This window comes from Callithrix jacchus, chromosome 14, assembly GCF_049354715.1.
Source record: "Callithrix jacchus isolate 240 chromosome 14, calJac240_pri, whole genome shotgun sequence".
Classification (NCBI taxonomy): domain Eukaryota; kingdom Metazoa; phylum Chordata; class Mammalia; order Primates; family Cebidae; genus Callithrix; species Callithrix jacchus.
The window spans coordinates 5,926,037-6,047,932 of NC_133515.1; the positions used below are offsets into that span (position 1 = coordinate 5,926,037).

The 121,896-nt window shown below is 43.4% G+C and overlaps 2 protein-coding genes across 11 annotated transcripts; one reads left to right on the forward strand and one right to left on the reverse strand.

Moving 5' to 3' along the window:
* Nucleotides 1–33,716: 33,716 nt before the first annotated feature.
* On the reverse strand, nt 33,717–65,887 carry STARD7 (StAR related lipid transfer domain containing 7). The gene is made up of 8 exons (XM_002757369.7): nt 65,194–65,887; nt 45,810–46,018; nt 45,428–45,477; nt 43,643–43,753; nt 43,479–43,561; nt 42,141–42,240; nt 37,258–37,342; nt 33,717–36,112 (listed from the first exon to the last, which is right to left on the reverse strand). Exons 1-8 carry the CDS (start codon nt 65,481–65,483, stop codon nt 35,928–35,930), a joined length of 1,113 nt encoding a protein of 370 aa, XP_002757415.1. The 5' UTR covers nt 65,484–65,887; the 3' UTR covers nt 33,717–35,927.
* LOC144579214 (uncharacterized) lies at nt 65,456–120,110 on the forward strand. Of its 10 annotated transcripts, none has more exons than XR_013526287.1 (9): nt 65,620–66,132; nt 66,556–66,626; nt 87,982–88,052; nt 92,697–92,768; nt 101,377–101,462; nt 112,614–112,691; nt 117,538–117,645; nt 118,272–118,394; nt 118,681–120,110. XR_013526287.1 is itself a non-coding variant. In XM_078348606.1 (4 exons), the coding sequence occupies exons 1-3, from the start codon at nt 65,797–65,799 to the stop codon at nt 88,019–88,021; spliced, it is 447 nt and encodes a 148-aa protein (XP_078204732.1). In that variant the 5' UTR covers nt 65,620–65,796; the 3' UTR covers nt 88,022–88,052; nt 90,582–90,966. The 10 variants fall into 10 exon arrangements, 2 of the variants coding, with proteins under 2 accessions (XP_078204732.1, XP_078204733.1); XR_013526289.1 differs by having other exon boundaries at nt 118,277–118,394; XR_013526292.1 differs by lacking the exon at nt 66,556–66,626 and having other exon boundaries at nt 65,456–66,018.
* Nucleotides 120,111–121,896: the final 1,786 nt, after the last annotated feature.

Consider the following 121,896-nt stretch of genomic DNA (forward strand, 5'->3'; position numbering starts at 1 on the left):
GGTTGCAGTGAGCCGAGATCATGCCACTGCACTCCAGCCTGGGCAACAGAGCAAAACTGAATCTTGAAAAAAACAAACGAAGTGTGGTGCCAGCAGAAGATGCCAGAGTCAGGCCTTGTTGTCCAGGAAAGGATCCTATGGCCCCTTCCAACTTCAGGAGGTGCAGTGCTGTGGAATCTGGTTCCCCCTTCTGCCATGATTTCCAATAAAGAGAGGAGGCCACAGCCTGAGGAAGGGATGTGGGAGAACCAGTTCCACTGCCAAGGCCAGAGCCCACTTGCCTGTGGACTTATCCACCAAAGCAATTGCATTTGGCTGTGTTCCCAGATGGGCCTGGGCCTGGGGGTGGAGGGGACCCCCTCTCTGGGCTTTTCCCTGGGCACCCACCACCAGCATACCTGTGGCCCCCAACCCACTAGGGTCCCAGTAGTGAAACTGATTCCCACCCTGCTAGCCAGAGGCGCTGTGCCTTAGGCCCAGGTATCTAAGGAGGGAGGAGGTTGCTAAGGAAGAGCTGTGGCCAGGGGTAAGAGTTGAGCAAGAAATGAGGGAGTCTCAAAAATGTGATCCCACTGTGGGCACTGGGCAAGTGGCTCTGTGACAAGAGGCCTCCTGAGGCTCCCCTGTGACCAGAGCTGGGTGCACTGTGGGAGGGGGTGGTGACAAAGGGACCTCCTTCCCACCTCACCAGTGCTGACATCTTTATTACCATCAAAGACTAAGCCAGGCTCTCTGCCACCTCTAAAGACCAGCAATAGCACAGCAGCAGCGGCGGCAGGGGCAGCTCTGGGCAGCTGTGGGGGTTCTGAAGCCACATTGCCTTGGTCAGACACAACTGGACTGCTTCTCCACAGCGTGGTCTTGGTCTATATCCTTATTAAAAATGCAATCACCAGCACTATGCTGGGTGCCTTGGGAGCATCACTGCATCTAGCCTCATACCCTGGAGGGCTGCCTCATTATCCTGCTCTGCAGATAGGGAAACCGAGGCCCAAAGGTGTTAGGAGGCAGAACCAAGGCCACACAGTCCATATGCAAATGAAGAACTGGGATTGAAACCTGGGCTTACCCACTGGGCTGCCCTGCCACTGGGCAGGGTCTACATGGGTCCGACTGCAGGGTATCCTTCATCCACCCCTTTCCAGCCTAAGTCTCTTGCTTCTTGGAACAACCACAGCTGACACTGATTGTGTGCTTGCTGTGTGCCCTGACTTGTCCCAAGACCTTAACAGAAATCATTCTCATTTAAACCTTGAAGAGCCCCCAGATACAAATGGGGGAGCCATGGCTCAGAGAGATTAAGGAGCTTGCCCAAGCTCTCAGAGCCAAGGCTGAAATTCAGTTTTGTATCCCCTTGTGACTGTCCCCAGAATCCAGGTTCCTGTACTCCAGGCCCTTTCCATCTGCCTCCCACCCTTTCCCACAGCCCTTCTTTCTCTCGGCTGCCATCTTGGAAGACCTTCAGGGCATTGGTGCCACCTCCCCAGCTCTGCTGCAAACCTCTTAAGGATGCACAGTGCCCAGGGCACTGCCCCTCTGAGTCCACTGGGAAACACAGTGCCCAGCCCTGAGTGGGGCTTGATGCATCTCTGCAGGCATAAGGACTTGCCCCTGTGCCCCCAGGTAGCCCTTGACAGGAAACTGATTCCGCAGGAAGCTGAAATCCACAGTGTGGGTTGGAAGTCATCATCAGCCTAGGCCCTCATCCCCCACCATACCTCAAGCTCCAGAGAAAAAAAGGTGTCCTCAGGTGCCCAGAGCAGCAGATAGTTCCCAAGAGCAGATGTCCTAGGCATGTCAGTAAAAGAGCCCACTGTGAAGCTGGGCATGGTAGCTCATGCCTGTAATTTGGAAGGCCAAGTGGGGCGGGTCACTTGAAGCCAGGAATTCCAGACCAGCTTGGCCAATATGGCAAAACCCCATCTCCACTAAAAATATAAAAGTCCAAAGTGGTGTTGCATACCTGTAGTCTCAGCTACTCAGGAGGCCAAAGCACAAGAATCACTTGATCCTGGGAAGAGGAGGTTGCAGTGAGCTGAGATTGCACTGCTGCTCTCCAGCCTGGCAGCAGAGTAAGACTCCGAGACTCTGTCTCAAAAAAAAAGTCCACTGTTGCAACCCACTGGATGTCCTGGGTTCAAGGGCAAGCTCTGTAACGTACAGCTGCAAGCTTCAGGCTTCCTGTGGGTCCCAGCACTCATTCACTCACCAGTATTTACTAAGTGCCAAGCTGCTTTCAGGGTGTTAGGGTGCAGACGAGAACAAGACACACAAGCTTTCTGGCTTCTGGGGCTCGTCTTCCAATGCAGGGTCAGAGACCTGCGGAGTAGTAAATAAATGAGACCACGACAGACAGAGGGGGAGTGAGATGGAGCAGGGGAGGGGGCACCAGGGAGGTCTCTGGGAGGAGACAGCTTTCCACTGCAACTCCAGCGATGGCAAGGAGCCTGCCAGGGCTGGGCCCAGGAAGAGCAGCTAAGAGACAGAACAGCAGGGACAAAGGCCTTGCAGCAGGAGCTCTGGTTGGGCCCAGGGCACTGGTCAGGGTCTGATTTCCTTAAAAGGAAAATGGGAACTGCTGGAAGGTCCTGACTGGGGGTGGGCTAGGGGAGTGAACCTGTGAGTGGAGAGTGGACTATGGGAACAGGAGTGGCCGTGGGGAGAGGTCAGGAGCTGATGCGGTGATTCAGAAGACAGGGGACTGACTGGACCCTGAGTGGCAATGAAAATGAAGGAGGCTCCAGGATCAGCAGGGGCCGGGCTGGCAGGAATTGTGGGCAGATGGGATGAGGTGGACAGTGAGAAAGAGAGGAGCAGAGGCAGCTCCCAGGTCTGGGTTGAGCAGGTGGCGAACACAGGTTCCTAAGGAAAGACGAGGTTCCCTCCTCTCCCCTGTCACCCTAGGCCCTGCCAGGATTCCTCCTCCCTGAGATGGGGACAGGGAGCAGCTGAGGAATGCCAGCTGCTGCCCAGTTCTATCATCTGGAAGAGGAGCATTGACTCGACCTAGGGTGAAGGCCAGAGAAGGGAGGTTGCCCCCCTCCACAGCCCCACAGAGAGAACTGCGGAGCTGCAGGAGGTGGGGGCAGGCAAGGTGCATGGGGGGCTGAGGCTCAGGTTTAGAGCACAGATGACTGGGGTGACGCCGAACAGGAAGAGACTCCAGAGGATCAGGGAGGATCAGGGCCCAAATCCAATGATGCTTCCTCAAGAATGAAAGTGCCTGGAAAAGCTGAGGCCATCACTGCTTATGGAGCTGCCCAGACACCCAGAGAGGGTCATGTGTGCACACACACGCATACATGTGTTGTGTGCACACAGACTAATACGCACACCCTGCAGTTACATAGCCACACTCCCACACCTGTCCTCATGTACACAGTGCTGCAGTCAAGCTTTAAACATCCTCTCCATTACCCTTAGGTGCCTGGACACACCCATGGTGACGTGGCCTCCCTAGGCCGAGGACAGCCCACAGAGCCCTCCGTGATCAGTCCTGCCATGGCCCCAGTGGCCCCAGTAGCCAGCCCCGAGATCCATAGGTGGGCCCACCCCCTGGCTCACATGCCTCAGCTCCCCCTCCGCAGCCCATGAACCTGCACTCCTGACCACCAGCCCTGAAACCAACCACCACCCACCAGCGCCCTGCCCACATTTCACATGGACACAGCCCTGCCTGATACAAGACCTGCATCCACTTCTCAGACAGCACAGGTAAGTGGCCCCTTCCCTACCTGGCCAGCACCACCCGGAAGGAAGCAGGTTCCTGGACTGTGGGGGCATTCAAGCAGGGCCATTTCTGGAGCCCTGGCCTCAGCCCTCTCCTCTCACACAGACACAGGATGACCACACACCTGCCAGACACATGCACACCCCAGAACACGCACAACACACATTTGTGACTATGAATGAATCTCGCATTTGAGTGTTGCAACCCAGAAGAGGTCATCCCTGATGTCCCCTGCTTCCTTCAGGAGTGTAACTGCTAGCCAGAGGTGTGTGGCCCTAGCCCCAGCTTGACTCACCGACAGCAGGGCCTGGGCAAGGAGTGCCTGCCTCAGTTTCCCCAGGGGCAGAGGCAGGACTCAGGTTTAGTCTGAGAGGGGAAGGCCCTGGAGGAGCCACTCCCAGTGGCCACCAGTGGCCTCTTAGGCTGGGCCTGGTAGGGGCGGTAGTGACCTAGTCCGGCTTCCTGGAGATTGCAGGGGTCAGACACACCTGGTGCTTTGCCAACACTGGGCTGCCCAGCTGGGGCTGCGAGATCACCCAGGAGAAGGGCGGAGTGAGGGCCCCAGGGTGCAGCCCCAAAGACAGCAGTCACTAGGCTAGAACCCCCGCACCAGGAGGCTTCTTTCTGTTGGCCTGGGTGCTGAGGGTGAGGGAGAGGCACGAGGAACACAGGATGGCCTGGAGGGTGTGCTGCCCTTACCCAGAACCTGTGGGAGGATCCTGGAAAAGGGCAGGAGGGTGGTGCCCAGGGAGGCGCCCTGTGTGGCAGCAGGGAAGGCCTGCAGCTGGGAAGCCACTGCCCTCCTCCCTTCTCTCTCCAGTCCCTCTACCCACGTCACTTTGTTCTCCTCCTCACCCACCTCTCTCCTCCTCCCCAACCCCTCACTGTTCCCCCATCTTCAGGCCACCTCCCTACCCTCAGTAAATATCCCCTTCAGCCACAGGAGGCCAAGAAAGGGGAGCTGAGCAGTGGCTGAGGCAGGGATGCTGGTCCTGGCCCACCCTGCCCAGGCTCAGGGGATGCCCAGCAAGCTTCTCCCAGGACTCCTGCCCCTTGTGTGGACTTGAAGGACTGAGGCAGTCCAAGACGAACTAGTATAGAGCCTGCCAGGTGGTGACAGCCCAATCCCCCACTCATGAGCTTGGCTTAGAGGACTCACCACGACCTCCATTCACCATGAAACCCCAATTTCCACACCTTCACTCTTGCTGTTCTCTGCCCCTGGATGGCTGGAGCCGCCTCTCCTGTGGACCCTTCTGTGTCCCACCCCAAGCGTCCCTGCTTCTCCTCCATTCTGGGCTCAGGCAAGGTGGGCTCTCCAGCCTGCGACTCCTGGAGGCCAGAGGAGGCTCTCTGCAGCTGCTCCTGAGCGCTAGGTCTGTAGTCGGGCCTGCACAGGCCCAGCCTTGCCCTGGCCAGGCCTGCTGGACCAGAGAAACCCACGTGATAAAGGCCCAAGGTCAGAATGCAGGGGAGCTTCCCATGCCCCCCAGGGAAGGTGTTCAGAGTGGAAGACTTCTCCCTCTGGGGACTGAAGCCCCTCCTTGAGGCAGGGGAATGGCCACACCACCTCAACACAGGTTGCTCACCAGGTACAACAGGATTGTTGGTGGCTTCCACATAAACCAGAATTTCACCTCCCTCTACCCTTCTCCGACCACCAGGCCCCTTTGCCCAGCCTCAGACTCCAGCCCAGAATGTCCTGTTGCTAATGGCCCCAGCCAGTGAGCCCCCAGAAGCTGTCTGTACTCCCCAGATCCTGAAGACCAGAGTAGCCAGGGGCCTGGCTGCAGCTTCCCGGGACTTGAGACCCAGAGGGTTTCCTCAGCTCCATTCCAACAGCACCAGGCACCTGGATGTTGTCTCCTTCTGGCTAAAAATAAGAACTGCTTGGCAATGTTTTCCAATAACTTCCAATTATTGTGAACCTACCATGATCTAGCTACGTTAAATCACGCCTCTCATCAGTTTCACATCACTTCGAGAGACAGGAATTACTTGTTATTCCCCAGCCCATTTTTTCCTCATTAATGCTCAGGGCTCTATTCCCCTGGGCTCTGCACATTGTTCCTACCTCTCCAATGGCAGTAAGGTCCTCCAAGGAAGGGGAGGCCTGACATGCCCAAGCCTGTACCTGCCACCCATGCCCCTGGCAGCATCTGATCTTGTTTGGAGCCCAGCAGTCCCCCATCCCCACCCAATGGAAACAGAACAGGAACTCATGTCTGCCCAGGACCCGGGGCATGGGACCTCACATGTGGCTACATATTAGATGGGCTACAGATTAGATGAGCTAGAACCCCAGATGGATTTGCAATCTTCCAGGGGCTGAGGAGCCCCCTCCACCTTGGCTGAGAGATGAGCCCACTTCAAACACACTTTCCCCTTTTTCTTATTCTCCAAAATTTGTTTGGAATGATAACATAAAGTATGAGAAAAACAAATCAGCAGTGCTTTTTAAATCAGAGACGCAGAGAGGTGGTTAACTCCACGGTGTGACAGGACCAGAGACTTGGCATGTCACGTGTCCACACTGGAGCCCATGTTGGGGTTACTCCGAGCATGTGACACACTGGTTTGGAGCCAATGTGAGGTCGCGGCAGAGGTTTCCTAAACCAAGCAGCTGGTTTCAGAATCGGCCAGGCCCTGTTGTCTCCTAACCTGACTATGATAACAGCTACCCCGCCCCCCAGGTTCTGGGCACCTGCCTCGGCCTCTCCCAGCCCCATCTGTGCACTCTCTGCCATCACAGCCCAAGTCCTTCTTCCCCGAGGGAAATCTAACCAAGTCCCAGGTCCCTGCCATCGCCTCTGCGATGCAGCCACAGCTTTCAGCAGGGAGTCAAGGCCCCATCCTTTCTTCCGCTTTTTTGGTTCATGTTCTTCAGCAAAGCCCAGCTTAGATCTTCTCACTACACTGTGCCCCGCCCCCACACCACCTTGCTCACAGCAGCCACTATGTCTGCAGTGCCCCTCTCATGGACTCAGAATGCCCTCATGCCTGCCTCTCTGGGGCCAGCACCAGTGCTGCCTCCTCTAGAAAGCTTCCCCATCACCCTGACGGAGTGTGGTGTCCCCCTCTTGGGTGCCCCACAGCACTGTGAAGCCCTCAGGGACTTGCTGTCCCATGGGAGCTGCTGTCACCCAGCTGCCTCCATGCATGCTCCACCCTCTTGGATGTCTCCCTCTGTCCTCACCCCAAGGATTGTCATCAGCCTTTCTTTACAGATACAGAAACTGAGGCCCAGAGAGGGAAGGCGAGTCACAGTGGGTGAATCCTAAGCAAGAGGCTGGAGGGGGAGAAGACGTGTCCTGTACAGGCAGCCCAGAGGCGTGCTGCCTTCCCCCACCCTCAGCAGAGCCTGCCTGCCCCCAGGTCAGCCACAATCCCCCCAGGAACAACCCCATGCCCGAACACAGGGGTAGCCCCTTAAAGAGCCACACTAAGCAAGTGGGGCTGTGGACAGGACCAATGCACAGCCATGGTTCCCAGGGAAGGAAGAGGTCACAGAGGAGCCACTGGGCTTATCCTCAGCCATGTCCCATCTCCTCAAGGAGCCCTTGGGGCCTTAGCATAGGTCAGTAGCAGAGGAAGAAGGAGCTTACAGGCATCTTGGCCCTGGCATGGAGTACACAGTGGGTGGGCAGGTGGCCACATGGGTCAGGGACCACAGGGCCAGGCAGTGTTGGGCAGCCTGGAAGCCCTGAGCTGAGGCCAGGTGGGGCTCACCCACACCCCACCCTATAGAGGGTGGAGGAAGTCCCCTGCTGGGTCCCCAGTTGGGGCAGTGACAGGCCCCAGCGGGGCAGAGGCTCCACAGCCCCAGTCAGCCAAGGAAAATAGAAACTGCTCACCCACCAGCAGCAGGGTGCACATGGGGTACCTTCCCCTCCTGGCGTGTGAGGAGGGGTGGCTCCTCTGTGTGGGTGGCAGGAGTGGTGAATCATGTAACCCTGTCTCAGCCGCCTCAATGGGGAAGGGGCCCAGGCAGCGCCACCTCACCCTGCTGTTGTGGGAACTGAATGAGCCACCATCCGGGAAGATGTTTTAGAAGCTGTTAAGGGCCTTCCATATGTAAATAATTGAAATAATGTAGGAACAACAGACTCATGAGTGCAGGCAAGTGGGCTGGCCTCCCAGGACAGGGGGCAGCCCCCACCTATAGGGACACCCCAGAAGAAGGCTTTCTTCTGTCCCCCAGCCCCTCCCCAGGCATAGAGCTCTTCCTGGCCCCTCTGCCCACATGTAAGCTCCTCTCACAGCTGAGGATAACCCTTTCCCAGGACCCTCCTCCTCAGGTACCTCTTAGCCTCCTGGCCCTTGACTCCCCAACTCTGGATCCTGTGGGGCAGGAGGAGGCAGTCAGGGAGAGCAGAGGCCCTGTGGTTGTCCATTCGGGGAGCGTTACAGACAGTGCTCCCAGCCTAGCTGGCCCCTTCCTTGTGCTTCTCTCTGAGCGGCTTATGCTGAGAGAACCTTTCTTTCCCTGATCAGTGGCACGTCCCGTAGGCTCCGTGCAGCAGGTGCTGGGATGGAAGAAATCCATGCTGGTGTGCTGCAGCCATCTGCTCCCAAGAGGGTTGTCTCAGGCCTGCTACCCAGCATGTGCTCGGGCAAGGGCTGCTGAGCGGCTCAGGGCAGGGGGGATCCAGGTGTCCAAGGTGGATCCAGGGGGCCTGGCCCCCTGCACAGCCCCTTCTTGTCCTAGCTTGGCAGAAGGCCCGCAGACCCTGGCCAGTGACATCCAAAGAGCCTGCACTAGGACGGCCCAGTCATGTCAGGGGCAAGAAGAGCCACGGGAGAGCCAGGAGCCAGGTCACGAGAGGGGGCTGCTTACTTTGTTTTTGGCCCCAGCCCCTTTTTGCACCTCCAATAACTTCTCTTCCTCAACCTTGGAATCTCCCCAGGAGGATCACACCCATTAGAGGGGTGCTGCCCAGAACCAAGACATCCATGAGATCCTGCCATTCAACACGTATTTATGGAGCAGCTCTTATGTGCCAGGCACCATTCTGGGCTCTGGGAATGCAATGGCTGTGCTGGCTACTTGCTGTCCCCTTCCCCTTCCCAGACCTGTTCTCCTCTCTGCTCTGGGCCCACAGGCTGCCAGGCGTGCACAGTCACGTGGGCTCCCTTGCTCTCTGCTTCCCGAGTGCTCAGCCAGAAGGCATCAGGAGGTGAAGCGGGGACGGGGACTTCTGTCCCTATTCCTCCTCTGTCCTGTCACCAAGGTGTGGGCTGGGCTGGGTCCCTCTGGGACTCCCGCACCCATAGCTCGGCCCCTCTGAATGGCCCTACCTGTCCCAGGCTCTGACATCTTCCCAGCCCAAAAAAGAGAAATGACCTCGTGGTACAGTGCAAAAATGACATTTTGAAGCTCTTCTGTCAAGAGGTGGAGTCCAATTATCCACAACACACCAAGGCAAGCCACAGGACAGCCCAGCCCATGGCACAGGCGCTTTCTCACACCTCCTGCCCAGACGCCCATAGTTCCCAGTGCTGTGCGTTCGCCCTCTCTGCAGATACTGCCAATGTGTTCAACTGCAGCTGTGTTCCTCATGATGTTTGGCTGGAGGGGTTGGCAGACCCCACCTCCATCCAGGTTGCAGCCCCACCCACCTCCTGTAGAATCCAGAATGAACTTTGTAAGTTTCTAAATGGCTCTGCTGGAAACCTTTCCGTGGCTGACATACCCAGGTATGTCAGTAGCAGTTTGATTTGGCTGACAGAACAGGGGCCCGGGTTTAAGTGGGGACTAGGAACTCAGGCTGGTGTGCAGGTATCCTCCCCAGTGCTCCCAGGCATCCTGTTGCCCTCATTTCCAAGGTCACCTTATAGTGCAAGTTGGCTGCCCCAGCTCCTGTTTTCACATTGACATTCCAGACAGCAGAAAAGAGCAGAGGGCAAAGAAAGATGTGCTCCCTTCTTCCTTTAAGAGCACTTCCAGGAAGTGGCACTGTCACTTCTGCTATAGCCCAATGGGCAGTCACCTGGCCACACCTATGTGCAAGAAAGGCTTCTGTTATCCTGGGCAGCTAAAATTCCACAGTCTCTACCATAACAAGCAAGCTTGTCAGAAACTGATGGCACTTAACATGCGAGGTTGTAGAATAGCAGAAATAGAAACCAGAAATAGGAAAATAGAAGTTTCTGAACCCCAGCGAACATCCCGCTGCATAACAAAGCTCCGGGAGCATTCTCCCTGAAGGAGGAGTAAGGCTGGCGAGCTCCTGAGGATGGTTGTTGTCCATGTTCTGGGCATGCTGGCCTTTCACAGAACAAGAAGAGAGGGAGGAGAAAAAAATAAACCATCATTATTTGCAGAAAATCTAAGCAAATCATCTCACTAATATTAGAACTAATAAGCAAAAGTCAGCAAGGTAACCGGATACCAGATCATACAAAAGTCATTGCTTTCATGCAAACCAGAAAAACCAATGAAAAATTATCATAGAAAAAAAAAAGTATCATTCACAATAGCAACAGAAGCTATAAGACACCAAGAAATATGCCTGCTGGGCGCGGTGGCTCAAGCCTGTAATCCCAGCACTTTGGGAGGCCGAGGCGGGTGGATCATGAGGTCAAGAGATCGAGACCAACCTGGTCAACATGGTGAAACCCAGTCTCTACTAAAAATACAAAAAATTAGCTGGGCACGGTGGCACGTGCCTGTAGTCCCAGCTACTGAGGAGGCTGAGGCAGGAGAATTGCCTGAACCAGGAGGTGGAGGTTGCGGTGAGCCGAGATTGTGCCATTGCACTCCAGTCTGGGTAACAAGAGCGAAACTCCGTCTCAAAAAAAAAATATATATATATATGCCTAAAAGGAATGTGTAGACCTACATAAAGACAGCAGTAAAATCTGACTGAAGGACACAATAGAGCTGAAGATAAAGATAGTAATTTAACGTGCAGTAACATGAATCTATAGGGAACTGAAATTAACAAGCAAAAAAACTACCCCATTTAAAAACTGGGCAAAGGGCTGGTTGCGGTGGCTCATGCCTGTAATCCCAGCACTTTTAGAGGCCAAGGCAGGAGAATCACTTGAGGTCGGGGGTTCAAGAACAGCCTGGCCAAACCCCCATGACATGCAATTTAGCCATGTCACAAGCTTGCACACTTACCCTCTGAACCTAAAATAAAAGTTGGAGAGAACAAAACAAAATAAACTTAAAATTTCTTAAAAGTTTCTGTATGCTCTAAGTCACCACAAACAAAAGTAAAGGGTGAGTGACAAACCTGGAGAAAATATTTGAAAACAGCCTGGGCATGGTGGTTCACGCCTGTAATCCCAGCACTTTGGGAGGCCAAGGCAGGTGGATCACCTGAGGTTAGGAGTTCAAGGCCAGCTTGACCAACATAGTGAAACCTCATCTCTTAGTAAAGAAAGAAATAAAAAAATTAGCCAGATGTGATGGCACACACCTGTAATCCATCAGGTGTGGCTGAGGCAGGAGAACTGCTTGGCCAGGAGGTGGAGGTTGCAGTGAGCCGAGATCTCACCATTGCATTCTAGCCTGGGCAACAAAAGTGAAACTCCATCTCAAAAAAAAGAAAAAAGAAAATATTTGAAAACAAGTGACAGATAAAATATTATTCATTCATTCATTCATCCAGCAGTGAATTGGAGTGTGCCTATCAGGCATCAGGCATTGTTTCAGGTGCTGGAAACCTTCACATGGACAAATGACAAAGTCCCTGCCCTCTTGGTTCTTACATTCTAATGTGGTGGGGAGGACAAGCAATAAAGAAACAAACACTTTGTGCGTCAGTTGGTGGTTATGGAGAAAACCCAACAGGAAAGGAGGACAGAGAGTGAGAAGAAAGTGAGTGTAGATGTGAGGCCTCCAAAAACAAGTAAGAAAAAGTCAAACATCACAACAGGAAAAGGGGCAAAGAATAACAACACAGACTTCACAGGCCGAGAAATGCAAATGTCCAGTAATCCACAAAAGCCATGCTCTACCCACTAAAACAAAGCAAAGTGATGATCCACCCATCAGGTTGGCAAATATTCAAGGTCTGGGGAGGGTGGCGAGTGGGTGAACTTCTGCCCTTTTGGTGGGAGTGTAAATGGATAACTTTTTTTAAAGAAAGCAATTTGACAGAACCTATCCAGATGTTTAAAGCATATGCTCTTTGACCATGCAACCTCTCTCTGGGTAAAGAAACTTGTCCAGAGACTTCCAAGGCAGCATTATCTGTATTGGGAGGAAAAGTGGAATACAGAGTTTTTACACTTCTGCCAAGTATCTGTAAAAACAAACAATGAGGTAAACCTACAGATGCTGATCTGGAACAAGCTCCAAGATAAAGTCAAGAAAAACGAGTTGCAAAATAAGGTTGTGCCGTATGAGACCATACCGATAAAAACGAAAGAGAAACTCTACAGTCTCGGTTTTTTGGTTTTGTTTTTTTAGACAGCTCTGTCACCCTGGCTGGAATGCAGTGGTGTGATCGCAGCTCACTGCAGCCTCAACCTCCGTGGCACAAGCCATCCTCCCTCCTCAACCTCCTTGGTAACTGGGACCACAGGCGCACTCCACTATACCCGGCTAATTTTTTGTATTTTTGGTAGAGGTGCCCAGGCTGGTCTCCTGGGCTCAAGCAACCTGTCACGACCTCTCAAAGTGCTGGTATTACAGGCGTGAGCTACTGCACCCTGCCTACATTGTACATGAACATAAATGTGTATAAAGAGCTCTAGGAGAAAAAGTCTGGTTACAAGCCAAGGAAAAAGTGTTGAACCAGCCAGGCATGATGGCTCATGCCTGTAATCCCAGCACCTTGGAAGGCCAAGGCAGATGGCTCACCTGAGGTCAGGAGTTCAAGATTAGCCTGACCAACATGGAGAAACTCCGTCTCTACTAAAAATACAAAATTAGCCATGGTGGCACATACCTGTAATCCTAGCTACTCCAGTGCCTGAGGCAGGAGAATTGCTTGAACCCAGGAGGCAGAGGTCACACCATTGCACTCTAGTCTGGGCAACAGAACGAAACTCCATCTTAAAAAAAAAAAAGTGTTGAACCACCAGAAGGAGTTGGTGACTTAGTGAGCCTCGGAGCACCCTGTCAGTTGGGGCTGCTAGGGAAGGGAGGGACAAGCCTTCCACTAAGTGGAACTGGACTGTGGTCTAGACTGTGAAGGAGGACCCCGAGGCTGGCTGAATCTGTTGGCTTCTGACAGGCCAGAGGGGAGGCTGCAGACGTCAGAGAGGAGGGATCTCAGGAAAGGCCCTGAGTAGGCCAAGGGGGGTGGGCTTAGGTTAGGTGGGCACAAAGGTCCCAGTGACATTGACCACACCACTCAGGCTGGGAGTTCCCTCTGCACCCTGTGCCAGCTGATCTGCCCAGAATGCCTTCACCCACCGTTCCTCTGCCCATTCTTGAGACTCCTCAGGCCTCACTTCCTCCAGGAAGCCTTCCCAGATCTCCAGACTGAATCAAAGGCCTCTCCCAGAACCTCCCAGAGCTTGGACTCACTTTGCCCTTCACAGGCCTCATCAAGGCACCCACCCAATACTGGTGCCTCCCTGAAGTCATGGAGTGGGCTTTGGAGGGTTTGCTTTCCCCGCACCTGGCTCAGGCCTGGCCAGCAACATTGGCTGATGGACAGCCAGTGAGCTAGATGCCCTGTTCCTCCATTGGTGGCCTTGGGTAGGTACTAGGCCTCCCTGGGGGAGCCAGGAGCCCTTGTTAAGGTTTAAACCTCATCTTTCTGAAAGGCAACATCCTGTCCTTTGCTCCCCACCACCCCAGCACAGGGGTCAGATTCTGCCCTGGCCAACAGCCAGGCCAAGCGGGGGAGGCCTATCCCGAAGCAGGATGTAAGGCTCCCACGCAGCCCAGGGTCTTTTTCCGTAGCTCAGAAGGCGCTGTACCAGGTGGCCGCCTCTGCTGGGAGTCACCTTGCTTCTCACAGCCCCCTCTCTGCTCACATCCTGTTTCCACTTCTTCGACACTGCTGGGCCTGCGCCCCGGGCCTCTGCCCCCAGCTGCTGGGTTTTCACACGGCCTTTCCTGGGTTGCTCTAGGGGTACAGGCCTCTTATTTTTAGCTCCTTGGGGGCTGAAGGAATTTACATCTGAGTCTGCTCTATTGAAGGGACAGACGATCTCAAATGTGTCTAATGTGGTCTCCCTGGCAGCCTCAGCCTAGGCCAGGACTAAGGCAGAGGGGAAGGAGTGAGATGGCTGACCCAGCATCCAGAGGCTCCAAGCCCGTTTCACCACCGGCACATGGTGTGGCCTCGGGCAGGGCCCACAAGCCAGCTGCGCCCCACTTTTATCAGCTACCAAGTGGGAACCCTGAGGATGTGACCCCACCGGGGTGAGCCAGAATTAAGGATGCCCATAGGACGGGCAGGGAGGCCCTGGAGACACCCATATCAGGGGAAGGAGCCCTCACTCTGGACAGAAGCCTCACCCACATCACCCTGCACACGTTTGTTATTTTCCCTCATTATCCCAGAAATCCCTCCACACTAGGAAACCTGGAACTCACAGAAAAGAAGGGAGAAGACAGTAGTAATGCATTGCCCATAACCCATCACAGTTCCTGTTTGGAGTTGCCATTCCCTGAGCCCTTTGCGATGCACTCAGAACGAAAGGTAGGAGGGGAGGTCCCTTACTGAAAACAAAAGCCTCCAGTTGCCCAACAAGGCCTGTGAGGGAGCCCCAGGCAGTGTTCACTGGCCCTCCTCAGGCAGCATCGAGGGACCCGAGCCCCTCTCCCGCTTCCCTCCCTCCTTCCCAGCTGATCCCATCAGCCCCTCCCTGGTGGCAGCACTCCCAGAGTCCTGCAGCCTTTCCACTCCTGAGGTGGGTCCTGGGCTGGGCTGCAAGGCCAGGCCTGCCCCCCAGGGGACAACAGCACACATGCTGCCGTGAATATGACTGGTAGCTGCTGGTCCCAGCCTCCTCCCTACCAGACGCAGGGACCTGCCCTCCTCGGCCCCCTCACACCTGGCAGAGCCATGTGACTTGCTCCAGACAATGAAACACCACCTCCAGACTCAGTCAGTAAAAAAAGCCTTGTGCGAGGTTCCCGCCTGCCTGTCCTCCAGCATGTCGATGGAGAAGACCTTGTGTACTCCAGACGCCACAGCTGCATGATAGCCAGTCGGCTTCATCTGAAAGGCTCCACCTACTCTTCCACTGGTGAAAGAAAACCCCACTCCCTGCGGCCCTGTTCCACCACACCCCCAACTTCCATCCTAATTTTCAGTCTATTAAATGGTGGTGGCCACCCCACCATCACCTAGGTCCTCAGCTTCTCCTCAACCTTCAGACAGTTAGTGACATGTAGGCTGTCCACTCTACTCCTGTGGACCCTATTTACAATTTCATAAATAAAGTTAACTCTTATGAAATTATATTTTGGCATACACAAAGAATTTTTACAAATCAAGAAGAAAACCAGGGGAATTATAGGAAAACTATCAACATAAAAACGGATATAGTTGACTGAGCACAGTGGCTTACACCTGTAATCCCAGTACTTTCGGAGACCAAGGCAGGCAGATCACCTGAGGTCAGGAGTTCAAGACCAGACTGACCAACATGGTGAAACCCTGTCTCTACTAAAAATACAAAAATTAGCTATTCGTGGTGGTGGGTGCCTGTAGTCCCCTCCCAGCTACTTAGGAGGCTGAGGCAGGAGAACTGCTTGAACCCAGGAGGTGGAGATTGCAGTGAGCTAAGATGGGGCCTCTGCACTCCAGCCTGGGTGACAGAGCAGGATTGTCTCTAAGGAAAAAAAAAAGGATTATAACAGGCAATTCATATAAGGGAAATCCCAATGGTTAACAAGTTAACAAGTATGACAAGAAATAAACTCCTTAGTAATTAATCAAAATTATGAGATATCCCTTTTATACCATCCAGATTGAAAAATAAAAATAAAAAATAAAAGTCAGATAATATTGACTAGGCATGATGACTCACTCCTGTATTCCCACCACTTTAAGGAGGCCAAGGCAGGCAGATCGCTTGAGGCCACGTGTTCTAGACTAGCCTGGCCAACATGGCAAAACCCCATCTCTACTAAAAATACAAAAACTAGCTGAGAGTGGTGGCACATGCCTTTAATCCCATTACTTGGGAGACTGAGACAGGAGAATTGCTTGAGCCCGGGAGGCGGAGGTTGCAGTGAGACGAGATCATTCCACTGCACTCCAGCCTGAGACAGAACAAGACTCTATCTAAAAAATAAATTTTAAAAAGTCATGTAGGGAAAGCAACATGACAGTATTGAGTAAAAAGGGAGTATACTGGCTACCCCCATGTTAGCAAATCTTTCTGTCACTTTATTCTTTAAATAAAAAAGGTGATTAGGAGGCCAAGGCGGGCGGATCACGAGGTCAAGAGATGGAGACCATCTTGGCCAACATGGTGAAACCCCGTCTCTACTAAAAATGCAAAAATTAGCTGGGTGTGGTGGCACACACCTGTAGTCCCAGCTACTCAGGAAGCTGAGGCAGGAGAATTGATTGAACCCGGGAGGCGGAGGTTGCAGTGAGCCAAGATCACAACACTGCACTCCAGCCTGGCACCTGGCAAAGACAGAGAAAGACTCTGTCTCAAAAAAAAAAAAAAAAAGGTGAAAAAAACCAAAAACATATTCCTACAAGGTATATGAGATCCCGACACTTTGGGAGGCTGAGGCAGGCAGATCTCGCACAGTGAGCCGAGATCGCACCACTGCACTCCAGCCTGGGTGGCAGAGCGGGACTCCATGAAGAAGGAAAGAAAAGAACAAGGAGGGAGGGAACCATAAAAAAGAACAAAAGGCAAGCTACAGACAGGGAAGAAAATATTACCAACACATATACAGGCAAGGGAGAAAAAAAAATAGGGGAGTGAGACTCCTATTCCGCCTTGTACAAAATAAGTAATAATGTTGGAAACATCCTAAATGTCATCCAAGACCCTTACCTCATACCATATATAAAAATTAACTGGAACAGATCACAGACCTAAATGTAAAGTCTAAAATTATACAATGTATAGAAGAAAAACATAGGAGAAAATATTTATATATTTTCTGGAAACAATAACTGGACAAAGTTTTCTTAGAACACAAAAAAGCACACGCCAGGTGCAGTAACTCATGCCTGTAATCCCAGCACTTTGGGAGGCCGAGGTGGGCAGATCACAAGTTCAGGAGATTGAGATGATCCTGGCCAATATGATGAAACCCCATTTCTACTAAAAATACAAAAATCATTAGCTGGGTGTGGTGGCTCATGCATGTAATCTCAGCTACTCAGGAGGCTGAGGCATGAGACTCACTTGAACCTAGGAGGTGGAGGTTGCAGAATGCACCACTTCCCTCCAGTCTGGCGACAGAGCAGGACTCCGTCTAATAAAAAAAAGCACATAAATACTGTTAAGTTGAATTCTATCAAAATTAAAACCTTTTGCTCTTTGAAAGATAGCATAGGCCAGGTGCAGTGGCTCACGCCTGTAATCCCAACACTTTGGGAGGCTGAAGCAGGCAGATCTCGCACAGTGAGCCGAGTTCGCACCACTGCACTCCAGCCTGGGTGACAGAGCAGGACTCCATGAAGAAGGAAAGAAAAAAAAGAAAAGAAAAGAAAAAGGAGGGAGGGAACCATAAAAAAGAACAAAAGACAAGCTACAGACAGGGAAGAAAATATTACCAACACATATACAAAGGACACACACCTACACATCTAAAATATATAAATACATGACTCAACTATAAAATCACAAATAATCTAATTTTAACTGAGTGAAGGTTCTGAATAACCATTCCCTCAAAGAAGATATTCAAATGGCGAACAAGCCACGAAAAGATACTCAACATCATTAGTCATTCAATAAATGCAATTCAAATCCACAATGAGATAAGATTCACACACACAGTGATGGCTAGAATAAAGAACAATAACAAATGTTGAAGACGTGGAGAAAGTGAAACCCTTATAAATTGCTGATGTGAATGTAAAATGGTGCAACTGCTTTGGAAAACAGTTTGCTGATCCCTCAAAAAGTTGAACATCCAGTAACCATGTTACAGGTAGTTAGGTGTGAGCGGGGAAGAGAGGGCTCTCCCTCAACCCACTAGGAATGCCGGTGGTGGTTTGGCAGTTATCATATTGCCTCTATAACAGTGATAAATTGGCAGCTGGTGCCAGGAAGAGGCCATTTCCTGATGGCCCACACCTATTGCACTAACGTATTAATTAAATCCAGGTGCTAGGGAGAAGCAACTTCCCAGGTATATGCATTAAGAGGCAACAAAATAGTGGACCTTCTGGGGACACTCCACCAGAAAAGGGAAGAAAGCCTCAGATGGGCATGAACACAACTTCCTAAATGCACTGCACATGCTCACCTCCCAAGAGTAAGGAGAGCACTGCACATGCAAGCAGCCCACCCTGAGGGAAGAATCATGGGAAAAGGGCACAAGACACCATCAGTGGGCCAGCCTATAAAGTCTTAGGATCAAGGTAAAACATCACACTTGTTCAAGTTGCTGGCCTGGGCCTCTTCCAAGCATACTTTCCTTTCTTTCCTGTTCTAAAGCCTATTAAAGTAAACTTCCACTCCTGCTCTGAAAACGCCTTGATGTCCTTTTCTGCTCTCAGTTGAATTATTTCTTCTGAAGAGGCAAGAATTGAGGTTGCTGCAGACCCATAGGGATTTGCCAGCAACTCAGATACCTTCCACTAGTAATAATCATATGACCCAGCAATCCACTCCTACTTATATCCAAGAGAATTATAAGCATATGTCTATTCAAAAGTGTGTACATGGGTGTTCATAATGGTATTATTCATAATAGCCAAAAAGTGGAAAAAACACAAATGCCTAGCAGTGAATGAATGGATAGACAAAATGTGGTACAACTGCACAGTAAAGTAGTATTTGGCCCAGTGGGTCACGCCTATAATTCCAACATTTGGGAGGCTGAAGCAGGAAGATTATTTGAGGCCAGGAGTTCAGGACTAGCCTGACCAATATGGTGAAAACCCATCTCTACTAAAAATAGAAAACTTAGCCAGGTATGGTGGTGCATGCCAATCCCAGCTACCCGGGAGGCTGAGGCATGAGAATCGCTTGAACCTGGGAGGTGGAGGTTGAGTGAGCCAAGACCATGCCACTGTACTCCAGCCTGGATGACAGAGCGAGACTCTGTCTCGAAAAAAAAAATATTCATCCATAAAAGGGAATGAAGTATTGATACATGCTACAATATGGATGAACCCTGAAAATCTTACACTAAATGAAAGAATCCAGTCACAAGAGACAACATAGTATATGCCTCTATAGTATATGCCAGTATAGTATATTCTGGACATAGTATATGTCCAGAATAGGCAAATTCATAGAGAAAGACAGTAGATTAGTGGTTGCCAGGGGCTGGGGAGAGAAGGGTGAAGGGAGTGGTTGCTAATGAATCTGGAATTTTTCTGAAGGGTAATGAAAATGTTTTGAAATTAGGTCATGGTGATGGTTTTATAACCATAAATGTGCTTTAAAACCACTGAATTGTATATATCTTCATTTTTAAAAGAGGATAAAAATAGAAATACTCTGTGTCAAGACAAACAACCCAATACAAAATGAGCAAAAGATTTCAAATGACACTTTACAGGAAGATTTATGACCACCAAAAGCACATAAAAAGATGCTAAACATCATTAGTCACTGGGGAGATGCAAATTAAAGCCATAATGAGAAGATGGATCACAAAACATTTTGGCAAGGAGATGGGGCAACTGAAACTCTCATACACTGCTCTTGGGAATATAAAATGGAGCAATCACTTTGGAAAACAGTTTGGCAGTCACTTAAAATATTTGAGGCCAGGCACAGGTGGCTCATGCCTGTAATCCCAGCACTTTGGGAGGCCAAGGCAGGTGGATCACCTGAGGTCAAGAGTTCAAGACCAGCCTGGCCAACATGGCGAAACCCGTCTCTACTAAAAAAAAAAAAAAAAAAATTAGTGGGGCGTGTTGGTGCACGCCTGTAATCCCAACTACTTGGGAGGTTGAGGCAGGAGAATCACTTGAATCCAGGAGGCGGAGATTGCAGTAAGCCAAGATCACACCATTGCACTCCCAGCCTGATCGACAGAGCAAGACTTTGTCTCAAAAAAAAAAAAGAAAGAAAGAAAGAAAAAATATTTGAACATACTTTTACCATGACCCAGCCATTTCAGTCCTCAGTATTTACCTTAAAAAAAAAAAAAACCGGAAAACATACATTTACACAAAGACTTGCTGTTTATGGCAGCTCTGCATATAGTCACCCCATACTGGTAACAACTCAAATGTCCCTCCACAGGTGCATGAGGAAATAAACTGTAGTCCATCCATTCAGTGGAACACTCAGCAATGATGAGGGGTGAACTACTGATAAACACAACATGAAACAGAATCATTATGCTGAATTCAAGAACCACACTATAGCACATCCTGTAAGATTCCATTTATATAAAATTCTATAAGATGAGGAGTATTCTATGGTGGTATGCTCAGGCAGGGGCAGGGGAATAACTGCAAAGGGCACATGGGAACTTTTGTGGGTGATGAAATGTTCATTATCTTCATTTCGATCATTGTCACAGGTATGTCACAGGTCAGAATTTCTTAGGTTGTGCATTTAAATTTACTTAGTGAATTTAAATAAAATTTATTAGGTTGTACATTTTAAGTATGTGCAGCTTACTGTACTTTGATTATACCTCAACAAAGTCAGTGAATAAAAACTACTTAATAAAAAAAAGTGAGGACTTAGGTAAAGACGCCAGTGGTTACCTCCTGAATCCACAGTTGAAAGCAAAGAAGGTGAAGTGAAAGGCAAACCCCATACCATCAAGGAGAAAGGAAAGAAATGGGAAACATTTTTGGAAGCTGTAAAGTAGATGGTCAAAATGGCAAATGGCTTCAAGGAAAGAAAAAACTGAATTCCTAGCCAGTAGTGGGGACAGTTAAGAACCAATCCAGTTTATCCAGTGGAATGCCCAAATGGCTCAGGATAAGTGAGGCACCATGTGAGGTGAAGAGAAGGGATAGAATAAGAATCAGCTGAAGGTTTGTGTAACAGCCAGCCAGCCTACCCTCCAGTGAGAATCATCGCCAGCTGCTCAAACGCTCAGAACCCCTAGTCCGAGTTTTTGTTTGTTTGTTTTGAGATGGAGTTTTGTTCTGTAGCCCAGGCTGGAGTGCAGTGGTACAATCTCGGCTCACTGCAACCTCCGCCTCCTGGGTCCCAGTTCAAGCAATTCTCCTACCCCAGCCTGCCAAGTAACTGGGATTACAGGCATGAACTACCATGCCCAGCTAATTTTTGTATTTTTTAGTAGAGACGGGGTTTCACCATGTTGACCAGTCTGGTCTTGAACTCCTGACCTCATAATCTGCCTGCCTCGGCCTCCCAAAGTGCTGGGATTACAGGCATGAGCCACCTCGCCCAGCCCAGTCCGAGTTTCTTAATAAGAACCAACAACCAAAAGCCAAGGAAAGCCTCAATCATGAAGGAGAGGCAATTAACAGGAAAAAGCAACTTGGAGGAGACATTGTGCAGGAAGAAAAAAAATTTAACAAAAATCACTCTCATTCTTAGAGAGGGAAGATACCATACCTATAAAATAAGAACAAAGAGCCAACGCTCAGAAAATAGGTCTCCAGTATTAAAAATAAGAAAACAGAAATTTAAAACTCAGTATCAGGCCAGAGGCAGTGGCTCACACCTGTAATCCCAGCTCTTTGAGAGGCTGAGGCAGGTGGATCACTTGAGGCCAGGAGTTCAAGACCAGCCTGGCCAACATGGTGAAACCTTGTCTCTACTGGAAACACAAAAATTAGCCAGGGGTGCCTGTAATCCCAGCAACTCGGGAGGCTGAGACAGCCGAATCACTTGAGCCTGGGAGGCAGAGGTTGCAGTGAGCCCAAATCACGCCACTGCACTCCAGCCTGGGCAATAAGTGAGACTCCATCTCAAAAATAACAATAATAAAAACAAATAAGTAAATAAATAAAACAATATCAGGTTTGGAAGTTAAGATGAGGGAAACTTCCAGAAAGTGTAGCAAGAAAACAAAGAATTGAAAAACAGGAGGCAAAAGGAGAAAATGAGAGGATAAGTTCAGGTGACTGAATATCTGAATAACAGAAAGACCAAAAGAGGGAAGAGGCAAAATGAAATAATGCAAGAGAAACCTCCAGAATGAAAGATGTTGAGTTTACAAACCAGGACCCAACGGTAGCACAACAGATTGAAACAATGCTAGAAGCAAAGAGAGAGTGTTGGGGGCTGGAGGGCTGAAAAAAGATCAGGAATCAGAACATCTTCAGACCGCCAAAATTCTATAGAAAACTATTTCCAACTGATATTTCTGTACTTCGCTGAAGCACAGGTAAGTGCTTTATTTATTTCAATTTTCCTCTTCTTTATTTCAATGAGGAAATGAACCAAGAAAGAGGAAAACATGGGACCCAGAGAACACAAAACGGACCTGAAGAGATCCCAAGCGGCTGGAGAGGGAGGTCTCAGGCACCAGCTGGGCACCCAGTGGGCTGCCCAGACCCTTCGGAAATAAAATGTTACCATACCTGCTGCTGCAGCAGCAGAAAGATCCCAATTGCCAGAGAGGGTGAGTGGTTTGGTTTGTTTGGTTGGTTGATCGGTTTCGTCTGTTTTGAGACGGGGCTTTGTCGCCCAGGCGGGAGTGCAATGGTGCAGTCTAGGCTCACTGCAACCTCCCGGGTTCAAGCGATTCTCTCGCCTCAGCCTCCCAAGTAGCTGGGACTACAGGCGCGCCCATCATCATGCCCAGTTAACAGTTTTTGTATTTTTGGTGGAGACAGGGTCTCGCTATATTGCCTAGGCTGATATCCAACTCCTCAGCTCCAGCGCTCTGCCTATCTAGGCTTCTCAACTGCTGGGATTACGGGTGTGAGCCACTGCACAGGCGAGGGTGGTTAGTGATGCGAACACAATAGGGCCAGGCATGATGGCGGGTGCCTGTAGTCCCAGCTACTCGGGAGGCTGAGGTGGGAGAATCACTTCAATCTGGGAGGCAGAGACAGTGAGCCCAGATTGAGCCATGGGCTCCAGCCTGGGAGACACAGTAAAACTCCATCTCAAAAACAAACACACACACACACACACACACACACACGCACACGCACACAACCACAACAAACTAAACAAAGGAAAAACCCAGAACTGGCTCTGAGAAAACAGTAAGTGGTGCTAGAAAATAAGTGTAATGTCTAGCCTGTGATATTTCCATGTTCATAATACTGTAAATGCTAAATAATACTGTAACTTTTCAGCTGTAATTAAGTACTGTGGGAGAAAGAGGGGAAAGGGGGGCAGGGAGGGGAAGGAAGAGCTAAGTCATTGTGGGGAAGAACGGGGGTGGGGGAAGGAAGAGTGAAGTTTTCATAAAACGCCTAAAATGAAAAAGCAAGAAGGGGTGATATAAGCACATTATTTAGAGACAGGGAGGTAAATATCAATATAATACACTGGGAGAGGTGAAACTGGCTTTCCCTGAGGAGGGGAAATGGTGGGAGGAGTTTTCCTAACAAATTTTAAGAACTATTTGACTTTTTTTTTTTTTTTTTGAAAGAGAGTCTCGCTCTGTCCCCCAGGCTGGAGTACAATGGCACCATCTTGGCTCCCTGCAATCTATGCCTTCTGGGTTCAAGCAATTTTTGTGCCTCAGCCTCGGGAGTCCACCACCATGCCCAGCTAATTTTTATATTTTTAGTAGAGACGAGTTTCACTGTGTTAGCCAGGCTGGTCTTGAACTCCTGACCTTAAGTGATCCACTTGCCTCAGCCTTCCAAGGTGCTGCAATTACAAGCATAAGCCATAGTGTCTGGCCATGACTTTTCAAACTATGCACACAAATACTTGGATAAAACCAAAATGAAAAAGAAAAATTTGTTTGTTTCTTGTTTTTTGAGATAGAGTCTTGCTCTGTTGCCCAGGCTGGACAGCAGTGGTGCCATCTCAGCTCACTGCAGTCTCTGCCTCTCCAAGTTCAAGCAACGTTCATGCCTCAGCCTCCCAAGTAGCTGGGATTACAGACATGTGCCACTACACCTGGCTCATTTTTGTATTTTTAGTAGAGACAGGTTTTCACCAAGTTGGCCAGGCTGGTCTCAAACTCCTGATCTTAGGTGATCCACTCACCTTGGCCTCCCAAAGTGCTGGGATTACAGGAGTGAGCCACCATCCCCAGCCAGAAAAAATGTTATATACAAATGCAAGTGGAGGAAAAAAAACGCTGATGCTCTGGGTTGTACGGATTACATAATTTTTCTTTTTTTAAATTATATTTCTTTATTAAAAAAATTTTTTTAAATCTTCTCTTTTTTTTTTTAGCACCTCTTAGCCAGTGATATGTAATTTTCTTTATATTTTTATGTGTAAAAGAAATGCTTAAGTGAGGCTGGGCGTGATAGCTCATGCCTATAATCCCAGCACTTTGGGAGGCCAAGGCATGTGGATCACCTGAGGTCAGGAGTTCAAGAACAGCCTGGCCAACATGGTAAAACCCCATCTCTACTAAAAATACAAAAATTAGCTGGACATGATGGCATGCACCTGTAGTCCCAGCTACTGGGGAGGCTGAGGCATGAGAATCACTTGAACTGGGTGGGCGAAGGTTGCAGTGAGCCGAGATTGTGCCACTCACTGCACTCCAGCCTGGGCAATAGAGGGAGACTCCATCTCAAAAAAAGAAAAGAAATGCATAAGTGCATTACCTTTTAGTCTCTTAATTCATACTGAATGAACAAAAGAGAAGGCAAGATCCAAAGATGAATCCAGAACATTCTGGGTGATGAACCAGCAGTCCACTGGTGTGACTATGTTTGAGACAGTTGGTCTCAGGAACAGAGTCATGGTCACCCAGTTCTGCTCTGTCCTTGCTACACAGGACTGAGGCTCTGCTGGTTCTCGATACTGGGTTGTGTAATTCTGTCTTGGCAAGTGTTGTCTCCCCAGCTGCTTTATAATTCCTTTGAAAGTCCTAAGGCACACAGTGGGCCCTCGTAAGTCCTTCCTGATTATCATCCCATCAAGCCTTCTTTCCTAGGCACAGAAATACAGGAAACAATCATGAGTCGTCCTAAGTGCAGGAACGAGAACAGGAGCATTGGAACATCAGACAGCCGGGTCCTCCTAATGGCCTGACAGTCCCGGCTCATTCAGGAGTAACCAACCCACCTTCCTAGACTGAACACTGGACTGGCCTCCAGGAGCAGGAGGGTGATGAGGAAGGAGGCAGCTCATCCAAGCTGCTGTCTAGTTATCTCCATCTGTCCATCTGTCTCCCCAGCAAACGCATTCCTAGTCACTGCCTGGAGCCTGTGACTCTCCCAGTTGTCCAAAGGGACAAAGCCTTGGCCTCCTCTTTCCACCCGTGCACTACTGTACACACCCACACAGGCTGTGGTCATCTGGCCCACTTCCTGTCTTTCATTCATAGGACTTGATGCAAATCAAGGCTCTGAGGGGATAGTGGTGCCTGTATAGAACCACACCAAACTGTCAGTTGTCAGGAGCTGTAAAATCCAGCAGTCACGGGAAGGCTGACAAGATTACCAGTGGGTGGCACAGCCCTGCCCCCTGCTGCTCAACACAGAAGCTGCAGGACAGGTGGCCCTGGCCAGGCTGGGAAGTCTTTCTGGACTCCACTGAGACAGCGGCCTCCGGACATTGATTTTGAAAATTCATCTCTTCAGTTGAGTTCTCTGCAGATCTCCCCTTGTTCTGGATTGAATTGTATCCATCTAAAATTCATATGTTGAAGGTCTAATCCCCAGTATCTCAGAATGTGACCCTATTTGGAGATAGGGCATTATTGATAGAGTTAAGATCAAGTCATAATGAAGCAGTGTGGTCCCTACTGCAATATGACTGGTGTCCTTATTAAAAGGAAATGTGAGGCCGGGCACGGTGGCTCAAGCCTGTAATCCCAGCACTTTGGGAGGCCAAGGCGAGTGGATCACGAGGTCAAGGGATCGAGACCATCCTGGTCAACATGGTGAAACCCCGTCTCTACTAAAAATACAAAAAATTAGCTGGGCGTGGTGGCGCGTGCCTGTAATCCCAGCCACTCAGGAGGCTGAGGCAGGAGAATTGCCTGAACCCAGGAGGCGGAGGTTGCAGTGAGCCGAGATCGCGCCATTGCACTCCAGCCTGGGTAACAAGAGCGAAACTCCGTCTCAAATAAAAAAAGGAAATGTGGACAAGGTGTGCACGCAGGGAACACGAAGGCAGGGACTGGGGTGATGCAGCTCACACTCCAGCAACCACAAGAAACTGAGGCAGAATCCCTAGAACATTCTTCCTCACTGCCCTCAGAAGGGGCCAGCCCTGCTCACGCCTTGCTCTTAGACTTCCAGCCTCCAAAAATGTGAGATAATAAATTTCTGTTGTTTAAGCCACTCAGTTTCTGGTACTTCGTTATGGAAGCTGATTATGACCAAACTAATACACTCCTTGTCCAGGTAGTTGGGAGTAGTTTTTAAGGCTTTTGAGCATGCATATTATGAATTCTAAAGATTTCTCCAAAAATTCACCAATAAATTACATAGTAAAATGGAAAATGCATTGGATCCCAGAAGACCAAGTTTCTAGACCAGGGAAGAGTTGTGTGACTTGGAACAAATGCTGAGCTCTGAGCATCATTTATTAATTAAAGATCTGTACCTGATGCCCTCTGAAGTGCCTTCCAACATTAAACTACAGTTGTTAAAATATTGGGTTCAATCCTGTCTAGGGAAATGCAAACTGAAAATATACACACACAGCCTGAACAGTCCCAAGCCTCCAAAAGCAGAGACCAATTTAAGGAAAAAAAAAAAAGACTGGTGCAATAGCTTATGCCTGTAATCCCAGCACTTTGGGAGGCGAAGGCAGGCAGATCACCTGAGGTCAGTAGTTCAAGATGGGCCTGGCCAACATGGTGAAACCCTGTCTCTACTAAAAATATAAAAATTAGCTGGGCATGTTGGTACGTACCTGTAATCCCAGCTACTCAGGAGGCTGAGACAGAAGAATTGCTTGAACTTGGGAGGCAGAAATTGCAGTGAGCCAAGATCAAGCCATTGCACTCCAGCCTAGGCGACAGAGCAAAACTCCATCTCAAAAAAAAACAAAAAGCAAAAAAAAAACCTCGTTGCTCAGGAGCTCACTGACAAGCTCAGAAGGTGGTAGTAGCACAAATATAGCCAAGCGAATGTCCACCTGCCTGCATAATAACCTTAAAACCCTGTGATTGGGCTTCCCATGTGTTTTGCTTACAGTGGAGATGACCCTGGTCAGGCTAGCAAGGCCTGACTCATCCTGCTGGCATGTATTTCTTGGAACACTAAATGTGTCTTTCTCTTGGGAGCTTAGTTAGACTCACTGAGTTCAGCCAACTCTTGTCCCTGACATGGTAAAGTTTCTTAGCCCACAGAACTGAGGTGCTGCTCCTGGGCTGCAGGAATACACACAGCTGACCACTCTGGAGTCACCTGGGAACACCCAAACCTGTCCCCACATAGTTTTCCACTTCTGTGTCTTTTTTTTTTTTTTAGATGGAGTTTCACTCTGTTGCCCAGACTGGAGTGCAGTGGTGTGATCTTGGCTCACTGCAACCTCTGCCTCCCAGGTTTAAGCGATTCTCCTGCCTCAGCCTCTCCAGTAGCTGGGACTACGGGTGTGCACTACCAAGCCCAGCTAATTTTTGCATTTTTGGTAGAGACAGGTTTTCACCATGTTGGCCAGGCTTGTTTTGAACTTCTGACCTCAGGTGATCCACCTGCCTCAGCCTCCCAGAGTGCTGGGATTATAGGCATGAGCACCGCACCCAGCCCGCTTCTGTATCTTCTGATGGAAAGGGAAGATTGAACACATCAGAAAAAAAGGAAATTGAATACCAAAAATAGTACTTCTTCCTCTCCCATCACCTAAACTTTCCAAATGAATCCTGACCTCCAGATGTAGAACTGGATTGTAGCTGCCCAGGCAGCTACAATCACTTGCATGTGGGGATGGGAAGTATGCTGGATACTTGTGTTAACATAGACAACATTTGTGTTCCAAGAGAGAAGTAAATTAGCTAACAAAAATATCAGACACAAGATTTTTATAAAGTAGAAAGATATAAGGGGGAAAAAAAACCAAAACACATAAACAAGGGCAGTGACAGAAACTGGATCTAGAAATAAAGCAAAAATAAAAGTGCATGCCTGAGAGTCCTATTCCAGACACAGGCCAAGGAGATTTCTTCAGAGTCCTCAAGAAGCTGTTTAAAGTCCTGAGGGAAGACGCTCTGCTGATTGGAGATGGGCAAAGGTCATTAGGGTTTTCAAAAAAGGGAAATGACAGACCAATTGGCTTGATGTTGATGCCAAATAAATTCTACATCTACTGAGTTTTAGACTATCTACTGAAAGTTCTAAAACATCTACTGGTGATTTTTCCCTTTTTAACTGAACCATTTGGTCCTTTGGAGTGATCCATTTAAAGTTATCTTCACCTATAATTTGGCAAAGACTCCCAGTGTCCTCCATTTCCATTCTCCCTTTCTTCCACAGCAAATTATCTCTGAATTTTAACTGGACAGATACTGCTTAAAATATAGACTCTATTTCCCAGCACCTGGTGTTCTTTGAAAGTGGGGCCATTGGGCTACAGGTAGAAACAGGAAGTGTCTTCAAAGGCAGAGGCCATCCTCTTCTCCTCTTGTTCCCTCCCACTAGTTTCTTCCACAGCAAATTATTTCTGAATTTTAACTGGATAGATACTGCTTAAAATATAGACTCTATTTTAAGCAGTATCTGTCCAGTTAAAATTCAGAGGCCATCCTCTTCTCCCCTTGTTCCCTCCCACTAGTGGAACAGACATGATGGCTAGAGGTGGAGCAGGTCCCGCTGGGGCACTGGGAACACAGACACAGTCCCTCCCCTGGGGATGCCTACCTTCCAGGGAACAGAAAGGGATCTAGCCCTGGGGTCCGCATTTTAGGAAGGGTATTGACAAACTATAATTTCCAGAAACGTAATCAGGAGAAAAGAAGACAGTGAAAACGTATCGAGTGCTATGTCTCAGGCACCAGTCTAGGTACGTTACATGTATTATGTAATCGTCACAGTAACCTTACAAAGTAGGTACTCATTTCCCTTTTACAGATGAGGGGAAACGTTCAGTAACTTGTTCAAAGTCACACAGCCTTTGATTCTAGCTACAGAGTTCTTATTTTGAACCACTTCACTGCACATTAGGATCCCTGGAAACTTTAAAAAAAAAAAAATGAGGGTTGCTTGGGTCCCACCCTCAGCTTCTGATGGAACTGCAATTCCACCTTGGTTGGAGGCTGTATGGAGAAGACAGGAGCCTGGGAGCAGGAGGACTGCCAAGCTATCATACAAGCCCTGAACTGGCTACATTCACAAGAATCAAGGGTAAATTTGTTTCAGCCACATGATAGTCTCCATCCCTCGAGGCTGAACATAATCCTAAACTCCCATACACAGAATTTTAAGATATAATAAAATGTATTTACTGTAAAAATATCTACATATAACTACTTTATTTTTTGAGATGGAGTTTTGCTCTTATTGCTCAGGCTGGATGGAGTACAATGGTGCAATCTCGGCTCACTGTAACCTCCGCCTCCTGAGTTCAGGCGATTCTCCTCCTCAGCCTCCTAAGTAGCCAGGGACTACTGGCTACTTAGTATAACGCCTTGCCCAGCTAATTTTTGTATTTTTAGTAGAGACGGGGTTTCACCATGTTGGCCAGGCTGGTCTTGAACTCCTGACTTCAGGTGATCCGCTTGCCTTGGCCTCCCAAAGTGCTGGGATTACAGGCATGAGCCACTGCGCCCGGCCCACATATTACTACTTTCAAACACTCAGCCTACCTTTTTAGGTATGGTCAGGCTCTTTAAAATGGGCTGTAATTCCAGCACTTTGGGAGGCTGAGGAGGGTGGATCATGAGGTCAGGAGTTCAAGACCAGTCTGGCCAAGATGGTGAAATCCAGTCTCTACTAAAAATGCAAAAATTAGCCAGACCCGATGGCAGGCATCTGTAATCCCAGCTACTCATGAGGCTGAGGCAGAGAACTGCTTGAACCTAGGATGCAGGGGATGCAGTGAGTAGAGATCATGCCACTGCATTCCAGCCTAGGAGACAGAGCGAGACTCTGTATCAAAAAAAAAAAAAGGAAAAAAATAGTGAGTAATAAAGTTAGGTCATTTATAAATTATCTGTTTAAAAATGTCTTAAAGTGGTTGGACATGGTGGCTCATGCCTGTAATCCCAGCACTTTGGGAAGCCAAGGCAGATCACGTGGTCAAGAGATTGAGATCATCTGACCAACATGGTGAAACCCCGTCTCTACTAAAAAAATACAAAAATTGCGCGGCCTGCGCATCTTCTGTGTGCACGTGTGGAGGGGCCTGGGCTTTAAAAAAATAATAAAAAAAGTAAAAATAAAGATAAAAAATACAAAAATTAGTTGGGTGTGTGTGGTGGCATGCACCAGTAGTCCCAGCTACTCCAGAGGCTAAAGCAGAATTGCTTGAACCCAGGAGGCAGAGGTTGCAGTGAGCTGAGATCGAGCCACTGCACTCCAGCCTGGCATCTGGCGACAGAGCGAGACTCTGTCTCAAAAAAAAAAAAAAAAGTTTTAAAGTGTGTTTTTGGGCCATGATCAACCCTGAGGTTATTAAAGCAGCTGTGACAGTGGACAGCCTGAGGGCTCTATCTGAATGATGCTCTATCAAGTACCCACTGAGGCTTGTAGGGATGGTACAATTTGCATTAAGATCAGTTTCATCTACACGTGACTGCCTGATTTTTAAGAGGCTTTCAAGTTTATTCATTGGAAATCATAGTTCTCAGATTTTATGACTATTTTCACTTTGAGAAATATTTAGATTTCCATCTTATGCTGGGATCAGAGACTGGTTACTTTGAAATTAAATACCTTTAGAAAACGTTATTTCAAGATGACCCCACCAGCATCCCTTCATGTTACAGCGTGGTACTGGGTGTGGTGTACATTCTGAAGTTTTCCGGCTCATAACTGTAATTCCAGTGCTTTGGGAGGCCAACGCCCGAAGATCGCTTGAGGCCAGTTTTGAGACGAGCCTGGGCAACATGGTGAAAGCCACCTATACAAAAATTTTTCAGGGGTGGTGGATCTCACCTGCAGTCCCAGCAGAGATGGGAGGATCGCCTGAGCCCAGGGAGTTGAAGGTTGCAGTAAGCTGTGACCGTGCCATTGCTATCCAGCCTGAGCGACAGAACAAGACTCTCTCAAAAAACAAAAATCAAGCAAGCAAGCAAGCCTAGGCCAGGCACAGTGGCTTAATTCCAGTACTTTAGGAGATCCATGCAGGAGGATCACTTGAAAAATTAGATGGGAATGGTGGTGCATGCCTGTGGTTCCAGGTACTCGGGAGGCTGAAGTGGGAGTTCACTAAAGCGCAGGAGTTCAAAGCTGCAGTGAGCTCTGATGGCACCACTGTACTCTAGCCTGGGCACCAGTGAGACTATCTCAAAAAATAGTTTTTAAAAAAAAGCAAGCCCATGGGGGCACACGTTCTCAAGGTCTCCTGAGGGCTATGTCACCAGTCAAAAAAAAAAAAGCAAGCCTCCGATCCAAGCTTCCAAACAAGTCAACCACCCCCAAGGGAAAGAATCTGGCATTGTATTTATATAAACACTAATGTAAGTTTTAGGGAGAAAATTTAAAAATGTTTAAAAACATAAGTGTTCAGCCACACTGCCAGCTGTCTTTGGAGATGTTAGAGCTAGGTCTGCATCCTGGCTGTCACTTCCTGTGTGACCCTGAGCAAGAAAATTACTTAACCTCTAATGCGGTCTCCTCATTTTATAGATGAGGCACTAACTACATACTCACAAGGCTATAGGATTAGATTAAGGCATGAAGCATGGTGCCTGGCACAGTAGATGCTCAGTAATGGTGGCTGTTATTGGCTAATCCCAAACTCGGCATAAGCCAACAGTATGACAAGACTTACTTACATTAGCGGTATGTAGATTCAGGGAGACTGTTGCCTCTCTAGCCTATTTTGTCTCCCTTTGATCACATTCAGCATTTAACACTTGCACAAGTACCATAGCTCACTCTAGAGGTTTTAATGGTCTGGGATGGGGCCACGCTTTGGGAGTTTGCTTAAGCTTCCCAAGTGCAGCCAAACTTGAAGACCACTGCTCTACATTCTATTATGTGAAGCACAGGTGAAGTTACGAAAGGCAGACTGTTCTAGATGACAAGTGGCCAAAGAGACAAATGCCACCATGATAATTATATCTTGGGTTGGGGAGGCTATAAAAATCATTTTGGAAGTTTTAATATGAACTACATTATTAGATACTGTGGCACTGTTACTTATCTTGTGTACTAATGATATTGTGGCTATACAGAACATCTGCAGTATAAAAAGAATGCTCAACTGCTTAGGGGTGAAATACCATGATGTTTGCATCCTACTTTCAAATGGTCATGACACTGTGTATACAGAAAGAGAAAGCACACACAGCAGATGTTAAACACCAGCAAAGAAAAGGTATGCAATGTAGTTTCTTACTCTTTTAACTTTTCAATATATATATATAAACTTTTAAAAATAAAAACTCATACTAACACTGGTCACCATGCTGTGAATTATATGATGGCTAAGCCCATGCTGGCTATTAAGGCATCACTACATTCCCATTGTATGGTTCTCCTGTTCATAGAAGACTCACGTGTCTACACAAAACGATACAACAAAAACTGTAAGGCCTACAGAAAAATGGGTTCAGGTGTGCAACACTAAAAATCTTTGTGACACATAAAAAGGTAGCAGTTTCAAACATGTCAATGGTTAAGAAATATATAAAGCAGTCTCCCTTGACCTGCAGTTTGCAGGGAGAAACTCACTGGACCGCCCACTCAGCTCCCACACCCATCACCCTATGTGAAGAGAAAGAGAACAAAAGATCAGAGAAAGCGAGAGAAAAGATAGAAGAAAAGAAGCTCGGTGGCTCATGCCTGTAATCCCAACACTTCGGGAAGCTGAGGCAGGCAGATCACTTTGAGATCAGGAGTTTGAGACCAGCCTGACTAACATGGTGGAATCCCATCTCTACTAAAAATACAAAAATCAGCCAGGGTTGGTGGTATGCACCTGTAGTCCTGGCTACTCGAGAGGCTGAGGCAGGGGAGGCAGAGGTTGCAGTGAGCCAAGGTCTCACCACAGGACTCCAGCCTGGGTGAGAGTGAGACTCCATTTCAAAAAAGAAAAAAAAAAGAAAGATTAGAAAAAATACAAATGAGGCTGAAAGGAAAGAGGAGAATAAAGAGGGGAGTGTGAGGCACAGAGCCATGATGGCCAATGGAAGGGCTGCAGCTTGCAACCATGAGATGAGGCACATGGTTCTCTGGAATCAGATGGGAGGTGGTACACCACAAAGGGACCTGTGCCTTTTGTGTTCCTAGGCAGCTCAGTTCAACTGGATGTGCTTTTGTGTTCACCTAATGATTCCCATAGGCAAAATTACACTTAATTCATTATGCTTAGAGCATGCTAGCAGAACCGCCCCTCCACCAAGGGCGCTGACTTGGCCCTTTCCTCAACCCTAGACCACAGGCCTGCTTTAAATCCCTCCTGATTTCTACCAAATGCTAAGCTCTAGCATTGCTCCCTCCAAAGTGATCCTTCTTTAAAGGCAGAGGATATCAGTATGTCAAGCTAGGGAAGTGAATATTGGTAGTTTATTTTCAGTTCCCAAGCAGGTCACCTGGAAAGGGCTCATGGTCTAGGCAAGCTGTGTGGCAGCCACTATCTACCAAGAATGAACAAGGCCTGCCACTTCCACCTCCCAACTCTGAGTAAAAATGCTTTCAACTTTGTGATCAGAAAGAAATGATAAGCCCAATATGCAAGATTTTTCCACCACCATTTGTCCAAAGACAAAGAGTTTTTTTCTATCAATCTTGATGTATTTATTCACACATTTCATAAAAATGTCACAGTTAGGAGTGAAATCATTACAATGACATGAGTAACTGTACACGCAGACCCCAAGTGCAGAATCAAATTTCCATCAGTCAGAACATGGAGCAACGGTAACTCCTTTGTACCTGTGCATGTGTGTGCACATGCATGCACACACACACACATACTCTCTGTCTCATGCACACATCCATCCACACCCCAACAATCACAGGTGCTAAGTTTGGACATAACCCAGGGACTCTTCCCTAGCTTCTGTGAGGTCCTGGGGAGAAGAAAAGCAATGAATGAAACGCAGCTAGGACTGCTCAATGCATCTTTCTGCTCTTCCAACAATGACTGTGAGAAGGCAAGACACACCGGGGCAGCTACTTCCTTGGCACAAAAATGAACAGGCAACAATGAGGTCAAAGAAGGGTTTAAATCAGTCTCAAGTTCAAATCACTCTTCTTTATTCATTTATTATAAGAGATGGGGGTCTCGCTATGTTGCTCAGGCTGGCGTGCAGTGGATAGTCACAGGCACGATCCCACTACTGATCAGCACAGGAGTTTTGACCTGCTCCACTTCCGGCCTGGGCCGGTTCACCCCTCCTTAGGCAACCTGGTGGTCCCCCGCTCCCAGGAGGTCACCATATTGATGCCAAACTTAGTGCAGACACCCGATCGGCATAGCGCACTACAGCCCAGAACTCCTGGGCTCAAACAATCCTCCCACCTCAGCCTCCCAAGTAGCTGGGACTACAGGCACACACCACTGTGCCCGGCTAAATCACTTTTCAACACCACAAAACAGTAGCAAGCAGACCAAAAAAAAACACACAAAAAACAAAAACCTCTGGCCATCAAGACTCCAGAATAAAGGGACAGAGGAGGATTTAAAACTTGATCCTTACTTATTCTCCTAACAAACTGCGGCATGACCATAAGCAAAACCAGCTGGGTCTAACTGACAGCATCTGATTGTGAATTTATCCCATTCTGGCTCTGAAAAGAGTAAGAAAAACTTTTTAGAGGAACATGATGGTAACATAAACCACATCTCCACTATATTAGTATTTGCAGCAAGATTACATCTATGCATTCACACAGCTTGTCTACAGATCTGAGAGCTCCAAGGGAGTGGCCCAGCCCCCCATTCCTCCACCTTTAGCCTTCTAAGAACAAGTCAAACCTGAAATGTGAAAAATAATGTCTGCATCAAAATGGTGATCCTTTCTATACAATGGGACTAAGGTAGAATCCCACTCAACTCCAACTTCTTCATTTTGACATAAAATTTAAAAAATTTTTAAACTAAATTTAAAGGCGATGTTTTGAGCATCAAAAAGCTTCTATCTAAAATGATTAGTCTCCCAGTGCTCTTGGTAAATAGGAAAGGTTAGGAAGGAGGAAATGATCCAATGAATATAGAAGAACTGGCTGATTCAAAGGAAAAACTGCTTTGGATAAGGTGAATCAATGGGTGGTATTGTGCAAGCAAGGAGGGAAATTTCTTGGTACAAATTTCATGTCACTGGCCAGGCATGGTGGCTCACATCTGTAATCCCAGCACTTTGGGAGTCCAAGGCAGGAGTTCAAGACCAGCCTGGGAAACATAAGGAGACTCCAACTCTACTTAAAAAAAATAATAATAACAACTTCATGTCCCTAGAGATAAAAGCAAGGTGCAGACAAGGCACTTAACACAGCCAAGTATCATTCACCCATTGACATCAAGATTGTTACCAAGAGTACTCCCAGTAGCCCCTCATTTGAGAGACTCAACCAACCAACTACACTTTCCAGGTGGACCTGTAGAACTGAAGGAAATCCAAAGCGCTGCACAATTGATGGGATTTGGAATGTCAACAGAGGAAACTACTCAGAGAAGCAAATGAAGGTCATTCCCTTCTGGCCTGAGGTGAGAGGTTTGTTCCAGATTCGCTCAGTGAGATACCGAATTTCAAAATAGTTGGCCTGAGAATATGACAACACTCCCACAAATGTAGCCTTCTTTTCTTCTGATAAGAGCAACAGGGCTCTGAATAAAATGGGACATGAGTTACTGAATTATCTTCTTACACTGGAAGTTACAGCAGATGCCTTCTAATAACGTGGCATGTCCCCGTTCTATAGCAGTGATAAACGACTGAGACGGGGCCTGAAGCGCCTGTCCCTTCTTATCTCAAAGCCTGTCAGGCATACTCAATCCGAGCAGGGCCACAACTGCCCTCGTTCTTTCGCTCAGAGGACTGGCTGGTGGCCTTGGCTTCATTACTCATTTCCAGAGGCTTAGCCGAGATGTAGTCCTTTACTTTAATCTCCATATTCTTGGCTTTCAGAGTGGCCATGTGCAGCTTCTCCAGGAAATCAGGCATGCCTGTCAGGAAGACAGGAATCAGGTTAAGCTGACATATAAACCAACAGTAGGCTCAAAATTAGAAGACCCCATTTATTTGATGGTAGGGAACTAGCTCTTCGTTATAAAGATCATGGCCTGACTGATAGATAGCCTGTGAATAACAGCTGCCTCCCAGAAGGCGTTCCCAAAGCATGGGTTGTAAAAACAACCCATGATCTTTGCTCCTTCTTTGAAAAGAGGTACTAATCAGGCCACTTAAGTCCCAAAAGGATCTTTTAATCTAAGTATCACTTATTAGTGTCATTAAAATACCTGCCAATTTTATTTAGACAAATGTCAAACAGAAACACCTAATCTCTCTGTTCTCCCCCTGAAGCATGTAAGAAGCTGCCTATAGAGAACCAGAAAAAAATCACAAGGATGCTTTCTCAGACAAGAAGGTGGAAGGGAAAGCTGCAGTTATAGCCATGATGTATAACAGTTGTTAAGACAAGTGCCCCTTTCCCCAGGTGACTGCCCTATGATCACCATATTTTCTATCTTATGGCCTTCAATCATTGAAGAAGAAAATGTAAATATGTTAATCTACACAGTCCATATTTAAGGCATTGAAGCAAATGTTTTTAAAGCTCTCCTCTGGGTACAAGTTCCTTTCTGGGACCCTGTAATTCTCATCCCTTCAATCTCTATCTGGAGTCTTTGGTATCTTCATAGTAATTCAAGAATGAACCAGAAAAGGGTTGGGCACGGTGGCTCATGCCTGTAATACCAGCACTTTGGGAGGCCGAGGCAGGTGGATCATTTGAGTTCAGGAGTTCGAGACGAGCATGGCCAACATAGTGAAACCTTGTCTCTCCAAAAAATACAAAAATTAGCCAGGCATGGTGGTGGGTGCCTGTAATCCCAGCTACTCAAGAGCCTGAGGCAGGAGAATCACTTGAACCTGGGAGGCAGAGGTTGCAGTGACCTGAGATCACGCTATTTCCACTCCAAACTAGACAAGAGAGTGAGACTCCATCTCAAGGGAAAAAAAAAAAGAACCAGAAGAGACGTTTAATTTTCCCAACAGGACTCCAGTGAGACAAGTACTAATCTTGCTGCCCTTAAGAAGATAGAGAAAACAAAATGCTTAATGCAGGCCCTGTATACTTGCCCTTACTTACCACTGGAAACCATCCAACTAACACAGTAGCGAGGAAACACTGTTTGGGGATTGTCACTGTATGTCAGTAAGTAGTCAAAGCCATTCTGGAAAAGAAAAACAGCAAAAATGAAGAACCCTGAATCACTTACCACAACCTTCAAATCCAATACCATAGAATAACTATAATCTGATTCTGGAGCAGAGAGTGTCATTTCTTTTTTTACCTTGTGCAGAAAAGAGTTAACACAAAAGGCCTGAGACACTACTATCTATAGAAAGGCCTGCTTACAATGTTGACCCTTGGCCAACTTGGCTCCCAGTCAACAGTTAGCTTATAAGGCTGGCTCCCTGAACCTACACTATGCAAACAATGTGATTTATCCTGAACACAGGCTTTGCTTTTGGGGGTCTGGAATTCTGTTATGTGCTAAGCAGACGGCATTAAGTAACCAGCTCCCAATAAAAACTTTTGGTGTGAGGCTGGGCATGGTGGCTCATGTCTGTAATCCCAGTACTTTAGGAGGCCGAGGCAGGTGGATCACTTGAGGTCAGGAGTTTACAAGCCTGGCCAACATGACAAAACTCCATCTCTACCAAATACAAAAATTAGCCAGCCATGGTGGCACACACCTATAGTACTTTCCACCTTCCAGCTACTCTGGAGGCTGAGTGAGGCATGAGAATTGCTTGAACCAGGAGGCAGAGGTTGCAGTGAGCCAAGATCAAGCCACTGCACTAGAGTCTGAGCAATAGAGTGAGATTCCATCTCACAAAAAAAGCTTTGGGTGGTAGCTGGGTGCAGTGGCTCACGCCTATAATCCCAGCACTTTGGGAGGCCAAGGCAGGCAGATCACTGAGGTCAGGAGTTCCAGACCAGCCTGGCTAACATGATGAAATCCCGTCTCTATTAAAAATATAAAAATTAGCCAGGCATGGTGGCATGCATCTGTATTCCCAGCTACTTGGGAGGCTGAGGCAAGAGAACTGCTTGAACCTGGGAGGTGGAGGTTGCAGTGAGCCAAGATCGTACTACTACACTCCAGCCTGGGCAACAGAGCAAGACTCTAAAAATTTTTTTTAAAAATCTATATTTTGTACACAGTATGCATATCCTGAAGACAAAAAGACATACAAATTTGTGTTCTTCATATTACTGGTGATCACATTATATTGTTATTCTGAGGCTGTGTATTTCAACAAATGAGTAGTTAGTTGTATTAGGGTTCCTGGGAATTGAGTTCTACAGTACAGGGAAATATAAAAGATACAAGATAGAAACAAAAACTCCCTAATCCTGAATTTGAATGAAAAGTATTAGTATATACTTAAGATTTGTTTTATCTTAAAAATAAACATACAAATAAAATGTATTACTTGGTTTTAGCTTCTGAAAAGGTCTACAAACAATAAACAACCCAGTTGCTATGAGTACTCTTAGCAGCCAAATTTTGGTATTTAAATGCCATTTTCCAATAAAAGGAACTAGGACTCCCTGAAGAAATGTTAATTTCCAGGTTTAAAACTAAAAATATACAAGATGAACCTTCAACATCTTGTAGCACCTGAAAGCAAGATAGCTTCTACGGTCATGTCAAAGGGCCATAAGCCAACAAGAAGGTTCCCAATGACTAAAACTAGGATCAATTTGAGCATCAGTAAGGATAACGAATTTAAAAACTAAGTACGTTTAAGTCTGTCAGTTTCTTTCTTTTTTTCTTGAGATGAGTCTCACTCTGTCACCCACGCTGGGGTGCAGTGGAAAGATGTTGGCACATTGCAACCTCTGCCTCCCGGGTTCAAGCCATTCTCCTGCCTCGGCCTCCCGAGTAGCTGGGATTACAGGCACACACCACCATGCCCAGACAATTTTTGTATTTTTAGTAGAGATGGAGTTTCACCATGTTGGCCAGGCTGGTCTCAAAATCCTGATCTCAAGTGGTGCTGGGATTACAGGCATGAGCCACTGTGCCTGGCTTTTTTTTTTTTTTTTTTGAGAAGGGTCTCATACTGTCGCCCAGGCTGGCATGCAGTGGCACAAACATGGCTTACTGTAGCCTTGACCTCCTGGGATCAAGCGATTCTCCCAACCTCAGCTTCCCAAATAGCTGGGACTACAGGCGTCTGTCACCATGCCCAGCTACTTTTTATTTTTATTTTTTGTAGAGACAGAGTCTCTCCATGTTGCCCAGCCCAGAGCTGTTTTAAAAATTTCTTATTTGGACTAGGCATGGTGGCTCACACCTGTAATCCAGCACTTTGGGAGGCTAAGGTGGAAGGACTGCCTGAGCCCAGGAGTTCAAAACCAGCCTGGGCAGCACGGTGAGACCACATCTCTACAGGCTGCAGTGAGTTGTGATTATGCCGCTGCACACTAGCCTGGGTAACAGTATAAGACCCTATTTCCAAAAAAAACCAAAATCCTTATTTGAAACAAATACTGAAATATATAAGAGAAGACATGGGTTCTCCTATAGTAAAGCTAGAATTTGCTTCAAAATAATCAGGGGAGTGGGAAAGGAAATGAGAAAGGCTATGGATAAAACAATTTTGGCCTTTCCCAAAACAATGAGTTGATAACTGGAGCTGGGGACAGATACATAGAGTTCATTAAACTCTTCTACTTCTGTACCTTTTGTATATATTTCAAATTTTCCATGATAAAAACCCCCTAACTTGGCTCAAAGATCTACTTCCCATTTGGCAAATCCAAACTCAGCTGCACTGTCTTCGAGTACCCTCTGTACACAGTCAATGCAATTTATCACTTCTTCCTAACCACTACCTTCCTTAGCATGTGAGTCTCTGGGTGCATACATGGCTCATCACTCTCTTTGTCTTTGCTTGAATCATGTCTTCTAACCCCAGTGTCCTGCTTGCCTATCCAGTTTTTTTTTTTTTTTTTTACAAGGACCAACTCAAGTCCTACCTTTTTCATAAGAGTTCGCCACAAAAATAATTTTTAAAATTATACTTATAGGCCAGCACAGTGGCTCACGCCTGTAATCCCAATACTTTGGAAGGCCAAGGCAGGTGGATCACTAGGTCAGGAGACCTAGCCTGGCCAAGATAGTGAAATCCCATCTCTACTAAAAATACAAAAAAAATTAGCCAGGCATAGCAGACACCTGTAATCCTTGCTACTCAGGAGGCTGAGGCAGAGAATTGCTTGAACCTGGGAGGCGGAGGTTTCTGTGAGCTGAAATCATGACACTGCACTCCAGCCTGAATGACAGAGTAAGACTCAGTGCCCCCCACCAAAAAAAAATTACACTGATAAATCTTATTCTCCCAACATAGCTAAAATAAATATTAACCAGATGAAACCTACTCTGCTAAGTGCTAAACTATGCCCTTAGCTGTTTCATGGTCATAATTTCTTAAGGTAGCAATGCTAGAACTCAAGTCACTTTTTTTCAAATAAGCAACATATGGACATGGTTCAGAAGTCAAAAACAACATAAAGGATGTGAGGCAAAAGTCCCCTCCTACACCATTCCCAGCCTGACCTCTCCTTCCTAAAGGTAACTAGCAGAGCCTCATCTCCCTTCTATCCTCTAAAGCTAGGGCTTTCATTTTAACCACAATCTGTTGTAAATGATCCTTTTCATATCACAACCTAGTTCTCTCTCACTCTCATCATACACACACTCAAATGTATTTATGTAACCAAAGTTTCATGAAATACTCTTACACTCAGGTAGTTTCTATTCTGCTCTATTTATTCCTTTTCTTTCTTTTTTTTTTTAAAAGCTAACCATAATCCCCCAAATTAGTTGTTTTCTACTAATAGGTAGCAACCTGTGGCCTAAAAAGTACTGCTATAAAAATATCACAGAAATAGGCCCGGCGCGGTGGCTCAAGCCTGTAATCCCAGCACTTTGGGAGGCCGAGGCGGGTGGATCACGAGGTCAAGAGATTGAGACCATCTTGGTCAACAAGGTGAAACCCCGTCTCTACTAAAAATACAAAAATTAGCTGGGCATGGTGGCTCATGGCTGCAATCCCAGCTACTCAGGAGGCTGAGACAGGAGAATTGCCTAAACCCAGGAGGTGGAGGTTGCGGTGAGCCGAGATTGCACCATTGCACTCCAGTCTGGGTAACAAGAGCGAAACTCCGTTTCAAAAAGAAAAAAGAAAAAAAAAATCACAGAAGTAAACACAGAGATCCCCCAGTAAAAAAAGAACAAAACATACTACACTGGCTGAAGTGAACCACTGGCTCAAGTATTACTTCAGGTGGTATAAATAAAACTTGATGAGAATAAGAAAACTACACTAAAGAACACAGTCCATATAGCTCTAAATCAAACAGAAGCAACAGGGAGAAACAAGGCTATTATAAGGTGAAATAGAACTAAAACCAGCAGCCACTAGCATCAATATATATACTCTCAATGGAGATTTAGTTTAAAAAGACTGAAAAGAAAAACAAAACACCACACTAAGCTTAAATAAATATTATTTTCAAAGAAAGGTCATAGAATTTTAAAGAAGGCAGAGAGCATGACTCCAACCCTCCCATTTCTCCAGCAAGGAAGGAGAAATCCAGAAAGGTTTCCAGTGCCCTGCCCACTGTAGTGAAATGCTGACAGAAGGCACTCACTGTGGTTCCTGAAGAATGATGCTGATACAGACTAACATGTCAGTGGCAATGATTCTTTCTTATAACTGTCTCTCAGACAAAAGGGAACCAACGGATTGCCACTATCTTGTCCTTGGGGATTTTCCATGTACATCACCTACATTGGAGTTCCCAAAATATGGTTCCCAGACCAGCAGCATCAGCCTCTCCCGAGAACTGTTCCTGGGTCATACCCCCTCCTCCCTAGTTCAGATAAAAGACATCCCTTGAGAAAATTCCATAGCCTTGAGATATTATCTCTCGGATGAGGTAAAACTCACCTCATCAAATGACCTGTGTGGACGGATAACCATCTGGGATTCATATGATCTGACCCTGACAAATTCTGGAGACTCTGGCACACTTGGATGCTCCACAGCACTGGTAAGGAGGAAAGGAGAAGCAAACTCTTAGTAATGTCTATATATAAAACAACAGGGGAGCTAAGTTAAGGGGAAGGCCTAAAAGGCTGGCTCTGATTTTTTAAACTACACACAACAGAGGAGTCACTAAGATGAATAAATACAAACTAACTTCTAAAAATGAAGTGAAGGGGCTGGGCTCAGTGGCACACGCCTATAATCCCAGCACTCTGGGAGGCCAAGGCAGGTGGATCACCTGAGGTCAGGAGTTCAAGACCAGCCTGACCAACATAGAGAAACCCCGTCTCTACTAAAAATACAAAATTAGCTGGGCATGGTGGCACATGCCTGGAATCCCAGCTACTTGGGAGGCTGAGGCAGGAGAATCGCTTGAACCCGGGAGGCAGAGGTTGCAGTGAGCTTACATCACACCATTGCACTCCAGCCTGGGCAACAAGAGTGAAACTCCATCTCAAAAAAAAAAAAAAATGACATGAAGGCCAGACGTGGTGGCTCATGCCTGCAATCCCAACACTGGGAGGCCAAGGCAGGAAGATCACTTAAAGCCAGGCGTCCAAGAACAGCCTGGACAACACTTTGAAACCCTGCCTCTACAAAAAATTAATTAATTAATTTAAAATGAAGTGAGTTCCTTTGGTAATTTATGGATCACTATGCTGTGGGTCAAAAACAATAGCACTGGCCGGGCGTGGTGGCTCACGCCTATAATCTCAGCACTTTGGGAGGCCAAGGTGGGTGGATCACAAGGTCAAGAGATTGAGACCATCCTGGTTAACATGGTGAAACCCCGTCTCTACTAAAAATACAAAAATTAGCTGGGCATGGTGGCACGTGCCTGTAGTCCCAGTTACTTGGGAGGCTGAGGCAGGAGAATTGCTTGAACCCAAGAGGCGGAGGTTGCGGTGAGCCGAGATTGCACCATTGCACTCCAGTCTGGGTAACAAGAGCGAAATGAAACTCCGTCTCCAAAAAAAAAAACAAAAAACAACAACAGCACTTCTTTTAACTACCAACGTTAAAGAACTCAAAAAAACACTAACTAAAAGCTTACATCTCTCCATTCTTCCTAGACAGTCAGAGCCCCCTCATCTTCTAGCTGGATGCATGAGGCACTGGCTGCAGAGAAGCCTGTGGGAGACTCACCAGGGCACTAAGAATATGCAAACTCAGGTACGCAGGAATGAATAGCACAGCTATTCATAGGACTCAGCAAAAGCCACAGGCAGCCATACGTACCGCGACACCAACACCATCATGTTGTTTTCCTGATCCACACTATACCGCCGAACATAAACATAATCCCGTGAGTACATTGGATACTAAAGAAATGTAGGGACAGCATTAGTGGTCTGTATCACACAAACTTGGAGAGAGATAAAAACAGAAGTAAAAATACTCACAGGAAAATGGGTTACCCAGTGAAGAACCTCAGAACCACTAACCACATCCCTCTCAATCACCTCCAGCTTGATCACCAGGGCATCCCACTTTTTTCTATACTCTGTGTCTAGCTGCAGAAAGAGAAAAGACCATGAAGACCCAAAACAAAAATGCAGAAGGCTTTCTGGATGCTCTGGTCTCTGACCCAAGAACCTTATTACAAGGAGATAGTAATCTGACCTAACAAACAGTGAGTGCTGAAGTGTGAGAGACATGGCTGTTTATTGCAGATGATTCTTTCAAAATCACTTTGTACAGGCTAATGTCATTACACTGAATGTGCATCTTAAAAAGATAAACCAAGGAAAAGTGTAACAATATTTTAAGACACATCTGGAAAAGAGTGTAACAGAATATTTTAATAGGCATATCTGAGAAAAAACAATATATAGTCATATAAATATGTAAGGATAAGATAACTCTAAAAGGTTTTAAACTACGAAAGTCTAAAGTATTAAGTAGACATGTCATACACAAAAATGCAAGCAGCATATTTTTAAAAATTTCTGGCATCACTAGTAACTGAAGAATTTCAAATGAAGACAGATATACCATATACATAAAAACAATAAAAATTCATTACAAATTAACAAGATCTAGTGCCTCAGGGGAAAGTGCATTTGCATATTTGAGTGATATTAGAGTGATTAGAGCATATTAGAGTGACTAGAGTGATAGCGCATATTAGCGATAACGAACTAGTTATCGAAGAAGTCTGGCAAAACAAATGAAAAATCCAGAAAGAAAAAATTTTTCTTCTAGAACTCTGGGTGATCCCACCTCCCTGTTTCATTTTTTTAAACATCTTCCGCCACAAGGAGGAAAGCAGTCTTTGAACAGATACTCTTCATCTTTATGAAATAAATACTTGGCTAACATAAGTGGCTCACATCTGTAAACCCAGCACTTTGGGAGGCCAAGGCAGGAAGATCACTTGAGCCCAGGAGTTCAAGACCAGCCTAGGAGGCGTAGGAAGACCCTGTCTCTAAGGAAAAACATTTTACTTAGTCAAGTGTGGTGGTGCATGCCTCTGAGCCTGGAAGCTGAGGTAGGAAAATCACTGAATCCAGGAAGCAGAGGCTGCAGTGAGCCATGATGACATCACTGCACTCCAGCCTGGGTGACACAGCAGGACCCTGTCTCAGGGAGGGTGGGGGGAAGGTTTCATTATGGAAATGTCCTGGATTTGAGGTTAAAGAGATGCAACAACTAAATATAACCCTGACTATGTCTGTACTAAAGGGAAAATGCTATAAAGAACATTACTGAGTCATATCATAAACCGGAATACAAACAGAAGACTACATGAAAGTGTTGCATCAGTGTTAAATTTGCTGATTTCAATAATGATATCATGGTTAGTTAAGAAAATATGACTAGTTTTAGGAAATATACACGGGAAGAATTTAGGAATGAAGGGCTATGATGTATGTAACTTACTCTCAAATTGTTTTGGAAAAAAAAAAAACAAGAAAGCCTCATAAAATACATTAAAATATTTATATCCATTCCTCTATCTGTTCTTCCCAACAGTCCTGTGGGAGGGTAAAATGGATCTCACCACCATGGGACAGATAAAGAAATTCTAAGTCAAATGTTTACCTAAATGCTATGCAATGTGAGATGACAGGTAGATAGATGGATGTATTGAAGCCAATGTCATCTGAGTCAGAGAAATTATTCATGTAGATAGTAACAATTGATATTCAAGGCGGCTCCCAATCTGGAGAGAAAAATTAACTCACCTGAACATTGAAGAACTGCCGAGGTGTCACATCTGTGTAGGTTCCAAAAACTAGAATAACAAGAAAGAATAAGGGATGCTTGCCATACTCTGGTCACTCACCTTGTTTCTATCACTTAGCAGTGTTTTAGTTCTGAAGTACTAAGAGATCTTAAAGGCAGGTTCAGAAACTAGAAGTCATATTAGGGCAACAAAGAAAGACAAAGATGATCTACAGCAAAGATGACACAGACATTTGTCATCTGGGAGAAGAAAAACAACAAACAAAAAACCATGTGAAATTTTCTGAGAAACAATCAGAACAGTTTAGAGAAGTACGAGGAACAGAAATCTCGTGCACATGGGCAACTTCGGAACACAAAAGACAGCCACACTGTACTCACCTCGGTACCGGTAGAGGTGGGTGCCTGTAATTGGGCGCCGCCACAGCTTAAAGTGTTTCTTATCCATCACCATTTCCCAAGGTTGCTCTTTGTCCTCCAAATCTTCATTCCCTTCTGTTTGGGCTTTTGGTTCTGGAGGGTGACACTGGACTCCAGAGCTCTGAAACATATTTGACATTTCTTCCAACCGCTTCATCTCATTAATGGATCTGGAAAGGGGAAAAAGAGCCATCGTGAGGTGGTTAGTCAGCCTTGTGAAATGAAGTGTCCACCGTGCCCAGCCTTTTATTTTTAAAAAGACAGTCTTAAAAAAATAAGAGGCCTGTGCAAGAAGGTTATACAGTAAACCATAGTATGTAGTATATAAACAGGATGCAGTATAGTGAATTAAAATTGAGTTCCTGAGTTTGAATCTTAGTCCAGTGCTCATTAACTAGAATCTTATTTAGCTAGTTCCTATTTCTAAATCTATAAAAAGGAAATAATAGTACCTATCTCAAGGTTAGGTATAAAGATTACAAACGAAGTGTCAGGTGCTTAATATCTATGGTCAGGCAAAGCAGCTCACGCCTGTAGCCCCAGCACTTTGGGAGGCTCAGGCAGGAGGATTGCTTGAGGCCAGGTTCAAGACCAGCCCAGAAAACACAGTGATGCCCTAGCTCTAAGAAAAAATTTTAAAAATCAGCCAGGTGTAATGGCATGTGCTTGTAGTCCCAGTTATAGGCTGAGGTGGGAAGATCACTCGAGCCCAGGAGTTTGAGGCTGTGGTGACAATTGTGCCACTGTACTCCAGTCTGGGCACAGAGTAAGACTCTGTTGCTTAAAAAATAAAAGGCTAGGCACAGTGGCTCACACCTGTAATCCCAGCACTTTGGGAGGTCAAGGTGGGTGAATCACCTGAAATCAGGAGTTCAAGACCAGCCTGGACTCATGGTGAAATCCCATCTATACTAAAAATACAAAAATTAGCTGGGCATGGCAGTGGGTGCCTGTAATCCCAGCTACCTGGGAGGTTAAGGCAGGAGAATCACTTGAACCCAGGAGGGGGAGGTTGCAGTGAGCCGAGATTGCAACATTCTCTCCAGCCTGGGCAACAGAGTGAGACTCTATCTCTAAAATAAATAAATAAAATAAAATAAAATAAAAGTTAAGTATCTAGTATCTAGCACATAAGTAGCTCTCAAATACTAACTATGAGGGTTTATGGATTTAAAATGTCAATTGATATCTTTTGTTCATTTTTTATTGGGTTGTCTTATTATAAGTATACATATGTTCCCCCTTGTTTTTAAATGATAAATTCACATACCATAAAATTCATTATTTTACAATGTATAAATCAGTACTTGTTAGTGTATTCACAAGGTTGTACAACCATCACCCCTATCTAATTCCAGAACATTGTTATCACCCCCTAAAAGAAACCTCTACCCATCATTACTCATTTCCCATTCCTGCCTCCCTCCAGCCCTAGGCAGCCACTAATCTACTTTCTGTCTCTATGGAATTGCCAATTCTGGACATTTCAAGTAAATGGAATCATATGATACGTATCATATGATATGTAACCAGCCTGGCCAACATGGCGAAACCCCATCTCTATTAAAAATATAAAAATTAGCCACGTGTGATGGCAGGAGCCTATAATTCTAGCTACTTGGGAAGGAGAGGCAGGAGAATTGCTTGAGCCTGGGAGGCGGAGGATGCAGTAAGCTGAGATGGTGCCACTTCATTCCAGTCTCAGCAAAAGAGTGAAACTGTCTCAAAAAAAAAAAAAAAATATGCTATAGACATTTGTGTACAAACCTTCATATAGACATGTTCTCAATTCTCTTGGGTAGATTCCTAGAAGCAGATTTGCTGGGTCACAGTAATTATGCTTAACTTTTAAAGCAAGTGCCAAACTGTTTTCCAAACAATCGTTACCATTTTATATTCACATCAGCAATGTCTGAGGATTCCAAATGCTCCACATCCTTGGTGCCACTTGCCCCACTTATTATTGTCCATCTTTTAAATTTCAGCCATCTTAGTGGGTGTGCAATGTTATCTCATTGTTCTTGATTGGTATTTACCTAACCTTTTCATGTGCTTATCCTATTCTTGATAGTATCTTTTGATGCACAAGTGTTTTTAATTCTGATGAAGTTTAGTTTTTCTTTGATTGCTTATGTTTTTGCTGTTATATCTAAGAAACCATTGCCCAATCCAAGGTCACAAGAACTTTTGCCTATATTTTCTTCTAAGAGTTTTGTTTTTAATTTTAGCTTACATTTGGTTTTTACCTCATTTTGAGTTAATGTTTGTATGGTAATGAGGGAGGAGTCTAAACTCATTCTTTTGCATGTGCTTCTCCAGGTGACCCAGTGCCATTTGTTGAAAAGACTTCCTTCCCCAGTGAATTGTCCTGAAACCCTTGTTGAAAATTGACCAAAAGGAGGGATCCAAGATGGCCAATTAGGAGCAGCTCAGGATTGCAGCCATCAGTGAAAGCGTGAGGGTGAGTGGACACCACATTTCCAGATGGATTTTTATTGCCCACAGACCAGGAGATTCCCAGGTAGAGGAACCCCATGGGTCGCCAGCACAGCTGTTTTGGCCAGCATCCCAGCATGGTGGTTCTCCATACAAAATACACGTGTCCAGGCACTGTTTTAGCTGGCGATTGGAACTCCTGGGAGACAGACTCACCCATTCATCTGATTAAAAAGGGGACTGAAACAGGGAGCCAGGCCAGGAGATTCCCGGACAAAAAAGCACCAAGAATCTCAGCGCGGTTTCAGCCAGTGCAGTCTGGGTTATCACACGGGAAATCACACAGATTCCAGCATCTTTAACAGGTGACTGGAACACCTGGGAAATAAAAGGGGCTCTGAGGAAGGGAGCCAGGTGATCAGGCTCCGCTGGTCATACTCCCACAAAAAAACAGCAATCAGAAATGCTCTGGATTGAGAGTTTCACAGCAAGCACAACTGAACCCAGGACGGTCCAGCTCTGTGCAGGAAGAGTGTCCACCATTAATGAGGCAGTCCACCACTATGGAAATAGTTCGCTATTGCGGAAGCAGTCTGCTTTTGCTGAGGCAGTCCACCATTACAGAGACAGTCTGCCATTATAGAGGTGGGCTGCCATTGCCGAGGCAGTTCTAACTACACCCGTATAAACAGGACTGCAGGGAAGTCCACACAGCAGCTGGGCAGAGCCCACAGCAGCTCAGCAAAGCCTCTGCAGGCAGACAGTGACTAGGCTGCCTCCTCACTGGGCAGGGAAGCCCTGAAAAAAGCCAGCAGCACAACAGAAACTCATAAATAAAGCCCTAACTCCCTGGGACAGAGCACTTGGGGAAAAAAAGAGGGTTATGAGTTCTGCTGCAGCAGACTTAAACATACCTGCCCAGCAGCTCTGAATGAACAACGGAACTCACAGCTCAGCACTTCAGCTCCTATACAGGACAGACTGTCTCCTTAAGCAGCACTCCGAGCCCCATATATCCAAAGAGTCACCTAATAAAGGAGAGCTCAGACTAACATCTGGCAGGTATTCTTCTGGGACAAAGATAGCAGAAGAAACTGGCTGCAACCCTTACTGTTCTGCAGCCGCTTCAGGTGATCCCCCAGGCAAGCAGGGCATGGAGTGTACTTCAGCAGTCCTACAGGAGAGGGGCCACTGTTAGAAGGAAAACTAAGAAACAGAAAGAAATAACTTCATCATCAACAAATGGGGCATCCACTCAGAGACCCAATCTGAAAGTCAACAACTACGAAGATGACAGGTGGGAAATCCACAAGATGGGAAGAAACCAGCACAAAAAGGATGAAAACACCCAAAACCAGAAAGCCTCTCCCCCTACAAGGGATCACAACTCCTTACCAGCAAGGGAACAAGGCTGGATGGAGAATGAGTGTGATGAATTGACAGAATCAGGCTTCAGAAGGTGAGTAATAAGAAAATTCTGTAAGCTAAAAGAACATGTTCTAACGGAATGCAAAGAAACTAGGAATGTTGAAAAAAGATTTGACAAAATGCTAATGAGAATAAACAACTTAGAGAGGAATATAAGGGAATTGATGGAGCTAAAAAACACAACACTAGAACTTCACAAAGCATACACAAGTTTCAACACCTGAATTGACCAAGCAGAAGAAAGGATATCAGAGGTCGAAGATCAACTCAATGAAATAAAACGAGAATGCAAAATTAGAGAAAAAAGGGTAAAAAGGAATGAACAAAGTATCCAAGAAATATGGAACTATGTGAAAAGACCTAATCTACGTTTGATAGGTATATCTGAATGTGACGGAGAGAATGAATCCAAGCTGGAAAATACTCTTCAGGATATTATCCAGGAAAACTTCCCCAACCTAGCAAGGCAGGCCAATATTCAAGCCCAGGAAATACAGAGAACACCACAAAGATATTCCTCAAGAAGAGCAACCTCAAGGCACATAATCGTCAGATTCACCAGGGTTGAAATGAAGGAGAAAATGCTAAGGGCAGCCAGAGAGAAAGGTCAGGTAACCCACAAAGGGAAGCCCATCAGACTCATGGCAGATCTCTCAGCAGAAACCCTACAAGCCAGAAGAGAGTGGGGGCCAATATTCAACATCCTTAAAGAATAGAACTTCCAACCTACAGTTTCATATCCAGCCAAACTAAGCTTCATAAGTGAAGGAAAAATAAAATCCTTTGCGAACAGGCAAGTACTCAGAGATTTCTTCACCACCAGGCCTGCTTTACAAGAGCTCCTGAAAGAGGCACTAAACATAGAAAGGAACAACCAGTACCAGCCACTCCAAAAACATACTGAATGGGTAAAGAGCTTCAAAACAATGAAGAACCTGCATCAACTAATGGGCAAAACAGCCAGCTAGCATCAAAATGGCAGGATCAAATTCACACATAACAATATTAACCCTAAATGTAAATGGGCTAAATGCTCCAATCAAAAGACACAGACTGGCAAATTGGATAAAAAGCCAAAACCCATCTCACATGCAAGGATACACAAAGGCTCAAAATAAAAGGATGAAGGAAGATTTACCAAGCAAATGGAGAGCAAAAAAAAAAAAGCAGGAGTTGCAATTCTCGTCTCTGATAAAATAGACTTTAAACCAACAAAGATCAAGAGACAAAGGAGGACATTACATACTGGTAAAAGGCTCAATGCAATAAGAGAGCTAATGATCCTAAATATTTATGCACCCAATACAGGAGCACCCAGGTACAAAAGGCAAGTTCTTAATGACTTACAAAGATACTTAGACTCCCACACAATAATAGTGGGAGACTTTAACACCCCATTGTCAATATTAGACAGATCAACCAGACAGAAAATTAACAAGGATATCCAGGACTTGAACTCAGACCTGTAACAAGCAAATCTAATAGACATTTACAGAACTCTCCACCCAAAATCCACAGAATATACATTCTTCTCAGCACCACATCACACCTACTCTAAAATTGACACATAATTGGAAGTAAATCACTCCTCAGCATATGCAAAAGAATGGAAATCATAACAAACGGTTTCTCAGACCACAGTGCAATCAAGTTAGAACTCAGAATTCAGAAACTAACTCAGAACCGCACAGCTTCATGGAAACTGAACAACTGGCTCTTGAATGTTGACTGGGTAAACAAGGAAATGAAGGCAGAAATAAAGATGTTCTTCGAAACGAACAAGAACAAAGACACAACATACCAGAATCTCTGGGACACATTTAAAGCAGTCTCTAGAGGAAAATATATAGCAATAAGTGCCCACATGAGAAGAGTGGAGAGATCCAAAACTGACGCCCTATCGTCAAAATTGAAAGAGCTAGAGGAGCAAGATCAAAAAACTCAAAACCCAGCAGAAGACAAGAAATAACTAAGATCAGAGCAGAACTGAAGGAGACAGAGACACAGAAAAGCCTTCAAAAAAAATCAATAAATCCAGGAGCTGGTTTTCGAAAAGATCAACACAATAGACCACTAGCCAGATTAATAAAAAAGAAAAGAGAGAATAATCAAATAGATGCAATAAAAAACGATAAAGGGGATATCACCACAGATTCCACAGAAATTCAAACCATCATCAGAGATTATTACAAACAACTCTATGCACATAAACTAGTAAACCTGGAAGAAATGGATAAATTCCTGGACACTTGCATCCTCCCAAGCCTAAACCAGGAAGAAGTCGAAACCCTGAATAGACCAATAACAAGGTCGAAAGTTGAGGCAGCAATTAAGAGCCTACCACACAAAAAAAGTGCAGGTCCAGATGACTTCACAGCTGAATTCTACCAGACATACAAAGAGGAGCTGGTAGCTTTCCTTCTGAAACTATTCCAAGCAATTCAAAAAGAGGGAATCCTTCCAAAATCATTTTATGAGACCAACACCATCCTGATACCAAAACCCAACAGAGACTCAAGGAGAAAAGAAAACTTCAGGCCAATATCCACGATGAACATAGATGCAAAAATCTACACTAAAATACTGGCAAACCAATTACAACAGCACATCAAAAAGTTTATCCACCATGATCAAGTAGGATTCATCTTGGGGATGCAAGGCTGTTTCAACATATGAAAGTCTATAAACGTAATTCACCACATAAACAGAACCAAAGACAAAAACCACGATTATCTCAATTAATGCAGAGAAAGCTGTCGACAAAATTCAACAGTCCTTTATGCTAAAAACCCTCAATAAACTCGGTATTGATGGAACATATCTCGAAATAATAAAAGCTATTTATCACAAACCAACAGCCAATATCATACTGAATGGACAAAAACTGGAAGCATTCCCTTTGAAATCTGGCACTAGACAAGGATGCCCTCTCTCACCACTCCTATTCAATATAGTATTGGAAGTTCTAGCCAGAGCAATCAGGCAAGAAAAAGAAATAAAGGGTATTCAAATAGGAAAGAAGGAAGTCAAATTGTCTCTATTTGCAGCTGACATGATTGTTTATTTAGAAGACCCCATTGTCTCAGCCCAAAATTTCCTGAAACTAATAAGCAACTTCAGCAAAGTCTCAGGATATCACAAGCATTCATATACACCAATAACAGACTTTACCAGCACCAAATCAAGAACGAACTGCCATTCACAATTGCTACAAAGAGAATAAAATAGCTAGGAATACAACTAACAGGGAATGTAAAGGACCTCTTCAAGGAGAACTACAAACCACTGCTCAACGAAATCAGAGAGGACACAAACAGATGGAGAAACATTTCATGTTCATGGTTAGGAAGAATCAATATCATGAAAATGGCCATACTTCCCAAAGTAAAATTTACAGATTCAACACTATCCCCATCAAGCTACCAATGTCCTTCTTCACAGAACTGGAAAAGCACCTTAAACTTCATATGGAACCAAAAAAGAGCCCGCATAGCCAAGTCAATTCTAAGCAAAAAGAACACAGCGGGAGGCATCACACTACTGGATTTCAAAGTATACTACAAGGCTACAGTAATCAAAACAGCATGGTACTGGTACCAAAACAGAGATATAGTCCAATGGAACAGAACAGAGGCCTCGGAGGCAACACAACACACCTAGAACCATCCGATCTTTGACAAACCTGAAAAAAACAAGCAATGGGGAAAGGATTCCCTGTTTAATAAATGGTGTTGGGAAAACTGGCTAGCCATGTGCAGAAAGCAGAAACTGGACCCCTTCCTGACACCTTACACTAAAATTAACTCCAGATGGATTAAAGACTTAAACATAAGACCTGGCACCATAAAAACCCTAGAAGGAAATCTAGGCAAAACCATCCAGGACATAGGAGTAGGCAAGGACTTCATGAACAAAACACCAAAAGCATTGGCAACAAAAGCCAAAATAGACAAATGGGACCTAATCAAACTCCACAGCTTCTGCATGGCAAACGAAACAGTCGTTAGAGTGAATTGGCAACCAACAGAATGGGAAAAAATTTTTGCAGTTTACCCATCTGACAAAGGGCTGATATCCAGAATGTACAAAGAACTAAAACAGATTTACAAGAAACAAACAAGCCCATTCAAAAGTGGGCAAAGGATATGAACAGACACTTTACAAAAGAAGACATACATGAGGCCATCAAACATATGAAAAAATGCTCATCATCACTGGTCATTAGAGAAATGCAAATCAAAACTACATTGAGATACCACCTCACGCCAGTTAGAAAGGTGACCATTAAAAAATCTGGAGACAACAGATGCTGGAGAGGATGTGGAGGAATAGGAACACTTTTACACTGCTGGTGGGAGTGTAAATTAGTTCAACTATTGTGGAAGACAGTGTGGCGATTCCTCAAGGACCTAGACATAGAAATTCCATTTGACCCAGCAATCCCATTACTGAGTGTATATCCAAAGGATTATAAATCATTCTACTAGAAGTACACATGCACACGAATGTTCACTGCAGCACTGTTTACAATAGCAAAGACCTGGAACCAACCCACTGATGATAGACTGGAAAGGGAAAATGTAGCACATATACACGATGGAATATTATGCAGCCATCAAAAACGATGAGTTCGTGTCCTTTGTAGGGACATGAATGAACCTGGAAACCATCATTCTCAGCAAACTGACACAAGAACAGAAAATCAAACACCGCATGTTCTCACTCATAGGTGGGTGTTGAACAATGAGAACACATGGACACAGGGAGTGGAGCATCACACACTGGGGTCTGTTGGGCGGAAATAGGGGAGGGACAGCGGGGGTGTGGGGAGTTGGGGAGAGACAGCATGGGGAGAAATGCCAGATATAGGTGATGGGGAGAAAGGCAGCAAATCGCACTGCCACGTGTGTACCTATGCAACAATCTTGCATGTTCTTCACATGTATCCCAAAACCTAAAATGCAATTTAAAAAAAAAAAAAAGGAAAATTGACCAAAAATTTTAGGGTTTACTTCTAGACTCTTAATTTTATTCTAATAGTCTAGATGTCTGTTCTTATGTCAGTACCACAGTGTCATTACTGTAGCTTTGTATTAATAAGTTTTGAAATTGGGTACCATGAGTCCTCCAAACTTTGTTCTCTTTTTTCAAAACTGTTTTGGCTATTCTAAGTTCTTTTCATTTCCACATGAGTATCAGAATTGGCTTGCCAATTTCTGCAAAACTGCCTAGGATTTTGATAAGGACTACAATGAATTTGTAGATCACTTACATGGTATTGCCATCTTAGCAATATTAAGTGTTCTAATCCATGAGCACAGGATGTCTTTCCATTTATTTGTCTTTTTAAATTTCTTCCAGTGATGTTTTGTTGTAGTGTCACACTTTGGGTCATACACTTTTGTTTGATTTATTCCTTTTGAGGCTACTGTAAATAAGATTGTTTTATTAATTTTATTTTCAGATTGTTCTCACTGCTAGTGTATATAAATATGACTTCTGTCACAGAACCTATTTCCTTGTCTGAAGAATTAAAAACAATAAATAAATAAATATATGACTTCTGTGTATTGATTGATCTTTTATTCTGCAAACTTGCTTAACTCATTTGTCAGCTCTAACAGTTTTCTGTGGATTCCTTAGTATTTTCCACATGTAAGATCAATGTCAGCTGCAAACAGAGTTTTATTTTTTCCTTTCCAATGTAAATGACTTTCATTTACTTCTCTTGCCTAATTTCATTGTGTGACCTCCAGTACAGTGTTGAACAGAAGAGGTGAGAGCGGAATCCTCATCTTGTTCCTGATCTTAGGGGAAAAGCATTCAGTCCTTCACCATTAACTACACTGTTAGCTATGTTTTTTGTAGATGCCTTTTTTTTCACTCTGGCACCCAGGCTGGAGTACAGTGGTGTGATCTTGTCTCACTGCAACTCCGCCTCCTGGGTTCAAGCAATTCTGCCTCAGCCTCCCAAGTAGCTGGGACTACAGGCAAGCGTCACCACGCCCAGCTAATTTTTTTTTTGTATTTTTAGTAGAGACGGGATTTCACCATGTTGGCCAGGATGGTCTAGATCTCCTGACCTCGTGATCTGCCCACCTCGGCCTCCCAAAGTGCAGGGATTCCAAGAATAAGCCACCGCTCCCAGCCATGTTTTCTTTTTTGATCACAAAAGGAGGCTGGAATTTGTTGAATACCTTTTGTGTTTATTCAGATGATCACGTAGTTTTTGTCCTTTATTCTATTAATGTGTTGTATTAAACTGATTTTTGTATGAAGAACCAACCTTGCATTCCTTAGATAAATCCTACTTTTCAAGGCATATAATCCATTTCATATGTTGCTGAATTCAGTTTTTTAGTATTTTGTTCAGGACTGCAAAAAGTTGTGTGGTTTTTTTGTTTGTTTTAAGCCCAGGCTGGAGTGCAACGGCATAATCACAGCTCACTGCAGCCTTGACATGCGGAGCTCAGGTGATTCTCCCACTTCAGTTTCCCAAGTAGCTGGAATTATAGACATGTGCCACCACATGCAGCTAATTTGTTTTTTGTATTTTTAGTAGAGATGGGGTGGAACCATGTTGCCCAGGCTGGTATTGAACTCCTGGGCTCAAGTGATCCACTCACGAGCCTGGGCATCCCAAAGTGCTGGGATTATAGGCATTCACAGACTGCAAAAAGTTTTAAAACATGAAAAACAATACCATATACTGTACTATGTATCACTATGTATATCATTCAGGGCTATATACATATGTTTAAAAACAGGCCAGGTGCGGTGGCTCATGCCTGTGATCCCAGCAGTTTGAGAGACCAAAGTGGGCGGATCATGAGATCAGGAGATCAAGACCATTCTGGCTAACATGGTGAAACTCCGTCTCTACTAAAAATACAAAAAATTAATCGGGCATGGTGGCATGTACCTGTATCTCAGCTACTGGGGAGGCGGAGGCAGGAGAATTGCTTTAACCCCGGAGGCAGAGGTTGCAGTAAGCCAAGATTATACCACTGCACTCCAGTCTGAGTGCAGGGTGACAGAGTGAGACTTCGTCTCAAAAAAAAGGGAATTATATAAAACAAATTGGGATAATGGTGACATCTTGGAGAAAAAAAATACAACTGGAAAAAGGTACAGAAGAAGCCTAAGTATATTTTAATACCTTATTTCTTAAAATAGCTGTATTTGTAATACTTGTGTTATTCTTTAAACTTTTTTATTTATCTGAAGCATTCTGTAATAATAATTTTTTAAAATTTGGCTTATATTTTCCCTACAACCTCTTTTTTTCTGAGACAAAACCTCACTATATTGCCAAAATTGGCCTCAAACTCCTGGACTTAAGAAATCCTTTCACTTCAGCCTCTCAAGTAGCTGGGACTATAGGCGTGTGCCACCATACCCAGCTTCTCCATGCCCCCCACTTCACCCTACCCCCGGCAACTTTTAAATAGCAGCTAAGAAACAAAAATTGCTGGCTGGCTGGCTGTTACACTCTATGGCAATTCAAGACTGAAGAAGACCTGAATTACCACTACACTGTCTGAAATGCCTTTTCACCTTCAAGCATCAAAAAACCACAAGGTTGAAGGGTAACTGCTAGGCAGAGTTAACCATACACACTTATTTTTATTCCTTTACACGGGCATATGACATTATACTATAATTAATCTATGCTTATATCTGCTTTCCTTACTGAACTATAAATTCCTTAATGGTGCAGAATTAGTCTTTTTCATATTTGTAGTTCCAGTTGCTAGCATGTCCTGGCAAACACTACATACATTAAATGAGTAAATTTAGCAAATTTAAAAATAATAATAAAATGAAAATAGGCCTCAGTAATCCAAATGTTTATTAAAAGACTGCATTAAGGCGGGATGTGGTGGTTCATGCCTATAATCCCCAGCACTTTGGGAGGCTAAGGCGAGCAGATCACTTGAGTCCCGGACTCCAAGATCAGCCTGGGCAACATCCAAAACTCCATCTCTACAAAAAAAAAAAAAAAAATTACAAAAATTAGCTGGGCATAGTGGCATGCAACTGTAGTCCCAGCTATTGAGGAAGCTGAGGTGGGAGGATCACCTGAGCCTGGGAGGTCGGGCTGTAGTGGGCCAAAATCATGCCACTGCATTCCAGCCTAGGCAACAGATTGAAAGATGCTTTGAAAAAAAAAAAAAAAACTGGGAATATATCCAAAAGACTATAAATCGTTCTAGTATAAGGACACATGTACACGAATGTTCATTGCAGCACTGTTTACAATAGCAAAGACCTGGAATCAACCCAAATGCCCATTGATAATAGACTGGATTGGAAAAATGTGGCACATATACACCATGGAATATTATGCAGCAATCAGAAATGATGAGTTTGTGTCGTTTGTAGGGACATGGATGAATCTGGAGAACGTCATCCTCAGCAAACTGACACAAGAACAGAAAATGAAACACCGCATATTCTCACTCATAGGCGGGTGATGAAAAATGAGAACACATGGACACAGAAAGGGGAGTACTAAACACTGGGGTCTATTGGGGGGAAAAGGGGAGGGCCAGTGGGAGGGGGAGGTGGGGAGGGATAGCCTGGGGAGAAATGCCAAATGTGGGTGAAGGGGAGAAGCAAAGCAAAGCACACTGCCATGTGCGTACCTACGCAACTGTCTTGCATGCTCTGCTCATGTACCCCAAAACCTAAAATCCAATAAAAAATAAAAAAAATTAAAAAAAAAAAAATTAGGCCAGGTGCAATGGCTCACGCCTGTAATCCCAACTACTCAGGAGGCTTAGGCACAAGAATCTCTTGAACCCAGGAGGTGGAGGTTGTAGTGAGCCAAGATCATGTCACTGCACTCCAGCCTGGGTGACAGATGAAATTGTCTCAAGGAAAAAAAAATGCATTAATATATTGCTGCAAAAGCCAAAAATTCATACTTATAGTGGCAATTCAAGATTAAGAGTTTAGAGCAATTCGAAGTAATGATGAGTCTAAAGATTTGTGTTCTAGTCCTGGCTCTGCAGCCAACTAGCTGTGTAATCTTATCGAAGTCCTGTGTGATCTTATCGAAGTCATTTTACCTTTAAAGTGAAGATGTTATTTCTTGAAGTCCTATTGGCTCTAAAACTGCAATTTGCTGAATTTTAAGCTTTGGACTTAGATTAAAATATTTACATAGGGGAATACTTGTCATTTTGACTGCCGTAAATCCCTTTTTATTTGGGGAGAACCCAAATAAGTGAGTGCAGTCCCACTCCCACCCCTTAGCAGTTAAAGTACAGCTCCTAATTTAAGTGAGATTAGAGACTTCTAGAAGGGGCTTTGAATCTTGAAGAAATAACACAAAGGCACAGGATCTTGAGGGAGCTGAAAATCCCGCAGTAAAACCAATCGGGGGGAAACAAACAATGCCAGCAACACTAACCTAAGTAGATCATTCCTGCTGCAGGTCTTGGTCAACCTGTACCCTGGCCTTCTTGTCAACACTGAGTGACCTAATACCCTTTTGATTAATTCCTTTTTGTCTTAAATTAACCAAGACCACTTTCTCTGTTACAGCCAAGAATCCTGACCAGCTGCAAAACCATACAGAAATAGGGAAGGAGCCTTAGGGTAGGCATTTAGACCTTGCAGATGAAAAAGCAAAAGCAAAACCAGAGCTGGATTTGCTCAATCAGGCACCAAAGGACATCAATTACGGCATTTTTGAGAACCAGCAAAGAAACCTTCAACAATAATTAAGCACAATTCTTAAGTGTTATTCTTTTAAAAAAAATTGTTTTTTTATTGCCCAGGTTGGCCTCAAATTCCTGGGCTCAAGTGATCCTCCAGCCTCCCAAGTACAGGCACATGCCACAGCATCTGGCCCGAATATCATTCCTGTCACGTAATAAAGGGGAGCAGAAATCTGTTTCCATTGGTGGAATGTCTTACTAAAACATCAGGCTCATAAAAGAATGACACAGTTAACAAAGTTTTAAGAAAATTATTAACTACAGTTAACATTTTTTCATGACCTTCTAAGAATCACGGTAGTTCAGAACATCTGACCCACTGCTTTATCAAGCTGTCCTACATAATTAAAGGTCACTAGGAGGCTTTGGCTAAAATTATGAAGACTGACGGAAATGTCTTGTGGAGGCACAGTATGAATGCTAGAGCAAGACTACTTCATGAAAATGTAAAGGATCAAGTTATTTCGTCCCAAGGTTTAGGAATCCCTGAAGGGTCTCAACTTCTAAATGCTAACATGACAAGACCCAGGAGCACAAAGTTATTATCATATATGTGGAGAAAAGGAAAACCTCTCATGATATATCTCTTTAGCTGTTATGCCAAATCTTGTTTGGATGGGTGTCTAAACCTTCACACCTAAGAGACTTAAGAGGAAAGAAGGGCAAAAGAGATTATTCCCAAAATAGTAAAATGAGCAGATTAGAAAAAGGATCAAGAAAAGATAGACCATGCCTTCCTTTCTCCAAAAGGAAAATCATTTCAATATCTGAAAAAGGCTGGACTGAAAGCTACAGAAACTGAAGGCATACAACTATGAAAACAAAGCAAGTGCAACAATGTTTGGTTCATCTAGGGGTCCTGCCCTCAGCATGGAGCTTGGTATAAGGCTCCGAAATGACTTAAATGAAGCCATTCCTACATTTAGGAATTTCAGTAAGACAAGGGCCTCACTTCACATAATCCTCCTCCTCCTCCTCCTCCAATTCCAAGTATTGTCAAAGGTAGGTCTACTGATATAGGACACATCTAGAAATAAAAGATATGGGGGCCTGGTGTGGCCTCCTGCCTGTAATCCCAGCACTTTTGGAGGCCGAGGTAGGCGGATCACTTGAGATCAGGAGTTGGAGATCAGCCTGATCAACATGGTGAAACCCCATCTCTTCTAAAAATACACACAACACACACACACACACACACACACACACACACACTCACTTGCTGGGTATAGTGGGACATGCCTATAGTACCAGCTACTTGGGAGACTGAGGCAGGAGAACTGCTTAAATCCAGGAGGTGGAGGCTGCAGAGAGCCCAGATTGCACTGCTATATCCAGCCTGGGAAACAGAGCAAAAACAAACAAACAAACAAAAAAGACATAGGGCCAGGCACCTGGCTCAGCACTTTGGAAGGCCAAGGTGGGAGGATCACTTGAGGACAGGAGTTCAAGACCAGCTTGGCCAACATGGTGAAACCCCATCTCTACTAAAAATACAAAAATTAAACAGGTATAGTGGTGCCCCCGCTGTAGTCCCAGCTACTGGCTAGGCTGAGAAATGAGAATACCTGGAACCAGGGAGGCGGAGGTGGCAGTGAGGCGAGATCACACCACTGCACTCCAACCTGGGTAACAGTGAGATTATATCTCAAGAAAAAAAAGAAAAAGGCCAGGTGTGGTAGCTTGGACCTCTAATCCAAGCACTTTGGGAGGCCGAGGTGGGGCAGATCACGCAATCAAGAGTTTGAGACCAGCCTGGCCAACGTAGTGAAACCCATCTGTATTAAAGATACAAAAAATTAGCCGGGCATGTTGGTGGGCAGCTGTAGTCCCTGCTACTCAGGAGGCTAAGGCAGGAGAATTGCTTGAACTCAGGAGGTGGAGATTGCAGTGAGTCATGATTGTGCCACTGCACTCCAGCCTGGGCGACAGTGCGAGATTCCGGCTCAAAAAAAAAAAAAAAAGGGAAAGGAAGGAAAGACATCAATTAGCTTATTGCAGTTCTGGGACAACTGGTTAATGGTAAAATAATGAAGACAACCTCAAAAAATTGAGGTCTACTTTTATGCAGCTCTGAAGATCTAGCTAAGGATTCTAGGGATTTACTAGTAAAATACCCTGAAGTGACAATGGCCAAAAAAGTCCCTTTAAGGCAAAAGGACTTTATGTTGATCATTTACCTAGTCAATAACACACTGAAGTTTAACGTATCCCAAATGCCCTGAAAGACAGAAAAGAGAAAATGGCCAATTTTCTTCATGCAACTTTAACGGCACTTATTTACTCAAATTTCTGGAGCAATGAACTGTAACTTTTAAGGAACTATGAGGAGGTTAATGGAACATTTTCCCCTGGCCTTTCATTTCTTAACATCCCTCCTCTATTTGTTCCTGTAACTTATTTTTTTAACTGTTCCAAAGCAATCAAAATATGGCTACTGTATTTTTCCATTAGATTTGCCCTAGAATCACAGAATGCTAGCTAGCACCAAACACAGTGATCCCAAGATTATTTTGTTGATTGTTTAATTGAAGACAACTGGGTACTAGCACAAGGATTAAAAGACCTGATTTCTACATCTGGCCATAGCAGCCAGTCAAAATCACTTCTTAAATTTTCTTGCTGCTGCTTGATTAATAAGACCATATTTAGTGAGATCTTCTTAAGCACAAAAGAAGAGAAGGCAAAGTTATGCTTTGTCATTCCGAATAGGAATCAAATAACATAAGGAAAACACATGCCACTTTAAGGCACACGTTCAAAATGACACCCCACACATTCCACCCACTTAACCAAGACAGCCATGTCCGAATTCATTTGTGCCAGGACAAGTTGGTACAGAATCAGCACAGATGAGCCAAAGGCTGTGATTTAAGGGCCATGTGACAATCATGCTCTTCTTCCATTAACAATGAAAGAAATGCACTTCACACACTCTAACTGTGCTCCATTATGGAAGGCACCCAAAAATCATCTCACTAGAACAAACGAAATTCAAGATGTTCTAAGCTAGCTATGACAACCTCAGCAGTGCTTACTATAAAGCAAATAGAATACTTAAACACAAAGCAAATAAGTTAATTTGTACCCAGAATATTTTAATAAAATATAAATATAAAATATAAACATGACAAGCTATCAAAACAAAGACCCAAGGAACCACCGTGCAACCAAGATGTAGTTGTTGAATAGCATATTTGCCTTCCTATCACATTAGCAAATATAGTAAAAAGAAAAAAAACCTCAAATTTTAATTATATGAAAAACCAAATTCAAACATGAATCAAACAATAAAATGTTAAATGAGGGCCTTTACTATAATAACCCTAAAGACAGTCAAAGTGCAGCCTAAAAGTGTTCTGGAGTTCATCTGAACTGAAATTCCAAAGCTGGTTAACTCAGAGCAGTCCCTCTTTTGGAGTTGGATTAGAACCAACAGTATTTTAATTGCCTCCAGGTTTCAGGGACAGTCTGACCAGAGGGAAATAGAATGAATACTCCTGGCTCAGCCATGAACTGGTCTGATCTCTCTGCTATGGTAAATAGTGACTAACCCAAATGCTTATTATGTTCATTTCCTATCTTTTTTTCCCACTACTCCTGCAAGGAAGCACTGCTAAACAGAGGCTCCTGGATTTATTAATATTATCCGTGAAAGTTCATAAAATAAGCCAAAGAGTGTCATCTACTACTTAAGCCCCAACACTACTCCACTCCCACCCCTAAATTCTCCTTTCCTCTCTTTTGTACCCAGTAGCCCTTTTCTGGTCTTTCTCCTCTCTTCCCCCAGCAATTCCAACTGGATATTTTCCTCTCAAACTTAACTGTGGAACACAGTTATTTCATCATCAAAATAGAATGAAAATTCAAAGTTAACTAATAATTTTTCAACCTAAAAGTTTTCTTCCTGTTCTTTTATTTCTCACACCCAAGAGACTGATCATAACCAATGGACAAGTAGCAAAAGCATACTAACAGGAACTAGCCAAAATATCTATCATGCTTCGATAGCTTAACTTTCTTTGTAAGATTGTTTGCTGTTATGATTTTAAGCTGCATTTATAAAACACCTTTCCTGCTAGGAAAAGTATTCCCAGTTCTTAAGACAGACTTGCATTTACCCACAATTCATAGCATGGCACAAATAGCTCCCTAGCATCTGAGTGTTACACCTCCCACACAGGCCACAGTATAAACTTTATTGGGGTATTTCAATTTTTAACCTAACAAAAAAATGTGGAATAACACGTTGTCTCCCTGCCGAGGAATTATCTAGAATAAACAGATGGGTGTGAGATCTGTGGAGAGAGGGAGTTGTCTCTCGATCCAGAAATCACAGTTTGAGTTTAGAGGCAAAAAGTGCTTCCCCACCCCCACCCCAGACGAAGCCCTGCTGTTACCCACGCTGGAGGGCAGTGATGCGAATCTTGGCCCACTGCTACCTCCACCTCCTGAGTTCAAGCAATTCTCCTGCCTCAGCCTCCCGAGTAGCTGGGATTACAGGCGTCCACCACCACGCCCAGCTAACATTCTGTATTTTTAGTAGAGACGGGGTTTCACCATGTTGGCCAGGATAGTCTCGATGTGTTGACCTGGTGATCCACCTGCCTTGGCCTCCCGAAGTGCTGAGATTACAGGCGTGAGCCACCGCGCCCGGCCGACAAAGTGCTTTATGTGCAGGGAGGGCACAGTTTAAGACTATCTATTGGGCCAGCGCGGTGGCTCACGCCTATAATCCCAGCACTTTGGGAGGCCGAGGCGGGTGGATAACGAGGTCAAGAGATCGAGACCATCCTGGTCAACAAGGTGAAATCCCGTCTCTACTAAAAATACAAAAATTAGCTGGGCATGGTGGTGCGCGCCTGTAGTCCCAGCTACTCCGGAGGCTGAGGCAGGAGAATTGCTTGAACCCAGGAGGCGGAGGTTGCGGTGAGCCGAGATCATGCCATTGCACTCCAGCCTGGGTAACAACAGCGAAACTCCTTCTCAAAAAAAAAAAAAGACTATCTGTTGCAACGAAAATACAAACAGAGGGTAAATCAAGAGCCAAAGCAAAGTTTCCCCATGAGATTACCTGGAATCTACAGTCTCAGAACTACAGATTAACAAATGTAATCAATGGTACTGGGGTTTTCACAGTTTTGATGACGACAGCAGGACCTCAGAGTCTAAAGGGACACTATTCCCAAAGTTCTAGTTAACGTCGCAAAAATCTAACCTAATTCTTACAGGTTCAAATATTGAGGCTGCTGGTTTGTGTAAACCGGACAAAATCCCTTACAGGCTCTAAATTACGCCACGAGTCACGATGACAGAGGGTTCTCCTGGAATTTCTTACAAGGCCTGAGTCCCATCGGGATTGAAGTCATTTTGCCAACAGCAGCCCACCATCCTTAGGCCAAATTTACAATCTATTTTGAATCTGCACCTTTCTGGGTGTGTTAAAGATTACAAGATTACGTGAACAACGGCCTCCATGCCTTCGATATCTATTTCTACAATGTTGTTTTTTTACTGTCTTGCTCTCCCCACTCGGTCTTCCTCCCATACCAACCTAAACCTCTATTTTATAACCCGACAAATCAAATTCAGGATAGGGGCAAACAACAATGCGGTTTGCTCAAGCAGGTTCAATCGACTGCACCACCAATTAAAAGACCAGCGGGTAAACAAGGGCCGCCGACCACAGGGCAGGCCCCAGGGTTCACACGCCCCCCCCACCGCACGGCCCAGAACAAGCTCGCCGCAGCACCCACCTCTGCAACTCCTCCTCCTGGATCCTCTCCTCATCCCACACGAAGACGCCGGAGAGCGCCGCCATCAAGGCAGAGGCATGGCCAGGGCGGCCGTGGAGCCGGCGCCAGAGGCGGGCGAGGAGGACGCGGCGTGAGCTCTCGGAGTAGAGACGTCCGTAGAGCTGTGCGATCTGCAGCGCGCGCCGCACGCGCAGGCCCGTGACGAAGCGGCACTGATTGGCCAGCAGCGCCAGCAAGCCCCCGCCCCGCACCCCCGCCAGCCAGGCGACCAGCAGCCTCTGCGGGAACATGCCGCCTCCTGCGGGGCCCGCCACAAGCCTCCGGGACCCAAGGAAGTAGCCCGGGAGGGCGCAGGCGGTCGTCCGCAGCGTGCCCCTAACTGGCCGACCACGAACCCGTCTTACGGTCCCGCGGCCAGGAGCCGCCGCTCATCTCTCCCTGCAGCCACCGCTGAGGAAGAGTCTCCTCTGAGAAGAGAGTCGGTCATGGCAGCAGACGCCAGGACGGCTCCGCGACCGCTGCACCGGGCGCTCCTGGGCTCAGGCCGCAGATCAGTAGGTTGTCTCACTCCTCAGCGACCTGCGGCGGACGCCGGGGGCCGGGATGCAGGGCGGGCGGACCGCAGCGAGGCGGACAGCTCAGGGCTGGCAGCAGAAAGGCTCCCGCGCGTTCCCTGTGTGCCCGCGCGCACCCTACCCTGTCTCCCCCGCCTGGGCCCTGATTGGGCGCGACCCGGACTCCTGGGTGTTCATTGGAGCGGCCAAGTGCTCGTCATCGCTCCCTCCTGCCCCTTCATGCTACGCTCTGAGGCCGCCTACTAGCAAGGTAGGTGGCCCGGCCGGGAGAGCCGTCAAGGGCGCCTTGGCGAGTGACCCTCGGACCCGCCGCCGCCGCCATTTTCCGGCCGTCCCAGCCCCGCCCCGAGGAGAGACCCGCCGGGTACCTGTTAAGAATCCTGCGCGTTGTTGACTTGTTTTAAGAGGCGGGAACACTAGCCACATTCTCTTAATAAGAGTGTAGGGTTGGGGCGGGGCTCTGCATGTCTGCGGAGGCTGGGGGCTCCCGGTGAGACCGCCACTGCAGAGTTATAACTGAGACAGTGAAAGAGATCTGATCTAACCACTTTCATCTTGCTTCTGCCCTCGTTCATTCCTGGGCAAAGGCTAAACTAACTTTGGGAGGAATTTAGTTTATAGTTTAAAACAAAGAGGACAACAGCCCTTTCCCAAAACAAGTCTCCTTGCCTGGAGACTAGACTGCCTTTGTAGAACTAATAAATTAGCCACAAGATTAGAGATTATGGTTTAGGAGTCATGCAGCTGGAGGCTACAAGATTCTGACCCTCCCTAAACTGCTCCTAAGATCTGTACTGGAGATATTCTGCTGACCCTGCATTTGATGGATCGGCTGGCATCACCCAGATCAATAAACTGGTTAGTCTGAACTTGTGGCCCCCACCCAGGAACCCATGAACCAAATCAGTGCAAGAGGACAGCTTCAGTTCCCTTTGAATTCATCTCCAACCCAACCAGTCAGCAGTCTGGACTCACTGGCCTTCCCCCACCCACCAGATTATCCTTAAAAACTCTGATCCCGAATGCTCAGGGAGACTGATTTGAGTAATGATGAAACTCCAGTCTCCCTCACAGCGGGCTCTGCATCAGTTACTCTTTATTGCAGTTCCTCTGTCTTGAAAAATCGGTTGTCTAGGTACTGGGCAAGGTGAACCAGTTGTATGATTACAAATTTGGGGGTTCCTCTGGGATAGCCCTTGCAGCTACCTGCCCATGATTCGGTAGCCCCCCTCTGGCGACATATGCAAAAGCCAGCCCAAGCAGCCACACAGTTATCTTGGACTAGGGGCTGACTCGCACCACCTCTGCTAGTGGGGAACTGCCGAACCAATGTGCATGGACTTAATTGCAATGGAGAATGGTCGTGGGGAGACATCCCATAACTGTAGCCATATCACAGGTGTCCGTCTGTTGCTCCATGGTGGGGTGCTGGAACCAGGTCATAGAGTGTCTGTAGCTATAGCCCCATCACAGGTGTCGGGTAGTGTGTATCGTAGGTGCTGCCAATGCCTCCTTTCTTCTCCCGACTGTTTCTGTAGCCACATGGTGGGGTGTCTGTAGCTCCACCATGGGGTGTCTGTCGCGGTTTGGCTCCTGGGGCGTCTCAGTTGGCTCTGCCTAAGTAGGAAGAGTCTTGGTTCATGAGACTTGTCAATCAGGAAGATTTCAGGGAGATTTGTCAGATGGAGAATAGGAGGATAGTTTAGAAGGGATAGTCTTGGAGTTCTTGGTTAGGGATCTTAATTTGGAAGGCCTTCTGTCTTGTCTTTGTGTGTGTGTTTCTATATTTGGAGGGGATCTCTGAAGGAATTGCTGACGGAAGTCCAGCAGGCCTACCTTGGAGAATACTTGTTATTTATCTGGTAACATTCCGTTAGCTCTGAAAGAAGTTTAACAGGCCTGATTTGGGATGACTGCTCTTCATCTTGCCTAGAGACCACCCACTGAATTCTCAGTCTGAGGTCACCCCTCCCCACCTTGAGTGTATCAAAGATGGCAGGGACTAACAGCAAAAATTTGAGCCTTGCCGAGTCGATGTTGGGTGCTGAATGAGGTGAAGAATGTCTGTTTTGTTATGTGTATTTTGCTCTGGTTGGGATGAAAAATGTTAATTCAGCTCCCCATGCAGCCCATTGGGGAGCATCTTGCAAAATTGAGAATCTTTTTATGGTTCCATAAAACAGAAAAGGGTGATTGTCTTTTGTAAAATGGTTTGACCCCCATAGCTATGGCACAGCGAGAAAGGTCTTCTGTTGTTCCAGAAGCTGCAGAGAAAGGGAACCCAGAAACCTAGTATGCTGACAGAAAGGGTAAGAAATTCTTACCACCCAAGTTTCTGCTTTCTCTCTCTCTCTCTGTGTAAATGGTAAATGTCACTGTTTGCCTCCTCTGCAAGAGTTTAATTAATAGAAAAAAAGTATTTGTGAGACTACGGTAGTAAATTTGGTGCACTTTCTGTAGTGGAGAGAAGGGTATCAAAGGATAGAACATGGGTTTAGGACCTCTATAAGGCCACATTTCAAGCCATCCCTGTCGGCTGGTTGGTTACAAACTTTGCTGCAGATCCCTGAAACCAATACCAAATGAAATTTCTGTCTTGTTTTGTGTCCTTAAGAGCATAACCTCATGACCATGTGGGGATACTTTCTCTTGGTCTCCACCATCCAAGGACAGGAAATTTGGGGTTCATGTCATAGCCCTAAAAATTATCTCAAGCAGTTAAAGGCCTTTGCAAGTTTGAAATCGGCTGCTCTAGACTTCTTTTGGGAAAAGCAATAGAAACTGCTCAATGCTGTGTAACTCAGTTAACTAAGGCTTTATCTTTTGACATTATTGACCCGAGTTCAATTCTTGGCTTCAGGAATGATGCCTTTCTGGTTTGTTTTTTGTGTAACTTTGCCATTTATTGGGGGAAAAATGGCTGGTTTCTCATTTCCTGTCTTGACTGTCTTGGATTTTCCTTTCTCTGAACTACCCTCGGAGAGATTCTAAATCTTGTAAAAACAAACAGAAAACAACAACAACAACAACAAAACCTGCTTACCATCTCTTTGAAACACCTTATACGTCCATGGTTAAATTATAACCTTAGTTAAAACTTATAAATTTCATGTGGAATACCTATGGTAGAATTCAGAAGCCAGAAATATTGGCTGTCCTGGCTAGAGTCTGGTAATAAGAGATTTAAAAGGATTTTTTCTTAGAAAAAAGAGGTCTATAGTTAAAATCAGCTTAATATCTATCTATCTATCTATCTATATCTATCTATCTATCTATCTAATCTGTCTCTCTATCAATCTATCTAGATATCTCCCCAAGCTGTACAAATATTTAAAAGGCCTTTATGTTTTTTCTCTTCTTGGATCTTATTTTTCTGAAGAATAAAGAGGGTTTTTTTCTTTCTCTGTCAACTCAATTGTTTTTCTCCATTTTATGTTGTTGCCACTCGATGTCAACATGAGAGAACCTAAGATAAATTCTAACAGCCTGGGATTCCTGGGAAAAAGCAGAGGAGGCAACCAGAAACCTGTTTTTCTCATGGAACGCTAGAAATTGAAGGGAAAAAAAATAGATTTCTCTCAAAATCTAAGGCTCTGTTCCATTGTGCATTGTGTTATCTGATGGCTTTTACTTTTGGGGGTATTAAAAATTACTTTGCATTATGGAAGAGCTTTTAGTCTTGCTGTGTAATAACTAGGTAGGAAATATACTTTAAGGGATGGCTAATGGCAGTTATGGAGGGATATTGGCTCTTTGCATGCTTGGATCAGAGAAGCATGCTGTTGGCTACCTGGAAGATATGGAAGCATCCCCACTCCACCCCTCACTGAGAGATGAGACCCCAGTAGGGGATGGGCTGATTACCAAATGGGGGCTGATTGGCTTTAGGTTGCCTTGCAATCAAATGCACGGTAGGAGCATTGTATGATCTTCTCCCATAGTATTTCCTTCCTTTTTGTGGATCCAGGATCCTGTATAAAATGGCACCCTTAATTTTGCCTTCTAGCTGTGCCTGCTTATTAGGCCCTGGAAAACTCAAGGTTTCCTGGCCCTCTTCCTCCAAGTGTTCCACCCTGAAGCCAGTAATCCAATTAAGAAACTGGCAAATAAAAAGTCTTAACAACTACTGGATCTTCTATCTGTCTGTATATTGAATGTGTTGTGTATGTAATGTTTATACATAAAAGAACTCTGATCAATTGGCTTAGAAAAATAGGGGCTTAAATCGTATTTTATCAGAAAAAATAGAAGGCTTTTGTTCACATGACTTGAGTAATCTTTTGGAAACAGATTTTAAAATTATTGGTGAAAGAAAAATGTCTTGAATTTAGACATTTGGTCTAAATTAAGGTCAGATATCAGATTTGCTAAATGCTTTAAAGTTATAAACTGCCTCTTTGACTTTTGAAAATTGTTCAATTTATCTACTTTGGAGCATAGATTATAGACAAGGCCTGGGGACTGTGGAGAGCCATGCCTCCTAGCTATGCTGAAAAGAGTGAGACCTTATCTGCACTTCTGTCAGATGTTTTAGGCTCCATCCCTAGTACATAATTAAAATCACTTACTTATCAGGTTTTTCACCAAAATTAAAGTTGCTAAGAGTTGACATTGTAACATGTAGTTAAGAGACTGGAGAAACAGTTTTATATACTACATTGCAAGGTATAGAAGGAAAGTAGAATGTGGTTTTGGTGGGAGATTATAAGAAGGCATGGAAATATGGTTTTTGTTAAAGGGAATGTAATTTTGTCTAGTTCAGAGAGTTTTAAAGATTGTCTTAACCTAAAAGAGTAATGGGACAAAAATGAAGGTTTAAGCAAGTTGAAAAGGGTTTGCGAAGGGTTAATCTTGTGAAAAAGTTCTGTGGGTATATGTAAGTTGGCTAAGATTTAACGGGATTTATTTAGCTTTTTTCCATAGGTTAAAATATTAAAATAGAAGTACACTGATGCGGGGCCAGAATCTGGGCCCATGTGTCTGAATAACAGGGTTTCCTTAAAAATTGATCTGTTGGCTGCGGCTGTAATCCCACCCGCCTTAGCGGGTGGATCATTTGATGTCGGGAGTTTAAGACCAGCCTGTCCAATATGGTGAAACCCCGCCTCTACTAAAAATACAACAATTAGGCCAGGCATGTTGGCTTATGCCTATAATTCCAGCACTGGGAATCGGAGGTGGGCAAATCACCTGAGGTCAGAAGTTTGAGACCAGCCTGGCCAACATGGTGAAACCCCATCTCTACTAAAAATACAAAAATTAGCCAGGCATGGTGGCAGGCACCTGTAATCCTGGCTACTTGGGAGGCTGAGACAGGAGAATCACTTGAACCTGGAGGTGGAGGTTGCAGTGAGCTGAGACTGCTCCACTGCACTCCATCCGGGGCAACAAAGAGCAAAATTTCATCTAAAAAATACCAACAAAACAAAAATTAGCTGGGCATGGTGATAGGCACCTGTAGTCCCAGCTACTCAGGAGGCTTAGGCAGGAGAATCACTTGAACCTGGAAGGCGGAGGTTGCAGTTAGCCAAGACTGCTCCACAGTACTCCAGCCTGGGCAACAGAGTGAGATTCTGTCTCAAAAAAAAAAAAAGAAAATTGATCTGCTGTTTAATGGAAAATTGTAAAGGGTTCTAAAAGGTTTATGAAAATCTGACATATGGTCAAACTAAATCAGGATAGATTTATAAAATTTTATTTAAAACTAGCATTATTATTAAAGATACACTAATGCAAACATGGAATTTGGTTTTCCCTTTTAAAAAAAAGATGTTTATATCATATTGAGAGACAAATGAAAAATTTATGTTTGCCATTTAAGTAAACTACATTAGGTAAACTACAAAAATGGGTGGGGGAGGGGAGAGAAAAGAAACAGATTCCGTTGGCCTTACCCTGTCTTCATCAGGTCTTATTGTTTGGAAAGCTGAGTCACCTATCAGAATAAAGGTTTTCTTTTTTAAATGTTTTTGAATTATCATTTTGGCTAAATGAATGACTTACAGTGACCTGGGGTTCTGTTTTGTGATATCCAGTTTTTAAACCTCTGATATTTAACAAACCTTACAAGATCAAATTCTAAGTTAAAAAAAAATTAACAAGCCCCCTAAAGTCCCAGACATATTCAGCTTATTTAATGTATTAAAATCATGCAGGAGCCAGGTGCAGTGGCTCATGCCTATAATCCCAATGCTTTGGGAGGCTGAGGTGGGCAGATCACAAGGTCAGGTGTTTGAGACCAGCCTGGCCAACATGGTGAAACCCCATCTCTACTAAAACTACAAAAAATTAGCCAGGCATGTTGGCAGGCACCTGTAATCCCAGCTACTTGGGAGGCTGAGGAAGCAGAATCGCTTGAACCCAGGAGGTCGAGATTGCAGTGAGCCAAGACCCCACCACTGCACTCTAGCCTGGGTAACAGAGGGAGACTCTATCTGTAAAAAAAAAAAAAAAAAAAAACTTTAACAGGTTCTCTTGAATGCAAGTTTCAGGAAAAAAAACCTTTAGCTTTTGACAATCGAGTAAAATAGACTCCTGTGCATGAAGTTTGAAGCATATTTGTTTCTACCTGATTTCTCCAGAATTTGGAAGCTATTTGTATTTTCAACTTGTAGCAGTATAGTTATTTGCATAAGTGCAATAAGAATCTGTTTTCTGGCCAGGTGCAGTGGCTCATGCCTGTAATCCTAGCACTTTGGGAGGTTGAGGTGGGTGGATCATGAAATCAGGAGTTTGAGACCAGCCTGGCCAACATGGTGAAACCCCATCTCTACTAAAAATACAAAAATTAGCTAGGTGTGGTGGTGGGCACCTGTAATCCCAGCTACTCAGGAGGCTAAGGCAGGAGAATCACTTGAACTCGGGAGGGGAAGGTTGCAGTGAGCTGAGACCTCACCATTGCACTCCAGCCTGGGCAACAGAGCAAGACTCCATCTCAAAAAAAAAAAAAGGCCAGACATGGTGGCTCACGCTTGTAATCCAAGCACTTTAGAGGCCAAGGTGGGCAGATCACCTGAGGTCAGGAATTCAAGACCAGCCTGACCAACATGGTGAAACCCTGTCTTTTTCTTTTTTTAAATAAATCAATTTTTTAAATTAAATAACAAAAAAAAGAATCTATTTCCTTTTGTAACAGGACACAATTGGTGGAACTGGTTGTTTGACTAAGGCTTTGACAGGAATAGCATGCTTTCTTTAAAGAATCAAAGTTGACTTATAGAGCCAGTAAGCCAAAAAGTGCACTTACAGAGTCCTTTGGGAAATTTGGCCTCATACTTTTTTGAGACAGACTCATACACAGTCCCTGTATAAGGTTCCTGACCTATGGTAAGTAAAGAATGCCACTTTCTAACAGGCTCAGGAGACCTAAGTTATCTTGACACCTCAAGAGGAGAGGAATTTACCCAACTATTGGTATTCGAGGGTACAAACCCATGGCTGGGCTTGGCTTTTAAAAAGTCTTATCTAAGATTTCTTTTTTTTTTTTTTTCTTATTTTTTTATTGCATTTTAGGTTTTGGGGTACATGTGCAGAGCATGCAATACAGTTGCATAGGTACACACATGGTAGTGTGTTCTGTTTGCTTTCACCCCTTCACCCACATTTGGCGTTTCTCCCCAGGCTATCCCTCCCCACCTCCCCTCCCACTGGCCCTCCCCTTTTCCCCCCAATAGACCCCAGTGTTTAGTACTCCCCTCTCTGTGTCCATGTGTTCTCATTTTTCATCACCCGCCTATGAGTGAGAATATGCGGTGTTTCATTTTCTGTTCTTGTGTCAGTTTGCTGAGAATGATGTTCTCCAGATTCATCCATGTCCCTACAAACGACACGAACTCATCATTTCTGATTGCTGCATAATATTCCATGGTGTATATGTGCCACATTTTCCCAATCCAGTCTATCATCAATGGGCATTTGGGTTGATTCCAGGTCTTTGCTATTGTAAACAGTGCTGCAATAAACATTCGTGTGCATGTGTCCTTATAGTAGAATGATTTATAGTCCTTTGGGTATATACCCAGTAATGGGATTGCTGGGTCAAATGGAATTTCTATTTCTAAGGCCTTGAGGAATCGCCACACTGTCTTCCACAATGGTTGAACTAATTTACACTCCCACCAACAGTGTAAAAGTGTTCCTTTTTCTCCACATCCTCTCCAGCATCTGTTGTCTCCAGATTTTTTAATGATCGCCATTCTAACTGGCGTGAGATGGTATCTCAGTGTGGTTTTGATTTGCATCTCTCTGATGACCAGTGACGATGAGCATTTTTTCATATGATTGTTGGCCTCATATATGTCTTCTTTCGTAAAGTGTCTGTTCATATCCTTTGCCCACTTTTGAATGGGCTTGTTTGTTTTTTTCCTGTAAATCCGTTTGAGTTCTTTGTAAATTCTGGATATCAGCCCTTTGTCAGATGGGTAAACTGCAAACATTTTTTCCCATTCTGTTGGTTGCCGATCCACTCTAGTGACTCTTTCTTTTGCCGTGCAGAAGCTGTGGAGTTTCATTAGGTCCCATTTGTCTATTTTGGCTTTTGTTGCCAATGCTTTTGGTGTTTTGTTCATGAAGTCCTTGCCTACTCCTATGTCCTGGATAGTTCTGCCTAGATTTCCTTCTAGGGTTTTTATGGTGCCAGGTCTTATGTGTAAGTCTTTAATCCATCTGGAGTTAATTTTAGTGTAAGGTGTCAGGAAGGGGTCCAGTTTCTGCTTTCTGCACATGACTAGCCAGTTTTCCCAACACCATTTGTTAAATAGGGAATCCTTTCCCCATTGCTTGTTTTTGTCAGGTTTATCAAAGATTGTATAGTTGTAGGTATGTTGTGTTGCCTCCGGTGCCTCTGTTTTGTTCCATTGGTCTATATCTCTGTTTTGGTACCAGTACCATGCTGTTTTGATTACTGTGGCCTTGTAGTATAGTTTGAAATCCGGTAGTGTGATGCCCCCCGCTGTGTTCTTTTTGCTTAGAATTGATTTGGCTATGAGGGCTCTCTTTTGGTTCCATATGAAGTTCATGGTGGTTTTTTCCAGTTCTGTGAAGAAAGTCAATGGTAGCTTGATGGGGATAGCGTAGATTCTGTAAATTACTTTGGGCAGTATAGCCATTTTCACGATATTGATTCTTCCTAACCATGAACATGAAATGTTTCTCCATCTGTTTGTGTCCTCTCTGATTTTGTTGAGCAGTGGCTTGTAGTTCTCCTTGAAGAGGTCCCTTACATTCCTTGTGAGTTGTATTCCAAAGTATTTTATTCTTTTTGTAGCAATTGTGAATGGCAGTTCGTTCTTGATTTGGCTTTCTTTAAGTCTGTTATTGGTGTAGACGAATGCTTGTGATTTTTGCACATTGATTTTATATCCTGAGACTTTGCTGAAGTTGCTTATCAGTTTCAGGAGTTTTTGGGCTGAGGCAATGGGGTCTTCTAGGTATACTATCATGTCATCTGCAAATAGAGACAATTTGGCTTCCTCCTTTCCTATTCGAATACCCTTTATTTCTTTTTCTTGCCTGATTGCTCTGGCTAGAACTTCCAGAACTATATTGAATAGGAGTGGTGAGAGAGGGCATCCTGGTCTAGTGCTGGATTTCAAAGGGAATGCTTCCAGTTTTTGCCCATTCAGTATGATATTGGCTGTTGGTTTGTCATAAATAGTTTTTATTACTTTGAGATACGTTCCATTGATACCGAGTTTATTGAGGGTTTTTAGCATAAAGGGCTGTTGTATTTTGTCAAATGCCTTCTCTGCGTCGATTGAGATAATCATGTGGTTTTTGTTTTTGGTTCTGTTTATGTGGTGAATTACGTTTATAGACTTGCATATGTTTAACCAGCCTTGCATCCCCGGGATGAATCCTACTTGATCGTGATGAATAAGTTTTTTGATTTGCTGTTGCAATCGGCTTGCCAATATTTTATTGAAGATTTTTGCATCTATGTTCATCATGGATATTGGCTGGAAGTTTTCTTTTCTTGTTGGGTCTCTGCCGGGTTTTGGGATCAGGATGATGTTGGTCTCATAAAATGATTTGGGAAGGATTCCCTCTTTTTGGATTGTTTGAAATAGTTTTAGAAGGAATGGTACCAGCTCCTCTTTGTGTGTCTGGTAGAATTCGGCTGTGAACCCGTCTGGACCTGGGCTTTTTTGTGTGGTAGGCTCTTAATTGCTGCCTCGACTTCTGCCCTTGTTATTGGTCTATTCATAGTTTCAGCTTCCTCCTGGTTTAGGCTTGGGAGGACACAGGAGTCCAGGAATTTATCCATTTCTTCCAGGTTTACTAGTTTATGTGCATAGAGTTGTTTGTAATATTCTCTGATGATGGTTTGAATTTCTGTGGAGTCTGTGGTGGTTTCCCCTTTATCATTTTTTATTGCATCTATTTGGTTGTTCTCTCTTTTCTTTTTAATCAATCTGGCTAGTGGTCTGTCTATTTTGTTGATCTTTTCAAAAAACCAGCTCTTGGATTTATTGATTTTTTGAAGGGTTTTTCGTGTCTCAATCTCCTTCAGTTCAGCTCTGATCTTAGTTATTTCTTGTCTTCTGCTGGGTTTTGAGTTTTTTTGATCTTGCTCCTCTAGCTCTTTCAATTTTGACGATAGGGTGTCAATTTTGGATCTCTCCATTCTCCTCATATGGGCACTTATTGCTATATACTTTCCTCTAGAGACTGCTTTAAATATGTCCCAGAGATTCTGGCATGTTGTGTCTTCGTTCTCATTGGTTTCGAAGAACTTCTTTATTTCTGCCTTCATTTCATTGTTTACCCAGTCAACATTGAAGAGCCAGTTGTTCAGTTTCCATGAAGCTGTGCGGTTCTGGGTTGGTTTCTGAATTCTGAGTTCTAACTTGATTGCACTATGGTCTGAGAGGCTGTTTATTATGATTTCAGTTGTTTTGCATTTGCTGAGCAGTGCTTTACTTCCAATTATGCGGTCTATTTTAGAGTAGGTGTGATGTGGTGCTGAGAAGAATGTATATTCTGTGGATTTGGGGTGGAGAGTTCTGTAAATGTCTATCAGGTTTGCTTGCTCCAGGTCTGAGTTCAAGCCCTGGATATCCTTGTTGATTTTCTGTCTGGTTGATCTGTCTAATATTGACAGTGGAGTGTTAAAGTCTCCCACTATTACTGTGTGGGAGTCTAAGTCTCTTTGTAAGTCATTAAGAACTTGCCTTATGTATCTGGGTGCTCCTGTATTGGGTCCATATATGTTTAGGATCGTTAGCTCTTCTTGTTTTATTGATCCTTTTACCATTATGTAATGGCTTTCTTTGTCTCTTTTGATCTTTGTTGCTTTAAAGTCTATTTTATCAGAGTTGAGAATTGCAACTCCTGCTTTTTTTTGCTCTCCATTTGCTTGGTAAATCTTCCTCCATCCCTTTATTTTGAGTCTTTGTGTATCCTTGCATGTGAGATGGGTTTCCTGAATACAGCACACTGATGGGTTTTGGATTTTTATCCAATTTGCCAGTCTGTGTCTTTTGATTGGTGCATTTAGTCCATTTACATTTAGGGTTAATATTGTTATGTGTGAATTTGATACTGCCATTTTGATGCTAAGTGGCTGTTTTGCCCGTTAGTTGTTGTAGATTCTTCATTATGTTGATGCTCTTTAGCATTTAGTGTGATTTTGGAATGGCTGGTACTGGTTGTTCCTTTCTATGTGTAGTGCCTCTTTCAGGAGCTCTTGTAAAGCAGGCCTGGTGGTGACAAACTCTCTGAGTACTTGCTTGTTCGCAAAGGATTTTATTTTTCCTTCACTTCTGAAGCTCAGTTTGGCTGGATATGAAATTCTGGGTTGAAAGTTCTTTTCTTTAAGAATGTTGAATATTGGCCCCCACTCTCTTCTGGCTTGTAGTGTTTCTGCCGAGAGATCTGCTGTGAATCTGATGGGCTTCCCTTTGTGGGTGACCCGACCTTTCTCTCTGGCTGCCCTTAGTATTTTCTCCTTCATTTCAACCTTGTTGAATCTGATGATTATGTGCCTTGGGGTTGCTCTTCTTGTGTAATATCTTTGTGGTGTTCTCTGTATTTCCTGCATTTGAGTGTTGACCTGTCTTGCTAGGTGGGGGAAATTTTCCTGGATGATGTCCTGAAGAGTATTTTCCAGCTTGGATTCATTCTCTTCGTCCCCTTCTGGTACACCTATCAAACGTAGGTTAGGTCTTTTCACATAGTCCCACATTTCTTGGAGACTTTGTTCATTCCTTTTTGCGCTTTTTTCTCTGATCTTGGTTTCTCGTTTTATTTCATTGAGTTGGTCTTCGACTTAAGATATTCTTTCTTCTGCTTGGTCAATTCGGCTATTGAAACTTGTGAATGCTTCGTGAAGTTCTTGTATTGTGTTTTTCAGCTCCTTTAGTTCATTCATATTCCTCTCTAAGTTATCCATTCTTGTCATCATTTCCTCAAATCTTTTTTCATATCTTTTTCAAGGTTCTTAGTTTCTGTGCATTGATTTAATGTTCTTTTAGCTCACAAAAGTTTCTCATTATCCATCTTCTGAAGTCTAATTCTGTCATTTCGTCACAATCATTCTCCGTCCAGCTTTGTTCCCTTGCTGATGAGGAGTTTTGGTTCTTTCTAGGAGGCGAGGTGTTCTGGTTTCGGGTGTTTTCCTCCTTTTTGCGCTGGTTTCTTCACATCTTTGTGGATTTATCCACTTGTCGTTTGCGTAGTTGCTGACTTTTCGATTGGGTCTCTTAGTGGACACCCAGATTGTTGGTGATGAAGTATTTCTGTTACTTGGTTTTCCTTCTACCAGTCTAGCCCCTTCGCTGTACGACTGCTGAGGTCCACTCCAGGCCCTGCTTGTCTGGGGTACACCTATAGCAGCTGCGGAACAGTGAGGGATGCTACCAGTTTCTTTTTCTGCTATCTTTGTCCCAGGATGATGCCTGCCAAATGAACAGAGTTCCATCAAAGCCAATTTTAAAAGCCTATGTGAAGGCCAGGCACAGCGGCTCACAACTGTAATCCCAGCACTTTGTGAGGCCAAGGCAGGCAGATCACAAGGTCAGTAGTTCAAGACTAGCCTGGCCAATATGCTGAAACACCATCTCTACTAAAAATACAAAAAGTGAGCTGGGCATGGTGGCAGGTGTCTATAATCCCAGCTACTTGGGAGGCTGAGACAGGAGAATCACCTGAGTTCAGGACGCGTAGGTTTCAGTGAGCCAAGATCACGCCGCTACACTCCAGCCCAGGCAACAGAGTGAGACTTTGTCTCAAAAAAAAAAAAAAAAAAAAGCCTATGTGAAAAATAATTACTCTTGCTTCATTTTATGAAAATAATCAGGCCAAGTGCAATAAGACTACAGTTTATTTTTTATACAAATCAGTTCTATCATGATTTTTAATGAACATGGGAACTGGAAAGAGAAAAATTATGCTTCAGAAGAAAAACTGTAGTACACCTATTGTTAACTGTTCCTGTGTTTTTTCTGCAGTTTAAACTAAATCCTAAATTCTTTGTGGGCTACAAGTTCCCAAACTAGTGCTTTCAAATCTTTACTTTTTCAAATTGGGAACTGCACTCCTTACCCTAGTACTCACTATTTGCCTTATAGTACACTGTTCCCTTAAACACAAAACTAAAGCTATAGGTGACAATAGTAATGCCTTTGCCATGCAAGCCTTGGAACCCCAGTCAGGACTGCATGAGTGCCCTCAGGCAGTTCCAAAGCAGTTCTACTCCTCTCTCCTTGCAGTCAATACCTACCCCAATATACCCCTGATCAGCAGGAAAAGTTAGGGTATTTGCCCTTTTTCCATTTTCATTAGCAACACTTTAAGGTTAAGGTGTTATAAACCCAAAGGGAAGGATTGAAACCACATTGCAAAATTATAACTGAGACAGTGAAAGAGATCTGACCTAACCAACTCCATCTTGCTTCTAACCTCCAAGCTGTCCTTGTTCATTCCTGGGCATAGGCTGAACTAACTTTGGGAAGAACTTAGTTTATAACAAAGAGGATAACAGCCTTTCCCAAAACAAGCATCCTTCTTGCCTGGAGACTAGACTGCCTTTGTAGAACTAACAAATTAGCCACAAGATTAGAAATTATGGTTTAGGAGTCTCGAAGCTGGAGGCTATAAGATTCTGACCCTCCCTAAACTATTCCTAAGGTCAGTGCTGAGATATTTTGCTGACCCTGCACTTGATGGATCAGCTGGATAAAATGGCTGATAGATAAAATCCCAGATGGATAAAATGGCTCATCTGATCTTGCGGCCCCCAAGCAGGAACCTACTTGGTACAAGATGACAGCTTCAGTTCCCTATGATTGTATCTCCAACCTAACCAGTGAGCAGCCTGTACTCCCTGGCCTTCCCCCACCCACCAAAGTATCCTTTAAAACTCTGGGTCAGGTGCGGTGGCTCACCCCTGTAATCTCAGCTTTTTGGGAGGCTGAGGTATGTGGATCACTCGAGACCAGCCTGGCCAAGATGGCAAAACCTCATCTCTACTAAAAATATAAAAATTAGCCAGGTGTGGTAGTGCATGCCTGTAATCCCAGCTATTTGAGTGAAGTAGGAGAATTGTTTAACCTGGGAGGCAGAGGTTGCATTGAGCTGAGATCTCGCCACTGCACTCTAGCCTGGGCAACAGAGCAAGACTTTGTCTCAAAAACAAAAAAAGGCCAGGCACAATGGCTCACACCTATAATCCCAGCATTTGGGAGGCCGAGGCAAGTGGATCACTTGAGGTCAGGAGTTTGAGACCAGCCTGATCAACATGAAGAGACCTGTCTCTACTAAAAATACAAAAGTAGCTGGGTGTGGTGGTGCATGCCTGTAATCCCAGCTACTCGGGAGGCTGAGGCAGAAGTTGCAGTGAGCCAAGATCGTGCCATTGCACTCTAGCCTGGGCAACAAGAGTGAAACTCTGTCTCAAAAAAACAAACAAACAAACTCTGGTCTCCCTAACAGTGGGTGCTGTGTGAATTACTTTCTGTATTGCAATTCTCTTGTCTTGATAAGTCAACTCTGTCTAGGCACCAGGCAAGGTGAACCCTCTGGGTGGTCACACCAGGATGGGGTAGGGGACAGTGAAGACACCACTAGTGAACGGGGACTAGTCAGGCCTTTGACACCTGCCATCAAAACCCTCCACAGCTGCCCCGCCTGGCTCTCCCGGAAGTGCCCTGAGTACCCTTCTCTCTGCTAACTCCTCAGTCTGAGAATAACCCGTGTCACAATCTGAGAGCCCAGGACAGTCTGGAGGGAGTCACATGGGCAGGCAGCCCATCGCAGTCTGCAAATGTGGTAGCCTTTTGGTAAAAGGGCAACAGAAAGGAGTTTGTTGGGGCAGATGCCCTAGGTCAAGTAGTACCTGTCCCTCCCCTTTTGACCCAAAGGTGACAGTGTTGGAAAGTCCTTACCCGTGAGCAACCTGGCTAAATGATCTTGAAGTGTATTAAATTATTATTCTGTAACCAACCTCATTAAAATGAAACTGCTGTCTAAATTGTTTCCTTCCTTTTAAAATCTTATACTTTACTGTTAATATTTTTTCCAATAAAATAAAATAAAATCTTAAGCACCTTATTGACAGGAGAAAAAATATTATCAACTCTTTTGGTGTGAAATGGACTCCTGGTTCCAAGGCATTTTAAGAATTTTACTAGGCCAGGCACAGTGGCTCGAGCCTGTAATCCCAGCACTTTGGGAGGCCAAGGCGGGTGGATCACGAGGTCAAGAGATCGAGACCATCCTGGTCAACATGGTGAAACCCCATCTCTACTAAACATACAAAAAAATTAGCTGGGCATGGTGGCGCGTGCTTGTAATCCCAGCTACTCAGGAGGCTGAGGCAGGAGAATTGCCTGAACCCAGGAGGCGGAGGTTGCAGTGAGCCAAGATCACGCCATTGCACTCCAGCCTGGGTAACAAGAGCGAAACTCCGTCTCAAAAAAAAAAAATATGAAAATTAGCCAGGCATGGTGGTGGGGCCCTATAGTCCCAGCTACTTGGGATGCTGAGGCAGGAGAATCGCTTGAACCCAGGAAACAGAGGTTGCAGTGAGCCAAGATTGAGCCATTGCACTTCAGCTTGGGCAATAGAGTGAGACTACATCTCAAAAAAAAAAAAAAGGAATTTTACTCTAGCTAAAGAGTTATGCGATTTTAGATGTTCTCAATAAAAGTAACTGTTTCTCCAAAGAGAGATTATGCTTTCCTGGGAACCAAAATTTAGGTCTCTTCTATCTAGCCTATCTGATTTTAGTTTGGATTAATTAGGTTTTATTTCATCTGCAAAGCAGTGAAGAAGACATAGGTATGTAACAGAAAGTAGTATTTGACACTGTGTTGAGCCAGGCTTTTTTTTTTTTTTTTTGTGATGGAGTCTCACTCTGTTGCCCAGGCTGGATCTCAGCTCCCTGCAACCTCCGCCTCCCAGGTTCAAGCAAATCACGTACCTCAGCCTCCAAAGTAGCTGGGATTATAGGCACGTGCCACCATGCCCAGCAAATTTTTTGTATTTTAGTAGAGACAGGGTTTCACTATGTTGCCCAGACTGGTCTCGAACTTCTGACATCAGGCAGTTGCCTGCCTTGGCCTCCCAAAAGTGCTGGGATTGCAGATGTGAGCCATTGTGCCTGCCCTCTAAAAACATTTTTAAAAGGAGCCAATGAGGCCTGCGCAAGCCCCAACCCACTGGTGGTTTGGGGTTGCTATCTGCCTCATAAAGCAAAGTGGAGGGTTTGTCTTTGGGGAAGACAAAGTATCTTCTCCTCTGAATAAGCCTCCTACATAGTTGATCTTCGCATCTTCCAGGAATAGAAAGGCAGGGCTTGAGGCCTCCTGGGTTCGGGTTTTCAGTTGAGGTCAAGAGTGAATACAGTAACCAGAAAATCCAGAGTGGGGTGTAATTACCTCCAGAACTCATCATTGTTAACTCAGCCTGGACTTTGCGACAGTTAGAGAGGTGGATTTCTTAATAATAATATTTTTTAACAGGAGCACTTTGTAAGTTTGATTTTATGTGTATACATAAATTTTCTACTGATAGCCTATAAAACAAACAAATCCTCAGAAATGCCTCTCTAATGCAGCAATTTCTCCATCTCTACTGCCTCTTTCCTATCAATACATAAACACAATTGAGTTCATCTTCATAAAAGTGTTTGGGGATAAAAGTGTTTTTTGTATTTTTTTGAGATGGAGCCTCGCTCCGTCACCTAAGCTGAGGTGCAGTGGCACAATCTCAGCTTACTGCAACCTCCACCTCCTGGGTTCAAGCAGTTCTCCTGCCTCACCTTCCTGAGTAGCTGGGATGACAGGCATGTGCCACCAGGCCTGGATAATTTGGGTATTTTTAGTAGAGACAGGTTTCACCAGGTTGGCCAGGCTGCTGACCTTGTGATCTACCCACCTAGGCCTCCCAAAGTGTTGGGATTACAGGTGTGAGCCACGACGCCCGGTCAAGGATAAAAGTTTTTAAGAATAGGCTTTAACTCTTCCTCTTTCTGGGTACCACTTCACTTCCCACAGCTAAGATTTTTTAAAATGCAATGGCATATACAGGTGGCCCTTCATATTTACAGGTTCTGCATCCAGGGATTCAACTAATTGTGGATGGAAATATTTGGGAAAAAAATTGCATCTGTACTGAACATGTACCAGCTTTTTTGTCATTGTTCCCTAAACCAGCAGTCCCCAGCATTTTTGGCACCAGGGACTGGTTTCATGGAAGAGTTTTTCCACGGACAGGGGTAGGATGGTTTTGGGATGAAAGCGTTCCACCTCAGATCATCAGGCATTAGATTCTTATAGTAACCTAGATCCCTAGCATGCACAGTTCACAACACGGTTCGCTCTCCTGTGAGAATCCAGTGCCACTGCTGATCTTACAGGAGGCAGAACTCATGCAGTAATGCGCTGTGAGCACCCCTCCCGTAAACAATACAGTATAACAACTATATGGTGTTTACATTGAATTAGTCATAAGAAATCTAGAGATGATTTAAAGTATATAGGAGGATGTACATAGGTTATATGCAAATACTATGCCATTTTATATCAGGGACTTGAGCATCCACAGGAGGCGCTGGAACAAATCCCCTGCAGATACTGAGGGATGACTGTATATGTTTGCTGCCTCTATTTCTGTACCTGCCTATCATTTCTTCCTCTTTAGAAATTAAAAAATCAATTTTTTGACAACATTCTCTCTACCACCCTTATAAGGTACTAATAGTACCGCCTTAGATGACCTCCCTTCAAATCAACAAACTTTTTTTCTTTTTCTGAGACAGGGTCTCACTCTGTTGCTCAGGCTGAAGTGCAGTGCACTGATTGCAACTTCTGCCTCCTGGGCTCAGGCAATTCTCCTGCTTCAGCCTCTCGAGTAGCCAAGACTATAGGTGCCATCACACTGGGCTAATTTTTGTATTTTTTTGTAGAGACAGCGTTTTTGCCATGTTGGCCAGGCCAGTCTCGAACTCCTGGGCTCAAGAAATTCACCTGCCTTGGCCTCCCAAAGTGCTGGCATTACAGGCATGAGCCACGGTGTCCCGCCCATTATCAACAAACTTTTTTTATTTGGGTGTACCCAGAACAATGTTGAAAAAGTATATTACCTCCTTGCATTTTTAAAGGTGATCCAAGATTACTTATGAGTTTAAACGATTGCAAATTATGCAATTTCTGGATTGTTGTAAATATTATTTTAAAATAAAGAAGATTGCAAATTATGCAATTTCTGGATTGTTGTAAATATTATTTTAAAATAAAGAAGATTGCAAATTATGCAATTTCTGGATTGTTGTAAATATTATTTTAAAATAAAGATGTTACATCTTTTTTTTTTTTGAGATGGAGTTTTGCTCTTGTTGCCCAGGTTAGAGTGCAATGGCGTGATCTCAGCTCATTGCAACCTCCGCCTCCTGGGTTCAAGCAATTCTCCTGCCTCAGCCTCCCGAGTAGCTGGGATTATAGGCATCTGCCATTACGCCTGGCTAATTTTGTATGTTTTAGTAGAGACAGGGTTTCTCCCTGTTGGTCAGGCTGGTCTGGAAGTCCCAACCTCAGGTGATCCTCCCGCCTCAGCCTCCCAAAGTGCTGGGATTATAGGCATAAGCCACCATGCTCGGCCATTACATCATTTTCAAATGTAACCAAAAAGTGGATTCTATGTCATAACAATTTAGTGCCTATCGTTATTTTTTTTTTAACTTTTTTAAAAGATAGGGTCTCACTATGTTGCCCAGGTGGGGTCTCGAGCTCCTGGGCTCAAGCAGTGCTGCTGCCTTTGCCTTTTAAAGTGCTGGGATTACAGACATGAGTCACTACACCCAACCCCTATCATTATTATTTGTTTAAGAGTTGCTAATGTTACTTTCCCCCCTTCATCTGCTTATTCCAGAGAATTTTATCCTAATGAAGTATATGTACAGCATAAATTATTATTATTATTATTATTTTGAGACAGAGTCTTACTCTGCTGTCCAGGCTAGAGTGCAGTGGCATGATCTTGGCTCACTGCAGCCTCTGCCTCCCAGGTTCAAGTGATTCTTCTGCCTCAGCCTCCTGAGCAGCTGAGACTACAGAGACACACCACGATGCCCAGCTGATTTTTGAATTTATAGTAGAGACTGGGTTTCACCGTGTTAGCCAGGGTGGTCTCAAACTCCTGACCTCAGGTGATCCCCCTGCCTCAGCCTCCCAAAGCACTAGAATTACAGGCGTGAGCCACCACACCCATCCATAAATTCTTTATTCATTCCTCATCATATGCTCCTGTCTCTCACACAAAAAATGCAATTTCTTTCTTTTTTTTTTGAGACACAGTCTTGCTTAGCCACTCAGGGTGGATGTGGGAATGCTCCCATGTGAGACCCCCAAGTAGTGGGTCACACCATATGGTTGAGCCTGATCCCGGACATGGGCCCCCTGTTGGAGGTATTCGAGCTGTGGGGAAGAAGAACTGCAAGAAGGCTTATGTGATATACAAAAAATAACATGAGTTATTACTCTATTGTGCTGAGGTGATGGGAGGCACGGTGTCCACTTTTGGTTCTCACAGTGTCCACTTTTGTTTCTCTATTCATTATAGTTTCTTCTTAAAGTTATGACTTAAATCTTCAAAGCAAGCTGATAGTAAAAATTGCTTTGTTTATGTCTTTCCTGCACCTGGACCCTTGATGCGGTATTTACAGTACTGCTTGTGACTTAATGATTTATAATGTAGCCTGTGATTTTCTTGTGAAACTCCTGCCCTAGATAAATAGTTTCCTTTAAACTTTTAAACTTAGATATTGCACCTGGACTCTTGTGACTGATAATTGCACCCCCCGCTTTAACCTGATTATGTATCTCCCTGTTCCCAGCATATTTATCCAAAATATGGTGACTTGTGATTGTATTGTAAAACTTTCTGTTCCCACGAAACACAGATCCCATGACGTAAACACTTCTGCTTGTAATGTATATAACCAGGCCCTGAGTTCAATAAAGCTGTTGGTGAAGCATCTGACTTCTCAACCCTCTAGACCCCATCTGTTCTTTCTTATTCTCTTCTGCGCACCGCCCTTTCCAGGTTGGGACCCTCTTGCTGGCCAAGAGTCCCCCTGGCAGATGTGCCGGCCCCCACAGGTGCATCTTGGCTCACTGCAACCACTGTCTCCTGGGTTCAAGTGATTCTTCCATCTCAGCCTCCTAAGTAGCTGGGATTACAGGTACCTGCCATCTCATGCCTGGCTAATTTTTGTATTTTTAATAGAGACGGAGTTTTGCCATTTGCCAGGCTGGTCTTGAACTCCTGACCTCACGTGATCTGCCCACCTTGGCCTCCCAAAGTGCTAGGCTCACACCCAGAAATTAAATTCTTTTTTTATGTCAGATACACAGGGAAAGAAATTAAATTTTTTAAAAAATTTCTTCTAAGTCTCCAAGGTTTATTATTTTTCTGGACTGAATTTTTATTTCTATTGTTAGTATACAAAATGTCAATAAAAATCATAAAAATGAGCCGGGCGCAGTAGCTCACTTCTGTAACCCCAGCACTCTCGGAGGTCAAGGTGGATGAATCACCTGAGGTCAGGAGTTCATAACCAACCTGGCTAACATAGTGAAACCCCATTGCTACTAAAAATACCAAAATTAGCCACGCTTGATGGTGCACACCTGTAATCCCAGCTACTCAGGAGGAGGCTGAGGCAGGAGAATTGCTCCAACCCAGGAGGCAGAGGTTGCAGTGAGCCAAGATCACACCACTGCATCCCAGCCTGGGCGACAGAGTGAGTCTCTGTCTCAAAAAAAAAAAAAAAAAAAAATCGTAAAAAATGTGTTGGATACATCTCATAGTGAGACAGGTAGACCTGATCATTCTTTCGAATTAGTATTATTAGTTGAATATTATTAGGCTAGAAAATACAGTGTTGATCATCAAATCTCTTATTTTTCTTTTTTGTTGAGATAACACTAAGAAACTGACATAATTAAGTAGTTGGTAATGAAGGATGGTTCTTTAGGTTTTGTGTGTGGATACCATATTGTCTATTGTCAACTTAGTCAAGCTAGGTATTTCCCAGAATTATCTTCCATATGTAGAGTTGGCCAAAGAGAAATTTGTTTGGGAAGCAGAAGTGAAACAGGGCCGTTATACTTTTTGAAACTTTGCAGTCAGATGGAGTGATAGATAAAGGCAGAGGCAACTGGTGCATTCCAGCTTGTACTGACTTCTCTGCTTTACTTTCAGGACTTCTTCCTGTATTATAGGTCTAATGACCAGCAAGGGCCCCAGACTTACAGAGGCAACAGCTTCTCCAACGTCTCTATGATTTTCCAACTCCTTGTCCTCCACTCAGGGAGTCAGTTGGGCTTCACTTGGGTTCTCTCTTCCTATGCTGCGAAATGGAAACTCTCCAGGCAGTCAAGGGGGTACATAGATTCACTACCACAATTAATGCAATTAAACATTACGTTACCATCATTTGGAAAAGTTCCCTGTGCCCCTTCGCAGCCAGTCCCTTTCCCAAACCCCTGGCCTTTGACAGCCATAATCTGCTTTCTATCACTATAGTTTTGCCTTTTCCAGGATTTCATATAAATGAAATCATATATTATGTTTTATCTGGCTTCTTTCCATTAGTGTAAAGCTTTTGAGATTCATCTATTTTGTTGTATCAGTAGTTTGTTGCTTAGTATCCCATTGTATGAATATACTGACATGTGTTTATCCATTTGATGGACATTTGGATTGTTTCCAGGTTGAGCTGCTATGAATATTTGCATGACTCCTCCAGGTAAATACCCAGAAAAGGAATTGCTAGGTTGTATGGTAAGTATTTCATCTTTTAACGAATTGCTAACCTGCTTCCAAAGTAGTTGTACCATTTTGTATTCCCACCAGCAGTGTATGAGAGTTCTGCTCATTCTGCATCCTTGCCATTACTCCATATTATCAGTCTTTTCATTTTTATTTTTATTTATTTATGAGATGGAGTTTCGCTCTTGTTGCCCTGGCTGGAGTGCAGTGGCAAATCTCGGCTCACTGCACCCTCCGCCTCCTGGGTTCATGTGATTCTCCTGCCTCAGCCTCCCACATAGCTGGGATTACAGGCACCCACCACCACTCCCCACTAATTTTTAGGATTTTTAGTAGAGACGAGGCTTCACCATGTTGGCCAGGCGGTCTTGGACTCCTGACCTCAAGTGGATCACTTTGAGCCTCAGCCTCTCAAAGTGCTGCAATTACTGGTATAAGCCTCTGTACCCGGCCTTAAAGTAATATTTCATAGTGGGTTTTGGTTTTGGTTTTGGATTTGTTTGTTTGTTTGTTTTTGAGACAGTCTTGCTCTGTTGCCCAAGCTGGACTGCAATGGTGCAGTCTCAGCTCACTGCAACTTCTGCCTACCAGGTTCAAGAAATTCTCCCACCTCAGCCTCCCAAGTAGCTGGGATTATAGGCATGTGCCACCATGCCCCACTAATTTTTATATTTTTGGTAGAGACAGGGTTTTGCCATGTTGACCAGTCTGGTCTCAAACTCCTGACCTCAGGTAATCCACCCACCTCAGCCTCCCAAAGTGTTGGGATTACTGGCGTGAGCCACCACACCCAACCTCATTGTGGTTTTAATTTGTACTTCCTTGTTGAGTAGTCTTCTTAAGCAGTTTTTTATGTGTTTATTGACCATTTGTATCTTCTTTTATGACTTACCTTTTGTAATATTTTACCCATTTTTAAATATAAAAAATTATCTTTTGTTATTTAAGTTATTTATATATTCTGGATATAAGCCCTTTGTTCAGATAGGTTTTGAAAATATTTTCTCCAATTCTGGGCTTGCCTTTTCATTCTCTTAATTTTGTCTGAAGAATACAAGTATTTTATTTTGATTATGTCCAGTGAATCAAAACAAATTTTTTTTTTTTTGCTTTTTTGAGATGGAGTCTCGCTCTGTCACCCAGGCTGGAGTGCAGTGGTGCAGTCTCAGCTCACTGCAACCTCCTCCTCCCTGGTTCAAGCGATTCTTCTTCCTCAGCCTCCCAAGTAGCTAGGACTACAGGTACGTGCCACCTTGCCCAGCTAATTTTTGTATTTTTAGTAGAGACAGGGTTTCACCATGTTGGCCAGGATGGTCTTGATCTCTTGACCTCATGATCCGCCTGCCTCAGCCTCTCAAAGTGCTAGGATTACAGGTGTGAGCCACCGTGCCCGGCCCCCAAAAAATTTTTATGATTTGTGTTCTATTTAAGAAATCTTTGTTCAAACTTCACAAGGTCTATGTTTTCCTTTCGAAATTTTATGGGTTTTTTTTTTACACTTATATCAATGATACTTTTTTTTTTTTTTTTTTGAGATGGAGTCTTGCTCTATCACCCAGGCTGGAGTGCAGGTGTACAGTCTTGGCTCACCGTAACCTCTGCCTCCCAGGTTCAAGCATTTCTCCTACTTCAGCCTCCCGAGCACCTGGGACTAAAGGCGGTTGCCACCACATCCGGCTAATTTTTTTTGTTTTTTTAGTAGAGACGGGTTTTCACCATGTTAGCTAGGATGGTCTCAATCTTCTGACCTTGTGATCTGCCTACGTCAGCATCCCAAAGTGCTGAGATTATAGGCACGAGCCACCATGCCTGGCCTCAGTGATACATATTGAGCTAACTTTTGTATATGATATTAGGTAAGGATTGGGGTTCATTTTTTCCCCATATGGATATCAAGTTGCTGTAACATAATTTGTTGAAAAGATTATCCTTTTCCCCCCATTATATAGGGCTTTGTTCAAACCCAGTCCACCATATATGTGTGTGCTTACTTCTAGACTCTTGTTTCATTGATCTAGGTCTGCCCTTACGCCAATTTCACATTATCTTGATTAGTGTAGCTATAAAGTAAGTACTGAAATCAGTTAAATATACATCCTCCAACTTGGTTGTTTTTTGCAACATATTTTGGCTGTTCTGAGTCCCTTGCTTTCCCATAGAAATTTTAGAATCACCTTGTCATTTCTACCCCCAAAAAATACCTGATTGGATTTTGATTCGGACTGCATTGAATCTTTAATTTGGGTAGAATTGATGTCTTAGCAATATGGAATCTTCCCAACTCATGAACATAGCATATTTCTTATTTATTTATTTACTTCTCTATTTAACTTTTCTTAGCCATGTTTTTTAACTGTAGTGTACAGGTCTTGCGTGTATTTTGTTTAATTTTTCCTTAAGTGTTTTTCTGATTTTTGTGCTGTTGCAAGTGGTATTATAAATTTTTCAATTCAATTCTTCAATGCTAGTATATAGAAATACAATAGTTTTTATGCTGACTTTGTATCCCACAATCTTTCTTTTTTTTTTGTTTTGAGACAGGGTCTCACTCTGTTGCCCAGACTGGAGTGCAATGGCGCGAGCTCGGTTCACCTCAAACTCTGCTTCCCAGGCTCAAGTGATTCTTCTGCCTCAGCCTCCTGAGTATCTGGGATTATACATCACCGTGTCCAGCTAATTTTTGTATTTTTAGTAGAGACAGCGTTTCACCATGTTGGCCAGGCTCGTCTCCATCTCCTGACCTCAAATTGATCCACCCGCCTCGGCCTCCCAAAGTGCTGGGATTACAGGCATGAGCCAGCTCGCCCAGCCATCCTACAATCTTTCTATTAGTTCTAATAGCTTATTTTGATAAATTCCTTAGAGTTTTTTATATACACAGTCATGTTTTCTACAAATAAAGACAATTTTGCTTCTTCCTTTCCAATCTGTATGTATGAGTCCATTTTCTGTTGCTATAACAGAATACCTGAAGTTGGGTGATTTATTAAAAAACAAGAAAAAGAAGGTGATGGTGACACTAAAAGCTTAGACTTCACCACTGTGCAGTATATTCATGTGACACACTGCACTTGTACTCCTTATATTTATACACATTTTTAAAGAGAAAAAAGGAAAAGGATTTGTTTCTTATAGTTATGGAGGCTCAGAAGTCCAAGGTTAAGGGGGCACATCTGATGAGAGCCTTCTCGCTGATGGGGACTCTCTACCGAGTCCTGAGGTGACCACAGGGTGTCCCATGGTGAGGGGGCTGAACATTGCTAATGTGCTATACCCAGGTCTCTCTCTTATAAAGCCACCAGTTTCACGCTGATGATAACCCATTAATTCATTAACCCTTTAATATATTGATCTATGAATTAATCTATTCATGGGGTAGAACTCTCTTGATCCAGTCACCCCCAAAGGCCCCGCCTCTCAACACTGCCACACTGGTGGTCAAGTTTCAACATGAGTTACTGAAGAGGACATTCAAGTCGTAGCACTGTGCTTGTTTCTTTTTCTTGCTTTATTTCACTGACTAGAACCTTCGATACAATGTTGGATAGAAGTTGTGAGAGCAGACACCCTTTACTTGTTCCCAGTTTTAATGACAAAACATTCAAACTTTTACCCTTTTCCAATCATGTTCCTCTAATGTAGATCTACAACTCTGACCATCTCTCCTTCTAGGTAAAATGAGCAACCAGATGCAGCACTCAAAGCTTTGCCCGCTCAGATTTTCTTTGACTACTGTTCTCAGGACCACCTTGAGTGGGGTTATAGCAATATGTGATACAGAAACACCTGTAACAAGGAACCAGACTTGAATTGTTTTTTCTTTTTTTCTGAGGCAGGGTCTCACTGTCACCCAGGCTGGAGTGCAGTGGCATGATCACCACTCACTTTAGCCTCAACCTTCCAAACCCCAGTGATCCTCCCAGTTTAGCCTCCCAAGTAGCTGGGATCACAGGTGCATGCCACCATATCCGGCTATTATTATTGTTATTATTTTGTATAGATGGGGTCTCACCATGTTTGCTCAGGCTGTTCTCGAACTACTAGGCTCAAGCAGCCCTCCCGCCTCAGCCTCCCAAAGTGCTGGGATTATAGATGTAAGCCTTGGCCAGCTGGTGATGGAGGAGCCCATGAGGCCATAGATGTGGGTTGAGAGAGAATAGGCAATATAGCAGGAGTAGTTACTCGGAGAACTTACTTCTGCATTTAGGACCTGCTCAGACCCAATCTCATTTATACCATTTCCATTTAATAGTGACTCCATTATTCAGTAGATGGAGTGCACTCCCAACTTTCTGGCTTGATGAGTCATATAATACCCAATTTATTATTAATAAATAATATTTAGGCTCGGCTCAGCTTAGGACACTTGGTAATTTGGTAGCCCATAGCCAAGGGCTTTAATATCCACTAGGGCCAAGTGACATGCTAGAAGCTGTATCTCAAAAGGAGAATAGTTCTCTGCAGAGGACAGTATTGCGTTTCTTCTGATTTCATCTTAAGTCCTCTCTCTGGAGGACTTCTAGCCCTGTCCTGACTCAGGGCTTGAGGAAAGGTGACCATGGATGTTTGCAGTGCACCATTGACAGGATATTTCATTATCTAGCAGATGGCCTAATTTTTAAGTGTCAGACCCATGACCAGGTGTCTGTCTCACAGGAAACTCTTGTTTATTCCTACGAAGATAGCCACCTCACTGGAAGGAGAGTTGGGTTCAGGTGTGATGCTCAGGTGAGTTGCAGAGGAGGCAACACAGCAAAACACATGAAGTAATAAAAGCAATGTGTTGCTTACAGATCCCAGAGAGAAGAGTGCTGCATGCTTCTCAGGGCCAGTGAGGAGAGGAAAACTGGTCAGGATGTGGGTGCTTAGATGGGTAGTGGTGAGTGAGAGAAAGCAAGGGACTAACATCTATTTTGGGTCCAGGGCATTACCAAAGCAGGTTTCCTGAGAGGAGTTTTGGGGGATTTTTGGTTTTGGGTTTTGGGATTTTTTTTTTTTTTTTTTTTTTGAGACAGAGTCTCACCCTGTGGCCAGGGCTGGAAGGCAGTGGTGTGATCTCAACTCACTGCAACCTCTGCCTCATGGGTTCAAGCGATTCTCATGATTCAGCGTCACAAGTAAGTGGGACTACAGGTGCCTGGCACCACACCCAGCTAATTTTTGTATTTTTAGGAGAGATGGGGTTTTGCTGTATTGCCCAGGCTGGTCTTGAACTCCTGACCTCAGGTGATCCACCTGCCTCGGCCTCCCAAAGTGCTGGGATTACAGGCATGAGCCACCATGCTCATGTGGGGTTTTGGTTTTTTGAAACAAGGTCTCACTCTGTTGCCCAGGCTGTAGTGCAGTGGTGTGATCACAGCTCATTACACCCTCAGTCTCAAGCAATCCTCCCACCTCAGCCTCCTAAATATCTGGGATCACAGAAGTGTGCCACCATGCCTAGCTAATTTTTAAATTATTTTTGGTAAAGACAGGGTCTCATTATGTTGCCCAGGCTGTCTCGAACACCTGGCCTCAAGCAATCCTCCCATCTCAGCCTCCTAAATATCTGGGATCACAGAAGTGTGCCACCATGCCTACCTAATTTTTTTTTTTTTTTTTGAGATGGAGTTTCGCTTGTTACCCAGGCTGGAGTGCAATGGCGTGATCTCGGCTCACCCCAACCTCCGCCTCCTGGGTTCAGGCAATTCTCCTGCCTCAGCCTCCTGAGTAGCTGGGATTACAGGCACGCACCACCATGCCCAGCTAATTTTTTGTGTTTTTAGTAAAGACGGGGTTTCACCATGTTCACCAGGATGGTCTCGATCTCTTGACCTCATGATCCACCCGCCTCGGCCTCCCAAAGTGCTGGGATTACAGGCTTGAGCCACTGCGTCCAGCCCATGCCTACCTAATTTTTAAATTATTTTTGGTAAAGACAGATGCTCACTATGTTACCCAGGCTGTCTCGAACTCCTGGGCTCAAGTGATCCTCCCACCTGGGCCTCTTACATTGTTGGGATTACAGGCATGAGCCACTGCACCCAAAAGGAGTTCTACGTTTAGAACAAGCAGGCATAAGTACCATGGGTTCACACTGTGACTGAGAGGTGGTCACTGCAGCATGTCTGGGCAGTCCATGTGGGGTGAGGGGATTGTGGAGCAAGTCATATAGGTAGTATCTAGCTGTCCACAGGGAGGACTTGATTTTTCCATGGACTCCAACACTAGGTTTGCCCCAATTAGACCCAGTGGCCTCTGACTCCAGGCAGGTACCCTTGGACTTGGATTCCAGCCTGCCTTGAGGCCAGGCCAGGCTCTGTGGCCCCAGCTTCCTGATCAGCCACCATGAATGCAGCCTCCAGACTTTCCCAGAAGACACAAGCTCCAGACAAACCCAGATTCATGTTTTTCCCCATTGCTCCAGACCACAGGCCAGCACTTACTGACAAAGACTCTAAGCCCACCTCAAGGACAAGCTAGCACTTGCAGCCACAGACCCCAAGGTGGCCCCTGAATTCTTAGACATCAAGCCTGCCCGCGTGAACCCATCCTTCAGACCTACCACAGCTCCAGGATGACTCCCATAGCCACAACTCCAGCCCAGCACTTGCAGACCCCAGCTCCAGACTGGCACTCACAGTCCCAGAATTTAGTCCTGTCAAACCCCAACCCCTCCTCAAGACTTTATGTTCGTCCAGTCACAAAGTCCTCTTGCTAGACTGGCTTCTGTGGATGCAGTACTAATCTGGCCCCATAATCCAGCAGACCCAGGATCAAGTCTCATTACAGTAGACCTAGCACCAGGCCAGCCCCCACTGACTCAGGCTCTAGCCTTAGCCCCATGGATCCAGTCTCCAGGTCTACCCCATAGGCAAGTTGACATTTACGGTCCCAGGCTTCAGGCCAGCCCCCCCACTAACCCTGGCTGCATGCCAGCCCTTATAGTTCCAGGTGCCAGCCCAGTATGCACAGACTCAAACTCCAGACCTGTCCTAGAGACCTAGATACCATGTCTATCCTAGTGTCTGGCTAACCCACGAAGACATGGGTTCAAGACCTTCCCTACAGCCAAATTGGTCTCCATGGGACCAGGCTTTAGTGTGGCTCCTGTGATTACAGGCTTGAGACCTGCTCTCATGAAGTGACTGCCTACCTGGGTATACCAAGTCAATAGGTCAACCAGAGGCAGTGAACCCTGATGCCAAGTTGGTCCTCATTGGCCCAGGCTTTCTGAGGATGCCAGCAGCAAGCCTGCCAAAGACCAAGTGAGGTGGCCTGCCAAGAATCTCTGAGTAGCTGACGGGTGAAGGGCTTTATCTGCTAAAGCCAGTCTATAAAGACTGAAGTAAGTGACTACTTGTTCAACCAAAGACACATGATCACAAGTATCATAAATAATCAGGACAACATGACACCACCAACAGAACAAAGTAGAGGACCAGAAACTGACCATAAAGCAATAGGATTTTCCAAACTGCTCAACACATAATTTAAGGCAATTGTCTAAAAGAAATTCAGTGAGCTACAAGAGAATACAGTTAGAAAGCTAAATGAAATCATAACAATATATGAACAAAATTAGAAGGTCAAGAAAGAAATTTTTTTAAAATTAAAAAATAGTGGCTGAGCTGAACAACTGCTTGGAGCATTTCAACTACAGACCTGATCAAGCAGAAGAAAAAGTCAGTATGTTTGAGACAAGTCATTTGAAATTATCCAGTCTTTTTGTTATCCAGAGAAACAAAAAGAAAAAAGAAACTAAAAGTAAATAAAGCTGAAGGAAACTGGTACATAATCAACTGAGCCAATATATACATTACAGGCTTTCTAGAAGGAGCAGAGGCAGAAAATGGACAGAAAACACATATACAAAATAATGGGTCATGGGGTTTGGCAACCCCATGCCTGTCAGTGCATTACCCCAGCCAACAAGCATGCACCCAGCCCTGCTGCCACTGCTGTAGCATATGCAAATGAGCACAGATCCCACTGCTACCACACAGAACATTGTGGCCACTGCCACATACTGGAGTGTTGTGGCCAGCAGTCCAGGAACACCGTACGTGCCCCAGCACAGCAGATTTCTAACCTTGAGGGCAGAAAGAACAAAGCCAGGGGCCTGATATTAGCATTCCACAACTGGGGAATGCTGAGCTGAACCTTGGAACCCTGACACCTTCCAGAAATGAAGCCAATCAACTACACCTTCCTTATACCACAATCAAACCCCCAAGGCCATGGAAAAAATAAACATACACACACACCCACATACCCACACACAATCCATTCAAAGAATAGCAACTTCAAAGATTAAAGGAACACCAGCCCACATAGATGAGAAAGAACCAATGCAAGAACTCTGGCAACTTAAAAAGCCCGCATCTATTCTTACCTCCAAACAACTATACTAGTTACCCAACAATGGTTCTTAACCATTGTTAATCATTGTTAACCATTTTTAACCATTGTTATCTGAAATGACGGAAATAGATCTCAGAATATGGATAGGAACCAAGATCAGTGAGATTCAGGCAAAGGTCACAACCCATTTCAAGGATTCTGTACAATAAAATGATACAGAAAGATGAAAAGGCCATTTTAAGAAAGAAGCAAACTGATATGATAGAGCCTAAAAACTCATTTCAAAAATTTCAGAATACAATCACAAGTATTAACAGCAGAACTGACCAAGCTGAGGAAAAAAATCTCAGATCTCAAAGACTGGTTCTCTGAAATAACTTAGTCAGATACATATTAAAAATAAAAAAAAAAATTGAAGAAGAATAAACAAACCCTCTGAGAAATATGGTATTATGTAAAGAGACCAAATTTATAACTAGTTGAAAGCAAGAAATTTGGAAAGCATATTTTAGCATATCCATGAAAATTTTCCCAACCTCCCTAGAGAAGACAAACTTTAAATTCAGGAAATGCGGAGAACATCTGTGAGACACTACACAAGATAACCATCTCCAAGACACATAGTCATCAGACTCTCCAAGGTTGAAATGAAGGAAAAAATGTTAAAGGCAGCTAGAGAGAAGAGGCAGATCACTTACAAAGGGAACCTCATCAGGCTAACAGCAATGTTGTCAGCAGAAATCCTACAAACCAGAAGAGATTGGGTCCCTATATACAGCATTCTTAAAGAAATTCTAAACAAGAATTTCATGTCCAGGCAAACTAAGCTTCATAAGTGAAGGAGAAATAAGATCATTTTCAGATCATCTAAAGCTAAGGGAATTTATTACCTCCAGACCTGCCTTACAAGAGATCCTAAAGAGAGTGTTAAATACAGAAAGGAATGACCGTTACTGGCTACTTTAAAAACATACTTAAGTGCATAGACCAGTGACACTATAAAGCAAGCATACAAACAAGTCTGCATAGTATCCAGCTAACAACATAATGACAAGATCGAATCTGCACATATCAATACTAACCTTGAATGTAAATGGGGTAAATGCCCCAATTAAAAGGTACATAGTGACAAGTTGGAAAAAGAAGAATTACCCAATGGTATGCCCCTCTCATATGCAATGATCCATCTGACATGCAATGACACTACTAGACTCAAAGTAAAGGGATGGAGAAAAATCTACCATGTAAACAAACAAACAAACAAAAAATCAGGGTTGCTATACCATTTTCAGACAAAACAGACTTTAAACCAAAAGAGATTTTTGAAAGACAAAGAAGAGCATTACATAGTAGTAAAGGGCTCCATGAAGTTGAAGCCTAACAAGCCTAAATATATACATACCCAATACAGGAGCACCCAGATTTATAAAGCAGGTTCTTAGAGAACTACAAAAAAAATTAGATAACCATACAATAAGATTAGGAGACTTCAATACTCTACTGACAGTATTAGACAGATCATCGAGGCAGAAACCTAACAGTGATATTCAGTACCTGAACTCAACACTTGACCAAATAGACCTAGTAGACATCTGCAGAACTCTTCACTCTCAAACAACAGAATATGTATTTTTTCTCAGGGGCATATAGCACATACTCTAAAATTGACCACACAATTGAGCATAAAACAACCCTCAGAAAATTAAAAAAAAAAAAACAAAAACAAAAACAGAAATCATACCAACCACACTTTGAGCAACCACAGTACAATAACAATAGAAATCTTTACTAAAAAAATCACCTGAACCCATACAATTACATGGAAATTAAACAGTCTGCTCCTGAATGATTTGGGGTAAATAACAAAATTAAGGTAGACATAAAGAAATTCTTTGAAATGAATGAGAACAAAGATGCAACATATCAGAACCTCCCACACACAGCTAAAATGGTGTTAAGCGGGAAGTTTATTGCACCAAACACCCACATCAAGAAGTTAGACAGATCTCAAGTTAACAACGTAACATCAGACCTAGAGGAATTAGAGAAGTAAGAAAAAACCAACTTCAAAGCTAGCAGAATACAAGAAATAACCAAAATCAGATCTGGACTAAAGGGAATTGAGATGTGAAAACCATACAGAAAATCAACAAATCTATTAATGTGTTATTTGAAAGAATAAATACGATTGATACAGCACTGGCTTGACTAATACAGAAAAAAAGAGATAAGATCCAAATAAACATAATCCAAAATGACAAAGAGGACTTAGAAGAAATGATTTAATTATTTGAAGGATACAACCTCCCACGATTGAATCAGGAAGAAATTGTATCCCTGAACAGACCAATAATGTGTTCTGAAACTAAATCATTAATAAAATACCTACCAATCAGAGAAAGCCCTGGACCAGATAGATTTTCTGTCAAATTCTATGAGATATCTAAAGAAGAGCAGTTACCATTCATACTAATACTAGTCCAAAAACTTGATAAGGAGGGACCCCTTACTCATTCATTCTATAAGGTCAACATCCTCCTTGTATGAAAATCTGGTAAGGACACAACAACAATGACAAAAATAAAACCTCAGGCCAGTATCTTGGATGAACATTGATGCAAAAATCTTTAACAAAATACTAGCCAGCTAAATCCAGCAACACATCAAAAAGCCACAATCAACTAAGCTTTATAATGCAAGATTGGTTCAACATATCCAAATCAGTAAATGTGATTTATCCCATAAACAGAATTTTAAAACCACATGATCATATCAATATGTGCAGAAAAGGTTTTAGATAAAAATTGAACATCTCTTTGTGTTTAAACTCTAAACAAACTAGGCATTGAAGGAATATATTTTACAACCGTAACAGCCATCTATGACAAATCCATATACAACATTGTACTGAATGGACAAAATCTGGATGCATTCCCCTTGAAAATTAAAACAAGGTAAATCTTCTATCTATTACTGAAAGTCCTGGCCAGATCAATCAGGCAATAGAAGGAAATAAATGGCATCCAGATAGCATGAGAGAAAGTCAAACTATCCCTGTTCACATATGATTCAATTCTATATCTAGAAAACCCCATTATCTCAGCCCCAAAGCTCCTTCAGCTGATGTACAATTTTGGCAAAGTTTCAGGAACAAAATCACTAGCATTCCTATAAACCAACAATGTCCAAGCAGACAGCCAAGTGGAGAAGACAATCCCATTCACAATAGTTATAAAAATAACAAAATGCCTAAGAATACAGCTAACCAAGGAGGTAAAAGATCTCTACAAGGAGAATTACCAAACACTGCTCAAAAAAATCAGAGATGACACAAACAAACAAAAAACATTCCATGTGCATGGACAGGAAAAATTAATATTGTTAAAATGTCAATACTGCCCAAGGCAATTTATAGATTCAACGTTGTTCATCAGAAACTACCAAAAATATTCTTCACAGAATTAGAAAAACTATTTTAAAATTTATATGGAATCAAAAAGCCTGAATAGCCAAGGCAATCCTAAGCAAAAAGAACAAAGCTGAAGGCATCACATTACCCAACTTCAAATTTTACTGCAAGTCTACAGTAGCCAAAACTACATGATACTAATACAAAATTAGACAGATAGACCAAAGAAATAGAATAGAGATCCCAGAAATAATGCTACATACCCTACAAACATCTGATCTTCAACAAAGTTGACAAAAACAAGCAGTGAGAAAAGGACTTTATATTCAATAAATGATGCTGGGATAACTGGATCTTCCATATGTGGAAGATTGTAACTGGACCCCTTCTTTAAATCATTTAAAAAGGTAAACTCAATATGGATTAAAGAGTTAAATGTAAAACTATGTAAAAACACTGAAAGATAACCTAGGAAATGCTATCTTGGATATAGGAGCTTGCAAAGATTTCATGATGAAGATTCCAAAAGCAATAGCAACAAAAACAAAAATTGGGATGTGGGATCTAATTAAACAAAAGAAATTATCAACAGAGTAAACATACAGAATGGGAGAAAACATTTGCTAATTATGCATCTGACATAGTTTGGTCAGATATACAGAATCTACAAAAATCTTAAATTAGCAAGCAAAACCTGAATAACTGCATTAAAAAGTATGCAAAGGACGTAAATGGACATGTTTCAAAAGAAGACACACACATAGCCAAGAAGCATATAAAAACATTCAAAATCATTAATCATCAGATATATGAAAATTAAAACCACAGTGAGATGCCATCTCACACCAGTCAGAATGGCTGTTATTAAAAAGTCAAAAAATAACATGCTAGCAAGGTTGCAGAGAAAAGGTTATGTTTACACAGCTAGCAGGAATGCAAATTAGTTCAGCCACTGTGGAAAGCAGTTTGAAGATTTATCGAATGACTTAAAACAGAACTACTATTAGACCCAGCACCTCCATTATGGGTCATATGCCAAAAGAAATATAAATCGTTCTAACATAAAGATTCATGCATATGTATGTCCACTGCAGTGCTATTCACACAGCAAAGACGTGGAATCAACTTAAATGCCCATCAACAGTAGACTAAATAAAGTAAATGTGGAAGTAAATGTGATCATACACACAATGGAATACTACATGGCCATAAAAACAATAAAATAATGTTGCTTGCAGCAACATGTATAAAGCTGGAGGTCATTATCCTAAGCAAACTAACACAGGAACAGAAAACCAATAAATGGTAAAATACTGCATGTTATCACTTGTAAGTGAGAGCTGAACTTTGAATACATAAGGGCACAAAGAAGAAAAAAAGAGACATTGTGAACTACTTGAGGTTGAAGGGTGAAAAGAAAGAAAATAATGAAAAAAGTACCTATCAGATGCTATGCTTATTACCTGGATGACAAAATAATCTATATACCAAACCACTGTGACATATAATTTACTTATGTTAACAAACCTGCACATGTACCTTCACGTGAACCTGAAATAAAAGTTTTTTTTTTTTTTTTTAAAGAAAAAATATCGAGGAGGGAGGACTCAAGATGGCGCTGTGAGAACAACCCAGGATTGGAGCTAAATCTGCGTTGAATCCGCAAAGAGGTGAGTCCGAGCTGCATTTCCAGACTGATCTTTCTTGCCCACAGAACGGGGAAACTCCAAAGTATAAAAAAGACACGGGATGCCAGGCAGTAAGTCGGCCTGGAGAAGCCGGCAGCCGGGGCGCGGCGGCGGCCGGCCCTACCCAGCAATCCCCACAGGGTGCGCTTGTCCGGGTGCCCTGTTGAACCGGCAACCTGAGACTTGAGAGGGCTGGACTTGAGACTGAACGAGACTTGGACAGTAGGCCAGCCCAGGGGATTGCAGGGACAGAGCGTTCGGGATACCCAGTGGGACGAACAAAACCGTGATTTCAAACTATCCTGAGCAGACGGTCCGAGACGCTCTGTGGGGAAGGGGCGTCAACCACTACCGAGGCAACCCACCCCAACTGAGATACACACCCACTGCGGACGGAGCCTCCCGTTGCCGAGGCAACCCATCCCTACTGAGATACACGCCCACTGCTGACGCAGCCTGCTGTTGCCGAGGCAACACGCTACAACCAAGAGACTCCGCCTCAGGGCGTGACGGAGACCACAGCAGAGCCTGCAGGAACAGGGCGAATCACTCAACAGCAGGGCGGAGACTCGGCAGGCAAACAGTGGCTAGTCTGCCTCCTAGCTGGGCAGGACACCTCAAAGGACATCGAAAAATAAAGCCCGAACCCCCCAACACAGAGCATTTGAGAAAAAAAGGGTTTTTTTAATGAGCTCTGTTGCAGCAGAATCAAACATAGCAGCCTAACAGCCCTGAATGAACAACAGAGCTCACAGCTCAGAAATTGAGCTCCTAAAAAGAACAGACTGTCTCCTCAAGCAACTCCCTGACCCCTTTATATCCAAAAGACTGACATTTGGCAGGCATCATCCTGGGACAAAGATAGCAGAAAAAGAAACGGGTAGCATCCCTCGCTGCGCCACAGCTGCTAGAGGTGCACCCCAGACAAGCAGGGCCTGGAGTGGACCTCAGCAGTCATACAGCGAAGGGGCTAGGCTGATAGAAGGAAAACCAAGTAACAGAAATACTTCATCATCAACAATCTGGGTGTCCACTCAGAGACCCAATTGAAAAGTCAGCAACTACACAGACGACAAGCAGATAAACCCACAAAGATGGGAAGAAACCACCGAAAAAAGGAGGAAAACACCGGAAACCAGAACACCTCGCCTCCTAGAAAGGACCAAAACTCCTCACCAGCAAGGGAACTAAGCTGGACGGAGAATGACTGTGACGAAATGACGGAATTAGACTTCAGAAGGTGGATAATGAGAAACTTTTGTGAGCTAAAAGAACATGTATTAAATCAATGCAAAGAAACTAAGGAACTTAAAAAAAGATATGAGGAATGATAACAAGAATGGATAACTTAGAGAGGAATATGAATGAATTAAAGGAGCTGAAAAACACAATACGAGAACTTCGCAAAGCATGCACAAGTTTCAATAGCCGAATTGACCAAGCAGAAGAAAGAATATCTGAAGTCGAAGACCAACTCAACGAAATAAAACGAGAAACCAAGATTAGAGAAAAAAGCGCAAAAAGGAATGAACAAAGTCTCCAAGAAATGTGGGACTATGTGAAAAGACCTAACCTACGTTTGATAGGTGTACCAGAAGGGGACGAAGAGAATGAATCCAAGCTGGAAAATACTCTTCAGGACATCATCCAGGAAAACTTCCCCCACCTAGCAAGACAGGCCAACACTCAAATGCAGGAAATTCAGAGAACACCACAAAGATATTCTGCAAGAAGAGCAACCCCAAGGCACATAATCATCAGATTCAACAAGGTTGAAATAAAGGAGAAAATACTAAGGGCAGCCAGAGAGAAAGGTCGAGTTACCCACAAAGGGAAGCCCATCAGACTCACAGCAGATCTCTCGGCAGAAACACTGCAAGCCAGAAGAGAATGGGGGCCAATATTCAACATTCTTAAAGAAAAGAACTTTCAACCCAGAATTTCGTATCCAGCCAAACTGAGCTTCATAAGTGAAAGAAAAATAAAATCCTTTGGGAACAAGCAAGTACTCAGAGTTTTTGTCACCACCAGGCCTGCTTTACAAGAGCTCCTAAAAGAGGCACTACACATAGAAAGGATCAACCAGTACCAGCCATTCCAAAATCACACTGAATGCTAAAGAGCATCAACATAATGAAGAATCTACAACAACTAACAGGCAAAACAGCCACTTAGCATCAAAATGGCAGTATCAAATTCACACATAACAATACTAACCCTAAATGTAAATGGACTAAATGCACCAATCAAAAGACACAGACTGGCAAATTGGATAAAAATCCAAAACCCATCAGTGTGCTGTATCCAGGAAACCCATCTCACATACAAGGATACACAAAGGCTCAAAATAAAGGGATGGAGGAAGATTTACCAAGCAAATGGAGAGCAAAAAAAAGCAGGAGTTGCAATTCTCATCTCTGATAAAATAGACTTTAAAGCAACAAAGATCAAAAGAGACAAAGAAGGCCATTACATAATGGTAAAAGGATCAATAAAACAAGAAGAGCTAACGATCCTAAACATATATGGACCCAATGCAGGAGCACCCAGATACATAAGGCAAGTTCTTAATGACTTACAAAGAGACTTAGACTCCCACACAGTAATAGTGGGAGACTTTAACACTCCACTGTCAATATTAGACAGATCAACCAGACAGAAAATCAACAAGGATATCCAGGGCTTGAACTCAGACCTGGAGCAAGCAAACCTGATAGACATTTACAGAACTCTCCACCCCAAATCCACAGAATATACATTCTTCTCAGCACCACATCACACCTACTCTAAAATTGACCACATAATTGGAAGTAAAGCACTGCTCAACAAATGCAAAACAACTGAAATCATAACAAACAGCCTCTCAGACCATAGTGCAATCAAGTTAGAACTCAGAATACAGAAACCAACCCAGAACCGCACAGCTTCATGGAAACTGAACAACTGGCTCTTGAATGTTGACTGGATAAACAATGAAATGAAGTCAGAAATAAAGAAGTTCTTCGATACCAATGAGAACGAAGACACAACATGCCAGAACCTCTGGGACACATTTAAAGCAGTCTCTAGAGGAAAGTATATAGCAATAAGTGCCCATATGAGGAGAATGGAGAGATCCAAAATTGACACCCTATCGTCAAAATTGAAAGAGCTAGAGGAGCAAGATCAAAAAAACTCAAAACCCAGCAGAAGACAAGAAATAACTAAGATCAGAGCTGAACTGAAGGAGATTGAGACACGAAAAACCCTTGAAAAAAATCAATAAATCCAAGAGCTGGTTTTTTGAAAAGATCAACAAAATAGACAGACCACTAGCCAGATTGATTAAAAAGAAAAGAGAGAACAACCAAATAGATGCAATAAAAAATGATAAAGGGGAAATCACCACAGATTCCACAGAAATTCAAACCATCATCAGAGAATATTACAAACAACTCTATGCACATAAACTAGTAAACCTGGAAGAAATGGATAAATTCCTGGACTCCTGTGTCCTCCCAAGCCTAAACCAGGAGGAAGCTGAAACTATGAATAGACCAATAACAAGGTCAGAAGTCGAGGCAGCAATTAAGAGCCTACACCACAAAAAAAGCCCAGGTCCAGACGGGTTCACAGCCGAATTCTACCAGACACACAAAGAGGAGCTGGTACCATTCCTTCTAAAACTATTTCAAACAATCCAAAAAGAGGGAATACTTCCCAAATCATTTTATGAGACCAACATCATTCTGATACCAAAACCCGGCAGAGACCCAACAAGAAAAGAAAACTTCAGGCCAATATCCATGATGAACATAGATGCAAAAATATTCAATAAAATATTGGCAAGCCGATTGCAACAGCAAATCAAAAAACTTATTCACCATGATCAAGTAGGATTCATCCTGGGTATGCAAGGCTGGTTCAACATACGCAAGTCTATAAACGTAATTCACCACATAAACAGAACCAAAAACAAAAACCACATGATTATCTAAATTGACGCAGAGAAGGCATTTGACAAAGTTCAACAGCCCTTTATGCTAAAAACCCTCAATAAACTCGGTATCGATGGAACGTATCTCAAAGTAATAAAAGCTATTTATGACAAACCAACAGCCAATATCATACTGAATGGGCAAAAACTGGAAGCATTCCCTTTGAAATCGGGCACTAGACAAGGATGCCCTCTTTCACCACTCCTATTCAATATAGTACTGGAAGTTCTAGCCAGAGCAATCAGGCAAGAAAAAGAAATAAAGTGTATTCAAATAGGAAAGGAGGAAGCCAAATTGTCTCTATTTGCAGACCACATGATAGTATACCTAGAAGATCCCATCACCTCAGCCTAAAAACTCCTGAAACTGATAAGCAACTTCAGCAAAGTCTCAGGATATAAAATCAATGTGCAAAAATCACAAGCATTCGTCTACACCAATAACAGACTTAAAGAAAGCCAAATCAAGAGCGAACTGCCATTCACAATTGCTACAAAAAGAATAAAATACCTTGGAATACAACTCACAAGGAACGTAAGGGACCTCTTCAAGGAGAACTACAAACCGCTGCTCAACGAAATCAGAGAGGACACAAACAGATGGAGAAACATTCCATGTTCATGGTTAGGAAGAATTAACATCATGAAAATGGCTATACTGCCCAAAGTAATTTACAGAATCTACGCTATCCCCATCAAGCTACCATTGACTTTCTTTACAGAACTGGAAAAAACCACCATGAATTTCATATGGAACCAAAAGAGAGCCCACATAGCCAAGTCAATTCTAAGCAAAAAGAACACAGCGGGAGGCATCACACTACCAGATTTCAAACTATACTACAAGGCTACAGTAATCAAAACAGCATGGTACTGGTACCAAAACAGAGATATAGACCAATGGAACAAAACAGAGGCACCGGAGGCAACACAACATACCTACAACTATACAATCTTTGATAAACCTGACAAAAACAAGCAAGGGGGAAAGGATTCCGTTTAACAAATGGTGTTGGGAAAACTGGCTAGCCATGTGCAGAAAGCAGAAACTGGACCCCTTCCTGACACCTTACACTAAAATTAACACCAGATGGATTAAAGACTTAAACATAAGACCTGGCACCATAAAAACCCTAGAAGGAAATCTAGGCAAAACTATCCAGGACATAGGAGTAGGCAAGGACTTCATGAACAAAACACCAAAAGCATTGGCAACAAAAGCCAAAATAGACAAATGGGACCTAATGAAACTCCACAGCTTCTGCACGGCAAAAGAAACAGTCACTAGAGTGGGTCGGCAACCAACAGAATGGGAAAAAATGTTTGCAGTTTACCCATCTGACAAAGGGCTGATATCCAGAATTTACAAAGAACTCAAACATTTACAGGAAAAAAACAAACAAGCCCATTCAAAAGTGGGCAAAGGATATGAACAGACACTTTACGAAAGAAGACATATATGAGGCCAACAATCATATGAAAAAATGCTCATCGTCACTGGTCATCAGAGAGATGCAAATCAAAACCACATTGAGATACCATCTCACGCCAGTTAGAATGGCGATCATTAAAAAATCTGGAGACAACAGATGCTGGAGAGGATGTGGAGAAAAAGGAACACTTTTACACTGTTGGTGGGAGTGTAAATTAGTTCAACCATTGTGGAAGACAGTGTGGCGATTCCTCAAGGCCTTAGAAATAGAAATTCCATTTGACCCAGCAATCCCATTACTGGGTATATATCCAAAAGACTATATATCGTTCTACTATAAGGACACATGTACACGAATGTTCATTGCAGCACTGTTTACAATTGCAAAGACCTGGAATCAACCCAAATGCCCATTGATAATAGACTGGATTGGAAAAATGTGGCACATATACACCATGGAATATTATGCAGCAATCAGAAATGATGAGTTTGTGTCGTTTGTAGGGACATGGATGAATCTGGAGAACGTCATCCTCAGCAAACTGACACAAGAACAGAAAATGAAACACCGCATATTCTCACTCATAGGCGGGTGATGAAAAATGAGAACACATGGACACAGAAAGGGGAGTACTAAACACTGGGGTCTATTGGGGGGAAAAGGGGAGGGCCAGTGGGAGGGGGAGGTGGCGAGGGATAGCCTGGGGAGAAATGCCAAATGTGGGTGAAGGGGAGAAGGAAAGAAAAGCACACTGCCATGTGTGTTCCTACGCAACTGTCTTGCATGCTCTGCTCATGTACCCCAAAACCTAAAATCCAATAAAAAATTAAAAAAAAAAGAAAAGAAAAAATATCATGAAAAACTTCCCATAAGTGGTGAGAAAACTAAACATCTAGATCCATGAAGTACAAAAAACTATAAAGAGATTAAATATAAAGACATTAACGGAAACACAGTATAATCAAATTTCCAAAAGTCAGAGACAAAAAATAATTTTGAAAGTAGTGAAAGAAACATAATATGTCATGTGCAAGGGAATGTCTGTAAGATTATCAGTTGATTTTTCGGAAGTTACCTTTCAGGGCAGGAGAGAGTGGGATATTCAATGTACTCAATAAAATCATTCAATGTACTCAATGAAAAAACAAAACAAAACAAAACACTGCAAACAAAGAATACTCTACCTGACAATTCTATCCTTCAGACAATGAAAAGAGAGGAATTTTACCAGACAAACAAAAGTTGAGAGAGTTCATTAACACTAGACCTTCTTTATGAAGAAGGCTAAAATAATTTCTTCAATACAAATGATAAAAATGCTAGCTGATGTCATAAAAACACATGAAAGTACAAAGTATTTATACTTTGACTACATTAAGTACATAGTAAAATTTAGAATACTCTAACACTGTAATTAGTGGTTGGCAAATCACTTAAGTCTTTAGCATACAGGATAAAAGATAAACCTATTAAAAAAACAATAACTACAATAATTGTTAAGAATTATGTGGTAAAGAAACATGTGAATTGTAACATCAATAACAAGAATGTGTGAACAAGAGCAAAAATGTAAAATATTTTTATGTGATCAAAATTAAGTTATCTTTTAAAAATAGTCTATTATAAATATGGTTTTTGTAAGCTTTATGGTAACCACAAAGCAACAATCTGTAATAGATAAATAACAGATAAAAAGCAAGCAACCTAAGTATAGCACAAGAGATAATTACCTAGTCAAAAAGAAGACAGCAAAAGAGGAAGAAAGGAACAAAGTCAGGTAGAATGATACCTCCAGCTTTGTTCTTTTTGCTTATGTTTTTCTTGGCTATGTGGGCTCTCTTTTGGTTCCATATGAAGTTTAAGGCATTTTTTTTTTCCAGTTCTGTAGAGAGAGTCATAGGTAGCTTGATGGGGATAGCACTGAAATATAAATTACCTGGGGCAGTATGGCCATTTTCACAATATTGATTCTTCCTAACCATGAAGATGGAATGTTTTTTCATCTATTTGTGTCCTCTCTTATATTCTTGAGCAGTGGTTCATAGTTCTACTTGAAGAGGTCCTTTACATTCTTTGTTAGTTGCATTCCTAGGTATTTTATTCTCTTTGTAGCAATTTAAATGGGAGTTTGCTCTTGATTCGGCTCTCTGTTTCTCTGTTATTGATGTATAAGAATTCTTGTGATTTTTGCACATTTTATTTTATATCCTGAGACTTTGCTAAAGTTGCTCATCAGTTTAAGAAAATTTTGGGCTCAGATGATGGGTTCTTCTAAATACACAATCATGTCATCTGCAAATAGAGACAATTTGACTTCCTCCTTTCCTAATCCAATACCCTTTATTTCTTTTTCTTGCCTGATTGCTCTGGCTAGAACATCCAATAATGTATTGAATAGGTGTGGTAACAGAGGGCACCCTTTTCTAGTGCCAGATTTCAAAGGGAATGCTTCCAGTTTTTGCCCATTCAGTATGACATTGGCTGTGGGCTTGTCATAAATAGCTTTTATTATTTTGAGATATGTTCCATTGTTACCTAGTTTATTGACAGTTTTTTAGCATAAAGGGCTGTTGCATTTTGCCAAAGGCCTTCTCTGCATCTATTGAGATAATCATGTGTTTTTTGTATTTGATTTTGTTTATGTGGTGGATTACATTTATAGACTTGAGTATGTTGAACTAGTTTTGCATCCCTGGGATGAAGCCTACTTGATTGTGATGAATAAGCTTTTTGATGTGCTGTTGCAATTGGTTTGCAATATTTTATTGAAGATTTTTTCATCTACGTTCGTCATGGATATTAGCCTGAAGTTTTCTTTTCTTGTTGAGTCTGCCGGGTTTTGGTATCAGGATGATGTTGATCTCATAAAATGATTTGGGAAGGATTCCCTCTTTTTGTATTGTTTGGAATAGTTTCAGGAGGAGTGGCACCAACTGGTAGAATTCAGCTGTGAACCCATCTGGAACTGGGCTTTTTTTGGTTAGTGGGCTATTAAAAATTGCTGCTTCAACTTCAGACCTTGTTATTGTTCTATTCAGGTTTTCAGCTTCTTCCTGGTTTAGGCTTGGGTGGGCTTAAGTGCCCAGAAATTTATCCATTTCTTTCAGGTTTATTGGTTTATGTGCATAGAGTTGTTTGTAGTAATCTCTGATGGTAGTTTGTATTTCTGTGGAATCGGTGGTGATATCTCCTTTATCATTTTTACTGCATCTATTTGATTCTTCTGTCTTCTCTTTTTTATTTATCTGGCTAGCAGTCTGTCTATTTTGTTGATCTTTAAAAAAAAAAAAAGCTCCTTGATGAATTTGTCTTTGGGTGATGTTACAAGACTAGATTTTCTGCCCTGGATAAAGTAATAAAATGGATTAGAAAATTCCACACCAGTTGTACTTGTGCAAGCTCTTATTTTTAAAATATTTAATTGGCAAATACAGACTGGATATATATATATATATATATCTGTATATTTGGTGTGTGTATATATATATATCTGTATATTTGATGTGTGTATATATATATATCACAATTTAATTAGCATATCTATTACCACTGATGCTATAAGACATTGATGAAATAAATTTTAAAAAGACACAGATAAATTGAAAGTATTCCATATTCGTGTATTAGAAAAATTAATATTATTAAAATGTCCATATTCCTCAAAATGATCTACAGAATTGATGCAATGCATATCAAAATTTCAATGCCATTTTTCACATAAATAGAAAAAAATTCTAAAATTGATATGAAATCACTAAACATCTTGAATAATCAAAGCAATATCAAGAAAGAACAAAGCTTAAGGCATTGCTTTTTGGTTTCAAACTATATTGCAAAACTGTAGAAATCAAAACCTATGGTACTGGTATAAAAACCAGTTCATCTTAGTCTGTCTTCTCCCTTTAATGATGGGTGAGTTATCACAGCTGTGGAAATCATATCCTGTTCTTACAGCTGGAAAGCCCATTTGTGAAAGATAAGACATTTGTAATTGCAACTAAGAAAGATCCTTATATAATTTGGATTAAAATTGTAATGATGTTTATTTGAATACATGAACACCAAGAATTTAGGAGTCAGTAGTCTTTGTATACATTTCAGTCAGAGCTCAAGTGCCATTTCTCTAGGATTTCCTTTTCTGTGCTCTTTCCTTTGTATGTTTTTTTTCCCCTCTATACAGGTTTCGTTTTATAACTCAACATAGTTGCTATCAGCAACTGCGGTACCAATTCTTTATCAGTTCTAGAAGGGGAAACATAGGATGCTTTCTAAATGTATTTTTTAAAAATCCTAAGTATCTCTCTTTTTGGACAAAACAGAAAATTTCCAAGGCCAGGGCCAGGGGCTAGTTACTAAAGCAAAAATTATTGCACATCATTGAATCATTAATACAGGAAAGAGGATACACTACGCTTGTTGAATTTTACAAGTTATAAACAGCTCAGGATTTGGGGTGTGATCATTATCAAATGCCCTGTCAGGAGGATAAAGGGGTTGGATATTCACAGAGGAACACACCTGGATACTATGTAAATAAAGCATAAATGAAGCAATGAAGCCAGATATGTACCCAGGGAATATCACTGTGCACACATTCAGGCAGATAACTGGAATTGGGAAAGACTTGACATCATAATCCATTAAGATTAAGAAACATAAAAACTGTACAAGTCTTCTTTGTTACTTAGTATTCCCCAAACACCACATTACTGCCATCAGATAATCCAATTATAAAGATGTACAGAAAGTGAAGACATCCCAAATTTGGCAGTCCTTAAATTAGAAATCAACCACTTTCTTATTGTCAGTTTACTGTTGACACCTGACAGCTAAGAAGTATCACTCTTTCAATTTTCCTTATGTCTTTGGTTGTTCCTTTTCAGTTACTTTTTTGACAATTTACATTGTGCAGGGTCTGCTACAGTTTTCTTTTGTTTAAATGGTAGTATAAAAAAAGCCATGGTCATTTCAAGACTCTCTCTGAAAGTAACCAGCCTCATTGAGACCAAAAGTTTAGGTAACATGATTTTTAAGCCTAAGGCTGGTGATATTTCATATTTTAGACAAGCTGATGGGTCATCTGATGAAGGTAAAATCAAAGTCCTGCCCCCTCCTCAGAGAAAAAAAGGAATTAAGTGAATGCAAAAAAATTGTAAATGTTGCTTATTAAATATTTTGTAAACTCTTCTTTCTAAATACAGGTTCCTAGTGAACATTACTGCTCTCTCAAGGATCTGTTCAACATTATGATAATTAATTTACCTAGAACTCCAGTAAGACCACTTGGCAACCATATTCTAGGTCTACAAACCAAATGACTGCTTAGTAATTCCTTAACAATTTAGGGACTCTATAATCAGTTCTTTCCTGACAGACATTTTCCCAGAAACAAGTGCTTACATTTTCTCTCTCTCTCTCTCTCTCTCTCTCACTCAATCTCTCAAGAAACACCATTGCAAACAATCATTATAAAATGGAAATTAAAGATGTAGGCATCTAACACACAGGATATATTTAATAAATTGTGATACATTTATTGAACTGAATATGGTTGAACTATTACAAATGACACTGTAGACATTTTTTATATTTGTTAAATTACAAAAGGCAGATATGGGGGAAGAAGAGGTGGAGACAATAAATGAACTCCTTTTACATCCTCTTATACAATTTCCTGCTGGAATGGTTTTGCCAGGGTAGATGAGAAAGATCTTTTATTAACAGCACCTGATGTGGGGAGGAGCAGAAATCAGAGCCAAGCAAGTGAGCAGAGCAACCCCAGGACACTGAGAAGAGATGCAGGTGAGTGGGCTCAAGAGAGATTTCTGGCATGGGAGATGCTCTTCCAGGCAGCAGGTGGGACATAAGGTATCCTCCCATAGTCAAAACAGACTTTCCTTCAGGTAAAGGTGGAGTTTGCTATTCTCTGGGTGCTCCCAAGTGCCCAGTTCCCATGTTCCTGAGAGGCAGAGGGAGAAACAAGAGATCTTCTAGGAAAGACTGCAAGAGGTTACATGGGAATAATGTGGACATTTGAGGAGAGATTCACAGAAGAAGAAAGCAGTAGATAAGAGTAGACTGAGGATTCCTCCTCTGGACCGCCCATCTTATCTCTTGATTTTACCCCTTGTCCCAAACTAATGAAAATGACCAATACTTGCCAATGTAGAATATGATGGTGGCAGAGGAGGATGATAAAAGTAATACTCATTCTTCCAAATGAATCCAGCTCCAGTTATTCTCTGAAAACCTGACTTTAGTAAAAAAAAATTATACCTGTAAGCTTGTATCTTATTATTTGTATTTAGAAATCTAATATAGTAGGTGTTCACCACAAACCCTCAACCAACTCTGTAACAAACATATAAACATCTATATATAAATGGCAAAATATCATGCTAAGATAAAAAATTCTTTAAAAGTTAACTCCTTGATTGGTAGATGATTAATATGTTTCCTAAAAACCAATTTTTTGTATGAAATGTCATGGTCCACTGAGGCTCTTATTGCACCAGTAACATGTATGACCAATAACTGGGACCCCTTTATTGACCCTCAGTATCCTTTTCAAAGTACACATGATTCTGTTTCTTCATTCATTGTGCTTGAAACGTTACTAGAGATTTAGCCCACTTATAATTGCATTAAAATATTTACACTGTTCTTATATAAACTTTGGCAGAAAAAATGTTGCACCGAGGAACATAAACATTGTGTGGAGTTGAGGTATTTAAAAAAGGTATTCTCTCAAGAAAATGTTAGTCAGATATGCTGCCTGTAGAATGTGCATTAAAGTCTTAGGTGCTACTTGGAATTTATCATAGGGATGAGAAAGTTTTCCAGTTGTATAATGCTTTTGGTGCATTCCTTCTTCAATTTCATCATTTTAAAGATTTTCAAAAGCTTATCATCTCTTTGCTGCCAATTCCCCACAGATCTTTCTTCAGACAATTAAATCCATACAAATCATCTTTTTCTAAAAGTCCTAGTCTACCTTAAGTGTAAAGAGCCCTCTTGTTTTATGGAGAGAGTAAGTAATGTTCAGAGAAGAGAGACAATTATCTATGTGTCTCTCATGTTTCTTCATGTCTTGCAAGCAGAGGCACTTACTGCCATTTGTTTTTAGACTATGTTTCAAGAATGTTCGTGTAGTAAAAAATCTTTTAAAATAGAGACAGCATCTTCCTCCGGAGCAAAGAGTAGGTTTGCTTACAGTTTTGAAAGTTTCCATTCATAGTGAAAACAGACATATTTACTCCCAGGTATAATAAAGTAGTTCCCCTCTGAAGCAAAGGGTAGGCTTGCCTTTTGCCCATTATAAGTGATTCAGATTTCCTAAGCTCTTATAATGTAATTGCAGGGGATATTTCTCCCCTGTAACATAACCCAGTTAATGTGAAGGTATCTGTCTGCCCCTCGATGTCACCTCTATGAAACTTGGAGTAAGGGAACCTAGAGCGGGTGAGTTTCTGCTTGTGCTGCTTATGGTACCATGAGTAATACAAAGTCCTTTGTCTTTTGCCAGTATCAGTCAAACTGTGGAAGTTTACCTTACCTTGCAAGTAGGGTAAAATCTCAGAGCCTTTATAATTCTTGACATGAAATTAAATTATTTTCATTTGCAGCACATTGGAATAAAAGAATATTAACTGAAAAGAATTGAGCTGCAGCTCTTTATTTCTATTGCTGTTTCCATTTCATTTTCCTTCTAGAAAAAAATTGCAGATTTTTTTGTGGGTTTTTCTTGCTGTTGTTTTTGCTCATTTTAACCTACATCTGCCAGCCATGTTATCCTGGCCCGTTCTTCTGGTCACCCACCTGCTCCATGCTTAGCCATGTCTGACAATGGCTCTCCTTTCCTTTTCCTTCATAGCGTCTGAAAGTGCTATGAACTTCACCCTAACACTGTATCTAGTCCTGCATAGTACTAAGGATAGTCCCCATTGTTCTTCCCTAAGAAACAGCTCAGCTTTCTAAGAATGTCTTCCCAAAGGAAACCTTAATGTTAAACGAATGTCTTTCCAAACTACTTCCAAATATCAAATACCGTGAAGTTCACAAGGGTCACAGATTAGGGAATCTTGTAAGAAAATAAGTGTGGAAGAAAATAAACCAGAGTACTATTAAAATTTGGGATTATACAGTCAATGTTTTTATTAGCCTATCCTCAACAATACTTGGGAAAATAAATTTTAGGATTTTCCTTTTTTTAAAAGAGTTTATATATCTAAAACCATCTTCATAACAACTTTTAAAAGGCTGTCCATTAAACAGTTGGAATCTTTGAACATTTTGAGTATAAGGTGCCACAGAATATAGTTATAGTTTGTTTAACAATGGGGATATGTTCTGAAAAATGCATCCTTAGGTGATTCGTTTTCATACGAATACCAAAGACTGTACTTACACAAACCTACATGATATAGCCTACCAAACACTGGAGGAAAATCGAGCAAAACATCAGTAGCGTAAGACTATTTGAAAATGTTCTTGGCCTAAGAAGAGTCTCAAGGGCCATTCTGACTGGATCAGGACGGTGAAATGTTTTATGGGGCTTTAGCAAGGGTACTTCAGCCACTATCAAGAATAGAGGGACTGTTCTTCAGGATTGGCAGCCATAAATTGAGTAATTTGAATTTACTCAAAAGATGTGAAGATAAATTGTTAGGGACTGAAGTATTATACATATGGGGAGTAGTTGGGTGAGAGTGAGATTAGCTGAAAGGTCATGAACATGAAAGTCCAGAGGAAATGTCTTAGGCATCAAGTGTTTTGGTTCTTTCATGTGGGAAATAGAGTAATTCTTCTCCCCATACAAGTTTGAGGGAGGTTCATCTCAGGGGAGATTGAATTATTTGCCATGGTGTGCTGTGCAGTGCAGAATTATGGCCCCCATCTTGATCTTGTATAATGTGTGCCCTATGAATGTGAGCAGAACCTGTAAATAGAAGGAGATCAAGAAACCACAACTATGTTGTATTATATGGCAAAAGGGATTCTTGAAGATACAATGATGGTCATTAATTCATTGACTTTGTCTCAACAAGAAAGGAGGTTTTGGGAGATTCCTGGAGAGGCCCAGTCTAATCACATGAGCCATTTGAAAGCAGAGAATTTTCTCTGACTGGCAGCATAAGGGGAAGTCAAGAAATTCAAAGGCTAAAAAAAATGCATGGTCCCCTTGCTAGCTTAGAAGATGGAGGGGCTCTTGTGCCAAGAAATCTAGCTAAGACTGGCACCTAAGCTGATAGCCAGCAAGGAAATGGGGACCTTACTGCTACAACTCTACAACTACAAGGAACTGGATTCAGTCAACCCCAATGGAAGTGGAAATTTGTCACACAGCCAAGTTAAACTAAGAAACTGAGTTTACAGAGAAAGACCATATATGGGGATTAGTCTGGAATCCTCTTGTGAGTTATAATTACCTTCTCCAAAGATCAAAGACTTTGATCTAAAGTTTTAGTACCACTAAAATTTTAATGAGCAGATGTTAACCTATCTTCTGGTATATTCTAAGGATATTTTAGTCTATGCTAAGGAGACACTGTGAGGGAGAATTCTTAGGTCTGACCCTGTAGTGTTCTTTAATTAGCTAAATAGAGAAAATGCCAATATTGAAAATAAGCAATAGGAAATTCTACTGGATGGTAGGATCAGAAGGCAAGGCAGCAAACCCAATAAGGGAGATTCTCAGAAAGAACCTAGAGCTCCTTTTGCAAAAGATAGAGAGTGATCTTGATTGTCTTTAAATGCGTTCAATAGAGGAGGAAAACTATGGGCTTTTCAGCTACTTGTGGGACAGTCAAAATTGAAATGCAGGAATGGTTTGAGAAGTACAGGGAAGTTATATCAGGGTGATGCAGGCAGTGATCTTGCCAGGAAATGAACAGTACAGAAGGACTGACCATACATGGACTGACAGAACCTGAAAGTGGAGGGTGCTCAGAGACAAAACAAACAAAAAACAAAACAGTGTGTTAGAATAAGAAGAAAGGAGAAAGTAAAGAAGAATTGAGTTTTAGCTCCACTTTCTTTCCTTGCTGGATCTTCAAGCCTACAAAATAGGACATCTGGTTTCTGCCAAGCAAGGGCAAGATCTGCCTTGAACTTGGAAAGCTTTCCAGTTTGGAGGAAGGGACCTTATCTGTGGCCTTTCCCAGGATATAGCAGGAAGAGCTCCTCTTTATGCAAGAATCTCCTGCTGTCAATGCCCTCTGTGGGAACGCTGTCCCTCACTCCTTGCCCCACCCCTTGCTTAAACACTGTGGCTCTTCTTTCAGACCCTGTTATAAATCTCTACCACTATCTAGCCTGAAAAGTTACCTTAGATTCAGCCCACAGGTAGGTGGGCATTCAGAAGGAGAACACCTTTACAGGAGAAGGACAAAGGCTGGAATCTAAAATCTTGAGGAAGATACAGCATATCTGCCCAAGAGATGTCAGCAGTAATGAAGCCTCAGTGGGAGCCAAAGTTACTTTGGGTTACTGAGTCTGAATAGGTGCCAGATTCTCAAGAGAAATATTTGGGACTGTAGACATCTCAGAGGACCTTCCTGCTGTCAGGATTCAGAGGAGGATCTAAGGAAGGTAATAGGTGCTCTGCTCTCATTCTCTCAAACCTTCTTCCTTGTATTCTCCTATGAAGATTTCTGACTTTCTCCTTAAGCAAGAGACTCACTGCTGCTCAGCATGGCTCAGACCAACACATTCTTCATGCTGATCTCCTGCCTGATGTTCCTGTCTCTGAGCCAAGGTGAGATTTTCCCTCACACCTCTCACACCAGCCCTGAAGTCTTCCCTCCATCCTCATGCATATGGGTTCACTTTAAAAATAGCAGTCAACATCAGGGGTTGTTTTGTGTTGTTCAGTGATATTTATTGCTGATTTCATCCCATTCAAAAACATCTTCACCTCATAAGGTAATTAGAAATGAAACTTGGTATGACCCTTTATCAGTGACTGTGGCAATTGGCATTGGTTTATCATATCAACTCTATTAATAATCAGGGGTTTGGGGATGCCTGTATGTAGACAGTCATTAGTGGAATGGGGAATTGAGGGGAGCTTTGTGAGTAGAGAAACCAGACAGGCTTGAGAAAGGCAGAAGCCTGAGTCCTTCAAGGCAGAAAAAGCCTGAGCCCCAGAAGTAAAAGGGACAATGGGAACACATTTCATTAGCCTATTTATTGTGTGCTTTTGTCTGGAGCAAAGACATATTGAGAGACTATAAGTAAGATGCAGGAGAATGGAAGTGACCAATCACTTCATGACGTACAGCAACCATCTATTCCTATAAAGAATCCTCAGAAGCTCCTACATCACCTTTTAGCCTTTTGCCTTGCCCTGAGAGTCTTTCTTAATTGTCTCTCTTTTCCCAGGATAGGATGGCCACACAGAGTTGCCCAAGTCCCGGGTCAGCTGCCCAGAAGGCAACAATGCCTATGGATCCTACTGCTACTACTTTAATGAAGACCTTGAGACCTGGGTTGATGCAGATGTGGGTGAGGAGAGCCGTGTGGGAAGGGAGGCACATGAAGGCAGAGGCAGCTGCCTCTCTTCAGTGTGTTCAGTGGCTGATATAAGACTAATCATTTCCCTATCCAATCATCAGCCCAAAACTTTCCAGTATACTTAATCCATCATTCAGCACAGAGATGCTGGTGGTCAGTGAAAGCATCATCAGGAACATTTCTGTGCGGTCCTTTTACTATCACATCCATTGGGAGGGCTCACTATGTCCCCCACACTTTCCTCCTTCACTGAATGCTCCATTTTACTCTCCAACAGCTCTACTGCCAGAATACGAATTCAAGTAACCTGGTGTCTGCGCTCACCGAGGCCGAGGGTGCCTTCGTGGCTTCGCTGATTAAAGAGGGTGGCACCAAGGATTGCAATGTCTGGATTGGCCTCCATGACTCCCACTGGGCCAGTCTGCTGCATCTTCTACCTCCGTATTATCAGGTTTTAGAGAGAAGAAGGAGGTGTGATGTCTGGCACCGCAAACACCAGTTTTTACCATACTATGATAAAAGCAACCTCTCTATAAATCCTATAATGTACAGGATATTAAGTTTCTCTATAGGTCCTTAGAGATAAGCTTAAAACTGAATATCCTCTGTGTTTCAGACATTCACAGTAAATTCATTTTGTCTACTTCTAGGGTAGCATCTTTATATATCTGTTATGCACCTCTTATCTATTGTGTTATCATCTTGTAAACCATATAGAGAAAGGTAATAGAGGAGGAGAATGTGCTGCTTCTATTTGGGAAACTCAAGGTATACTAAATAATATATCAACAACTAATGGCCATCCAATGCTATGCTGGATATGAACTTTCGGGGCCTCAGGAAAGAAAAATCAGGAACCAGTTTCAATAATGATGCTTTATGGTTCTCTGTGTCCTATTTAGAACACTTACTGTTTGGCAGGACACAGAGAGGTAGGTAAAGATTCCAGGAAAGGAGAAGCTTAGAGAAAATGTGGAGGAAATGTGTGACACTCAGAGATAAAGCAAGGTTTATCCTTGCCTTATGTCTTGACCGGTTTCTGAATCAAGAAACACAAGTCAAACACAAATCAGGTGTTTCTTTCTCTTTCTGAGTCTCGTCCGCCCCTGCTCTGGCCCTTCTCCATCTAGAACCACCACTGGCACTGGAGCAGTGGGTCCCTGGTCTCCTACAAATCCTGGGACACTGGAGCCCCAAGCTGTGCCAGTATTACCTGTTGTGCAAGCCTGACTTCAAGCTCAGATGAGAGGTACAGCAACCTCACACTTACTGCCATCCTATCCTATTTGTCTCAGGATCGACCTGGGGACTGCAATAGAGGAAAGGTGAGCTCCTCATTCAGGAAATAGAGGAGCGTTTCCTCTTGACTTTTCCTGAGTCCTGCAGCCTAGAGGGCAACACGTTCTGATCCCCTCAGTTTGAATCTTCTCATTGGCTTATAGGATTCGATAAATGGAAGAATGATTCTTGTAAGGAGACGTTCTCCTTTGTTTGCAAGTTCAAAAACTAGAGGTAGCTGTAAAGTGGATGTCTAGAGTGTGTCTACCAATTACTATGGAGTAAAAGAATTAAACTGGACCATCTCATCTCTCTCCAAATCAATCCAGACCATCTCTTCTCTTCTGAATTTGCATCACTGACCTGTGGTATTTTTACCTACCCCAGTTGCAGGGGTCCTAAAGAATAAAAATAAACATGTTTCCCCCATGTCTGTGTCTGCTATTTCCCCAGCTAATGCCTGGGGTGGTGTTGCCTACTTGTTAGATGCCCGTGGACCATTGTGTGAGTACAGGGATGCTCTGAAAATGCAAGAGGGTCTAGAATGCTTGTTAGTAGCAAGTCTTATGGCTCACTGTTACGGGTTGTGGGAATGGCCACAGAAGTGTAGTTAGCAGCTGAGATGAAGGTACTAACACTAGTGGAAGAACTACAGTTAGAAAAGGATATGAGGAACTCCACCTCCGTGTTTGCATGTGTTCTGGCAGATAAGCTCAAAACTCAGGATACTCGCCTGGAACCCCCAGCTTGTTGCTTTGTATGGTTAGGCGGGATAGAGCTGTGTTGGCCAAAAATGCAAGCTGTTCTTCCTAAACCGGACTGGAACGTTACAACTTGTTGTCCTTAGGAACCAATTACTGAGTGAGATGAAGCCATACCTCAAGAGGAGGAGGCTAATTATCCTTCCCTTTTGAGAGCAGCACCCCTCACGCAGTGGAAAACAAAAGCCTAACCTGCCTAACCTGCAGGCAGTGATGGACAGCCTTTAAACAGGAACATCTGAATGTCCAAAATTACACCTTGGCAAAATTGTTGAACTCAGCAAAATCTTTTCAAACACTAGCCAAGAGAAAGCTGAGCTACATGGATGATGCAGGTAAGACACCCTAGTGTGGAAGGTATTTCCTTAGCAGAAAGTGAAGCTGATAAAATGAGCTCAATCCCCTTTAAGACAGCTTTGCATAGTGCCGCAACTCCTGAGGTCAAGTATAGTCTTACAGATCAGATTATCCTGGCTATGACAGAGGCTTGGCCAAATGAAGGGGACTTTACAGGTCAGACGCTGGCAAGGTGGATGCAGGAGGAAACCAGGACCAGTTTAAAGGAGTTGGGCACACTCAGGCCAGCTATGCCCAGTCATTCACAGGACCAGATAAGGTTGTGTTTACCATAGGAAAAAAGTTGTTGCAAGCTGTCCTGTCTCCACCAACCATAGAATTGGTATGGTTCTTTCATATGCCTCTTAAGCCCTCTTGTGGGACAAGATATATATTACATTAGAAAGCTATAGCTAATCTTGGAGAAAATAAAAAGGAAAGAGATAAGGTCTGTCTGGTTACTAAAAAAAGATGGGAGTGGAGAAAGAGAAGCCAAGTCTGCCAGACTAAACACAGGAGAAATGAACAGCCTAGTTAGGATTACCAGGAAACAGATATGGCATGATCCCATCTCAGCTGGAGAAGACAAAAAAAAAAATCAATCAGAAACACAATGCCATATTAGTGGGCCTTTAGAAAAACCTGGCACCTGATCAACATGCTGCACTCCTTCCTAGAGCCCCACCATAATAGGGAGAAAAAGGAGCTTCAAATAAAACAACTCCAGTCTCTCCGCATTTCAGGGGCGACTACTTTCCAGTCTAGAGACTGTTGCCTCCACCTGCCAGTGATAGGAGGCAAACAGAGGCCCCATGTGGATCTCACACAGTATTAGAGTCCAAAAAAGAAGCAGAAAGCCTTAGCTTTAGTGGACATAGGCGAAATATGCACCGTAAGTCATGGAAACTCAGAGAGACACCCGGGTAAGTGAGCAGCTGTGGATGTTTATCGGGGGCGAGCAATCCGAGTGAAACAGATTCCCTTCCTCCTTTTATTGGGCAGAGAATCCCCACATATTATGTGTTTTTATCTCATTTATTCCAGAAAACGTCTTCAGTATGAATGTCCATTTTAAATGCACTTTACAAATGTCTGTGAGGGAATTAACCCATGAGTTT

Excerpts from the sequence above, each read along its gene's own strand:
- STARD7 (XM_002757369.7), bottom strand. The coding sequence starts at position 65,483 with ATGTTCCCGCAGAGGCTGCTGGTCGCCTGGCTGGCGGGGGTGCGGGGC. Across the intron at positions 43,754-45,427 it reads GGCAGTTCTTCAATGTTCAG|CTAGACACAGAGTATAGAAA; the intron begins GTGAGTTAATTT and ends CTCTTTCTGCAG. Across the intron at positions 37,343-42,140 it reads CACACAGGTCATTTGATGAG|AATGGCTTTGACTACTTACT; the intron begins GTGAGTTTTACC and ends TTTCTTTTCCAG.
- LOC144579214 (XM_078348606.1), top strand. The coding sequence starts at position 65,797 with ATGCAGGGCGGGCGGACCGCAGCGAGGCGGACAGCTCAGGGCTGGCAG. Across the intron at positions 66,133-66,555 it reads CCCGAGGAGAGACCCGCCGG|ATCTGTACTGGAGATATTCT; the intron begins GTACCTGTTAAG and ends ACTGCTCCTAAG. Across the intron at positions 66,627-87,981 it reads TCACCCAGATCAATAAACTG|GTTGAGCTGCTATGAATATT; the intron begins GTTAGTCTGAAC and ends GATTGTTTCCAG.